The sequence below is a fragment of the Eumetopias jubatus genome, unplaced genomic scaffold, assembly GCF_037043125.1.
Source record: "Eumetopias jubatus isolate StellerSeaLion01/CBP00866 unplaced genomic scaffold, mEumJub1_p1.0 scaffold_10, whole genome shotgun sequence".
NCBI classification, from domain to species: Eukaryota; Metazoa; Chordata; class Mammalia; order Carnivora; family Otariidae; genus Eumetopias; species Eumetopias jubatus.
Window position 1 is genome coordinate 112,485,216 of NW_028274816.1, and position 144,179 is coordinate 112,629,394.

Below are 144,179 nucleotides of genomic sequence, written 5' to 3' on the forward strand. Positions count from 1 at the left end.
TGTGAAGTGGCTTAGGGAGGAGAGTAGTAGTGGGCTCGGTGGAGAATCTTCTCCAATTCCTCACATTTAGGAGAGATATTGCTATGTCCAGATATGATTCCATTTCAGTTATAATTTGTCATTCCAGTGTTTCCTTTGGGACTCAGGTAGCAGCAGGAGGCCCCCTGGTGGCCTGAAATCATTCATGGGTTTGCTTATCAAGCATTTTGAAGGGCAGGTGTGGCTGGAGAAGTATGAAGGTAATAAATACTCACCTACACCCGTTGCTTACAGCTGAGGCAGGGCAGAGTAGGATGATGCATTTGGGGAGAGTTGAGAACTAAAATATTTTCTTTTAAGAGAGTAAAATAAATGGACTGTGATTCTAGATAAACCACTCGCTTTCTGATTTTTCATTCTTTAGTTTATTTAGCAAACATTTATTGAGTACCTACTCTGTGCAAGATATTGTATTTGGCATCACATGAGAGTTAAAAAAAAAGACATCATCCCATTTAAGGAGCTTTGGAAGAGGATAAAACATTTATGCCTCCAACATGGTAGAAAATGAAAGGTGCCATCAGAGAATAAATAAGTAAAGACTCTTAAAGGAGTAATTACTTTGAGATAAAAGGAATAAATAAGTAAAGACTCTCAAAGGAGTAATTACTTTGAGTTAAAAGGGAAGGCTTTTTAGGAAGGGGTTGCATTTAGGCTGGGGCTCTAATGAGAAGCAGGATTTGGAGACATTGAGACAGAGAGGGACGGGATGGCATTATGGAGGAGGGAAAACAGAAGTTGAACATACATGGAAGCAGGAAACCACAGTCTGATTCAGAATGGTGAATAGTCTGAGCTGGCTAACTCATGAGTTTTTGGGCTGGAGTGAAGTGAAAGCTGGATACATCTGTTTGGATCGGATAGTGGAGAACCTTGAACACTTGCCCGAGAAATTTCTTCATCAGCAATGGGGAGCCTTTGAATATTCTGAGCAGAAAAGAGGCGTGTCAAAGCACAGACTCCCTCCCATTGAAACCAACCTGATACTACATACTTGCATTTGGCCCGAGGAGTGTGGATGTGCATGCATTTAAGATAATTGTGGTGTACTCTACTATAATGAACAACTCCAGTCTTGCACCATCTGACCTTCAAAGCCAGGAGAAACGAGGCCATCAAGGCTTCTCCCCTTAACAAAACTACAGGCTACAGTCAGTGCCACAGGGCTCCTGCCATATTTAATTAAATTCCTTGAGAGAATGCCTCTCTTGAAAGTGCTACGTGAGGTTTGTTTTGTTTTGCTTCGCATTTCCAAGGTTTAAGAAAGGCTTCATGCCTGACTATCTTCCCATACTAGTTTCATGTGGTTTAAACAACATGAACTAGGGATATTCCTGACGAGCGTTCTGGGGTAGAGTCCTAGCTGGGTGTAGAGTAGCTCAATATCCACAGAAATCAAGCAGTGATCTTATTTGCATGGTATTAGAACTAACTCAGTTAAGCAGCCTAAGAATCTACACAATGCCTGACATATAGTTGACGCTCAAAAATAGGTGAAGCAAATATTTAACAACTGATTGAATAGTTAATGCACATTTAATAACACATTATAAAATGCCTGACTCCAGGCACTGTTTTCCTAATTGTTAATGGCATAGAAGTTGTTTAGAATGTAGTGAACATAATATTATTCTTCACAAGTCATGAAAGAATGATATAATAAGGGGCGCCTGGGTGGCTCAGTCGTTAAGTGTCTGCCTTCGGCTCAGGTCATGATCCCAGGGTCCTGGGATTGAGCCCCGCATCGAGCTCCCTGCTCCACAGGAAGCCTGCTTCTCCCTCTCCTACTCCCCTGCTTCTGTTCCCTCTCTTGCTGTGTCTCTCTCTGTCACATAAATAAATAAAATCTTTAAAAAAAAGAATGATATAATAAAAAATAAAAATCTTTTAGACAAGTTAGGGAGAAGCAACATGCCCATTCAAGAGAAATACATTTGAGACATTGCCAACGAGGCAAGTGAAGATGGGCAGTTTGGAACTGCAGTAAACATAACTACAACAGCAACAAGCATTTAAGAAATTTCAGCAGCAATAAGTATTTATTATTTTGAATGAAATGTACATTAAACTTTATATAAAAATCATCAAAAGTGCTAGGTTGGATTATTTTAATATTAATTTAACCCCCCATGTCATTTAGTAGCTACATCTTTTACCTTTTAACTTCTGACTCATTAAAATCATCTAAAACTGTCTAATGTTAAAACATAAAAAATATTAGTTTATTCTTTAAGAAAAAGTACCACCAGTGATGAGTTATTGAAAGCAAAAAAAAAAAAAAGAGGCCAGAGAATCAGCTTATTAAAAAAATTATCACAGAATTTCATAGAAGGATGCAAAGTCTGAGGTGATTTAGACCCTTAGCAGAATATATTTTTATGATACATCTTCTTTAAAGTGTGGGTTTTTCTTTTTCTTTCTTTCTTTCTTTCTTTCTTTTTTTTTTTTTTTTGAGGCAGGTCACTGGTGTGCCAGAACTATCTATTTTCTCATCTTTCCTTGGCTACTTTCCAAGGTGAACTGAACATTGTCTAATGCTGTGCACCTCTCATGACCCCTCAAATGTCTAATATAGAGAAAAAGCTGATTTTTCAGTCTCAGAAATAGCCCTTAGAGTTAAGTTTGTCATTAAAGAAGACACAAGTAGTTTCTTCATAAAACAAAACCCCCTCTACCCTCCCACACTCAATTCACCCCCATCCCTCTGGTCTGCCGCAATGCACCATTCATTCTCTCCCACTGCACCGTTCACTCTCTCCCACTGCACCGTTCACTCTCTCTCACTGCACCGTTCACTCTCTCCCACTGCACCGTTCACTCTCTCTCACTGCACCGTTCACTCTCTCCCACTGCACCGTTCATTCTCTCCCACTGCACCGTTCATTGTCTCCCACTCTAGTTCTGGGTGAACTGGATGACACATTGAGAGAAAGTTTTCAGGCCACATGTCCCATTGGGGATTCAGTCCTAAGCAAACAAGCTTCTCTGATTCGCCACAAGAGCTGTCTGACTCTCCCGTCTCTTGGCTTTCTTGCTCCTCTGCCTCACCTTCCAGCACAGGGCACTGGAAGCTAACAAAAAAAGTCCAGATGACAGGAGGACCAGACCCAAGATGGAGATGATGGAGCCGTGGGAATTGAAGCTGTAAGCCACAGCAGTGACCACTATTCCAGCGATGAGGACCACCACGGCGAAGGGGATGATGCAGCGGTAACAGGAGAGCTCAGCACCCCCTGTAGCAGCCGTCAACTGAATCTCACTGACCAAGGGGACCGTGGTGACCACCACTTCGCTGTTGGGGCTCTTCTCCATTGTCACAGGCTTGGAAGACGTTGGGGTTCCCAGGATCTCCTTTATGGGCTCTTCAGTCATTTTTACTAGTGATGTTTCCTAGCTGGGTTCACAGACTAGACCTGGGGGTTCTCTCCAGGGTGGAAGCTGTGGAGGAGACAGAACATATCAGGTAAATGCATCAGAGTGAGCTCTGTAAGTAGAAGTGAAGAGCTGGGGAAACATCTCTGGGGTCTTTTCTAGGAGACACAGATGCATGTGAAAATCAGCTTTCATATTTTTTCCCCTGATTGTTTGCGTTCTCTTTGCAAAAACCAAGATAAAGTGATAGCCATAAAAAAGGGAAGATATAAAAAGCAGGAAGCACTTTACAGCGTTTAATATACCCTGACGATCTACAAATGTTTTACAAGGCTTTCCGTTCTGTCTATTGCTTCTCATTCCTCTAAATGCACCGAAAAGTCTCATTCCTAATCCAAAAGACAGCCTCCTTCATGGGGAGAATACACTATAAACAATCCTTCACACGGTTCATTCCAAAACTCATAGCAACTTAGACTCTGCCAATGTTTTCAGGCATAACATGCATTCCAAACTATCACTCATTCACTGCCCACCAAATCAGTGTCAAGACCAGCAGACAGTGTGCGAATGAGGTTCTCCTATAGCAGATGACTGTCAGCAGGTCTTTATTGTTGTAACTATTTAACAGTGCAACATATGTCCTGGGACCACGGTGGGGTTGCAGGTCAGCAAAAATTCAGCAGCAATAAGACTAGGATTTGTGATCTGAAATGGGGCAATACCTTCCAATCTATTTGAAAAAGGAAAAGTTGGGGGGGGATTCAGTTTTGTAGGATATAATTTTGTACTTTCTTACATTAAAGTAAGATTAACTCTTAGAGTAACGAGCTGTCAGTTCAAAATTTTCCATAGAACTCAACAAGGAATTTCAACACTATGTGGACCATGACATGTATTAAAAAATAAGCATGCTAGATTTTCAGCAAAGTTTTAGACTTTCTTTATTTTCCCATGCCCTTGCTGCGATATACCTTTCTGGATATTTTGAACTGGAACACTTCAGGACAAAATCTGAAACTCTTGGTCAAAAGCGTCTGGTTGAAATGCTGCCTAGGAGAAATCAGTGAATGCTCTTGTCTGCTGTTCAGACATGTTAAGTCATTCTCTTTTGTCTCTGAGAAGCGACAGAGCAGCTAAAGAATTGAGCAATTGCAGTCACTGAAGAAATTTAGAGGCAGATTCTTGAGGCTACTTCAATGAGATTAATACTTTGAACGTATTAAGCATCCACTGAAAACAAATTCAAGCCCAAATCAGCATATCACTCCCTGTGCAATGAAGCTAAATATTAGAACTGCCTCTCTGCCTATAATTTTTAGTCAACAAAATTAATCACTGCTGTCCAATGATACCCTAGTATCATTACTAGGCCAGTAAAAAGATATTTGAGATTATGTCGGAAAGCAAAAAAAAGTCTTTCCCCCAAAGCTGAGGCATAAGCTAACTTGCAAATGAAGATCTGTCCCCAAACGACATACACATACCTCTGAGAAAAGCAATCCATTACCAGGGGAGCCCCTGGACTTGGGAGGGAAGAATCAGCAGCGCTTGAGCTTCTTCAGTCAACTTCTGCGAAAAGAGCCTGTAATAGCACGTCTGTCAATAAAATGACAGGACAAGAATCTCCTCTGGGGAAAAGAAAAGATAGAAAAATACTGTGCTGTATGGTTGGTTTCAGATCCTGGAGTTCCTTCTTTCGCTCTACCTCTGTTCCTAAATGACGCTTGTCTTTCCCTCTCTCTCTTTTTATTTCCTCCCCCTCCGGATTGCCCCTCCCTGTCATTTTTTTTTCTTCGTTCTCTTCCTTGCCAGCAGATTTCGAGTTTTGGCTTCCCCCAACTCTGCTCAGTGACATGATAAGTCAGAATCATCTAGAGTCCCCAGAGACAGGAGCCAGCTTTTACTTTTATTTCTCTTGCAGCATTTACTAAGTAGACGGCTTTGCATTACTCATTTTTTCCCCAGCTAACCTCCACATCTTCCTCCCACCCATCAGGCATTTTCATAAGAAAATCCCGAGTCAGCGCTGCAGACCCAGCTGAGGGGACAGAGCCGAAGGGACAGACTCTTTAGGGCAGCAAGAACAGCTGTGAAGTCATGGGGCAGCTGAATTCAGCCTGTAAGCCTGCAAAAATCCACGTTCCTAGGCTTCCCCAGTATTCTTTATTTATATGTGTGTGGGGCCATGCAAAGCTTAAAACCTCCCTTGTTTGATATTAATTCACTTAGGAATGAGGGTGGGGGATGCAAACGCTATGGTTGAGGGAGAAACCAATCATCTTGATTTAAACATGGTCACTTACTGCTCGTGCTACGAGGTAAGTACTTTTGGCAATGCTGAAATTATCATCACCATCAACGCTGTCATGTACAGAGAGGATCTACTATGGATGTGACACATATAGTCTCCATGCATTAACACTAATTCTCACTAGTTTACAAATGAGTTTATAAATAGTTTATAAATGAGGCTTGGAGGGGTTAAATAATCTCACAAAGGTCACACAGAAAGAAAGAAACCCTTAGTTTGAACCCCAGTCTTTAAGGGGCACATAAATCATGTGGAGAGCTCGTTAAATGTAGAATCTGATTTAGTAGGTCTGTAACAAGCTCCTGGCTGATGCCAATCTGCTGCTCCTTGGCTCACTTTTAGGAGCAAGATATTTTAAACATTCAAGTAGACATGGCTTGATGCATCACACTCTCAAACAATAAAGTTAAAGGTTTATATCTGCCCATTCCCCAAGTGGCCTTACAGGTTTATACTTTTTTACAGATAAGCTATTGGAAATTTTAAAGCCCTAGATTGCCTTTTTGAGAGAAAAATGAGATAATACTGGCACACTATTAAAAGCTCATCCCTGTACTTCTGCAGCTAAACGTTATCCATCCTCTATATTTTAATCTCTACAAATTTTAATAACTTCTTTTTAATTAATATGGCGAATCTACAAATGTGAATTAGATCTTGGAAGAGATTTGTTCCCTTCTTCCTCTTGGGTTGTTAGATTGCTTTAACTATTGGTGCAGGGCTTGGATGTTCCTAGGCATCTCCCTTCTGTTCTAAGATAGCCTCCTGCATCTAGTAAAAATACTTTGATGATTTTGTCATAATGGGGGAGGGAACAGAAGTCCTTTTTCCTAGAATGGAAGTCAGAGAGAGGGCTACTTCATCGCAAAAAAACACTGAAGTTGAAAAGTCCTTGAGGTCTGACTTCACCACGTAAGGGGAGCCCAGTGTGCTGAGAACCCTGACTACCTGGAGGTCCTCCTAGCTGCCATCCTTGTACTTTTAAAATGTGGGGCCACAAGAGACAGAGCCATCATCCAGGAGAAATGCTGGTGTCAAAGATAAAGGATGCTTAGAAAAAGGGCATTTCAGCACTTGCCAACATTGCCCTGGGAAGATGGTGATATGGAGGCTGCTGGCTACATACATTGGAGGCTTTGGGGACGCTCCTTATAAGAGCATCAATCCCTCCCATCTGCAATGTGTGGATTTTGATCACAGTTCCTCTCCATCTCCTAGCATAGGTCTCTTTCCCCCCTAAAATAATCCAATAAACCCACTGCAGCTCTCAATATCACCTTACTCTCTTGAAGATCATAGTCCCCTATTACCAAATCAAAGGTAATGAATCAAACTTTCACCAGAGAGAAACCAGAGGCACCGTTTTTCCGCAGTGAGCCCTTGGCTGAATCTGTAATAAGGGACAGTGAGTGTATCTGTGTGCTGGGAACGAGGGCAAGTCTGTCATTACTTGTAACACCAAAGCATTCTTCAGCCTTTCCAGGCTCCAAGCATCTCATTCACCCTAATTCTTCACAGAGAGTGTGCATATGCCTAGATACACAGATGCACATCTCCAGACTCTAAGTAGACAACCAATGATTTGTATTGATAAATACAAAGATGAAGAAAGCTTTGGGATAAAACAGAAGTTGTATACGAAGAATAGGCACCAATCATTACACTCACGGACACACGCAGTTTCAACTGACTTTTATCCCTTCGAGTTGAAATTCAGGGAGAATTCCTAGTGATCAGTGCTGATGTCTTTGAATATTTTTACCTGCTTCCACTCTGTGCCTATAAGATACTAAACCCCCTTGGGAATTCCTTAAGGGACACCTGCCCCCAAATGCAGAATCTTATTCACAATGCAACCAGTCTTCTTTCTAAAAGCCTTTCAGAAGGGAAAAGAAATCTTTCGGGTTCTTTTTAAAACACACGGCTCCAGGAGACTCTTTTAAGTTTGGGGAATTTTCAGAAAGCTTCCAGTGCATGAATTAAGTCAATGCCTCCCACCAGCCCCTACTACACCTCGGTAGGCATTCAACATTTTTCTCCCAGATCTTTCAAAAAACAAGGCAAAGATTCTTACCTTTCCCAGCCAGAATCCGACTGAGACAGCTGCCTGCCTCAGCCAACAGCAACCCAGAGAGGGGGATGCAAATCACCACACTAGGGACTGTAAACAAAGTACTCAACAAGGCTTAAACACAATTAAGGGACCGGAGAAAACTTGGAGAGAGGAAATCCTTTAAGTGCCGCTGCATTTTGTTCGGTTTCCCTCTATGAGAATGTCATCCATATTTTTAAAAAGGGAACCAAGTTTGAAAAGAATGTCCTGCTTTGTTTTACTCTCTTTATAGCCTCATTCAGGCTTTCATTTTCAAGATGTTCCCTACCCAAAGCCCCCATCCTGATACTCCTCTGTCCTACTTGGAACCTGCAGAAAAGAATTTGTCATCTTTGTTCTATACTTCCAGGCAGGTGTGGGGTTCAGGAGGTATGTGGGCATGAGGAGTGGGATGTAAACTAATCTCTTGCATCCTAATATGCATGTAAGAAGAGGAGTAATTGAAGAGGAGGATTCGTGGTGAAAATGGCATGTAGTTTCTTGTGTGGACCCTTTCCCTAGAGCCCCAGTCAGTAGTGGTCTTATCTGCGCTCTTCATCAGAGGATGGCAAGGCACCATGGAAATGATGGTTTACTGGAAAATCACATCTCTGAGGAACTGAACTCCTAATCAGCACCTCATTTCCAGGCTTCAACATCAGTCTGGTGCTGGGAAATTGAAACCACCCTGCAACATGTAACATTCCCACCAAGGCATCATAAACAGCAGAGCTTGCTAGTCTGGAGAGAATTTCCCCAAATTTGAAAAAAATCTTATTTCACTCAGAAATGAGATTAGAAACAAAGCTATTTAGGTGCAGGGGATACAGAAGTGGAGGAGGGCAGGGAAGATGGTGATGACAAAGAAGAGATTTCGCCCCTTTCCCCTCGATAGAAGCCAAGATTCAGTCTCTGGGCTGGAAAGGGGGGCGTTTTGATTTTGCCATTGACTTTATCCTGTTGAAGACCTGGAAATTGCTCCTTTGGGAACACACACACTTTGCATTTTGTGAAGAGCACCCCCGTGTGTATTCAATTACTCGCCCATATTTGCTTTAAGTTTGCCTTTGCTTGGTGTGGTTCGGTTGGCTAATTTCCAGCAGCTCTGAAGATGCCAGTTCCTTCCGGCACTCCATCCAATCACTGCATGCCTTTGATCTGGGTCATCACCCAGTCCAGTTGGATTCAGTGAGGTTTGGGAAGCTGGCCAGTTTTTCTCCTTTCCAATGCTTCTTTTAAGGGTGTGTCTGCGTTTATGTTCTGAAATCACTAACATTTTGGAAAGTGATCTGTGCTTGTGTGTTCATTTTGGATAACAGGTCATGTTATTACTGCTTTCCCCCACACCACTCCCCACCCCCAGGCACTTTTCTTTGAGCTCTAGGACATTAAATAGAGAGATCTGATAGCACCAAGAGGAACAGTGGGTATGCCTTAGATATAAGTACATATTTTACTATTTGCTGGTCAATTTCCAGCTACCAGAAACTCATGAAGTCCACGTGAGTATAAAAAGGAAAACATACACCTTTTAGATACACATCCTGGTCACCATTCTCTTACCCATTTTGTTCTGAGTAACTATGAACGATCATATAAACATAAAAAAACGGAGTTGCTAAATCAAATGACACAGTGGAACCTTAGGGAGGGCTGAGTAAATCACCTCTCACTTCAACAAGAGCTAATGGGCACTCCAGCCTCAGATGAGAAATGATTTTCTTGTTTCAAAATCCGAATGTATGTTGAAACTGCTGTGTTCCTGATACATCCCCATGTATCTTGTATAATCCTTTGTATTTATGTATTATTATTCTTTTGAGCCCTAAGATGAGGCACCTCGAAGGTAAAGAGTTATAGCAAATTGGGCTACTACTAGGGAGAGAGGTAAACCAGGATTCAAGCCCAAGCGCTGCTTTTTCCTGTGTTGTGCTGGGAAGACTGTTGTGTAGTATTATTTACGAGGTTGCGTGTCTCTTCCTAACTTCAGAGGAAGTCCCATTTTCCTGGGTTCAGGATGACATAGTCTCACTAGGTTTAGTTTTGGAAAAGTGTTTTGAGAAGGCATACCTATTGCTTCTAGGATGATGAAACCATGCGTGTTGCCTCATATGCATCTGGGTTTTGAAATCGAGCTGTCTTCTTACTAAGCAGATCTGGGGAGGTTTGAGACACAGGCCTAGTACCAGTGGAGTCTGTGCCAGATGCTATGGCAGTAGGGACATTTCAGATGTCACCCAGGCAATTCCTGTGCTTTCACGAACATTTAAGTTCCACTGGTATTTACTATACTCTTCTCAGGTGCCAGGGATTTGTTTAATGTTCTAGTTGAGAAGGTACGATCTAGTAAACAAAGCATGGTCTCTGCTCTCAGGGAGCTCATAGCCTAGGACAGGAAAGCCACAAAACAACCTATGTGAGTAACCTTTTTACTAGAGGGAATAACAAACTGCTATGGGAAGCCCAGGGAAAATTAAGTCAGCCTGGCATGAGTGGGAGGGGAACGCTTGATGGCAGGCAGACGTTGAGAGTATTATAAGTAGGGAAGGAGAGAAGGTGAGTCTAGGTGGAAGGATGCATATAAACATAGCTCAGAAAAGTGCGAGTCCTGGCCGAGAGCTTGGAGTCGCCTGTGTGGCTGACTTGTAGAGCACCGGGGACAGACAGCAGTCTGAATAAGACTGGAAAGCATTTATGGTGAGATTATGGCCTCAGTGTCATGTTGGGACTGTATTCTGAGAACAATGTGTTTTTTGAGCAGAATGGCATGGTCAGCTCTCTGCATTATCACAAGAAGCCTGGCTACTTGTGGGAAGTCAGAGTATGTATGACTGGGACACCAGTTAGGAAATCTCTGTGACTGTCCAGGTGAAAGGTGCTAGGGGCCTGATATTAGGAAATGTGGGCAGGTCTAAAGACACCATAGTAGACAGAATCAGCAGAAATTGGCAGTGAATTTTCTGTGGGAGAGGTGATCAAGGGAGAGGGAATTGTAAGGGTTTTTTTATTGTTATGTTAATCACCATATGGGAATTGTAAGGTTTTAAGGCCTAAGTAATTAAGAGCTTGGTGATACTGTCACCAGAAATAGAAGGCCAGCACAAAGAGCAGTTAGGGTGGAGGACGCACGCTTAATTTTGTTAGCATGCCTGGCCACTTCTCCAGTGGAGAGGCATTATTGCCTGCCTACTAATTCATGAACCATTGTCTGAATTGCCAAATAATGTCCTTAGTAGCTCACAGGTAAATTTGCCTCTAAAATTATGAATGAATTTATAATTACCTCATTCTATACATATACACACAATTGCTGACACGTGTACAATATACACACATGATTTGACATTGCTAACTTTTTTTCATACAACAAGAAAGTCAATATTTTAAGAATTCCAGTTTGAGCCTTTGGTTGTCCTGACTATATGCAAAGAATATATTGATCCCATTTTAAAGTGCAATTTTAAACTTTGTGAATACAAGAACATAAATAGCAATTCCTTTTGTACAACCGTGCACCATGAGAAAATCACCCCACAGATGTTTTCCGGGAATGAAAGTGTTTTCTCCTGCATTGATCACTACTCCAAGCAAGGGACTACTCATGTAGAAGACTACATAAGGAAGTTCCAATCTCCCCATATCACAGGTCGAGAACAGCCTTTGTCTTACCAAGAACTAATTTTATGTTCCCCCTGAGCTAATGGAAAAAAAAAAAAGCAGTCCAAGTCCCCTGTGGATTTCTTTAGAAATGTCATGTTTGGTCCTTATGCAATGTAAGCAAGCCTTCATATTGGGGTTTACCAAGATCGTGTTGACTGGAAAGTCTCCCACATCCTCAAGGATAGTATCAGCAATTGTGTATGCTCAGAAAGTCTTTGCCAAATAAATGAACAAATAAATAAAAGAATGACTGTACATTGAAGTCAAATATAAACTTGGGAACTCAGAACATTATTCAAATGGAAAATTTCAAAGTGACCTGCTATTTAGTGCTAAGTACATTAATTATTCAATTACTACTGGCATTTTTTCAGTATTCTTTGGATGGTAGGTACCATGTAGATCCAGCCACAGGCTTCACCTAATAATAAACAAACATTTACTGAGCACTTACCTTATGCTATACACCTTTTATAGATTTATTATTTCATTTAATACTCACAGATAATCCAGGCGGTCGATGCCACAAATAGTCCCACTATACAAAAGAAGAGATGAAGGGACTTGCCTGGGGGAGTCACCGTTTGGAAAATGGTAGAGTCCAGGGTTAGAATCAAAGCCCGTTTGACTCCAAAGTTTCCCTCTTAATCCCTGTGCAATATTGTTTCTGTGTTCAGTTGATGTGCACACTTTCTATTGCTCACAAGGAGTTTATACTTCATCCAAAATAAACTCTTGAGTTTTGAAATGATTGTTTTGCCAGAAGAAACACACAATCAGCTTCCCATAGAAACTCTGTGGGGGCCACTGATGGAGAGAAGGGCCAGTTCAAGAAACTGTTTGAAAATATTTTAATCCACTCACAATCTGATATCCACAACGTGGGTGGGTAGTGGGAAAGGGAGCCATTTGCCCAGCTGAACTTAGTTCAAAATAGAACTATTTATCTTATGAGCTTATCTTATGGAACAATGCAGAGAACAGATTTCTTGCTTTCTTTCTTTAGATAAAAATTTTAAAGTTTTGCTTCAGAGAGGAGATGGTACCTTGCTGTCTCCTTTTTGTTTACTTAAATAAACTATACAGGAAACAGGCATCATTGTCTTTGTAAAAGCAGTTGTAAAGCTTGGTCAAACTAATGATCCCAAGACAGTGGTGTGACCGCAGAACGAGAACACAATGTTTCTTCTGTTGTGTCTTGAAGGGCACCCAAGCTCACTTTCAACTCCAACTGGCCACTTGCGCTTGGTGGGTAAATCTGCCATCAATAACTTTGGATGACTTCCAATTTGATGGGCTCAGGAGTCTCAGGAGAACCTCTCTACCCTTATTTCTTGGTATTTATTTTCCAAGTTAAACTTAGTTTGGAAAACTTTCTTTATAGCTCCAGTTTAACTTGATCTTTTTTCCTAGGGTCACAGGGTAAGGTTTTGGATCCCTTCCACAACAAAATGAACATCTCTGACTCTCCACTCTGGTTGTGCAATGAAAACAGCAATGAACAGAAAATCAGGAAACTTGGATCTGAATCTTCTTTCCTCTCTTTCAGAGTTCTGTCTGTCGGACTTCAGGGTCCCATCTGTAGATCTTTTACTATTCTTTCTTTTTATTCTATTTTTAAAAATCCAATTTGGGCTCATAATATCTGAGAACTTAGACAAGACAGCTTGGGGGAAACTGCTAACCCTATCACCCAAGCTACCAGAACAGCTGTAGGAAGCCTTTAAAAAAAAAAAAAAGAAAAGAAAAGAAAAGAAAAAAAAGTCCCTGGTTCAGCATCTGTCAGCAAAGCCATTGACCTCTTACTGTGGATATTCATCTATTTCCCAGTGAAGAGAGTCACAGACATCTGGCTTAGAGGCTGACCGCAGTGCAAAGGTTTTCTTCAGTTCCAGTCAGAAATTCTAGGTTTGCAGCGATCACACACTAATTTCCACGCTTGCTGATCCAAAGCCAGTGCCCTAGGGAGTGTGGGGTGTCCAAGGAGATCAATAACAAGATAAATAGTCAATTGAATTTGGAAGTCAAGCAGCAGGGGTCCAAATTCCCACTTGGGGAGCCTTCCTCTGCTGTAACTGACATGACATGACGTAAGTCGGAGACCTCAGTTCACGGTTTTATGTGACAGGACACAGGAGCACCTGGTGTTAGGGAGGACTGATAGGAAAGCCTAAGGGTGAGTCTCTCTGGGAACAGGAAGCAGGGACCGCTATACCAATGAGGCTCTGGGACAGAGAATTTTGACAGGTTTTGTAGAAGCAACTGGGCTTTCCAGAAGCTACCAAAAGGGTGTCACATGGAGTGTGCAATTCGTTCGCGCTTCTCCCCTCCCAGGCCACAGGATCCAGAAAGAGCAGCTGTGCCATTTGCTGTGTGACCCAGTGGATTCCTAGTGTTCCCAGTTCACATTCTCAGGTTTATGGATTAGAACTGAGAAAAGGATAGCCTATATATTCCTCTCTTTCTAAAATTCCTTTTTATTTTCTTTGTGGTGGGATCATGGTCTTAGCATCATCAAGTATATTCTGTACCCTAGCAAGGATTTGGACTCCCCGCATCAGAACCGCACAGGGTACTTGTCAAAAATACAGGTTTCTGGGTTCCAGCCCAGACCTACTGCATGACAGCCTTGGGATATTTGGTGTGCATGTGTGTGTATGTGAAGGTGTATGTCTTTGAAAGGTCAGGAATCTGCATTGTTTTATACATGTCCCAAATGAAGCTTGAGATCCTCTGCTTGACGCTAATATAGCAAGCCATCGAGTATTTGAGCCTAACCACACTACTCCTCTGGATAAAACCCATAGGTGGTTTCTCTTTGTTTGTTAAAGTTTGGAACCTCCGCATGACACACAAAGCACAAAGCCCTTTCCTCTCCAGCCTCTGCTTCAGGTTGGATCAAGTCACAGATTACAGCCACAACACACTTTTTCATGTTCCTCACGACTGGCTGGTTCCTTCTCGTAGAGACTCAGGATGATGTGTACTCCTCTTTCCTGACTACCTCAAGTATCCCTTCCAGTCTTCCTCCATTTTCAGATCAGGTAGGCTTCAGTTCCCTTCTACTGTGTCCACATCCTGCTCGAAGCCAGGGTTTCTTAAGCTGGGCATGTTTAATATTTGCGGCTGGATGATTCTTTTTTGTAGAGGGCCTGACCTGCTCATCGCAAGCTGTTTAGCAGCATCCCTGGCCTCTGCCCTCTACATGCTGGTAGCAACCCCTGAGCTGAGAACCAAAAATGTCTTTGGACATTGCCAAGTGTCCCCTGAGGGCAAAATTGTACCAGATTGAGAACACGGCTCTACTTACATATAGTCCTCACCAAATTATGTAGAAAGTAGCTGTTTGCTTGTTTATCTCTTCTGAGAGTCTAAGAGTTCAGGGGCAGGGGCTATACAAAATTTATCCTCATGACCCCTGTGCCAAAGCATAACACCCAATGCATACAGTAGGCATATAATACATATCTCCTCCGCAGCAAAACTTTGAGGTGCCAGGTGTCAGAAGACCTAGATTTTAGCTTATCTTGGTCGGCTCTATTGCTTAAAATGTGGTGACTGCAGACAAATCAGGTAGCATCTCTGTGCTCTGGTTTCCCTCATTTGGTTCGGGTTCTTTTCTGCTTTGTGCTAAGATGGCTGCTTCCCGGTATGCTGACCTTTAATATCAGTGGTAGGAAATTAAACAGGTTTTACATCTGCAACTGCTCAGGATTCACAGTATTAGTAGGGAGATTCATCCACTCTGAAGGATGATTTTTTTTCCCTCTAATACACACTATGAAATGCCTCTTCGATTATTTCATTATCTTCAAGAAAGCCTTCTCTTTCTCTCTCTCTCTCTGTTTCTTTCACTCTCTCTCTCTCCTTCTCTGTTTACCTCCTTTATGACTTCCTTTTACATTCTGGGCATTCCATCACTGTGGCTTCTGTGTTCTCCCAGCACTGTGGTGGGCTGGTTTGTATATCTTGCTCCCTCCTTTAAGCAGAAGGGATTAGTTTCCAGATTGAATTCAGCTAAGAAGGACCCCTGTTGCAGGGAAATGTGGACTCTGCCACCACCAGCTCCCCTCCACCAGCAGCTGGCTGGGGCTTTCCATTAACCATTTCATGGCCTGAACTTGGAGGCAACGGAAAGCACTGACAAATTGTAAAATTCTATGCAAATGAATCACAAAGTGCCAGACATATATCCTTTGGGCTGCAAGGGGGGCTTGAAAATCATCTAGTCTAGCTCTTTCATTTTCAACTTGGGAACAGTGAAGCCTGAACAGATCAGGGGACTCACTCATTACTATTCTCTTTGCAGCTTCTTACGATCTCAAAAAGTCAATCTCAATCATTCTGTTGCTTTCTTAATGCATCACAGCTAATCTTTATTTTCCATCTTTTCCTATACTTTGTGATCCTCTCTTTAAGCTTAAAATAATTTCCTTTCAATACAGGGTTTGGGGATGTCTCATCTGAAAGAGGTGACAGATGTTTTTAAAATAGTGAGCTCTGTTTTTCTAGGTCTACAGTAGCACATGGTTTAGAAGGATGAACAAGGTTTTGTTTTGTTTTTTTCACCCCCAAGGGACAATTCTTTTCACGCAAATTGAAAATAGCTCTATTCTATTCCTTGATTTTTTTTTCCTTACAACTTCCTTTTAAAAACTTCTTAGGCAGATTACCAGGATTTGTTTGTAAGAAGACAGCTGTTGAGAAAATGTGCAGTGCTCATTAGCCACTAAAATGTTTTCTATTCGAGAATTTTGGAAAACTTGCAATATAAATGCACCTGTCTATTAGTTTACCTGAAGAGCTCATGGATGGTTTTATTAAGAAACTTGGCAGCCTGTTGCAACCTGAGAGTCTAGGATTGCTCATTGCTGATCAAAACAATGGTGCTTCCTTGGGGACTCAGATGAGTAAAAAACTACAGTGGGTGGAGAGAGACTGACATAGGATTTCAAACTTTGGTTTTGCTAAACAAGTACAGGAAAAGAAAAAAAAGAAAGAACACCACCATCATCCATAGTCATGATGGTTTCTTAAAAGAAAGAGTACTGTTGCTCAAAAACAAAAACAAAAACAAAAAAACAAAAAAGGATATAATCTCACGACACTGTTTTTATTTTTTCATATTTTGAAAGCATGTCTCCAAATCAGCATGTTGAAAACACCAAACCTAGATTAATTAGTCTAAGAACCAGAGTTGGGAATTATAATGTCAAATCCTGTTAAAAAAAAAAAAAAAGGAAGAATATACTTCTTTGATTTGTATTGGTATTAACCATTGCTCATATCATTTGTTTGCCCAGTTGGGGCCAAGATGTTAATTATGTCTGAAGATTTCTAGATTACTAGGGAAACAGCATAGTGGAATCTGTATGCCCAGACTCACAGACCTGGTGGGGAGAATCTCTAACTTTGCCACCACATTCCATAAACCACTTAACCTGTTTGTTTCTTCATCTTTAAAAACACGACCTATTTCACAGAATGTTGCATAAAATGAAATTATAAATCTGCAAGCACTTAATAAACTATAAAGTGGTCTATGGCTGTGAGATTTTGTATCTCTAAACTTTGTGGACTTTTTTTTTTAAATTAAAAACTTATCAAGGTTGTGTTAATCTGTCTACAATGTCGGATGAAATTTATCAACCTACATTTTTCATAGGAGACGACAGTATATAAAGTATGTGTCAGTGCCTGGCATAAAATAGACCATTATTTTTATTCCCTTTACCCACTTGGAGTACATTTTTGACTCTACAGATAACATAAATGCCAAACATTTCGCAATATAAGTGATCGCGAAAATTTGAAAATTTTTTGGATACATGAGTGAAAGGGATATCAAAATAACCTTCAGGTTACGAAACCATAAAACCAGCTACAAACCGGCTCTTTCACCTCACTTCCTTCTCTTACTCCTCTGCGCCCTCTGCCGACTGCATGTGTGTATTGCATTAGCAAATTTAACTCGAACAAAAGTATCACAATTTTCCCCAGCCCACGACTGAAAGTCCTAACACACAAATTACCACTTCAAGGAATCACGGTGCCTTCTTTTTTCAATTTTAATAATACCAGGAAAACTTAGTCATAATGTAAAAACTAAATAGGGATAAATATAAATAGAAAATAAAAAATCAAATTGTTAACTTTGCCTTCAATAGAACTATCAACATTTTGCTGTATCTTTATTCTATTTTCTCTACATAAGATGTATGTTATTTTTCTTACAAAGATAGAATTATGCTGTATATAATTTTGACAAACTTGTTTTTAGCACTGTTTATGGTAAACATCTTTCCATGTCAATAAAATGGATCATGAAATGGCTACCTCGTGTTCCATTGCAAGGATATCCCATAATACCTTTATATGTTTATAAAGTACAGTTTGATTTCAGCTTTTCTGATTCCGGGTTGGTTTGTTTTTTTAAAATTTTACTCTTATGCCCCATATTGCCCATGAAGATAGGTCAGAAGCCAAAGCAAAAATTGATAATCCTTCATAATTAATATTAGGGGCAAAAAATGATACACCAGTCCCCAAGATCTCAATATGCTATATTGTTAAATATTTCTATTGCCTGTTTCCATTTCCTGCACTGCTTCTGCTTTTCTACTAAATTGTATTAAAATATATTTGTCATAAGCAAAGAGTGAACATTTTAGAAAGGTTTAAAGTCTTTTTCCCAATAAGACTCAAGACTCAAGATATTTCATCTCCAGAATGAGAGTTGACAGCATGAACAAGAAAAAATCAGAGGTCTGGAAAGCCCAGGTGAAAATTAGAAATATATTTGCCATGTTCAACTCCCAATGAAGGGATGAATATCCTCTATTATACTGAGAAAAGTCCAATTAGTGGGAAGCTGAAGATAAACTTGAGAGTTTTCTCAAGACTCACAGGAACTAATAAATAATTGAAAATAATGGGAGAAAAAAGATAGGAAATAAGAAGGAGTCTGAAAGATGTAGTTTGTGCAAAGTAGGAATTCCATAGCAGGAACTGGAACCACGAGAACACAAGCAAAAATAAAAGCAACAGAAGAAGAAATTTTTGAGCTAAATAAATACTTGAGTTTAAAGTTTAAAAATGGTTCACTGAAAGTAAATGGGACACATGCCTATAGGTATAACCAGGCAAAGCTCTTGAACATGAAAGACAAAACAAACTTTCCATAAGAACAAAGGCTCTTACAAGAGTCTAAAATATGTATTTTAGAGAGAAATACAAGCCAAGCAATTCTCCCTAATACTAAATGCCAATCTTCAATATTTATAGGACTTTGAGGATTAATCAAAATTAAGAATTCAAGAATAGGGGCGCCTGGGTGGCTTAGTCAGTTGGGCATCTGCCTTAGGCTCGGGTCATGGTCCCAGGGTCCTGGGATTGGCCCGCATCAGGCTCCCTGCTCGTTGGGGAGCCTGCTTCTCCCTCTCCCTCTGCCTGCCCCTCCCCCTGCTCGTGCTTGTGCTCTCTCGCTGTCAAATAAATATAAAAGCCTTAAAAAAAAAAAAAAGAACTCAAGAATAGTGAAGGCATAGTTTAAAGTTTCCTTTTGTAAACTTTTTTTTTTTTTTTTTTTTTTTTGCAGAGCTCCAATAAGGAAAACCAGCAAAAGCTTAGCTCTTACTTGTGAAGCAGGGATGGAGGACTGGAAGTTGACCTGCTAGTTTGCCCCCTTCCCATGAAAGGATGGAGGTATCTCCTCAGGCATTTTGAAAACCACGGTTCTAGTCCATTTAATAACATGAAATAGGAAAATAATTGGTATAGCTTTTGGAAAAGCTATGGTGAATTTATCCTTTTATCCTCCCCCGGCAATATGATTGTCTATACAGAAAACTGAGAACAACTTAAAAACGAATGGAACTAACAAAAGACTTTAGTGTGGTGATCAGTTTATACATATACACTTATATATATTTATACATATATACACACATATATATGAAGATCAACAGAATATATGCACATACAATTCATATATATGTGTGTATATATTCCAATACTGAATAGACGAATATCATATAATAATGAATATCAGAATGCAGAGCAACAGAATTCCTTGATTAATTCACTCAGCAGATGTCTACATACCAGGTGTGTTCTAATAACTGGGGACACACTGGTGAGAGGGATGGACACGTCTAGATGTTGAGTTTATGTTCTGATGGAGGAGACAGATGCTCAGCTAATTACAGATCAAGACCAGTGCTAGAAAGAAATTAGCATTTATTTGTTTACCTTTTATTGTTTTCCTTTTGCCCCCACTGGGATACGGGTCCAATCACAAGTGGAAATCATTTTTTTTTTTTTAGGGGGGAGGGCTAGAGGAAGAGGAAGAGAAAGAATCTTAAGCAGGCTCCAGGCCTATTGGGGAGCCCAACACGGGGCTCGATCTCACGACCCTGGGATCATGTCCTGAGCCGAAATCAAGAGTCAGACACTTAACGGACTGAGCCACCCAGGCACCCCTGGAAATCAATTTTGTACAGGAAAAAGAAAAAAAAGAAAAAAGAGAAAAGCCAAAGGCTGAGTGAGCACATAAAAGAGGCTGGGGAAGAAGATTCTCTGGAGAAAAGATTCAGGCTGACACGTGAAAGATGGGAATGAGTGAGGAGTGTGGGGAGGGCGGACATGTGGCTGGACCCCAGACACTGGGGACCGGCAGGCTGGAGGGCAGTGAGGGGAAACCTGGAAGGCGTGGCCCGGGCGCCCAGGAAGGGCTAGTCAGACGGCACAGGACGCTGTAAGCTGGGGTGAGAACTCGGAATGTTGTTTTACACAATGTGAAGCCCGTGGATGCTTGTCAGGAGAGGAGCGCCCGGAGCAGCGGACGCAGAATTGTGTTACCGTGCGGGCGCCTGGGTGGCTCAGTTGGTTAAGCGACTGCCTTCGGCTCAGGTCATGATCCTGGAGTCCCGGGATCGAGTCCCGCATCGGGCTCCCTGCTGAGCAGGGGGTCTGCTTCTCCCTTTGACCCTCTTCCCTCTGGTGCTCTCTGTCTCTCATTCTCTCTCTCTCAAATAAATAAATAAAATCTTTAAAAAAAAAAAAAAGAATTGTGTTACCGTGCTCTGGGCCTCTCCGTGGGGGCGGGGGGGGGGGGTTGGAAGGAGCACTGGGCAGTCAGGGGAACAGCCGTGGTGGCCTTGGCGAGAGTGGGCAGTGCCGATAGAAAGAAGTAAACAAACCTGAGCTATCTGGAAAGTATAAACAGCAAAAACTGTTGACTAACTGCGCGGGGTTTGAAGGAAAGAAAGCAGTATCAGTAGGAGGTTTTCAAACTTCCAAAAAGATCTGATGGGCACGCCACCGTAGGGAGATGGCGGCAAGGAGAGGCGACCTGAATGAGTCCTTTGCCCGGGTGCAACTGGCCTCAGCTAGGTCGTCTGAATTCACGAAGGACTCAGTCTATTTTCCCGGAGAAGACAGCGAGGCTTCTGACCCAGACTTGAGACCTGCCCTCTGAGAGAGGACTCCAGGTGTGCAGAAAAAAAGGGCCGCGGTGTTTATGCTGATGAGTATCAGAGCGCAGCCTGGGGACCACAGCCCAAGTGAAACCCTAAACTTTTGTCTGAAACGCCCTAGTGCTGAACTCAGATCCCCTACAGTGATTAGTCAGGGCAGCGGAAGGGATTGAGAAATACAATACTTCCAACTCATCTCTGGAATCCCTTTACTGGAAGGAAGGTGGTTGAAGACTTTATTCTCTGATCCCTTCCAGAATTCAAACACCCGGTTTTCTGAACTGTCAGTTTTAATAAAGCTCACATACAGTATCTGTCCCAATAGGCAAAACTATAAACTCATCTTTTTTTTTTTAAAGGAAGGTTTTTTTTTTTTTAAAGATTTTATTTATTTATTTGACAGAGAGAGACACAGTGAGAGAGGGAACACAAGCAGGGAGAGTGGGAGAGGGAGAAGCAAGCAGGCTCCCTGCTGAGCAGGGAGACGGATGTGGGGCTCGATCCCAGGACGCTGGGATCGTGACCTGAGCCAAAGGCAGACGGTTAACAGACTGAGCCACCCAGGTGCCCCTAAACTCATTTTTCTTAAAACCTCATTTGTATGTCTTATTTTCCTTATGTTAGCAGGCTAAGTTGACTAGGAGCCTTCAGTCTGTATGGATCTGTGACAATGGTTTGACTAACCAAATAACCAGGTGGTTATCCAGGATATTATCTCTTTATGCCTTCATTCTCTTATTCTAATTATCTCTTATAAAATAAAAGGGGTGCCACAGAAGACCCCTAAATAGCCAAAGCAATCTTGAAAAAGAAACACAAAGCTGGAGGCATCACAGTTCCAGACTTCAAGCTATATTACAAAGCTCTAGTCACCAAGACAGTATGGCAACTGGTTCCATAAAGTAAAAGTGGTGGGCTAGATAATATATAACACATACGTAAAATAATTTCTCAAATTAACTGTTCATGTGTTCATGAGGATGGCAAGCTAAGGATGAGAATTTGCGTCTTACTTCTTTGTACCCTACAATTGCTGTTATGGCCATAAAAGCAAAAAATTTCATACTTAGGGATGCCTGGGTAGCTCAGTCAGTTAAGTGTCTGCCTTCAGCTCAGGTCATGATCCCAGGGTCCTGGGATCTACTGAGTCCTGCACTGGGCTCCTTGCTCAGCAGGGAGCCCACTTCTCCCTCTGCCTGTCATTCTCCCTGCTTGTGCTCTCTCTCTGATAAATAAATAAATAAAATCATCTCTAAAAAAACTCATACTTAAGGAGGATTCAGATATTGTCTTTAATTTATTCTTTTATCTATTAATGTACTCACTTCTTTGATAAATATTTACTAATGATCAGTATTTATCAAAGAAGTGAGTACATGAATTCATAAACGAGAACAAATTAAAGGCAATATCTAAATCCTTTCCTGGCATTAAATGTTATAGTTTTATGGCTAGAATGGTTCATAAAAAGTCTCTTAAGAGTGGAAACCCTTACAGATATAATTGAGTTAGCAGCTATTTTCACTGCTTCATGTCTATAGATCCTATGTTGGTAGTAGGTGACGCAGGTATGAGAAAGTAGGCTCTCATACCCAATAGAACTGGCTCCCAGCCTCAACTCTGCCTTTGACCTATCCATGTGACCTTGGACAAGTTACTTCATTTCTCTAAACTTCAGTTTCTTCATGTAAAACCTGGAGATCATAATGGAACTGATTTCAGAGGGGGTATTGCAAGGATTAAATGAAAACACTTAGCATAGTTTCTGGCTCATAATGAGTACTCAGCAGGCTTACGCTATTATTAAGCTACTTACAGTTGTTAGTTTATAAGCTTTGGAGCCCAGTAACAGAGTCATCATCCTATTCTGCTTCTCCACTGCCCTAGCAAGGCAAAACTCTTGAGCATTTTCGTAGGAGCAGACATTCAACAGTACAAGTCAAATAGAAAAGAAGTAAACTGATTTGGACCACCATAGAGACAGATTAAATTCAACTCAGCTATAGAATGTAGCAGTAACTATTGAGAGAATACATTCCATAAGGGTCCGCTTTCACGTTACAGAGTGCTTTCATTTGTATTATTTTTGTAATCCTCTCAGCAAATCCAGGGATAGGTATTATTTTTATATCACTGTTGAGAAAATAGGTTTAAAAAATTAAAGTGATCTGCCTGGTTCTTAAAGTGACTGGAACGCCAATCTTTTGATTGCAAAAAAGTCATGTGACCATGACTCTGTCTTGGAAATCCACAAACCAAATTCGTTCTATACTGTAAAAAACATCCCTACGGAAAGTGAGAAGTTCTAATCTTTACCCATTTGTTTTATCCATGATACCCTGTAGTTCGTTCTCTTCTCAGTTGCGTGGTGCCTAGCAGCTTTTACTAGTAAGTAAGGACAGATATACTTTTAGTCTCCCAATTAAACAATTAAACACACACACACACACACACACACAACACTGATCAATCACAACAGGTAATCTATATTTGTTCTCTGTGCAAAGTTAGGCATTTGTGAACATTTATTACTCACTCATTCATTTTACATGGTGTTCCAGAATAGTGTGTTTCTTTTTCTTCTGTTTTTAATGAGAATGATAGTATTATATCTTTATTAGAATTATTTCTTTAATTTGTTTACATTACACAAATCTCAAATATGGAAAAGTGCAGAGAATAATATAACGTTCATGAACCTACTACCCAGCACATATATTAATATCATGCCTTATTTGCATCATAATTTTTTAAAGAAATAAAATGGTACAGCTACTTTTGAAGTTAACATGAACCCTTCCCATTCACATTTTTTTTTTAAGATTTTATTTATTTATTTGACAGAAAGAGTGAAAGAGCACAAGCAGGGGGAGCAGCAGAGGGAGAGGAAGAAGCAGGCCCCCTTCCAAGCAGGGAGCCTGATGCGGGACTCGATCCCAGGACCCTGGGATCATGACCTGAGCTGAAGGCAGACGCTTAACCATCTGAGCCACCCAGACACCCTCCCATTCACATTGTTAAGTTTTCAGACTAAACGCTATAAAGTTTCTTACTCTGTACATCCTTCTGCAACTTGCTTTCTTCATTCAAATATGTTTTCAAGATTTATCCATAATATACAAATAGATTCTTTTTTTTATTTCAAAAGTTATAAAATGAATATACCACAATTTATTTATTCTGTGTTTGGTGAATATTTTATGTTGTTTCCAATGTTTTTGCCACTAGAACAATGTGTATCTTAACACAATATTAGCAGTTCTCTCAGGGGTACACTCACCAAAGTGGAGCTGCTGGGCCAGGTAGTATGTGGATACTCAATTTTAGTAGGTCTTCCCAAGTTGTTTTTCAAACTACAATTTATATTTTATTATTTTTTAAAGATTTTATTTATTTATGAGAGAGAGAGAGAGCATAAGGAGAGTAAGAGAAAGAAGCAGACTCCCTGCAGAGCAGGGAGCCCAACGTGGGGCTCAGATCCCAGGACCCTGGGATCATGACCTGAGCCGAAGGCAGATGCTTAATCGAGTGAGCCACCCAGTCGGTTTTTACATTTACATTTTAACTAGAACATTTTATGTCAGAGCTTTCATTTCCTTGTATATTTACCAACTTCTACTATTTAAGTTTTTGACAATTTAATAGAAATGAAATGTGATTTATTTTGCATCTCCCCAGTTATTATGGAAGTTAAACAATTTTCCATGTGTTTATATGCTGTTTGGATTTTTTCCCTGTTCATATTTTTCAATTGCATTATATGGGTTTTTCTTATTGATTTATAGGAATTCCATGTATATAATCAATACTGATCCTTTGTTGTCTATGTAACAAATGTTTTCTACCAATCTGTGTGTTGGGTTTTGATTTATTTATAGTGAGTTGAACAGGAGTTTTTGCTTTCTAATGTAGATCAGTTAATGTTTTCTTTCATGGTTTGTGCTATTTTATGTTTTTAAGAAATCTTTTTTTTTTTTTTTTAAGAGAGAGAGGAGAAAGGGCAGAGGGAGGGAGGGAGAGATTCTTAATTAGGCTCCATGCCCAGTGTGGAGCCCAATGCTGGGCTTGATCTCACGACCCTGAGATCATGATCTGAGCCAAAATCAAGAGTCAGACAACCGACTGAGCCACCCAGCCACCCACCCACCCACCCACTCATTTCTTAAGAGTTAAGAAATCTTTTCTTAACTCTTAAGTCATAAAGGTTTACCTTTATATTGTCTTCTGAAAATTTCAACATTTTGCCTTATGCAATTAGTTCTTTAAACATCTGTAATTCACATTTGTATATGATATGATAATGGAATTTCATTTTTGTTTAAGGATAGTCCATTGTTCAAATATCATTTTTTTCTTTACCATTTTTTGTGACTGAAGTATAGTTGACACACAATGTTACATAAATGTCAAGGGTACAATGTAGTGATTTGACAAGTCTCTGCATTATGCTCTGCTCACCACAGGTGTAGCTACCACCTATCACCATACAGTGCCTCCGATACTATTTTTTTAAATTGTCCATTCTCTCTCACATGCTAAGTTTCAGTGTGTGTATGTATTTTTTAGATGAAAAGCTGTTTCATTATTTATTTATTTTTCCTAGTCAGTATTACCATATTTTCTTTATATTATCCTCATATCTGATAGGGCAGCTTTCTCCCCCACACACCTTAAAAAGTTGCTTTCCTACTTTTTCAAATTGCTTGATTCCTATACCTTTACTGTGAAGTTTAGAATTGGTGTGTTAAGTTCCTTGGATGCTCTTAATGGAGTTTGGTTTAAATTTCATTGGATTTATAGTTTAAATTGATAGAAATGGTCTTCTTTAAAATATTAAATATCCTAATCTATGAATAAGATATCACACAGGAGTAAGGACAGAAAACAAGAACTCTTCCAAGGTGTTTTAAGCAGAAAGGAATTTGATGCAGGGGCTTAATTGCTGGCTAGGTTCCTAGAATAAGTACATATTTGTTTTGTTTGTTTAGTTTTCAAATATATGGGGGCAGGGATTAGCTATTTTTTTCTTTTTTCTTTCTTTTGCTTTTGCATTGTCATCAAAGAATGATATATATTCTTTAGTGTTTGTTGAAAATATCCTCTGTGGCTTACAGGATCATCAATTTTAATGAATGTTTAATAGGAGTTTGTGAGGTTTGATGCAGGGCTCAATCTCACCACCCTGAGATCATAACCTGAGCTGAAATCAAGAGTCAGATGCTTAACTGACTGAGCCACACAGGCGCCCTGTAACTTTTAAAGAAACCGTCAATTTTCCAAAGTGCTTTTATCATTTCCATTCTGCCAGCAGTGTATGAAAGTTCTATTTCTTCCATATTCTTGCCAATATTTGCTTTGATCAGTCTTCTTAGTTTTAGCCATTCCAGTAGGTGCATAGTGGTATCTCATTGTGATTTTATTTATTTAAAGATTTTATTTAAGTCATCTCTACACCCAGTGTGGGGATCGAACTCACAACCTGGAGATCAAGAATCGCATGCACCTCTGACTGAGCCAGCCAGGTGCCTCCATGTCTTCCATTTCTTTCTATCTCCCTGTTGCTTTCTAGAGAATTGCCTCATAGTCACTTTCTTATCCCTTTATTTCTCTGGAACAATTTTACCTCTCTTTTAAAGTTTTAATTTTAGTGACTATTGTATTTTCATTTGCAGAAGGTTCTTTGTTCAATTCATTTCTTTTTCTTAGTGTTCCGTTTCTAGACCTTCATCGCTTTAGTTGTCAGAAATGCATATTGAAAATTACTCATATTGGCCTGTTGTTATCTGTAGTTCTTTGGTTCTGATAGTCCTGTTTGCACATCGGCTAACTCTCTCACATGGAGAGTTGTTTCCTCAGATCTTCATAACTCACTTAGTGTATATGCATCTTCCGTGGGTGTTGTTTTCTCCTGGGTAATTCCATGTATCTCAATTGTGAAAGTGTCCCTGGCTCTAATTCCCACAGGATCCATTTCAATGGCCCTGAATCAGATTTGGTGTTAATTTATCTCTTTGTGGCTCCTATACAGTATAGGTAACATGAATTTAGGTCCCACCTCTGGCATACATTTGGGGTTCAGTTTCTCCCACTTGTCTTTTTATTTCTTTCCGCTTAAGGCTTCAGGAAAAGCATGAGCTTCTTTGAGGGCTCCATGGTGTATGGGCTGGGGACTTTCTGGTTTCCTGGGAATGGAAGGGGCAGATCTTGAGGGATCCAAGCTTTATTTTTTATTTTCTTTAGAGGGAGCAAGGGAGGAGAGGAGAGGCAGAGGGAGAGAGAAAATCTCAAGCAGACTCCACACCCGGAGCATGTAGAGCCCAACTCAGGGCCTGATCTCAGGACTCCGAGATCATGAACTGAGCAGAAACCAGAAGTCGGATGCTTAACCTACTGAGCCACCCAGGTACCCCAAGGGATCCAGGCTTTATGAAGGAGTCCCCCATCCAACCTCCCACCACTTACCGCCCACTGGCATGTCTTCAGTCCCTATGTGAGTATTAGAACCCCAGCCCCAGCCCCTAGAGCTTCTGTCTGTTTGGAACTTAGGAAACTCCAAATTCCTCTCTTCCCCACCTGTGTTCTGAATCCATTTAGATAGATGGGGAAGTCTGACAATGGAAATGAGCATTTCACCTTTACTACAATGAAGCAGTTTATAGAATAGAGGCAACAAAGGAATTACAACACTGCCTATAACCAAACTTGGCCTCCAGGCACAGACACCATGGGAAAGTCTCAATTCTAGTAGTATAGCCTGCACTCTTGAGTTTACTGTATAACCTAGGGCAGATGAGAATGCACATTTTCTATAAGTGGAGAGGTACCAGAAAGGAGCAGCCAGAAGGGCTTGATCCAGACATGCCTAGCAGTTCCTTTTTTTAAACTCATAAATCACCCCTCTTCTCACGAGAAGGAAGGAGCCAATGAGTGACGCCAAGAGTATTATTCTAAAGGAAGGAGGTTCCTCCACTGAGAAACAAGGTGGGGGTGTGTAGGGTGGGGGGGGTAGTCAATCCCTTCTAAAGATATCCAATGTGCATGTGTCCCTGGCTTTCATTCTCTCTTGCCTTTCTGAAATCTGGTGTATACGCTTTATTTTCAGCTAAACTGTATATTTAAGACTATTTTTGGTATATTTTGCCCAGAATTTCCATGTTTGGGGCCAGGAGCTTCAGCTGTCATGTTGTTGGAAGTTCCTCAAGAGAGTGTTTTCACAAAGGAAACAGGATGGCCTATTAAAACAGGCAAGTGCTAAAGGAGAACAGGCTGATCTAGACCTCTCTCCAAGTGTTTTCTAGACCTCAGAGGTTGCACCAAATAAAAGCTATTTGCTAATATGATTCTTTCCTTTATTAACTATAATAAAGCAAACATGGTATAGATCTCAACATACCCATATATATGTGTATTGACTTGCCAAGTCTAGTAGGTAAACACACTTTTAAACATGTATGATGCATGCAATTTGAATTTCTGCCCTATATGTCATATCTTGTGCAGTGTCATTTACACTCTCATGTTGTTTTCATTAATCTATTGTTATACAGTGATAAAGGTGCAGCTTCATCAAAGCATACCTTTATAATGGGATTCCTTGAAGATATTTGAAAATAGTTCATAGCCCATGGGTTTTGATGAAATTGCTTTATTCAAGCAATTGCACTTTAGTTTTACTACAGTTTGTATAAAGAAGAGAGAACTTAAAAGGCATTATAAAAACAGTAGGAAAGTATGTCTCTAATCTCTTGTGCATTTAGTCTAGGAAAATACCACATCCCTCCTTTCATCCTCATAAAACAAGACAGAACCAGCACTGAATTGAATAAAAGAGTAATTTATCTATGCTGCCACATCTGATCTTATTTCACTTCTTGGAAATTGGCATGAACATAGTTTGTCCTCAGGTTCAAGTCTTTAAGTTTAGAAGGAGAAACATTTCAATACAGTAATGTAAAATAAGTGGAAAATTTTATTGAACATTTAGTTACTTTGATAGGCATTGCCCAAACATGTGCAAACATGTTGTGTTTATTTTACGTAGTCACTTCCTCAATTCACATTGGTTGCACAGTTCTTACCCCATTTACAGATTAGGAAACATGAGTTTTCAGAATTTATTGGCGCCCATGTTATATTGTTTAAACTACCTCCTTTATCCAAAGCCAAATACAGTGTGCTGGTAGGACATACAGTAATACCCAAAGGACCTGGGGGAACAAAAAGACCTTTGAACATTCAGTTTTAGCATCTGACCCTTGAATAGCATTCATGCTAGCATCTAGCATGCTTGAGATTTTCAAGCATATCTGCTTTGTCCATCTCACCTCCAGAGTGTACCCATCGCCTCAGGGACTTTCTTTCCCTGCCTTCTTCAGAGAAGGTAAAGGAGGGACAGACACCCAAGCAAGTTTGGAGGGTATGCGGGTGGGGAGGAGTATGAGATGGGCCCTGGAGAGGTTTCTGAGGTGACATTAGTTTCTTCCATTTCCCTTCCGTCCCGTCTAGAAGCCTCTTCACTTAAAGCCCAGCCCCTCCATCTTACCGCAGATCAAGTCCAGTTTTTTTCTGATTTTACTTCCGTTCCCACCCTGGCTGCTCCCGATCAGCCCCGCCCACCTCCCTGCGTCCGCCCCTCCGTGACCACGCCTCCCTCTAGGCTCCTTCTTCGCCAAAAGTCCCAACAGCTCCCCGTCACGCCTTTGTTCCCTGCCAATCACGCTGGACCACCCTCTCGGCCCGCCCCCGAACACACACGCAGCTGGTCTGAGGCCTCCCCCGCAGGCAGAGGAGCTGGGCTGTGGAAAGATGGAGCATGCGTGTGGCGGCTTCTCCGGGGAGGAGTTCCAGAAGGCCTGTGAGGAGCTCCAGCAGTTCGGGCGGGTAGGGAACGACTGGCAACTGCTGTTGGAGCACGAAGGCTTCAAAATCTACAGGCGGCTGGACGAGGTAGCTTCCGGCCCTCTGGAGGACGCTGAGCTGTCGCTCGCCGGGGCCAAGCTTCCCGGGGGGGAGTGCGGGGCTGTAGCCTTGGAAGTCAGGGCCTGAGCTAGTCACGCAGAGCTGGGAGGAGCGAGCACGAGGGCAGTGCCTGCAGCTGACTTTGCCCCCTGGTTGGGAGGTCATCCATTTCAACCTCGGTTCTGAGGGCCAAGGTGGGAGTGGACTGTTGGAAGTTAAGGATAGAGTTAAAATGTGGTCGGCTAAGTCTTGGCCCCCTCTACTTGCGTGCAAGGGACGTGGATCCCCCTCCCGGGTGGGTGCCGCTGGTGTGTGTGTGTGTGTGTGTGTGTGTGTGTGCGCGTGTGTGTGCGGGTGGGTGCCGCTGGTGTGTGTGTGTGTGTGTGTGTGTAGGACGAACCTTAGGGTTTGCATACAGGAGGAGAGGAGACTGGGCTTTTCGGAGACTAGGTGGGTGTGCAGGGTGATAGTGTGAGTGGGGAGCAGCGTGCCTGAGAAGGGAGCTACTGTCATCTCATTTTAGTGGCTTGTTTCTTTTCGCAGCCGCCCCTTCTTTGCAAGGTGCACTTAATAATTTAGTCTGAAGCTTTAGGGAGAAAGATGAACTTAAAGGGTTGAAGGAATGGAGTTGGTTATTAAGCAAGGCGCTCCCGGACGCCTTTGAAACCAGGTAGCTAGCTATCCAGGTGGAAAGATTGCCTTGCCCCTGAGATCTGTCATCAGTTACACTGTGTGGTAGCAACTGCGTGGCACACGGGTTAAAAAGTCACCCTTAGGCAGGGTAAGTGAAATCAGGGTTTCCTGGCAGAGGAGTAGGGGGGCATTCTGAACGTGTGTGCTGCAGAGCCACTGGGTGTGACAAGATGAAAGCTCACAGCCTAGAGCAGGCAGAATTCATTTCTGAGTGTAATTTCAGTTGTTGCCTTGGTGCAAAAGTGGACATCTTTTCAGACAAAATCCTTTATTCTTCTGACTATTCCATTTTCCTTACCAGCCACATCCAGGCCTTTGCCAGGTTTTGTCAATGCGACTGCTCAGACATGGCTGATGTCTGGCCCCCTTCCCTTCCCTTTTCTTTCCTTTGTGGCTGCCACTTTGGATGGTACCTCTCACCTAGAATTGCAGTGACCTCTTTAACTAGTTTCCTGGCCTTCTCAGGATCTGATCCTTCCCTCCTGATCCCTTCCCTCCTACACGTCACAGTCTGCTCAAGCCCCTGAAGGAGAGGCTGTGGTCTTACCACTCCCCTTCCAGTGGCACTGTTGGTTGCGGAATTAATGCTAAGAGTAACTAGTGTCATAGCTCACCCGTGGCATGCTTTCTTATGTTCCAGGCACTGCTTAAGTGCTTTACAGGTATTGACTTACTCAATCGTCGTGTCAGTCTTTTTATTTTTAATTCTTATTTTATTTAAATTCAGAGTAGTTAACATATTAACTATGTTAATAGTTAATATGTATGTGTATTATTGGTTTCATGAGTGGAATTTAAGGATTCATCACTCACATTCAACACGCAGTGCTCATCCCAACAAGTGCCCTCCTTAATACCATCACCCATGTAGCCCATCCCCTACCCACCTCCCCTCCAGCAACCCTCAGTTTGTTCTCTTAACTACAGACTTATGGTTTGCCACCCTCTCTGTTTTTATCTTATTTTTCCTTGCCTTTCCCTTTGTTCATCTGTTTCGTTTCTTAAATTCTTATGAGTGAAATCATGATATTTGTCTTTCTCTAGCTTATTTCGCTTAGCATAATACACTCTGGTTCAATCCATGTTGTTGCAAATGGCAAGATTTCATTCTTTTTGATGGCTGAGTAATAGTCCATTGTGTATATTTACCACATCTTCTTTATCCATTCATCAGTCGATGGACATTTGGGCTCTTTCCATATTTTGGCTATGTAGATAATGCTGCCATAAACATTGGGGTGCATGTGCCCCTTCCCATCACCACTTTGTATCCTCTGGATAAATACCTAGTAGCCTCATGTCAGTCTTAATGTAAGATACGGTAATTATCACCTTTTTACCTCTACGAAAATGAGTATGTGGACAGGTTGATTGCTGAGGGTTTGAATTAGGATCAGAGCTCAGCTGTCCACTTCCAGACCTGTGCCGTAAATAGGCTCCTTCCTGTGTTCCCTCTCTGAGAGAAGGCAAATGCTTCCAGGTAGGCTATACAGATCTTTCTCACCTTATGATGGGTTTACATCCTGATAAACCCATCATAAGTTGAAAATATCATAGGTCAAAAATGCATTTAATACACCTCACCTACTGAACATCATAGCTTAGCCTAGGTGATCTTCACCGTGCTCAGAATGCTTTCATTAGCCTACAGTTGGGCAAAATCATCTAACACAAAGCCTATTTCATACTAAAGTGTTGAATATCATGTAGTTTATTGAATAGTGTACTGAAAGTGAGAAACAGAATGATCGTATGGGTGCAGAACAGTTGTATCAGTTGTTGACCCTGTGGCTCACTGTCCCTGCCCAGCAATAGGAGAAGGTACCATATCACACTTCACTAGCCCTGGGAAAGATCGAGATTCCAAATTCAAAGTACAGTTTCTACTGAATGCATATTGCTTTTGTGCTTTTGTAAAGTGGAAAAATTATAAGTTGTACTGTCAGAAATTGTTGACTTTCTGTACTAAACTAGTTTGGTCCCAACTTACATTTCCAGCTTTATGTCCCTGACTCATCTGCACGACCCCCTGTCCTCTAGCCAACCCAGACCACTCTACCTTTTACCCCTCCAATGGACCTGTGCTCTTTTGCTTTTGTGTCTGTGAGCTGAGACAGTGACTGGCTTTGTACTGTGTATTGTTTTCATTGTGTATTGTTATGTAGCAGGCCCACTTCTCTCTGGTGGGGAGGACATGAGTGGTCTTCAGAATAGTTCCCACCCCTATTAACCATACTATATGTCTTATTTCAACCTGTTCTAGGGATGAAGGCATTCATGGTACACTGATGTAAATTACAGGTACTCCCAGATAACTTCTCTAAGTTTAAAGGGCCGTGGGATTCCAGTAGGTGTGCCCTTGAGCCTCAGCAGCTAGGTTGAAGGGCCATCTAGGGCCACTTTGATTTCCATCTGTATTAAATGTCAAGAGGCCCTATTGGGTCAGGGTATGAGCCCTTCCCTAGAATCCTTACTGGGTTCTAGCTTTTTCCAGCATTATTTGCTGCCTGGCCCACTTTGCTAAAGCCTCATTTTCTTTCCAGGTTGACTCGAGTCCCATGTTTTACCTTCCTCCCAGAAGGGAATTCCCTCTAATTTCTAGTTAGGAAAACTTTTCATCTGAATACCACACCTTATCAAATGTGAAATCAACTTGTCCCACACTCTCTGTAGACCTGCACCTATCTGCCACAAAGCCCTTTATCTGTCTTATGGTCCAGTGGTGTTTAATCCACTCTGCCTGTTACCATTAATGTGTCTTTTCTTCCACCCACCCAAACCATTTTACCCACCTGAGTGCATATGGCCTTGGGTCCTCAGGTCCCCAACTGGGGGGTCACACCAGAAGACTGGGGCCCCTCTGTCATCAATCTTCATCTCGATTAATCTACCTGACCATTTGTGCAGGTGAGTCCAGGTGAGGTTTCTTACTGACATCTTTGCTTTCTGGCTTTTTAAATTCCAACAACTGGGGTAAACAGAGTGGACTTATCTGGGACCCTTTAATGTTGAAGGGCCACCAGGGGGTCCCTAATTTTCGGAGGTGCTGCATTAAGGCTTTTGCCTCACCCCCATCAATATCTTTCTGCTTCATTCATCCTATTTCTTAATAGCCATCTAAAGATTTCAACTCTATTGAGATGAGTGCCTTGATCCCCCCTTCTGTTTTTCCCCATTTTCTTGTTAATTACTCTAATTTTTCTTGGCATCTGTAAGACCCATAAAGGGAAAGTGAGACTGGTAATCTGGTAAATCTTCTTGGATTACGTGAGTTTTGCAGCAGTAAGTTTACATGTAGTGCCCATGCGAAAGGGACCCTCTCTATCAAAGTATTTATCATGACTTGTGGAAGGAGCATATTCTTTTTTTTTTTTTAAGATTTTTATTTATTTATTTGACAGAGAGCACAACCAGGGGGAGCAGCAGAGGGAGAGGGAGAAGCAGGCTCCCCGCTGAGTAGTCAGATGTTGGGCTCCATCTCAGGACCCTGGGATCATGATCTGAGCCGAAGGCAGACATTTAATGGACTGAGACACCCAGGTGCCCCGAGGACCATATTCTGTAGATGAATATCCCCATTGTAATAAAGCCAGTCCTACATCTGGATCATGTATAGCCATTTATGTTGGTCCTTGGTGAGCTCTGATGTCATCTATTATTACATGTTTTGAAAAGATTGAAATAAGTATAGAGGCATTTGAGTTTTCCACTGTAACAAATAAATTATATTTTAAAATTTAAAAAGGTTGTAGCTTTTTTTTTTTTTTGGTAGACAGATAATTCTGAATCATGTTCTTGGACAGATGGCTACTTTTGATATATAGTATTTTGATACTTTTTCATTTTCTCCTTTTCTATTAAATCACAGAATTTTTGGAGTTTGAAAGTTTCTTTGAAACCATTCTGTCCAACACCCTCATCTTTTCCGTTCATTTCTTTACTCTGTTTGCCTGCTCTGTTTCCATCCTCTCTTTTTTCCTCCTCATGTTGTAATGTTAATAACTTACCTTGATATGGTGATTTAATTTACAAAATGCTGTCACATAAAAGTTTCCTTTATCCCTATAAACCAGTCTGGAAGATAAAACAGGCTTATTTTCCTATTTTACGGATGGAAATAAGACCACGAGTTGTGAAGTGAGCCACACAAGACCTCAGAACTAGTAACTGGACATGAACCAGCCTGCTTTGATAAGCTCAGCACCAAATTTACAGCTTGCTTCAAGGCAAGAACTACTTTCTCTTTCTGGAGACTAAGGAAAGCTAGCCCAGAGCTGCCACGTGGTATTATGGGAAGAACATGGGTTTTGGAAGCAGATCGTCCTGGGTTAAAATCTCCACTATTTCCACTATCATTCAGTTTTTCATTCAGAGAATATTCATCTCATGCCTCCCGTGTGCTGTTGCCCTCACAACACTGGGGATAAGCAGTGAACAGGAAGATGCACCTACTGTTTCAATGAATGAGTTCTTAAACAATGAATGACATTCACTGATGAGAACAAACCCAGAGTATATAATGAAATGTTGGGTAAAAAATGCTATGAAGAAAGTAAAGTGGGATGAAGGGATAGAGAGATGGTATGGCAGTGGTGGCCAGGGGTGATGTGTTGTGTTTTAGATAAGGGAATCTGGAGAGCTGCCCCTGCAGAGGTAACATTTGAGTGGGGATAGAAATGAAGTGGGAGATAGCCATGCAAATATGGAGGAGAAATGGCCAGAGAGTGTTTGTCAAAGCTCAAGCACATTGGAATCACCTGAGGAGCTCCAAAGACATGACCAAGCCCTATCCTGGAATCCGAGGTTTAATTGATCTGGGTTGGGGCTTGGGTAGTCCTTTTGAAAAACTCCCCTTTCATTATAGGGGTTGATCTACTTCTGTTTTCCCTACTTTTATGTGTGTTTGAAATGTTTCATAATAAAATGATTTGTTGTTGTTGTTTTTAATGTTATAGCTTCCCATGAGATTCAGGTGGACATGCTGGGTTTTAAATTATTGTAGTAGAGGGAACAGTGAGTGGGAGTCCCTGAGCCAGGCCGAGCTTGCCTTGTTTTCCAGGAAGAGCCAGAAGGGTACAGGACTGTGGTAAAGCTAGGGTTGGAGAGTAGCCAGGAGCCAGTCCCCACTTATTAGCAGGGTGATAAAGTTACTTTTTCTTGATGAAATCTCAGCTTCCTCATTTTCAAAACAAGGACAATAGTTAACTTTCAGGATGATATTGACCTCTCAACAATCGTGAAATGAAATGATACATGGCAGTGTGGTACTCAGACTTCGGCATGCAGCAGAATCACCCACAGGGCCTGTTAAAATTCAGAATCAAGACCCCACTCCCAGTTTCTGGTTCAGTGGATTGGTGTGGGGCATGAAAGTTTGCATTATATTTTTTTCTTCTTTTGTTTACGTTTTATTTCTAATCAGTTACCAAGTGATGCTGAAGCTACCAGTCCAGGGACTATACTTTGAGTATCACCGATGTATGGGAAGCATCCAGCATGGTGCTGGGAGACGGAGGGCGGGGGTTCTGATGTCGAGATGAGGGGAGTGCCCTAGAGAAGCTGTAGAAACGGAAAGGTAAGAGTGGAAAAAAGGAATATTGTAAGACAAAAGCAATGTCCGTTTGAAGGTTCACTCTTCCCGATTTTTAAGTTAGGGCCACTTGGGAGTGAATGTTGACCTCTGAGCTGTGCTGAGAAGTCCCCCTGGTAAAGAAGGGCCACAGGTCACTTACAGAAGCATTCCCAGTGATCTACAGTCAGATCTTGTTGGAGCTTTGTGCTGTGTTAACGATCCCAAAAGACCCTGTGACATGCCAACAGACAGTCTGAAACCAGCCTGCCGAGCTTCACATCCTCAATTTAGACCAAGTAAATAGTGGTCTGAGCTGATCTGGTTAATGGTTTAACTTAATATTTTTAAATCTGAATGTCTGGCACTGTGAGAAGGGATTGCCTGCATTATGCTTTTGTCCTTAATAGGGTCTTCTAATCAAAGAGTGTGTTGAGGAGCAGACAGTTCTTTTCCAGGGACTGTTCTTTTCAATACTGTGCACTGACTGAAACAGAAAACCCTGGCACTCTTGGGAAAGTTGTGTTTAGCCAGGCTGGGTAACAGAAAGTTAGGCCTTTAGGAGGGAAACACAGATTTAACTCCCATGAGAACAGATTTACCTCAATGAATGAAAAGTTTCCAGTACTACCCCCACAGGTGAGATAAATGGATTTGCGTCATGAGTGTCTTCTTTCCCAGATTATAGGATGGTTCGGCCCCCTTCTCTCAGCCTTCTGCCTCTCTGCTGAGAGGAGTTACCGACATGAGTGATAGAACAGTTACTGAACCTAAGACACTTATCAAGCCATATTTCACTAGTGGGCAGGGCTGCCGTGTCTGAATGCCAAGCACCCATGTGTGGCACTCTTCTACCTGCTACAGATGGAGACTAGCTCTTCTGCTCTCTTGCTCATACTGTCTCTCTCTCTCCCTCTCCTTTTCCATCTTCCTGAGCACACAGTGGGATGGATATGTCAGAGCCTCAGGTCTTCCTCTCCTCACTTCTCTCTCAGGATGAGCATGTGGTAGGAGGCTGTATGAGAATGTTGGTCCCAAGATTTAAATTGGGGGGCTGAGGGGAGAGGGGTGAGTAAGACCCCCCAACTCTGTCTCTGGCTATAAGCCAAGCTTCATGCCTCATCTTGTCTTTCACCAAGTTCCTACATGGGGTTCACGGGAGGTGACTATTAATAAAACAAAACTCTGATTGTCATGGGGCCTTGCGGACACTTTGAGAGGGGAAGTAAGGATTTGGACAATTCTGGATCCTTGGACATGATACCATACCAATATCAGGGTGAACCAGGGGCAGAACTGGAGCAGTGTGGAGTGGAATATGGTTCTTGCTTGGTCTTCCGACCTGCTCTTGACATTAGAGTCACTGTGTATGGGTGGAAGGGGAATTCTAGTGGGCCTCCCGTGGGAATAGTTTGTTACTTCAGAAGCTCACCGTCCCCTGACATTATTTTGTGAGGCTAGTTTATCCTTCAGGGAAATTGTGCAAATGAATATATTTTTATAAGAAAGGGAGCATCTGTGCAAATACAAACCTTTGAATTTTAGCCTGGGACTTTTACTGTGTTTTTAAGACCCAGAAAAGCTTAGAGATAGACCTAACAACCTTATCTTGCCATTTAGTTTAGGATAGACATGTTTCCATAGCTACTTTTGGGTTAATGAAAAGAAAACTCCAAATTATTTGTTCATGTACTCATTCAAGTGGTCTTTAGGACCTATTGTGTGCCTGGCATTATGCTAAGCCCTGGTGATACCTGATGGGTAAGACAAAGTTCATACCTTCAAGAAGCTTGAAATCAATAAAACAGGTCTTTTCTATGTTAATGTAGATCTGAGTTCCTGACCTATCTAATTTTTTCCCTCCCTTTGAACATCTTTTAACATTTCTTCCATAATAGGTCTGCTGATGATGAATTCCCTCAGTTTTTATTTGTCTGAAAAACTTATTTCTCCTTCACTTTTGAAGGACAGTTTCATTGGATATAGAATTCCAGGTTGGTGGCTTTTTTTTTCTTTCAGTATAGTATATATTTTACTCCACTCTCTTTTTACATGGCTGGTTTCTTTCTTTTTTTTTTTTGGTGAAAAAATTTATATTTAGATTTAGCCAGCTGGACTCACTTTAGATGATTCCAGTTTTGTTGGCAACATCCAAAGCATCATAGCCAGGAGCCAGTCGAACATATGCCTTCTTCTCTCCATCAGACCTGATCAAGGTATTGACCTTGGCCACATCAATGTCGTAGAGCTTCTTCACAGCCTGTTTGATCTGGTGCTTATTGGCCTTGACATCCACGATGAACACAAGTGTGTTGTTGTCTTCTATTTTCTTCATGGCTGACTCAGTAGTCAGGGGGAACTTGATGATGGCATAGTGGTCAAGCTTGTTTCTCCTGGGGGCGCTCTTTTGAGGATATTTGGGCTGTCTCCGCACATGCAGTGTCTTGGGTCATTGGAATGTAGGTGACATGCGGATCTTTTTTTTGTGACTGTGGACGCCTTTCAGCACCGCTTTCTTGGCCTTCAAAGCCTTTGTTTTGGCTTCAGCTTTGGGAGGGGCAGGGGGCTTCCTTCTTAGCCTTTGACACCATCTTCATAAAAGCTACATGGCTGGTTTCTGACGAGATGCTTGGTGTAATCCACATTTATGTTCCTCTACAGGTCAATTTTCTCTTTTTCTTTTCTGAGTTTGAATAGGATATCTTTAAGACTTTTTGGTATTTATCTGGTATGGTGTGCTCTAGATTGACAGATTTACTCTGAAGGGTGGTCTGAGCATACATGGTAAATACCCACGTGACGCACAATATAAATATGAATCTTATGACACAAAGCTTCCTCTCTTATATGTGTCATTGCAATACCACAGGAAACTGTACTAACAGTGACTTAAAGGGGTTTATTTTTCTCACTTAACAAGTAGGGCAGAGGTCAGTAGTTGCTGGCACTGGTGTAGCTGATCAGTGATGCCAGTAATACGCTTGGGTCTTTTTACTTTTCCTCCTCCTGTTTGTTACCTCTGCATTACAAAATAGCTGCTACAGCTCCAAACATCCATATTCAGTCCTGCGAAGTTAGCTGTGTTCATTGCCATAGAGGTTCTCTTAGCAAGAAAGAAGCTACTGTATGCTATGCCACATCTTCTGTTTCTTCTGGTCATTGTACTCTACACTGATTACTGATTCTCTACCGCTGAATAATTTTTATTTTATTAATAAATGGAGCATTAGAAAAGTATACACTGTGTTTTACAACATGATAAAGAAATGGAGACATTCTTAGAAATGGTTTTCTGGAGGAGCTTCAGGAAAGCCAGTAACCTCTTAAGTAAACTTATTTGGAATCATTTACTGAAGTACTAGTAATTTTAGAGACATATGTGCAGAAAGTTTATATTTCTAATTTTAAGGAGATCATACAGATCAGTAATAAAAACTTTGTCCAAATCAAGCTGAGTTTCATGCTTTTTCCTATCAAATTATTTGTATTAACAACAGTACCCAGTCCTTTTGAGATGTTCCTGTGCTACTGGCAAGAGTATAAATTGGTACAAACTTCTTAAAGGCTTATAAAAAGCATAAAGAACCTTAAAATGGTAATACCTTCTACCGCAAAATTTATCTCTAGGATACTAGCCCTTTATCTGATATGTCATTTGCAAATATTTTCTCCCATTCTGTTGGTTGTCTTTTGGTTTTGTGGACTGTTTCTTTTGCTGTGCAAAAGCTTTTTATCTTGATGAAATCCCAATAGTTCATTTTTGCCCTGGCTTCCTGTGCCTTTGGTGATGTTTCTAGGAAGAAGTTGCTGCGGCTGAGGTCGAAGAGGTTGCTACCTGTGTTCTCCTTTAGGATTTGGATGGACTCCTGTCTCACGTTTAGGTCTTTCAACCATTTGGAGTCTATTTTTGTGTGTGGTGTAAGGAAATGGTCCAGTTTCATTCTTCTGCATGTGGCTGTCCAATTTTCCCAACACCATTTGTTGAAGAGACTGTCATTTTTCCTCTGGACATTCTTTCCTGCTTTGTCAAAAATAAGTTGACCATAGAGTTGAGGGTCCATTTCTGGGCTCTCGATTCTGTTCCATTGATCTATGTGTCTGTTTTTGTGCCAGTACCATACTGTCTTGATGATGACAGCTTTGTATAGAGCTGGAAGTCCGGAATTGTGATGCCGCCAGCTTTGCTTTTCTTTTTCAAGATTCCTCTGGCTATTCGGGGTCTCTTCTGGTTCCATACAAATTTTAGGATTATTTGTTCCATTTCTTTGAAAAAAGTGGATGGTATTTTGATGGGGATTGCATTGAATGTGTAGATTGCTCTAGGTAGCATTGACATCTTCACAATGTTGGTTCTTCCAATCCATGAGCATGGAACGTTTTTCCATTTCTTTGTGTCTTCCTCAATTTCTTTCCTGAGTATTTTATAGTTTTCTGAGTACAGATCCTTTGCCTCTTTGGTTAAATTTATTCCTAGGTATCTTATGGTTTTGGGTGCAATTGTGAATGGGATCGACTCCTTGATTTGTCTCTCTTCTGTCTTGTTGTTGGTGTATAGGAATGCCACTGATTTCTGTGCATTGATTTTATAGCCTGCTACTTGACTGAATTCCTGTATGAGTTCTAGCAGTTTTGGGGTGAAGTCTTTTGGGTTTTCCACTTACAGTATCATATCATCTGCAAAGACTGAGAGTTTGACTTCCTCTTTGCCGATTTGGATGCCTTTGATTTCTTTTTGTTGTCTGATTGCTGTGGCTAGGACTTCTAATACTATGTTGAATAGCAGTGGTGATAGTGGACATCCCTGCCGCGTTCCTGACCTTAGGGGAAAATCTCTCAGCTTTTCCCCATTGAGAATGATATTCGCTGTAGGTTTTTTGTAGATGGCTTTTATGATATTGAGGTATGTACCCTCTATCCTTCTACTCTGAAGAGTTTTGATCAAGAAAGGATGCTGTACTTTGTCAAATGCTTTTTCTGCATCTATTGAGAGGATCATATGATTCTTGTTCTTTCTTTTGTTAATGTATTGTATCACGTTGATTGATTTGCGGATGTTGAACCAGCCTTGCAGCCCAGGGATAAATCCCACTTGGTTGTGGTGAATAATCCTTTTAATGTACTGTTGGATCCTATTGGCTAGTATTTTGGTGAGAATTTTTGCATCCATGTTCATCAAGGATATTGGTCTGTAATTCTCCTTTTTGATGGGATCTTTGTCTGGTTTTGGGATCAAGGTAATGGTGGCCTCGTAAAATGAGTTTGGAAGTTTTCCTTCCATTTCTATTTTTTGGAACAGTTTCAGGAGAATAGGTATTAATTCTTCTTTAAATGTCTGATAGAATTCCCCTGGGAAGCCATCTGGCCCTGGGCTTTTGTTTGTTGGGAGATTTTTGATGACTGCTTCAATTTCCTTAGTGGTTATAGGTCTGTTCAGGTTTTCTATTTCTTCCTGGTTCAGTTTTGGTAGTTGATACATCTCTAGGAATGCACCCATTTCTTCCAGGTTATCTAATTTGCTGGCATAGAGTTGCTCATAATATGTTCTTATAATTGTTTGTATTTCTTTGGTGTTGGTTGTGATCTCTCCTCTTTCATTCATGATTTTGTTGATTTGGGTCATTTCTCTTTTCTTTTTGATAAGTCTGGCCAGGGGTTTATCAATCTTGTGAATTCTTTCAAAGAACCAGCTCCTAGTTTCGTTGATCTGTTCTACTGTTCTTTTGGTTTCTATTTCATTGATTTCTGCTCTGATCTTTATGATTTCTCTTCTCCTGCTGGGTTTAGGCTTTATTTGCTGTTCTTTCTCCAGCTCCTTTAGGTGTAGGGTTAGGTTGTGTATTTGAGACCTCTCTTGTTTCTTGAGAAAGGCTTGTATTGCTATATACTTTCCTCTCAGGACTGCCTTTGCTGTATCCCAAAGATTTTGAACAGTTATGTTTTCATTTTCATTGGTTCCCAGGAATTTTTTTAATTCTTCTTTGATTTCTTGGTTGACCCATTCATTCCTTAGTAGGATGCTCTTTAGCCTCCATGTATTTGAGTTCTTTCCGACTTTCCTCTTGTGGTTGAGTTCTAGTTTCAAAGCATTGTGGTCTGAAAACATGCAGGGAATGATCCCAATCTTTTGGTACCGATTGAGACCTGATTTGTGACCTAGGATGTGATCAATTCTGGAGAATGTTCCATGGGCACTAGAGAAGAATGTGTATTCCTTTGCTTTGGGATGGAATGTTCTGAATATGTCTGTGAAGTCCATTTGGTCCAGTGTGTCATTTAAAGTCTTTATTTCCTTGTTGATCTTTTGCTTAGATGATCTGTCCATTTCAGGCAGGGGGGTGTTAAAGTCCCCCACTATTATTGTATTGTTGTCAATGTGTTTCTTTGCTTTTGTTATTAATTGCCTTATATAATTGGCTGCTCCCATGTTTGGGGCATAGATATTTACAATTGTTAGATCTTCTTGTTGGATAGACCCTTTAAGTAGGATATGGTGTCCTTCCTCATCTCTTATTACAGTCTTTGTTTTAAAATCTAGTTTGTCTGATATAAGGATTGCCACCCCAGCTTTCTTTTGGTGTCCATTAGCATGGTAAATCGTTTTCCACCCCCTCACTTTCAATCTGGAGGTGTCTTTGGGTCTAAAATGAGTCTCTTGCAGACAGCATATTGATGGGTCTTGTTTTTTAATCCAATCTGATAGCCTGTGTCTTTTGATTGGGGCATTTAGCCCATTTACATTCAGGGTAACTATTGAAAGGTATGAATTTAGTGTCATTGTATTACCTGTAAGGTGACTGTTAACTGTCTGTTGTCTGTGTTCGTTTCTGCTCTTTACTGCTTTTAGGTTCTCTCTTTGCTTAGAGGACCCCTCTCAATATTTCTTGGAGGGCTGGTTTCGTGTTTGCAAATTCCTTTAGTTTTTGTTTGTTCTGCAAGCTTTTTATCTCTCCTTCTATTTTCAATGATAGCCTAGCGGATAGAGTATTCTTGGCTGCATATTTTTCTCGTTTAGTGCTCTGAAGATATCTTGCCAGTCCTTTCTGGCCTGCCAGGTCTCTGTGGATAGGTCTGTTGCCAATCTAATGCTTCTACCATTGTAGGTTACTTATCTCTTCTCCCGAGCTGCTTTCAGGATTTTCTCTTTGTCTCTGAGACTCGTAAGTTTTACTATTAGATGTCAGGGTGTTGACCTATTATTATTGATTTTGAGAGGGGTTCTCTGTGCCTCCTGGATTTTAATGCCTGTTTCCTTCTTCACATTAGGGAAGTTCTCTGCTATAATTTGCTCCAATATACCTTCTGCCCCTCTCTCTCTCTCTTCTTCTTCTGGGATCCCAATTATTCTAATGTTGTTTCGTCTTATCATATCACTTATCTCTCGAATTCTGCCCTCGTGATCCTGTAGTTGTTTCTCTCTCTTTTTCTCAGCCTCTTTATTTTCCATCATTTGGTCTTCTATATCGCTGATTCTCTCTTCTGCCTCATTTATTCTAGCATTTAGTGCCCCCATTTTTGATTGCACCTCATCAATAGCCTTTTTGATTTCGATTTGGTTAGATTTTAGTTCTTTTATTTCTCCAGAAAGGGTTTCTCTAATAACTTCCACGCTTTTTTCAAGCCCAGCTAGTATCTTTAAAGTCATGATTCTGAACTCTAGGTCCGACATCGTACTAATATCCGTATTGAGTAGGTCCCTGGCTGACGGTACTACCTCTTGTTCTTTTTGCTGAGGTGATTTCTTTCGTCTTGTCATTGTGTCCAGAGGAGAATAGATGAATGAGAGAACAAAATGCTAACAGGTTTACAACGTCCCCAGCAAATATACTGTATACAAATCAGAAAAGACCTGAAACCAGGGGAAAAGAAAGGGAAAGAAAGAAAAAAGAAAGAGGAAAAGAAAAAAAAAAAGAAAAAAAAGATAAAAACAAAAACAAAACAATACAAAAAAGGCAGAATATGATCAAATATGATCAGGCTAGTGCATAGATCAGTGCCACACACTAGATTTTGGGCGTATTTTGGTCTGTTAGAAAAAAGTGCCTCCTAAAATTTTAAAGGAAGAAAGACATATATGTACAAAATAAGGGTTGATACAATGAAGGGATGGAAGATGACTGTAAAGATGAAAATTATAAAAGATTTTATAAAAGGACTTGGTAAGATAAGTTGTTTGAAAAAAGAAAGAAGATTTAAGAAAAAAAAAAAGGAAAAAGGGAGAGAATGTGATCAGGCAGGAGACTAGAACAAAGCCATACACTAGTGATTTAGGGTATATTTTGATCTGTTAGAAGAAACTGTACCTCAAAATTTTAAAGAGAGAACAACTTATATATATATGCCAAAAATAAGGGTAACTACTCTGAAGGGATAAAATATGACTCTAAAAATGAAAAATAAAAAATGTTTTGTTTTTTTTTTTAAAAAAAGGATTTATAAGATGTTGGTTGAAAAAGGGAAAAAGAAAAATAAAAAAAAACAGTCAACAAAAATTAACTTTGATGAAATAATGAATCATGGTAAAAAAAAAAAAAAAAAAAAGCCATGAATCTATGTGCAGTATTCCCCTAGCGCTGGAGTTCTCCTATTCTCCTTGATCGATCAACTTGGTCTTGGCTTGCTGGCTGTTTGTGCTGATCTTCTGGGGGAGGGGCCTGTTGCTGTGGTTTCCAATTGTCTTTGCCGGAGGCGGAATTGCCCCGCCCTTGTCGGTCCGGGCTAAGGAAGCTGCTCCGGTTTGCTCTCAGGAGCTTTTGTTCCCTGCAAGCTCTCGGTACAGCTTTGGAGGACCAGGGCAGAAATGGTGGCCTCCCAATCTCCACTTGGAGGAACTGAGAACTCGGGGCCCTGCTCCTCAGTGTGCCCCCAGAGAAAAGCAGTCACTTCCGTGTCCCCGGTCTCCGGCTGCACTCCGTGCTCACCCGGCCTGTGATCGAGCGTTGCTATCTCTGGCACCCAACCCCGCGCGGAGTCTCCAAACCCAGCAGATCCCTGCAGTGCGTTCCCGCACCGCTCCTCCCCGGGAAGGAAGGGGAGTCTCCCCGGATCTGCTGCTTGTTGGGTCCCTGCTGGGGGAGCCATGCCCCGACTGGGCTGCAGATCACAGTTTATGGCAACCCCGAGCTGAGAGCCCGCGACTCTGCTCCGTATCTGCAGCCGGCTTCCCTGCTCTGATACCTGGGAGCTCTGCTGCACTCAGGCACCCCGGTCTCTCTGTGACCCCAAGGGTCCTGAGACCACACTGTCCCGGGAGGATTCCACCTCCTGCTTAGCCACTGCAGCGACTTCCCTCTGCCGAGCCAACTTCTAAAAGGTCCGATTTTGTGCTCCGCGGTTCTATCACTTGCCAGAAGCGGCCGGCGGAGGCCCCTCCCCCGCCGTCTATCCTCCCGAATATCGCCTCGGATTCACTTCTCCGCAAGCCCTACCTTCCAGTAAGTGGTCGCTTCTCTATTCAGAGAGTTGTTGCTACTCTCCTGTTCGGTCTCCTGTTGAGTTCGTAGGTGTTCAGAATGGTTTGATCCCTATTCAGCTGAATTCCTGAGACCAGACGAAATCTAGGTCTCCTACTCCTCCGCCATCTTGCTCCGCCCCCGACCCATTCATTCTTTAGTAGGATGCTATTTAGCCTCCATATATTTGAGTTCTTTCTGACTCTCCTCTTGTGATTGAGTTCTAGTTTCAATGCATTGTGGTCTGAAAACTGGCAGGGAATGATCCCAATCTTTTGGTACCAGTTGAGACCTGATTTGTGACCAAGGATGTGATCCATTCTGGAGAATGTTCCATGGGCACTAGAGAAGAATGTGTATTCCGTTGCTTTGGGATGGAATGTTCTGAATATGTCTGTGAAGTCCATTTGGTCCAGTGTTTCATATAAAGTCTTTATTTCCTTGTTGATCTTTTGCTTAGATGATCTGTCCATTTCAGTGAGGGGGGTGTTAAAGTCCCCCACTATTATTGTATTGTTGTCAATGTGTTTCTTTGCTTTTGTTATTAATTGCCTTATATAATTGGCTGCTCCTGTGTTAGGGGCATAGATATTTAGAATTGTTAGATCTTCTTGGTGAATAGACCCTTTAAGTAGGATATAGTGTCCTTCCTCATCTCTTATTACAGTCTTTGTTTAAAATCTAATTTGTCTGATATAAGGATTGCCACCCCAGCTTTCTTTTGGTGTCCATTAGCATGGTAAATGGTTTTCCACCCCCTCACTTTCAATGTGGGGGTGTCTTTGGGTCTAAAATGAGTCTCTTGCAGACAGCGTATGGATGGGTCTTGTTTTTTAATCCAATCTGATAGCCTGTGTCTTTTGATTGGGGCATTGAGCCCATTTACATTCAGGGTAACTATTGAAAGGTATGAATTTAGTGCCATTGTATTGCCTGTAAGGTGACTGTTACTGTATATTGTCTCTGTTCCTTTCTGATCTATGCTGCTTTTAGGCTCTCTCTTTGCTTAGAGGTCCCCTTTGAATATTTCTTGGAGGGCTGGTTTCGTGTTTGCAAAGTCCTTTAGTTTTTGTTTGTCCTGGAAGCTTCTGATCTCTCCTTCTATTTTCAATGACAGCCTAGCTGGATATAGTATTCTTGTCTGCATATTTTTCTCGTTTAGTGCTCTGAAGATATCTTGCCAGTCCTTTCTGCCCTGCCAGGTCTATGTGGATAGGTCTGTTGCCAATCTAATATTTCTACCATTGTAGGTTACATATCTCTTCTCCCGAGCTGCTTTCAGGATTTTCTCTTTGTCCCTGAGACTCGTAAGTTTTACTCTTAGATGTCGGGGTGTTGACCTATTTTTATTGATTTTGAGAGGGGTTTTCTGTGCCTCCTGGATTTTAATGCCTGTTTCCTTCCTCACATTAGGGAAGTTCTCTGCTATTATTTGCTCCAATATACCTTCTGCCCCTCTCTTTCTTCTTCTTCTGGGATCCCAATTATTCTAATGTTGTTTCATCTTATCGAATCACTTATCTCTCGAATTCTGCCCTCGTGATCCTGTAGTTGTTTCCCTCTCTTTTTCTCAGCCTCTTTATTTTCCATCATTTGGTCTTCTGTATCGCTGATTCTCTCTTCTGCCTCATTTATCCTAGCAGTTAGTGTCCCCATTTTTGATTGCACCTCCTCAATAGCCTTTTTGATTTCAAGTTGGTTAGATTTTAGTTTTTTTATTTCTCCAGAAAGGGTTTCTCTAATAAGTTCCGTGCTTTTTTCAAACCCAGCTAGTATCTTTAAAGTCATGATTCTGAACTCTAGGTCCGACATCGTACTAATGTCTGTATTGAGTAGTTCCCTGGCTGATGGTACTACCTCTTGTTCTTTTTGCTGAGGTGATTTTTTTCGTCTTGTCATTTTGTCCAGAGGAGACTAGATGAATGAGAGAACGAAATGCTAACAGGTTTACAACGTCCCCAGCAAATATACTGTATACAAATCAGAAAAGACCTGAAACCAGGGGAAAAGAAAGGGAAAGAAAGAAAAAAGAAAGAGAAAAAAAGAGAAAAAAGATAAGAACAAAAACAGAACAATACAAAAAAAGCAGAATATGATCAAATATGATCAGGCTAGTGCGTAGATCAGTGCCACACACTAGATTTTGGGCGTATTTTGGTCTGTTAGAAAAAAGTGCCTCCTAAAATTTTAAAGGAAGAAAGACATATATGTACAAAATAAGGGTCGATACAATGAATGGATGGCGATGACTGTAAAGATGAAAAGTATAAAAGATTTTATAAAAGGAATTGATAAGTTGTTTGAAAAAAGAAAGAAGAAGATTTAAAAAAAGAAAAAGAAAAAGGGAGAGAATGTGGTCAGGCAGGAGACTAGAACAAAGCCATACACTAGTGATTTAGGGTATATTTTGATCTGTTAGAAGAAACTGTATCTCAAAATTTTAAAGAGAAAACAACTTATAAATATATGCCAAAAATAAGGGTAACTACTATGAAGGGATAAAATATGACTCTAAAAATGAAAAATAAAAAAATTTTTTTAAAAAGGGGATTCATAAGATGTTGATTGAAAAATGGAAAAAGAAAAGTTAAAAAAAACAGTTAAAAAATTAACTTTGATGAACTAAGGAATCATGGTAAAAAAAAGCCATGAATTCTATGTGCGGTATTCCCCTAGCGCTGGAGTTCTCCCGTTCTCCTTGATCGGTAAACTTCGTGCTGATCTTCTAGGGGAGGGGCCTGTTGCCATGGTTCCCAAATGTCTTTGCAGGAGGCTGAATTGCCCCGCCCTTGTCGGTCTGGTCTAAGCAAGGTGCTCGGGTTTGCTCTCAGGAGCTTTTGTTCCCTGCAAGCTCTCGGTACAGCTTTGGAGGACCGGGGCGAAAATGGTGGCCTCCCAATCTCCACCTGGAGGAGTTGAGAACTCGGGGCCCCGTTCCTCAGTGCGCCCCCAGAGAAAAGCAGTCACTCCCATCTCCCTGGTCTCCGGCCGCACTCCGTGCTCACCCGGCCTCTGACCGAGCGTTTGTATCTCTGGCACCCGACCCCGTGTGGAGTCTCCAAACCCAGCAGATCCCTGCGGTGCGTTCCTGCGCCGCTCCTCCTGGGGGAGGAAGGGGAGTCTCCCCGGCTCTGCCGCTTGTTGGGTCCCTGCTGGAGGAGCAGTGGCCCGACTGGCCCGCGGATCACGGTTTATTGCAACCCCGAGCTGAGAGCCCGTGCCTGGGCTCCATCTCTGCAGCCGGCTTCCCCACTCCAATACCCGGGAGCTCCTCCGCACTCAGGCACCCCCGGTCTTTCTGTGACCCCGAGGGTCCTGAGACCACACTGTCCCGGGAGGATTCCATCCCCCCGCGTAGCCACTGCAGCTACGTCCTTCAGCGGAGCCAACTTCTCAGAGTTCCAATTTTGTGCTCCGCGGCTCTATCACTTGCCAGAAGCGGCCGACAGAGGCCCCCTCCCCCGCCGTCTATCCTCCTGAATATCGCCTCGGATTCACTTCTCCGCAAGTCCTACCTTCCAGTAAGTGGTCGCTTCTCTGTTCAGAGAGTTGTTGCTACTCTCCTCTTCGATCTCCTGTTGAGTTCGTAGGTGTTCAGAATGGTTTGATCCCTATTCAGCTGAATTCCTGAGACCAGAGGAAATCCAGGTCTCCTACTCCTCCGCCATCTTGCTCCGCCCCCCCTCTGGTGTTTTTTCTGAATTAAGGGGACTAATGTGATTTGACACTGCTGTTTCTTCTTTTATTTACTGGTTCTTAAGTTAAAGGAAGAAGTTGTTGAAAAATTCTGTCTTGGAATTGATAAAAACTATTTGCTGGGTTTCATTACGCCCTGTGGATGTCTAAAATAGTAACCTGTCCCCTGATTGCTAGCTGCTATATGACACTCCCACTGGGATGTGTAATAAGCATCTGAAACTCAAAAGTAGAACTCTTGATTTCCCCAGAGGATGGAGCTCCCATTTACCTGGTTGTTCAAGCAGAGGTTCTAAGACACAGTTCTTCGCTTTCTCTTTACCCACAGGCAGTCTGCCAGCACTTCTTGTCTACAGTACTTCTAAATATATCCCTAAATCACTGGGCTTCTCTCTCCATCACTGTCGCACCTCCTTGTTCAGATCCCCTTCATCTCTTATTTGTACCCATTGCACTGGTTTTCAAATCCATCTCTTTGCTCCCTTATGATCTACTGTCTACCAAGCAGAAAGAATCATCTTTTTATTTATTATTATCTCCATTTAAAGTAACTCATTGGTTTTCCTTAGTAGTTAGAAAAAAATCCTTATCCCTTACCCTGGTTTACAAAGCCGTTTGGAGTCTGGCCCCCACTACCTCTGAGACCTCAGCTCCTTCCACTCTCCCCCATCCATAGTTCTCTGGATGCTGTGCCTTTCTCTTCTTTCATCATGCCAGTCCATCAACCAGAGGGCCTTCTCCCTACCAGGAATGAGTTTTACTTATCTTCCCATGACTGGCTTCTTCTATATTTAAAATAAGATGTTCTCATAAAGGTTATCTCTCATAGAGGCCTTTCCTGACCACCTAATTATATAGGAAACCCCACCAAACCAGGCACCACTAAATTTATAACTTTTCTTATAACCTGTTCAGATTACCTACATAGCATTTATAGCCACTACCACCACCAATGTCTACAAGCAAATATAAGACTCATTAGAGCAGGGGCCTCATCTGCTTTGTCATCATTGTGTCACCAAGACCACAGAGGATGTAGTCAATAATGGTGTTGCATGAACAGTTTTTCATATGCTGTGTAATCCAGTTGTCTCTCAGTTTGGGAATCAAGAGGTTATTTCTGCCTGTTCTGTTTTTATAGCAGACTGGACTTTATGAGTATAAAGTCTTTGGTGTTCTGGACAATTGCCCACCGGCTGTTCTTGCAGATGTCTATATGGACTTAGACTACAGAAAACAGTGGGACCAGTTTGTTAAAGGTGAGTGACACCTATTATTTTTTTAAAAAATCATCTAGAAAGTAGAATCTATTGTTATTCTAGCCAGTAGAAAGCAACAGGTTTAATTTCTACTGTGTTTTATTTTTAATTTTGGCAAGACAGTCTTAAGTGCTGGGCTGAAACATGCCTTTGTGATTCCTTGCATACTCTCAGATGCCACTCTCCAGTTTGCTCCGAGGCCTACTTTTTTCTCACTATAAGTTTGTCATCATCCCATATATCTAGGTAGTCACAGAAGGCTTCTTGGAGGAGGTGGTATCCAAGCTTTGTTTTGGAAGTTGAATCAAAGTTTTATAAACAACAGGAATGCGACAAACAACAAAAAAACACAAAACAAGAATGCATATAGGTGAGAAGCTGAGAGGGTGAGGGGGTGAGTGGTTTGAGGCTATTTGAGGCCCAGGGAACAGCCTGAGTAAAGCAAGGAAGGCAAGAAACAGTTGGCATGTTCAAAAACTGAGCAATTTGGTTTTACTGGACTGTTGGGGTAGCAGAATCTAGAGCTAGGGTGGGAGGAAGGTCCAGATCCCCAGGGGCCCAGTCTGGCCACCAGGCTACAGTGCTTAGATTTGACACTGAAAACAATGGACAGCTATGAAAGGCTTGAAAGAGGTGATCCTCCTGTCACTCAGAGCTGGGAGTGGCCTCTGTCATTCAGTCACAGTGGACTAGAACTGCAGAGCGAGCCCAGGGGTGTGTCAACTCTGAAAGACTCTTGCTAGAGTCAGGACCCTTGGTTGCAAGCAATAAGAAATTAACAAATGCCAGTGTGAGAAAAGGAAAAAGAGTTTATTGGTTCATGCCATTGAAAAGTCCAGGGGTTTCTGACTTCCAGGACACTGCATCCAATGTTTAAATGCTTTCTCCATCTGGACTCCATTTTCTCCTGAGTTGACCTAATTCTCAGGCAGATTCTTATGTCATGGCAAAGATGGCCGCCAGATGATCCAGACTTATAGTCTCACCATATAAATAACCCACAGGAACAGGAATGAGCATTCCACTTTCCTACTCATGGCAGCCAGAGTCCCACAATTTGCTGTCATGGCATCATGTGGATGTTTGTCATGGTTTTGGTCTCTTAGTGTTTTCAAATGCCCTTCCTATCTAGGGTGAATTGTGATGCTCCTCCATTCAAAGGAGAAGCCAGATGTTCTCTGTCCCAATCTCCTTAGCAGCCATGGTTCAGTGATGTAATATGGATGTTGCCAATAAGACAACATGCAGCTTCAATTTGAGAGAGAACAACATGAGCAAGCAGGCAGCATCACAATCAATTTTTTGGTGATGGTAGGGCTAAGGTATCTGACTTTGGGAGAGACCACTCTAGTGCCTCTGATATTTGGTACTTGGCATCAGCCATTCATGCTATCATGTCTAATCTAGTCACAGCAGTAGTTTGCCTTCTCTGGAATAATCCTGAAGTTCTAAGCCTAACTCTGGTCCTTCTAGATATTTGTGAGTTACCTGAGAGTCTTTACTGAACCACTTTTTGGCCCAAACTTGTTAGAGTGACAAGGTAAGACCCTGGCCAGATGCACTATCCCTGAACAAATCACTGGGCCATGTCTTGCTCATTTTCCCAGCCAGAAATTAATGCTGAGTTTAATTTAAGGACTCTGCTTAAACCACATAGTCAGGAGGAGGGAAACAATGATGCCCTGAAGGAGAATTTAAATTGCTGGTCCAGGAAAGGGGAGATGATGCTGAGCGTGCAAAGGTAACATGTCCATTTCTTCCCTTCCTCTCAAAGGCTGTCTTTAGCCTCTCGTGGCACCAATGCCCTGGCAAGATCTTTGATCCATGACCTTGCTTCTAATAGATTTTCTTTCCAAAGCTGGATTAAATAATGCATTTCCTTCATCAGGAGCTCCTCAAGGGGTTCTCATGGTTATTTCAGCAGCCTTGGCTTGGCTCCTTCTCTAAATGGTTGGTTTGAAGCTTACAGCACAGCTCGGGGTCAGAGGGTGTGTATGTCATTGATTTCTTTGCTTTCTCCAGCTGAGAGTCAGCTGCTATTTGCACACAGTAGAATGATGGAATACTAAGAATTCTGGTCATTGTAGCTATGGTAAAATGTAAAGAAACAGGAGAGAAGGAAGACACTCAGGGTTAGCCACAGTTATGTCACTTCCTAGCTGTTGAGGAAGGACACTGCCCTCTCTGGAACCTTCTTTTCCCAGCTGAACACACTAGACTGGGTGACTCAGTCCCAGGCTAGCTGTAAAAGGTGAAGCAATCTAAGGAGAGGTCTCAAAAGCAAAACTATTGGGATTCTAGTGACATCTGGTGGTTGCCCTGATTTTAAAACCTGAACATCTATTTTTGGATGCCTGATTTTGTTTTATTGCATTCTGAGAATCTTGCTTATGCTATACAATGGACACATTTTGTTGAGTTATTTTCTTTTTTACCGTGTTTTTATGTCTACTAGACTCTGCCCTTGAGCAACAAACTTTCAGCATTAATGAATCTGTCTGATTTTTTTCTAGAATTCTGTGCCTTCTTAGTGGGTTATCATATCCTCAGAGGTCATCGTACCTAGGCTTCTTGTTAATTGGAGCCGAGAAGTTTCCAGATACATTAACTTCTTTTGTTCACCTTAGAACTCTATGAAAAGGAATGCAATGGAAAAACCGTGGTCTACTGGCAAGTGAAGTACCCCTTTCCTATGTCCAACAGAGATGTATCCTTCCTACTTGGCTTTCTAAGTGTTTCTTGTGCCCTTTGGCCATTGCCCAATGGTGGCATGCCCAGCAGGTGTGGACAGCATTGTTCTTGATTCTTAAAAGGCATCTGCTAAAACTGTTGCTTCTTGTGTGACTTTTGGAGACCTCGGTGTGTGATGTCTGGGCCTGACCATGTGGAGCCTCTGTGATTGTGGTCACTGGAGGGCAGCTCAGACTTTCCTGAGAAGTTTTCTAAGGCTTGAAATTGTTGGACCACAGAATTGGGGACCTGGAAAGAACTATTTATAAAGAGTGTTTAATACATTCCCTCAGGGTGCCTGGGTGGCTCAGTGTTAAGCATCTGCCTTCAGCTCAGGTCATGATCCTAGGGTCCTGGAATAGAGCCCTGCATCGGGCTCCCTGCTCAGCAGGAAACCTGCTTCTCCCTCTCGCATTCCCTCTGCTTGTGTTCCTGCTCTCGCTCTCTGTCAAATTAATAAATACAGTCTTTAGAAAACAAAAATACATTCCCTCAATCTAGAGGTGGAAGTGGGCACCCAGAGAGGTAAAGTGACAGAGGCATATGTACAGATGATTAGTGGCAGAGTGGGGACTGGACCCCAGGCCCCCAATTTCCAGCTCTCCTCATCTCGCCTCCTGTTTTATTGACCCCACAGTGATCCCTACTTGACTGTTGGCTCTGGATACTGGGTGTATGTTTCTTACCCTCATTTATCATTAAAACATTTGAATGGAATGTGGGGAGTTTTAGCTGACACTCCAAGGTTCTAAGAAGCCCTCTTAGTTCTAGCTTAGGAAGGGGGATGGAAATTTGAAGGACAGGCAGGGTGGGGGCAGGATGACTGATAGGTGAGATTTCCACTCCTTCACTGTCCTCTTCAATCACAGCAGCTGAGTATGTTACACACTGAATTTCCATAGAAGATCCTTTCAACAAAGGGTCTTGTGGATTAAAAAAAAAGAGTTTGGAAAACACCAAACTGGATGATCACGGGGATCTTTTCTAGCCTTAGCTTTGTATAAGTCTGTATTTCCTAAATAATTATTCTCTTGAAAGAGAAGGAGCATGTGGCTGTGTTTTATGTATATTGTTTGTATGTGTTTTTGTGTCTAAGTGTATGTGTTTTCCTTGGCCCCAATTAGATTGTAAACTCCATAAAGGGTTTATTTCTTGCTTACATACTACTAGGTACTTTGTACAACATATGGTATGTATTTCAACAAATTGTGGATTACTCTAACCCTTAGATTTTATGTGGTTTTCCCTGATCCTGCCAACAACTGTGCGAAGTATCATCATCCTCATTTCATGGTCAAGGAAACTGAGGCAAAGAGAAGTCCAGAACTTTGCTCTGGTTCACGCAACTAGTGGGTGGCAGAGGCAGGTTCGGGACCCATGTCCAGCTATTCCCAGAGATGGTGACCTTGACCAGGGCATGATCCCATCTCTCTGACCTCACTGTGACACTGCTGGTTAGGTCTTAGGGGTAGACACTTGGGCCTACTTCAAGTTCTACATAATTGTTTTTCCAATACCACACAATCTGATAATGGGTTTCTTAATCTTTCTATATGCATTTCTCTCCACTAGTGGTTAAATTTTTGAGAACAGAGAATAGTGTAGTGGAAAAGAACATTCGTTTGGAGCCAAAGATCCCAGATTGAATGTGAGCTCATTCTCTGATTTGTTGTGTGACTTTGGAAAAGTCCCTTCACTTCTCTGGGCCTCAGTGAACCAGTGGTTCTCTGGTCATATGCCGTATGGTAGGCTGGACCTTCCAACCTTTCGAAGACCTCTGCCAAGTTTTAATCAATATATCAGGTTGGTTTTTCCTCAATGGAGTGTCAGGTGGTATCTGCCACATGAGCAAGTTTTGGGAGAGAGTGGGATAACTTTTGCTGTGAGGAAGAAGTGAAAGATCTTGGTGGCAGAAAGCCAGAGCCAAAGCAACATCATTTCTCCCCGAAAACATTTAAGAACTTTACTTGCCAGTCCGTAGAATCGGGGTCAGTAGCTCATCCCACAGGGTGCCTGAGTGAGGCCTGGACCCCTTTGGGTGCTGCAGAGACTCTGTGGTGGCATGGGGCTATCATTGTTGCTGTTACAGTGAGGATATTATGTTATAGAGTGATTTTTTAAAAATTTATTTATTTTTATTTTTTATTGTTTAGGCTTTGAATCCCTTCTAGTGTGAAACCTAAAATTCTGCTGAGGCCTGTCCAGCTATGAAAGTCTAACTAGGTTTTGGAGCCAGATCTGGGTTTGCACTCCGGTTCCAGTTGAGCCATGGGATCTTTGGCAAGTTACTTTACTTCTCTGAGCCTCAATATTGTCATCTGTAGGATGAGGATACCTACACCAAACTCACAGGGACCTTTACAGGATCAAAACTGATGCTATATGTAAGGCACATGGTAAGGGCTCAGTAAATGGTAACTCTCATTGTTTCTTAGGAGTAAATTATCTTCCCTATTGCAGTACCATAGACATAGTGAGCGCTCTGTGTTTATAGAGATGAAATGGCTTTGTTATTCTGGGTGGTTAACCAGCGTTAACCCAGAGAGGACATCTGCTTACCAAATATTCAGGTACCAATGTTTCTTCCTCTGACCACTAGGTGTAAGTAACAGTGCTTGACCATCCTTTGTGCATAGAGGTCACTAACTAGAGCTTTGGGGGAGGACAGGACAAAGGGGAATGATCCCAGTGTTTATGGGGTACTTATTCTGCCCCAGTCGTTCTCCAGTGCCCCCCACCAGGCGTGCCTGCTGGGGAATCTAACCCCCTTAGCTTCGGAAAGGTTGAGTAACTAATGCAGAATCACACTGCTGCTGAGTGATCAGTCCTCTAATATCTCACAGTGCCTTCTTAGAGAAAGGAGGAGTGGTTTCCCCGTATAATTGAAAGCATCAAGGAATCATTCACAGGTAGGTAATGCATGCTGTCAAATGAGAATATCAAATTGTATGGGGTACAACCTTGCAGTGCAGGTAGGGAGACAGGGCAGGGAATAAAGGAACAGTATTAGGGAGCAAGTGCCAGGTGGGAGAAATAGAATCATCTCGCTTTGCTTCTGGCTCGTGGGGTTTCCTTCCACCCATCTGAAATGCTGGCATTGATATCATGCCTTGACTAGCAGTATAGTATGTCTACATCCGGCAGCGGCGAGACCTGGACATGGACGGGCAGAAGATCCACGTGGTCCTGGCCCAGAGCACCTCTGTGCCGCAGATTCCTGAGAGGTCTGACGTGGTCCGGGTGAATCAGTATAAGCAGAGCCTAGCGATCGAGAGTGATGGCAAGAAGGGGAGCAAAGGTAAAGCCGGGGAGCATGTTGGCAAAGCAGCTGGGGCCACTATACGTAGGCCATGCTGATTGTTAGGCATGTAAAATGCATGATGCTTTTTCCCTGAGGTCAGAGAATGGGCACGGTTGTAAAACAAACAAGGGATCAAAACCTGGGGAGATTCAGTTCACCCCCAGAAACCTGGCTTGAGTGCATGGTAGATGGTTAAATCTGACTCAACCCATTCTTTATTGACTCTTGCATTATCCCGAGGAAATCAAACCAGAAAGTTTAAAAATTCACTTCAGGCTAGTCCTGGGGATACATACATTGGGCCTGGGGGTGGGGTGGGGCAAGAGGGCTGGCACGACTGCCCCTGAGGATGCACCTCCTGCTCAGCCGACTCAGGACCTGCCTGCCTTGAGTTCCAGCCTGCACGGAGAAAAGCTGTGAGCAGAGTGGGGGCAGCCAGCCACTTGTTGTATGGGAATTAGTGTGGCCTTGTGTGTGAGGTAACCTCTGAATCGTAATTCTGAAGCTTTTCAGATATGTCACCTTGGACATGCCACCCTAATTGCTCTGTCTCCATGTTGTCCTTTATAAGTGGGGGTTTAATTTTACCAACTCCTTTGGACTGATAATTAATGATAGAAATAATTTTTTTTAAAGATTTATTTATTTGACAGAGAGAGACACAGTGAGAGAGGGAACACAAGCAGGGGCAATGGGAGAGGGAGAAGCAGGCTTCCCGCGGAGCAGGGAGCCTGATGCAGGGCTCGATCCCAGGACTCTGGGATCATGACCTGAGCCGAAGGAGGCAGACGCTTAAGGACTGAGCCACCCAGGCGCCCCGATAGAAATAAATGAGAGACTATATCCAAGTGTCTAGCACTTCCCAGGCATTTAATAAGCAGCAGCAAAATCTGCCTGTGGCTATGTTTTCAAAAATATGTGTGTGTGTGTGTGTGTGTGTGTGTGTGTGTGTGTGTGTGTGTGTATAACATAAATATATATATTATAATATAAATATATATGTATTTTGTGAGGCAAGGCAGAGGACAGAAGTCCTCCTGAATCTGTGTTGCCTCCCTCCTTACTTTCGGGGGCCTGAAGATAGAGGCAGAAGCTTTGCAGGGTTTGTTGTTGTATTTCTAACATTTTTTTTCTCCTCCTGAATTGTCCTTTCTTTCCCTTCTAGTTTTCATGTATTACTTCGATAACCCGGGTGGCCAGATTCCGTCCTGGCTCATAAACTGGGTCGCCAAGGTGAGATCCCAGGAGGCAGGAGGGGGAAGTGTGTTTGACAAATGTTGACTTAGCCCACGGGGCTGTCAGGCTGAAGAGACACCGTGTCTCAAGCCTAATGAAGCTCTTTTATTGAAGCAGCTTGGTTGAGTCACTACAGTTAGGACTGAGGTTGCCAACATCCAGGATGTAGAGGCTGGGACAGAGGAGAAGAATCCTTAGCTGGAATGTTAGACCCTCCCTGCCAGCAAGACCCTGCCAGGATCACTCTCTGCATCCTCCGGATACAAGCCTGCTCCTTGTAGGAAAAATGACAAATGGTGCCTTTGGACCCTGTGTCTGCTTATGACAGGCCAACCTGGCTCGAGAGACAACCAGACGTGTCCAAGCCTGGAAGCCTCCGGTTTTGTTATTGTTGTTTTGTTTCTCTGTAAGGAGAGGAGACTGCAGTGGTGGCCAGATCACTAGAGACCCCCAGAGAACCTGGCTTTATGGGAACCATTCAGTGCTTTGTAGGAGGGCTACTTACCGGTGGGAGGGCTCAGCACATTCCCTGGGAGAGTGCAAAGTGCACAGGCTTTGAGTCAAACACATGTGGTTTTGAGTCCTGCTCCAGCTTCTGTTTGTATAATCTAGGGAAGCTGTTGATTTCTTCCCTTTCGAAAATGGGGACAGGTATTACCACCCTGTAGAGTAGTGGTAAATTAAGGCGGTGTCTTGCACAATGCTCAGCACTAACTAATAACATAGTCTGCCCTTTGCCCCACATCCTCACCGTTTCCTAATTCTGTAAAAGAAGTCCTTTCTCTGATTCCTGGGTTAGAATCCCATAGCCCAACCCAATCCCATTTCCTGTGTTTTTTCTTTTCAAAAAATGGTGTCTCAGAATCATCTTAGCTTTTTACTAGGAAAAGCCAAGATACACAACAGTGTCCCCTGCTATCTAGTGTCACCTGTGCCTTGGGTCTTCTGTCATCTGTGGCCATGTTCTATAGAAATCGGACAGGGGCCCTATTGTCATATTTGTTATTCTCAGAGTCATATTTGTTTACCTTTGCCATATCCCAAAGAATCGGGAGAAATGACCATAAGGACACAGAAGTGATGGTGTCCTTTGTTTTGCAGAATGGCGTTCCTAACTTCTTGAAGGACATGGCGAAAGCCTGTCAGAACTACCTCAAGAAAACCTAAGAGGGGGGATCGTGTGTTCATGGAATGATGATCTGGAAGTGCCACAGCCTGCTGATGCTCGGCTTTCCTTTCACTTTTCCGTCTTCAGAGCCCTGCAAGCTATCCAGCATGTCGTCCCTGAGTGTGTTTGCCTGACGCCTGGCTTCCTTTCCCACTCCCCACCCTGGGACTAGCTGCCTTCTTCCACTGTTGAATATGGATCAGATTAGGGAAACTTGTGCTTGTTTATCTTTAAAGAGGGAAGTCCTCAATTGAGAACACAGTCATTCCATTGTGCCATTTTAGGCAGATGGGTGGGTGAGGAACCATCCAAGAGCAACTGATCCCAGAGAGCTGGCTCCTTCCCAGAATGTGGCTTCTCACAACCCAGGAGGGGCTGCTGGGAGCCCCATCCCCTTCAGAGTGGATTCTCCGTGCACCAGCACTGGAAGACATGGGCTAATGGCCATTTCCCTTATGCTTTGGTATACTGACTTGGCTGAGGTTTGAGGTGATAATCCAGTGAGTCTCTCTGCCATTCCTACTTGTGGAGGATCATGAGCTGTTTTGATTTCAAGCCATTCTGAAAAAACACTGGAGGCCTAAGCACTTAATGTGATAACCATTTCTTATCATCCATGTCTGGGTTTCTCTTTCCCACATGCCACTGAGGAGAGGTTGCTCATACCTCACTAACTCTGCACTTTATTGGAAACTGAGGCATCGTGATGGCTCTGGCAGCTAGCAAAAGTCAAGATGCTCTGCACACAGCCCTGTGATAAAGTGTCTTTCTAGATAATAAAATGTATTCCCCTTCTAGAATGTTTAGCAACACTGAATGGATAATAGTTCACAGTCAGGGAAATATTAGTTAGTGGATTAGTTGACTCTACACCTTTTTCTCAGGGATTCTACCTAAGTTGCCTGCCTCTTCTACTACCAAAAGACTTCCAGTTTTCTGTTTTCTCCTGAATTTTGGTAAGGCAAAATATTCTGTGGCTAAAAACACAGCCTTCATGATCTCAGGGAAAAATTTTAACCACTGTGTGTGATGGTACTGAACCTTGATGAGAGGTCGTAGAAATTCAGGATGTAAATCCAGAAGCAGAGGATTTATTAAAATGGGCTATGTCGGACTGTATGTCTTCTCTTTGGGAAAAACAGATTGAATACCAATAAATACAGAAGAACTTAATTGTCCTGCTTGCAGCTTTCTTTCTACTTTGATCCTTCTGTGAGATAGAATCAGTAAGGTCTCATTTGTTTGCAAGGCACATCCAACCTTAACTAATGAACTTGAACATAAAAAAGAATTTTAGCATGCAAGACCAGCTGTAGAGTGGCCTCATGTTTGGGTTGATACAGGTACTCAAACTGACGTTAGAATTTGGCTACGTTCGTCTTCAGGTTATCTTTGATGTTGGGCTGTGTCTGTTGGCAGGACCGCTGCTGACAGCAAAAGGTAGGCGTACATCTTCCCAGGCTCATGCTGAGCCAAAAAAAGACATAATTTCTTTCCAGTAGATCCCACACCATCCTATGACTTTCTCTCAACCATGTGCCTGTCCCTTCCCCAGTCATTGTGGTCATATGGATAGATTTATGCAAATAACTGACTACCTCATACATTTACCATTTTTAAAAATATCACTATCAGTAATGTAGTTGGCATTTAATTTTAGATAAATGAAATCTAAATCTATGTAAAGAGGGTCAGGTTGAAATTTTATGTATAGAGTCACTGAAACACAAGTACTACAATTACAGTTTTTGAGCACAGAATCAACATGAATTGGCGTCATGCAACCATGACAGTGTTATGGTTGCATAACACAGTTAAACAGTGTTTGAGAATTTGCTAAGAACTCCGAGAACACTACGAATATGGCATGTCTAAGTAAAGTAGTTATAAAAAAAGAAAGTTTGCAATAATTAGAGTTTTGAATCTTTGGCATTTATGTGTGCTAATTTGGAAAAGACAGTTTACACAGCACTAAAATATGAGGTTATGGGGGAAACTGAGAACCCATGAGTCGGTAAGTAAATGCCAGAGGTGCAGAAAATGTAGAACAGATACTTCAGAGGTTGTACCTGATTCCTCAGGGTGTGCCTCTCCACAAGGGCTGGGTGTATCCTTTGGAATTTGAAAGTAAATGTTGTTCACTTATTTTTTCCATGCCTGTCTCTCCAAATAGACAATAAGCTCTGTGTGAGTAGAAAGAGTTATTTCACTTTGATTACTGCCCCCTAGGGGACTGTATAGTAGGCAAATGAGTGACTAAATGATTTCGAGAAGATGGACCAAATGACACACCCAGAAGGCCAAACCCATCCAGATATGGAGGTTTAATTTGATTACATTAAACCACCATTACTATTATTTAATAATTTAATTCAGGTCCAATTATTTCACCAAGTTATCATTTTTTGGGAGAGGGGGGTTCTAGATTCCTAAGGTTCTCACTGGTCCTTTATTTGTTAAGGGGAGGCTTTGCTGGTGTAGTTACAGATTATTTTTTATTTTTTTTAGTTAGATTATTTTTTAATGTTAATAGAAATGGCACAGTCTGGACGGAGTCCAGTGGAGATTAGTCAGGATTTCAGGATTTTCAAAAATCTTTATTATTTTGAGAGAAAGAGAGCACCTGAGAGAGGGGAGGGGCACATGAAGGAGAGAAAGAGTCTTAAGCAGGCTCTACACCCAGTAATGAGCCTGATGCAGGGCTCTATCTTATGACCCTGAGTTGATGACCTGAGGCTAAATCAACAGTCAGTGGAAATCAACAGTAAGCAACTGAGCCACATAGGCGCCCCAGGATTTCAGGATTTTAATGCAAAAAGCAGCACTACTGTTGGAGCTAATTTTTTTCCACAGGTGAATTATTCACACTGCAAAACAATTAAGTTATTAACCACACTGGAATTGAGGAGCTCTGGCAAAAGGTCTGTTCCCTTGAAAATGTTCCTATTTCACAGTGAGAGTCCTCACCCAGAGTCCCCATCTACAATGCTGTCCTTCAAACCTCCTACTTCCCAGCTGGATTTGGGAGAGACAAAGCAGAAAGAACCCATTCAGTTCTCATGTTTCTGGTAGCACCACCCAGTCAGCTCAGAGAATTATCCTTAGAAGCGTTGAGACATGCTTTCACCTAACAGATAATATCATGAGTCTGGTGTCCACCTGGCAAGGGGACAGACATGGCAGTTCCTGTGATGAATGAGGCAGATTTGGTGTCCACCCTCAAGGAGCTAATGGTCTAGTGAAGAAACTGGGCAGTCTGTTAAAAGACTGGTGAGCTTTGACAAAGGGCAAGTGAAGGGTGCCAGATGTTGTAAAACTGGGGGAACTGAGTTTGAGGGGTCAGGGAAGAATATGTTGTAGTTGGCTGCATGAAGGTTGGAGAGAAAACTATTCTGCATGGAAGGAACCATTGGCATAAAGCTCCTCCAGCAGGAGAGCCAGTCACATGTGAAGAACTACCAAAGCCAGTATGGCTGAAGCAATGGGTGTGAAGGAGAGGCATTTCAGCCAGGTCTGAAGTAGACGGGCAATGGGTGATTGAGAGAGCCATGATTTTCGACTTTATATCTAGAACACCAATAAGCTTTGAAGGACTGACCTAACATCAGCAGTGACCTGATGAGTTTATTCATTCATAATGGCTGCTCATTTCGCCCCATGGTTCTTTCTTCACCATCTCTTAACAGTCCCTCCAACACCATCATGGGGGTATTCTCTGCGGTGCTTTAAGACTTGTCACGTGGAACCCTCTTCACCAGCAGGCAGCAGGCAGAGTAGCCCACACCCAAATCTAGGTTCCAAAGTGGAGCATCAGCCCCTGAAGCCTAACCAGAAAAAAGAGAGGCAGGGAACATCCACGCACATCCCGTCTGTCTCTCCTGGCCCATTCTGGAGTATATGACATACCCTCCAATTGGCCGCATCATGCAGCCCACATGAGCAGAACCATTTCAAGATCCAGTAGAAGGAGAGAAAAAGGAAAGGCATCAAAAGTATAAGCAGACCTGCTTTCTCCAAAGTTTCTTTTTCTGCACTCCGCCCCAGCCACAAAACAAGAACTTTTCTTTCTTGAGAAGACAGAAATACTGTTTAGGTTGTCAGAGTTTAGAACTAACCAAAAGGGAGGGCTTCAGAAAAATTATTTATATTGCTAATCCAAGTGTATTTTTGTATGTGTCTGCATGGGTAAACATTGTATGTATTCTATTTCATAAGATATAATAATGGAACAACTAAGTGGAATTAACATGATAAGCCAGGTTCAGTGTTAGACAGTGAGGCCATAAAGGTAAAACGGATTCTTCCACTAGGGACTTAGCAGTCTAGACAGGAGGTGACATACATGCACAATTCATGATAATGAGAGAAAGTGATCACCAGCATATGAAAGGAAAACGTAGTATTTTAGGAGTTTGTGGCAAACTGCTGTTAAAAGAAGACAACAGACACCTTGCTGAAGGGAAAAGATGGCGGAAGAGCAGGGGACCCTATTCCAACCGGTCCCTGGAATTGAACTGGATATCTACCAGACCACTCTGAACACCCACGAAATCAGCCTGAGATGTAAGAAGATAGATCTAGATTTCTACAAACAGAATATCGGAGGGGTTGGTTTCAAGGTACGAATTGGGGAGCCGTGATTCCGCAGGCAGATATTGAAGGATAAATGGAAGGGGGAGGGAACCTGGTCGTTGGGATCCTATACCACCAGTGAGTGATAGCCTCCCACGCTGGGGATAGGGCACAGACTCGCAGACCAGTAGCGATGGGGAGAGGACTTTAGAGCAGCCCTCTGGACAGAAACCTGGAGCGACGGGGCCGCACCTGCAAACTGGGGGCGGCTGGTGGTTTTAGAGGCACAAAGGGCAGAGACATGCCCCGACCTGAAGGTGAGGACTGTGAGCACTGCTGAGGGGCACACAACCGAGGACGCTGCAGTTTATAGCAGCACAGACAGAAACGGAGATAGTGTGGCCTGGAGAGCTCATTGAAGAACAGACTGCGATCTCACTGCTCTGAGGCAGGGGGTTGGAAATGATTTCTTCTGCTGACTCACGGAAGAGACGCTGAAACCTGCCAGGGAAAGCTGCCAGAGAAAAAAAGCCCCCCAAAACCAGTTTCCACTGAGCCCATCCCCCGCGACAGGGGGCAAGGCAAATCTGCCCAAACAGGGTTGCCTGAGAAACAGTGTGGCAGGCCCCTCCCCCAGAAGATAGGCTGGGAAAACAAGAGGCCAGCAACCCTAAGGTCCCTAGAAAACAGGTGCATCTTGCTTGGGTTGTGGTCAGTAATTTGGACTCTATACGTTTCCTCAACCACCCCTCAACAGAATGACTAGGAGGAGGAACCCCCAAAATAGGAAAGACTCAGAGACTATGACTTATCCCACAGATTTACAAATGGATGCAGCTATAACCAAGTTGTCAGAGATGGAATTCAGGGTAGCAACTGTGAAGACGGAAGCCAGACTGGAGAAATTGATTAATGGCAACACAGAGTCTCTAAGGGCAGAAATGAAAGCTGTATTGGCGGAACTTAAAAAGGCTATCGATGAGATCCAATCCAATCCGGATAATCTAACAGCGAGGGTAAGCGAGGCAGAAGAATGAATTAGTGATTTAGAAGACCAATTAATAGACAAAAAGGGAAAAGAGGAGGTCAGGCAAAAACAACTCGGAATCCATGAAAATAGAATCAGAGAAATAAGTGACACCATGAAACGTTCCAATGTCAGAATTATTGGGATCCCTGAGGGGGTGGAGAGAGAGAGGGGACTAGAAGATATATTTGAGCAAATCGTAGCTGAGAACTTCCCTAATCTGGGGAATGAAACAAACATTCATGCCCTAGAGGCAGAGAGGACCCCTCCCAAGATCAAGGAAAACAGGCCAACACCCTGGCATGTAATAGTAAAACTTGCAAATCTTAGAATCAAGGAAACCGGTTAGGGGGAAGAGATTCCTTATGTACAGAGGGAGGAACATCAGAATAACATCAGACCTATCCACAGAGACCTGGCAAGCCAGAAAGGCCTGGCAAGACAAATTCAGGGTACTAAAGGAGAAGAACATGCAGCCAAGAATACTTTATCCAGCAAGTCTGTCATTTAGAATGGATGGAGATGCAGAGCTTCCGAGACCGGCAACTGAAAGAGTATGTGAGCACTAAGCTGGCCCTGCAAGAAATATTAAGGGAGGGTTCTATACAAGGAGAAGAACCCCAAGAGTGATATAGAACAGAAATTTACAGGGACAATCTATAGAAACAAGGTCTTCACAGGCAACATGACAATAAATTTGTATCTTTCAATAATCACGCTCAATGTGAACAGCCTAAATGCTCCCATAAAAAGGCATAGGGTTGCAAATTGGATAAAAAGACAGGACCCATCCATATGCTGCCTACAAGAGACTCATTTGGAACCTAAAGATACATCCAAGCTGAAAGTGAAGGGATGGAGATCCATCTTCCATGCCAATGGATCTCAAAAGAAAGCTGGGGTAGCAATTCTTATATCAGACAAATTAGATTTTAAACTAAAGACTGTAGAGACACAGAAGGACACGATGTCATTCTTAAAGGGTCTATCCAACAAGAAGATCTAACAATTGCAAGTATCTACGCCCCCAACATGGGAGCAGCCATCTACAAAAGCCAACTGTTAACCAAAAAAAGAGTCATATTGATAACAATACATTAACTGTAGGAGACCTCAATACTCCACTCTCACCAATAGACAGATCATCTAAGCAGAAAATCAACAAAGAAACAAGAGCTTTGAATGACACACTGGACCAGAAGGACCTCATAGATATATACAGAACATTCCACCCTAAAACAACAGAATACTCATTCTTCTCGAGTGCACATGGAACTTTCTCCAGAATAGACCACATACTGGGTCACAAATCAGGTCTCAAGAGATACCAAAAGATTGAGATTATTCCCTGCATATTCTCAGACCATCATCCTTTAAAACTGGAACTCAGTCACAAGAAAAAATTTGGAAGAAATTCAAACACTTGGAAGCTGAAGACCACTCTGCTCAAGAATGTTTGGGTCAACCAGGAAATCAGAGAAGAACTTAAAACAATTCATGGAAACCAATGAGAACAAAAACACATCAGTCCAAAACCTATGGGATACTGCAAAGGTGGTCCTAAGGGGGAAATACATAGCCATCCAAGCCTCACTAAAAAAAAAAATAGAAAAATCCCAAATTCACCAACTAACTTTACACCTAACGAACTAGAGAAAAAGCAACAAACGATGCTTAAGTCATGCATTAGAAGAGAAACAATTAAGATTAGAGCAGAGATCAATGAATCAGAAACCAGAAACACAGTAGATCAACGAAACTAAAAGCTGGTTCTTTGTAAGAATTAAGATCGATAAACCACTGGCCAGACTTAACGAAAAGAAAAGAGAAAGGACCCAAATTAATAAAATTATGAATGAAAGGGGAGAGATCATGACTAACACCAAGGAAATAGAAACAATTATTAGAAATTATTATCAACAACTATATGCCAATAAATTGAGCAACCTGGATGAAATGGATGCCTTCCTGGAAACCTATAATCTACCTAGACTGAAACAGGAAGAAATTGACAACCTGAATAGGCCAATAACCCATAATGAAATTGAAGCAGTGATCAAAAACCTCCCAAAAGAGTCCAGGGCCTGATGGATTCCCTGGGGAATTCTATCAAACATTCAAAGAAGAAATAATACTTAGTCTCCTGAAGCTATTTCAAAAAATAGAAACAGAAGGAAAGCTTCCAGATTCATTCTATGAGGCCAGCATTACCTTAATCCCCAAACCAGGCAAAGACCCCATCAAAAAGGAGAATTTCAGACCAATATCCCTGTTGAATATGGATTCCAAAATCCTCAACAAAATCCTAGCTAATAGGATCCAACAATACATTAAAAGGATCATCCACCACGACCAAGTGGGATTTATCCCTGGGATGCAAGGGTGGTTCAACATTCCAAATCAATTAATGTGATAGAACACATTAATAAGAGAGAGAAGAACCATATGGTCCTCTCAATTGATGCAGAAAAAGCATTTGACAAAATACAGCATCCTTTCCTTATTAAAACTCTTCAGAGTACAGGGATAGAGGGAACATTCCTCAAGTTCATAAAATCCATCTATGAAAACCCACAGTGAATATCATCCTCAATGGGGAAAAGCTGAGAGCCTTTCCCTTAAGATCAGGAACATGACAAGGATGCCCACTCTCGCCACTATTGTTCAACATAGTACTAGAAGTCCTAGCAACAGCAATCAGACAACAAAAAGAAATAAAAGGTATTCAAATTTGCAAAGAATATGTCAAACTCTCTCTCTTTGCAGATGACATGATACTTTATGTGGAAAACCCAAAAGACTCCACCCCCAAAATACTAGAACTCATACAGCAATTCAGGAATGTGGCAGGATACAAAATCAGTGCACAGAAATCAGTTGCTTTCTTATACACTAACAACACAACTGTAGAAAGAGAAATTAGAGGAATGATTCCATTTACAATAGCACCAAAACCCATAAGATACCTCGGAATAAACCTAACCAAAGTGGTAAAGGATCTATATTCTAGGAACTACAGAACACTCATGAAAGAAATTGAAGAAGACACAAAAAGATGGAAAAACATTCCATGCCCATGGATCAGAGGAATATACACTGTTAAAATATCTATGCTACGCAGAGCAAACTATACCCTCAATGCCATCCCAATCAAAATTCCAATGACATTTTTCAAAGTGCTGGAACAATCCTAAAATGTGTATGGAATCAGAAAAGACCCCGAATCGCCAAGGAAATGTTGAAAAAGAAAAACAAAGCTGGGGGCATCACGTTCCCCGATTTGAAGCTATTATTACAAAGCACTGATCACCAAGACAGCATGGTGCTGGCACAAAAACAGACGTATAGACCAATGGAACAGAATAGAGAGCCCAGATATGGACCCTCCACTCTATGGTCAAATAATCTTTGACAAAGCAGGAAAAAATATGCAATGGAAAAAAGACAGTCTGTTCAATAAATGGTGCTGGGAAAATCGGACAGCCACATGCAGAAGAATGAAACTCGACCATTCTCTAACACCATACACAAAGATAAACTCAAAATGGATGAAACACCTCAATGTGAGACAGGAATCCATCAAAATCCTGGAGGAGAACATAAGCAGTAACCTCTTTGACATCGGCCACAGCAACTCCTTTCAAGATTCATTTCCAAAGGCTAGTGAAACAAAAGCAAAAATGAACTTCTGGGACTTCATCAAGATAAAGAGCTTCTGCCCAGCAAAGGAAACAGTCAACAAAACAAAGAGGCAACCCACAGAATGGGAGAAGATATTTGCAAATGACACTACAGATAAAGGGCTGGTATCCAAGATCTATAAACTTCTCAAACTCAACGCCCAAAAAACAAAAAATCAAGTCAAAAAATGGGCAGAAGACATGAACAGACACTTCTCCGAAGAAGACATACAAATGGCTAACAGACACATGAAAAAATGTTCATCATCATTAGCCATCAGGGAAATTCAAATCAAAACCACATTGAGATACCACCTTACACCAGTTAGAATGGCAAAAATTGACAAGGCAAGAAACAACAAATGTTGGAGAGGTTGTGGAGAAAGGGGAACCCTCTCACACTGTTGGTGGGAATGCAAGTTGGTACAGCCACTTTGGAAAACAGTGTGGAGGTTCCTCAAAAAATAAAAAATAGAGCTACCCTATGACCCAGCAATTGCACTCCTGGGTATTTACCCCAAAGACACAGATGTAGTGAAAAGAAGGGCCACATGCACCCCAATGTTCATAGCAGCAATGTCTGCAATGGTCAAACTGTGGAAAGAGCCAAGATGCCCTTCAACAGATGAATGGATAAAGGAGATGTGGTCCAAATACAGAATGGAATATTACTCAGCCATCAGAAAGGATGAATACCCAACCTTTACATCACCATGGAGGAGACTATGCTAAGTGAAATAAGTCAAGCAGAGAAAGTCAATTATCATATAGTTTTACTTATTTGTGGAACATCAGGAATAGCATGGAAGACGTTAGGAGAAGGAAGGGAAAAATGAAGGGGGGGAATTGGAGGGAGAGATGAACCATGAGAGACGATGGACTCTGAGAAACAAACTGAGGGTGTTAGAGGGGAGGAGAGTGGGGGGATGAGTTAGCCAGGTGATGGGTATTAGGGAGGGCACGTACTGCGTGGAGCACTGGGTGTTATATGAAAACAATGAAGCGTGGATCGCCACATCAAAAACTATATTATATGGTGACTAACATAACATAATAAAATACAATAAAAAAAAAAGACAACAGATCCAAAATGGAATTGCTTATGCTAAGCCCCACTCACCAAACGACGATTTAACTTGATTACAGTTACGGTTGCCCAGAAATGAACTCTTAAACGAGTCCAGTCAGGAATCACCTGATCAGCACTAGTTAGGTAATCTGCCTGATAATCCCCTGCCATCCCTTAAAGGAAAGTGACCTTACAAATAACCAACCTGCTTTGTTGTCTAGCATAACTTCCTTGTTCTCCCCCCCTTCTGCCTTTATCTTTTATTTTGTACAGCTCCTCAGAGCTCCTTTCTCTCTGTTAGGTTGGATGATGCCCAATTTGAATTGATTTTTATTCAAAGAGGCTCTTAAACGTTTTAATATGCCTCAGTTTATCTTTCAACAGCTCTGGTTAGAAGAGGAAACAAAAGGAGACCCTCCACAGCCCACCGGGGCAAGGAGCAACCAGGCGCACCTACTTGTTGCGCCCCCTGAGCTTGTGGCTTTCCCGCTGCCTCTGGAGGTTTAAGTTCCTCTTGGATCCTGGCTCTGCAGCTTTTGCATGAGGGGCTTTCAGACTTGACTTGAGCATTTCTTCCTCTGGACTGAGTCCAGTCACCGGCTGGAGTCAGACTGGCTCTGATTTAGAAACTGGACCAGGTACCTGGGTTTGACTTAGGAACTAGAAAAGACTGCAGTCAGGTCCAACTTAGACCCTTCACTGCGTCTGAGAAGACTGGGCCGGACGTATAACGGAGCGGCTCTGAGCCGGCCTGTATTGGTCCTAGAAACCAGAAAGGCACTGGGACCCACTTAGAAACCGGACCGGGCTGGGGAGGACTGGCTCCAGCTTAGATGCCGGACCCGGTGGGCAGATTGGTTCCGTTTAGAAACCAAACCCGGCGGGGGCCAACTGGATCCCGCTTAGAAACCGGACGGGATGGGGGCAGGCTGGGTCCAGCTTAGAACCTTGAGTTAGTCTGAGAAGACTGGGCCGGACTCAGAAAACGGAGCAGGCCTGAGGTGGTCTAGGTCTGTCCTCGAAACTGGGAATGTACTGGGTCCCACTCAGAAGCCGGACCTGGCTGGCACGGACCGGGTCGGCTTAGAAGTAGGACAGGATGGGGGCCGGCCAGGTACCCTTTAGAAGCCGGACCGGATGGGAGCGGACTGGGTCCAGCCTAGAAAGCAGATTGGTCAGGGCACGAACCGGCGCCTTCGTGCGGCCTCAGGTGAATAAAATGTTCTGAGGCTGAACAAGCGGGCGAGTCTTACCCAAAGTAATCTTGAGTTACTGTGGCCACAGTGGAGAACTTTTAACCTACATAAGCCTCTCCACTTAAGAGGTGCCCTAGAGGCAGGCACTCACCATTAAAGGGCAGAGGGAAAGCTATTTTTACTCCTACTCACCGGTTCTGGTGGCCAGGATGAGACACGCTGAGACACCCCACTCACTCCAGAGCCTGCAGGTGGGATCCGGAGAAAACTGGCAGAAACCCGTGGAAGGTAAGAATTCTGACCAAAGTTAGCCCTCCCATTTCCATCTATGTCTGTGGTGTCTGGGTGAGAGAAAAAGGCAGCATTTCACGTTGTCCCTTCCTTTCTAAATTCAGATTGGCAAGCAAAAAGTTTGTAAGAGTAAGGTCTTTAAATTGGGACTGTTTAACGTGTACTTCGGGTACTCATTGGTGGTCGAAACCTTCCCTCCCAGGGACGGCTATTGCCTTCTTGTTTGTCTCATTTTGTGTCCTGAGAACTTGGCTGGTGACAGTCAGGTTGGGGACCCGGATAATATGGCTGTACAGAAATGCAGGTTGTTCTTCCTTTGTGGCTGGGATCCTGCCGACTGTTTCCAACTCTCAGGGCAATTGTTTTGGGAGTGGCTGTGGATTTTTTTTTTAATTTTTTATTGTTATGTTAATCACCATACATTACATCATTAGTTTTTGATGTAGTGTTCCATGATTCATTGTTTGTGATTAACACCCAGTTCTCCACGCAGAATGTGCCCTCTTTAATACCCATCACCAGGCTAACCCATCCCCCCACCCCCCCTCCCCTCTAGAACCCTCAGTTTGTTTTTCAGAGTCCATCATCTCTCATGGTTCGTCTCCCCCTCCGACTTATTCCCCTTCATTCTTCCCCTCCTGCTATCTTCTTTTTTTTTTCTTAACATATATTGCATTATTTGTTTCAGAAGTACAGATCCATGATTCATCAGTCTTGTACAATTCACAGCGCTCACCATAGCACATACCCTCTCCAATGTCTATCACCCAGCCACCCCCTCCCTCCCAACCCCCACCACTCCAGCAACCCACAGTTTGTTTCCTCAGATTAAGAATTCCTCATATCAGTGAGGTCATATGATACATGTCTGTCTCTGATTGACTTATTTCACTCAGCATAACACCCTCCAGTTCCATCCACGTGGTTGCAAATGGCAAGATCTCACTCCTTTTGATGGCTGCATAATAGTCCATTGTGTATATATACACCACATCTTCTTTAGCCATTCATCTGTCGATGGACATCTTGGCTCTTTCCACAGTTTGGCTATTGTGGACATTGCTGCTATAAACATTGGGGTGCACGGACCCCTTCGGATCCCTACATTTGTATCTTTGGGGTAAATACCCAGTACTGCAATTGCTGGATCGTATGGTAGCTCTATTTTCAACTGTTTGAGGAACCTCCATACTGTTTTCCAGCGGGGTTGCACCAGCTTGCATTCCCACCAACAGTGTAGGAGGGTTCCCCTTTCTCCACATCCTCGCCAACATCTGTCGTTTCCTGACTTGTTAATTTTAGCCATTCTGACGGGTGTGAGGTGGTATCTCATTGAGGTTTTGATTTGGATTTCCCTGATGCCGAGCGATGTTGAGCACTTTTTCATGTGTCTCTTGGCCATTTGGATGTCTTCTTTGGAAAAATGTCTGTTCATGTCTTCTGCCCATTTCTTGATTGGATTATTTGTTCTTTGGGTGTTGAGTTTGATAAGTTCTTTATAGATTTTGGATACTAGCCCTTTATCTGATGTGTCATTTGCAACTATTTTCTCCCATTCTGTCGGTTGTCTTTTGGTTTTGTGGACTGTTTCTTTTGCTGTGCAAAAGCTTTTTATCTTGATGAAATCCCAATAGTTCATTTCTGCCCTGGCTTCCCTTGCTTTTGGTGATGTTTCTAGGAAGAAGTTGCTGTGGTTGAGGTGGAAGAGGTTGCTGCCTGTGTTCTCCGTTAGGATTTGGATGGACTCCTGTCTCACGTTTAGGTCTTTCAACCATTTGGAGTCTATTTTTGTGTGTGGTGTAAGGAAATGGTCCAGTTTCATTCTTCTGCATGTGGCTGTCCAATTTTCCCAACACCATTTGTTGAAGAGACTGTCTTTTTTCCATTGGATATTCTTTCCTGCCTTGTCAAAGATGAGTTGACCATAGAGTTGAGGGTTCATTTCTGGGCTCTCAATTCTGTTCCATTGATCTATGTGTCTGTTTTTGTGCCAGTACCATACTGTCTTGATGATGACAGCTTTGTATAGAGCTGGAAGTCCGGAATTGTGATGCCGCCAGCTTTGCTTTTCTTTTTCAAGATTCCTCTGGCTATTCGGGGTCTCTTCTGGTTCCATACAGATTTTAGGATTATTTGTTCCATTTCTATGAAAAAGGTGGATGGTATTTTGATGGGGATTGCATTGAATGTGTAGATTGCTCTAGGTAGCACTGACATCTTCACAATGTTTGTTCTTCCAATCCATGAGCATGGAACGTTTTTCCATTTCTTTGTGGCTTCTTCAATTTCTTTCATGAGTATTTTATAGTTTTCTGAGTACAGATCCTTTGCCTCTTTGGTTAAATTTATTCCTAGGTGTCTTATGGTTTTGGGTGCCATTGTAAATGGGATCGACTCCTTGATTTGTCTCTCTTCTCTCTTGTTGTTGGTGTATAGGAATGCTACTGATTTCTGTGCATTGATTTTATAGCCTGCTACTTGACTGAATTCCTGTATGAGTTCTAGCAGTTTTGGGGTGGAGTCTTTTGGGTTTTCCACATACAGTATCATATCATCTGCAAAGAGTGAGAGTTGGACGTCCTCTTTGCTGATTTGGATGCCTTTGATTTCTTTTTGTTGTCTGATTGCTGTGGCTAGGACTTCTAATACTATGTTGAATAGCAGTGGTGAGAGTGGATATCCCTGCCGCGTTCCTGACCTTAGGGAAAAAGCTCTCAGCTTTTCCCTATTGAGAATGATATTTGCTGTAGGTTTTTCATAGATGGCTTTTATGATATTGAGGTATGTACCCTCTATCCCTCTACTCTGAAGAGTTTTGATCAAGAAAGGACGCTGTACTTTGTCAAATGCTTTTTCTGCATGTATTGAGAGGATCATATGATTCTTGTTCTTTCTTTTGTTAATGTATTGTATCACGTTGATTGATTTGCGGATGTTGAACCAGCCTTGCAGCCCAGGGATAAATCCCACTTGGTCATGGTGAATAAGCCTTTTAATGTACTGTTGGATCCTATTGGCTAGTATTTTGGTGAGAATTTTTGCATCCATGTTCATCAAGGATATTGGTCTGTAATTCTCCTTTTGGATGGGGTCTTTATCTGGTTTTGGGATCAAGGTAATGCTGGCCTCATAAAATGAGTTTGGAAGTTTTCCTTCCATTTCTATTTTTTGGAACAGTTTCAGGAGAATAGGTATTAATTCTTCTTTAAGTGTCTGATAGAATTCCCCTGGGAAGCCATCTGGCCCTGGGCTTTTGTTTGTTGGGAGATTTTTGATGACTGCTTCAATTTCCTTAGTGGTTATAGGTCTGTTCAGGTTTTCTGTTTATTCCTGGTTCAACTTTGGTAGTTGATACATCTCTAGGAATGCACCCATTTCTTCCAGGTTATCTAATTTGCTGGCATAGAGTTGCTCATAATATGTTCTTATAATTGTTTGTATTTCTTTGGTGTTGGTTGTGATCTCTCCTCTTTCTTTCATGGTTTTGTTGATTTGGGTCATTTCTCTTTTCTTTTTGATAAGTCTGGCCAGGGGTTTATCAATCTTGTTAATTGTTTCAAAGAACGAGCTCCTAGTTTTGTTGATCTGTTCTACTGTTCTTTTGGTTTCTAGTTCATTGATTTCTGCTCTGATCTCGATTATATCTCTTCTCCTGCTGGGTTTTAGGCTTTATTTGCTGTTCTTTCTCCGGCTCCTTTAGGTGTAGGGTTAGGTTGTGTATTTGAGACCTTTCTTGTTTCTTGGGAAAGGCTTGTATTGCTATATACTTTCCTCTCAGGACTGCCTTTGCTGTATCCCAAAGATTTTGAACAGTTGTATTTTCATTTTCATTGGTTTCCATGAATTTTTTAAATTCTCCTTTAATTTCCTGGTTGACCCATTCACTCTTTAGTAGGATGCTCTTTAGCTTCCATGTATTTGAGTTCTTTCCGACTTTCCTCTTGTGATTGAGGTCTAGTTTCAAAGCATTGTGGTCTGAAAGTATGCAGGGAATAATCCGAATCTTTTGGTACCGGTTGAGACCTGATTTGTGACCAAGGATGTGATCCATTCTGGAGAATGTTCCATGGGCACTAGAGAAGAATGTGTATTCTGTTGCTTTGGGATGGACTATTCTGAATATGTCTGTGAAGTCCATTTGGTCCAGTGTTTCATTTAAAGTCTTTATTTCCTTGTTGATCTTTTGCTTAGATGATCTGTCCATTTCAGTGAGGGGGGTGTTAAAGTCCCCCACTATTATTGTATTGTTGTCAATGTGTTTCTTTGCTTTTGTTATTAATTGCCTTATATAATTGGCTGCTCCCACGTTAGGGGCATAGATATTTACAATTGTTAGATCTTCTTGGTGGATAGACCCTTTAAGTAGGATATAGTGTCCTTCCTCATCTCTTATTACAGTCTTTGTTTTAAAATCTAATTTGTCTGATCTAAGGATTGCCACCCCAGCTTTCTTTTGGTGTCCATTAGCATGGTAAATGGTTTTCCACCCCCTCACTTTCAATGTGGGGGTGTCTTTGGGTCTAAAATGAGTCTCTTACAGACAGCATATTGATGGGTCTTGTTTTTTAATCCAATCTGATAGCCTTTGTCTTTTGATTGGGGCATTTAGCCCATTTACATTCAGGGTAACTATTGAAAGGTATGAATTTAGTGCCATTGTATTGCCTGTAAGTTGACTGTTACTGTATAGTGTCTGTGCTCCTTTCTGATCTATGCTGCTTTTAGGCTCTCTTTTTGCTTTGAGGACCTCTTTCAATATTTCTTTTAGGGCTGGTTTTGTGTTTGCAAATTCCTTTAGTTTTTGTTTGTCCTGGAAGCTTTTTATCTCTGTGTCTATTTTCAATGACAGCCTAGCTGGATATAGTATTCTTGGCTGCATATTTTTCTCACTTAGTGCTCTGAAGATATCATGCCAGTCCTTTCTGGCCTGCCAGGTGTCTGTGGATAGGTCTGTTGCCAATCTAATGTTTCTACCATTGTAGGTTACTGATCTCTTCTCCTGAGCTGCTTTCAGGATTTTCTCTTTGTCTCTGAGACTCGTAAGTTTTACTATTAGATGTCAGGGTGTTGACCTATTTTTATGGATTTTGAGAGGGTTTCTCTGTGTCTCCTGGATTTTGATGCCTGTGTCCTTCCTCACATTAGGGAAGTTCTCTGCTATTATTTGCTCCAATATACCTTCTGCCCCTCTCTCTCTTTCTTCTTCTTCTGAGATCCCAATTATTCTAATGTTGTTTCATCTTATCATATCACTTATCTCTCGAATTCTGCCCTCGTGATCCTGTAGCCTTTATCTCTCTTTTTCTCAGCCTCTTTATTTTCCATCATTTGGTCTTCTATATCGCTGATTCTCTCTTCTTCCTCATTTATCCTAGTCGTTAGTGCCCCCATTTTTGATTGCCCCTCATCAATAGCCTTTTTGATTTTGACTTGGTTAGATTTTTAGTTCTTTTATTTCTCCAGAAGGGGTTTCTCTAATAACTTCCACGCTTTTTTCACACCCAGCTAGTATCTTTAAAGTCATGATTCTGAACTCTAGGTCTCACATCATACTAATGTCAGTATTGAGTAGGTCCCTGGCAGACGGTACTACCTCTTGTTCTTTTTGCTGAGGTGATTTTTTTCATCTTGTCATTTTGTCCAGAGAACAGATGAATGAGAGAACAGAATGCTAACAGGTTAACAACGTCTCCAGCAATTATACTCTATACAAATCAGAAAAGACCTGAAACCAGGGGCAAGAGAGGGAAAGAAAGAAGAGAAAAAAAAAAGGAAAAAGAAAAAGATAAAAACAAACAAAAACAGAACAAAACAAAAAAAGAAAACAGAATATGATCAAATATGATAAGGCTAGTGCATAGAGCAGTGCCACACACTAGCTATTGGGCATATTTTGGTCTGTTAGAAGAAAGTGCCTGCTAAAATTTTAAAGGAAGAAAGACTTATATATGTAGAAAATAAGGGTTGATACAATGAAGGGATGGCAGATGAGTATAAAGATGAAAATTATAAAAGAGTTTATAGAAGGAATTGATAAGAAGTTGTTTTTAAAAGGAAAGAAGATTTAAAAAGAAAAAGAAAAAAGAAAAAAAAAGGGAGAGAATGTGATCAGGCAGGAGACTAGAACAAAGCCATACACTAGTGATTTAGGGTATATTTTGATCTGTTAGAAGAAATTGTATCTCAAAATTTTAAAGAGAGAACAACTTATATATATATATATGCCAATAATAAGGGTAACTACTATGAAGGGATAAAAATATGACTCTAAAATTGAAAAATAAAAAAAATTTTTTTAAAAAAGTGATTGATAAGATGTTGTTTGGAAAAGGGGAAAAAGAAAAATTAAAAAAAAACATTTAAAAAAATTAACTTTGAAAAACCAATGAATTATGGTAAAAAAGCCATGAATTCTATGTGCAGTATTCCGCTAGTGCTGGAGTTGTCCCATTCTCCTTGGTCGGTAAACTTGGTCTTGGCTTGCTGGCTGTTCATGCTGATCTTCTGGGGGAGGGGCCTGTTGCCGTGGTTCCCAAATATCTTTGCCGGAGGCGGAATTGCCCCGCCCTTCTGTGTGCGGGCTAAGCAATCTGCTCGGGTTTGCTCTCAGGAGTTTTTGTTCCCTGCAAGCTCTCAGTTCAGCTTTGGAGGATGAGGGTGAAAATGGTGGCCTCCCAATCTCCGCCCGGAGGAGCTGAGAACTCGGGGCCCCGTTCCTCAGTGTGCCCCCAGAGAAAAGCAGTCCCTCCCGTCTCCCCGGTCTCCAGCTGCACTCCGTGCTCACCCGACCTGTGATCGAGCGTTTGTATCTCTGGCACCCGACCCCGTGTGGAGTCTCCAAACCCAGCAGATCCCTGCGGTGTGCTCCTGCGCCACTCCTCCTGGGCGAGGAAGGGGAGTCTCCCTGGCTCTGCTGCTTGTTGGGTCCCTGCTGGAGGAACAGTAGCCCGACTCGGCCGCAGATCACAGTTTATGGCGACCCCCAGCTGAGAGCCCGCACCTCAGCTCCGTCTCTGCACCCGGCTTCCCCGCTCCAATACCTGGGAGGTCTGCTGCACTCAGGCACCCCCGGTCTTTCTGTGACCCCAAGGGTCCTGAGACCACACTGTCCCGCGAGGGTTCCACCCCCCCGCTTAGCCACTGGAGCGATGTTCCTCAGTGGAGCCAGCTTCTAAAATTTCCGATTTTGTGCTCCGCAGCTCTATCACTTGCCAGAAGCAGCCGACGGAGGCCCCCTCCCCCGCCGTCTATCCTCCTGAATATCGCCTCGGATTCACTTGTCCGCACGTCCTACCTTCCAGTAAGTGGTCGCTTTTCTGTTCAGAGTGTTGTTACTCTTCTTATCTTCGATCTCCTGTTGAGTTCGTAGGTGTTCAGAATGGTTTGATCCCTATTCAGCTGAATTCCTGAGACCAGATGAAACCCAGGTCTCTACTCCTCCGCCATCTTGCTCCGCCAGGAGTGGCTGTGGATCTTGGAAGGTAGTACCTTGCCTCTTGTCCCTATGGGGTTGTTCATTAGTGCTGGGAAAATTTATTGCCTATCCAATGCTAAAACTTGACAAGATCTTCAAAGGGATTCCTTTTTCATTTTTCTTCTATTTTAAGTAGTCCTGTGGTCAGACATTGGCCAAACTGGAAGCTGGTATTCAAAGCCTGACAGGAAATGTGTTTTAGGCCTTCTCCCTATGGTAAATGAAACTATGGACCCAGAAAGAATGAAGAACATTCTGGAACCTTGTGTGAGGACTCACTAGAACATTTCAAAGACACACAGCTCTGAATCTAGAACATAGGGATCTTTTGATTTTCACCTTCGTTGAAAGTCTTCTCCCTGAAATAAAGATGCAAATTGAGGATAATGTAGTTGGATGGGTGGAGCAGTCTCCATATCATTCAGGATGCAACTCAGTTCTTTGAGGAATTAAAAGGAGTTTTGCTTATCTTACAAATGAGTCTTTATCAGAACAAAAATGTGGTTCCGAAAACAATTCAAAATCCACTTATCTTTTTTACCAGTCCCTAAACCTCCTGTATTCATCTCAAAAGGCTTGCAGATATTGTAAAAGATCTGGACTTAGGGAACAAGAATCCGTCTGGATGGAACTTGCATTTTTCCTCTGTGCCTATTGTGATGTAAGTATTTTAGGCAGTTTTTTCCAGGAACCAAGACAATTTTTATCAGGAGAGGATAAAAGAAAAGGCTATTTTGAAAGCTAGATCTATGAAAAATCTTAAAAGTCTCTTTCATATTAAATAAAAAGCTAGCTGAGCAGGTAAGCTTATTCCATCTGCCAGAAACACCATTTGGATCCAGCTGTCCTTTTATAAACCGTGTCCTTTCATAAACTTTTGCGTTTGATACCTGTCTCATGGCTAAAATTTTAAAATGAAACCTGTAGGATCTGTTCAAACTATTTGTGTATTTATGTCTAGTTATATATGTATGCTCTAGATACATGGGCAGGTTTTTTTTTTTTTTTTTTGTACCTCTGATGGGTATCACCAAAATTAGTTTTTTAAAAAAGTTTTTATTTAAATTCCAGTTAACATGCAGTGTGATGTTAGTTTCAGGCATCCATTATAGTGATTCAACACTTGCACACATAACCCAATGCTCATCATAAGTGCACTCCTTAATCCCCATCTCCTATCTTCCCCATCCCCCCACCTCCCTCCCCTCTGGTAACCATCAGTGTGTTATCTCGAGTTGAGTCTTGTTTCTTGGTTTGCCTCTCTCTCTCTTTTTTACCCCCTTGCTCATTTGTTTCTTAAATTCCACGTATGAGTGAAATCTTATGGTATTAGTCTTTCTCTGACTGACTTATTTCGCTTAGCCTGATACTCTGTAGCCCTATCCATGTCATTGCAAATGGGAAAATTTCATTCTTTTTTATAGCCGAGTAATAGTCCGTGTGTATATATACTACATCTTCTTTATGCATTCATCAGTCAGTGGACACTTGGGCTATTTCCATAATTTGGCTATTGTAGATAGTGTTGCTATAAACCTCGGGGTGCATGTATCCTTTTGGGTAAATACCTAGTGGTGTAATTGCTGGATTGTAGGGTAGTTCTGTTTTTGACCTGCCAAATTTAATTTGTAAAGAGTTCAACTTAATTGGTTTAAAGACAATAGGCGTTATATAAATATACTCTCAGAAATATAGAAACTAACTCAAATATTTTGCAAGTTCACATGATCTAGGACAGCCCTCAGGAAATAAAAGCTAGTTTAAGTTTATTGGCTTAATTAAAACAGGAATGTCTTCAGAGTTATCAGTATTAAGTATAATACTTTTATTCCACCTCAGTTTACTAAGAGTCAAATAGGCTCATGTTAAATTCACATCAAATTCTGTCACAGCATTTGTCAGCAAGAAAGGTAACTTTAGATGGTTAGCTGTTTCATGTCTCCTGAAATTTTCATGAGTAATCTAAACATAATTGTGATGAACAAGTAGATTAAGTATATTTAAGTAAGACAAAAGTTTATAAGTGAGCTTTTCTACAATAACTATATTTTATGATATGTCTACTTAAAATTAGTTTCCAGAATTTTCTTGGGACAGCTCAGCCTACCTTATCATGTGAGCCAATTTCTTACAATAAATCTTGCATTTGGACAGAAATTTGACAAAACTTAGTGAGGATTTTCTTCACAGACAAAAGCAGAGGCCGGGGAGTGAGAAACAGATAGATATGGGCAATTGGGGGTATTAGCTAATAAGGGCTACCATTTATTGACCGCTTATGAAATGTTAGGCACAGGCGTAGCACTTTGCATACATTAGATCATTTCACCTTTGTTCATGTATAAAGACTGGAGAGCAGGGAACCTTGTCTTGCTCCCAACTATATTCTCAATATACAGAATGCAAAAATTACTCAGCCTCTGCTGAAGGAATGAATGAATCCGTGGTGGAGCAACAACCCTAAAGCCCCATGATCTCAGTCTGACCACTATGCCAGAAAGAAGGGCACCAAAAAATTTATGCTTAATCCTGTGTTCCATCTAATTCTCACCGAAGTGTGGGCTTTGAGAAAAAATGAACTTTCAGAAATTTTTTAAAGCTAGAATTGTTTTGTCTTTCAGGGTTATTTTTGTTTTTTGCTTTATTACTTAAAATTAAAAAAAAAATCCCTTTTGCTACCCATTTGGATTCAACACCCTTGAAGGACTTATACTCTCTGAAAGTCCACGCACTGGAAAGGTCTTAATGATTGAACTGGGGGGTGGGGGGAGAGGCAGGAGGTAAAGCAGAAGGAGAAGAGAGGAGCTTTTCATTTGCAGGCCAGAATCTTGAATGTTCAGAAAAACTGTATTCCCCCAGGGACAGGTATGGAGGTTGGTTGGGGGGAAGGGGCAGCACACCAAGTCCATTTTCTCCTATCTATTTTACCTGATTTCTCTAGTGGTTCATAAACTGAGAAAAAGCCATTGGATACCAAGCAGGACAAAAACGGTATAGAGCTCAGTGAAGGACATACAGCAACTTTTGTTTTCTGTCAGACAGCTTACAAGGGGCTGGATCTGTTTTTAAGTGGTCATGGATTCTGCTTACCAATGAATGTGGTGTTTCATTTTCCAAGGGAAAGAGAATAATGTCCTCATCAGGAGCCTGTATTTCAGGCCTGGTACTGAATAATTACTGGACTGCTGAAAGCTTTCAAGTAGAAGTTCACCCTCCATATACCCCTTGGCTCACATTCCCATTTCAGCTACTTTAAGCTCTTGTAAACAGCATTTGTTTTCCATTACAAGCTAGGAAATGTGACTGTGCAGCAATGGTGCCGGGTCCCTGGAGAGGGCCTGCCAGGGAGGCCGTTTCCTCACATCTCCTTTCAGCTTGTAACTCGCTGTCGGGGTTGGGTAATCACTGAAGCTCCATGTCTTCCCATCCTATTCTGTTCCCCTAACTTATAAAACAGCCAGGGACCCGCTTGAGGACTAGCGGATCAACCAGATGTTTCCGGAGCACAAACAGTGTGCATTTCCCCTTGCACATCATCTTGTAAGAGGGGAGGCCTGGCAGGGCGCTCACCCTGGCTGACATCACTGGGCGAGGTAGCCTGGGGGAGAATTTCAAAGCGGAGCAGCTTGGCCAGGGAAGAGCTCAGCTGGCAGCCCTGTGCTGGGATTAACTGACCCAGATGACTCGGGAGAAGGAATCAGCAATTTACGTGTGTTCGTTCTCTGGGAGGAAGTAGACCCTCCATTCCTTGAACGCTCAGGGGCCGTGGGTGGACTGCCCCCGTGGCTCCACATACACAGTCCGGATCACCTCCACTGTACCGCTCCTCCTCCGACTCCCTGTGTTCCCTGACTTCTGCTTGAAGTTGCAGTGGGACAGGCTCAGTTCATTGCAGTGAATAATCACAGAATCATAGTAAATAATGATAATAATAAATTAATGCATCCTCCTTCCCCAGATGCAGCAAAGAGGAGCTCACGTGCCAGAAAAGTTATGATTTTGAATCATCTTATAGATCACCAGTTTGTCAGATTCGGGGTGGTTAGGAACCAATAAAATAATTTTTTAATATAGAAACCAACTGACATGGTATTGCCAGCTTCCCCTCAGAAAGGTCGTTAAAAGTAAATCAAACCAAACAAATAAGTGAATAGAATGTGCCATTTACTACCACCACGATTTCATAAAAGAAAGGTTAGTTTAACCTCTTCTCAAATCTCTCCAAGGAATTTTCTTTACCGCTCATAGCTGAATCCAGACTGCCAAGACCTGAACAGTTCCATGTGACCTAGGAACTGGCCCCTGCCTGCCTTTCAAGCTCTACCTCCTTTTCTTATTTCTCTCCAGCCTTCTCTCTCCACCTCAAATTTGCCTTGGTCTTTGCATTGCTATTCCCAACATCTGGAATGCTGTTCCCCCAGATCTGTATACAGTGCTCTGCCCATGGTTGGCAGCTTTTTGACATGGCTCCCAATGATCACTACCTCCTGGTAGTCACACCTTTGTGTAATCCTCCCCCCCTGCCCTGTATGTGAACTAAACCTAATGACTTGCTTCTAAAGAGTGGGATAGAATAGAATAGGTTTTCTCTGAAGAGTAGCAACAGTGATGGGATGTCATATAAACCTTTGGTTATAAAAGACTGTCACTTCATTCTTGCTTATTCTCTCCAGCTCTTCTCGCACACTTTTGCCAATGAAGCAAGTTGCCATTTGTGAGCTACCCTATGGAGAGCCTGGTATGACAAAGAACTGAAAGTGGGCTCTCGGCCAATAGCTGGTCAGAACTGAGACACTTTCCAACAGCCTGGGAGGAATTGAATCCTGCAACAACCTTCAGAGTGAGATTGGAAGCAGATCCTTCCCTGTCGGGCTTTGCAATTACTGCAGTCCCAGAGGACATCTTGATGGCAGCCTTGCAGGAGCTGCCGAGCCAGGGACACCATAACCAGCTAACCCATGCCCCGGTGCAGGCACTCTGAAATATGGAGATATAGTAAAGGTTTTGTTTTAAACCAGTAAGTTCTGGGGTAATTTGTTACACGCAGCAGATAACTAATAACACTGCCTCACTTTGTGTAGGCCTCTGCTCAGATGTCTCCTTCTCTAAAGTAGTCTCTCTCAGCTGCAAAACAAAACAAATGACTCAAAACTAACTGCACATTATTCTCTATCGCTTTACCCATCTGAATTTTTATTTGTGCCAGTTATGACCACTTGCATTTATATTATATGTTTATTTATTAGCGGCTTTGCTACTAGAATGAAAACTCAGTCAACACTCGCTGTGTCTGAATATTGAACACTTATTCATGTTTGAAGAAGATGGACATGTATTTGCCCTGATAGTGCTTAAGTTTATTCAACAAATACTTATTGTAGGCTACTGTATGCCAGGCCCAGTGATTATAGGTTATTTATTCCTGTTCCCTGGGATCTGGGCCAGTTAATTTTAGTCTGTTGGCTAACCATTTTTTTTTCTTTAAGCTAAGTTGCTCTGTTTTGGTAACTTATCTTTTTGTGCCTTTACTTAAGCATTTGATAAAAATGCCATATAGGATGGAATCAAGGCTAGAGCTGTATGTGCTTTATTGAAGTTCATTGTTGAATGAACATTGTTTTTGAGAAGTTCTTATTTCACACTGTGCTTAAGTCTAACTTCCTGCTACTTTCATCTACTGGCCTTACTTAGCTTTACTCCCAGAAATAATAAAGAACCTATATAGTCTTTTTCCACAAGCCCTGCTCTGATTGCCCCATGAACTCTTTTCCTTCAGGTATAAGTTTTGTTTGTTGAATTGTCTCCTTTCATGCTCAGAAATTGTCTTGGCTATTTGGTGTTTCTTCATTTTGTGCTCATCTTTGTAGTTGAGATTGCCAAGTTCATCTTTCTGCTTGCTGGAGAGGCAGTGTGTAAGCTGTAGCTATAATCCTTTCTCCACCCAGTTTCCAGTGGGTGTGGCAGGACCTCTGGTGCCATCACATGGTCTCCTGCAGCAGCAGCACCTAGGAGCCACCCTGTCTGTCTGTCTCAAGATCCCACATTCACCATTGGAATCTGGAGGCAGATTCCTCCATTTCTGGGGTGTGTGAGTATAGCGGGTGGGGGGTAGATGGTGGTTAACCTGCCTGGCTGCTCTCCTCCTCTTGTGGGAAATATCAGAGGTAGCCTACCTCTGAACTTGGGTTACCTTGTTGTGTCCCTATCCTTGACAAATGCTTTCTTCCCATGAGTCCTGACCTGCGGCTTTCTCTGCAATTTTATCTCATCTATGTTCTCTTCATTTCTGGTCCATGAAGTGTTAATAGTCCTTATGTTTCAGCCCTTATGTTTGAATCCCGATGAATGTATTTATGTGTGTATATTTTATTGCATATTTTAAAAAGATAAAATGTGACTATGTGTATATTTTATATCCATAAATGTGAGTATATGTAGTCAGCTTAGGTGCCATCTGAGACCATTATCTCTACTTCCTTTTTTGTTGGCCCTTCAGATACTTGAAGATCATTATCATATTCTCCCTTGTTCTGTCCTCCTTAGTCTAAACATCCCAAGTTCCTTTTCCCCCCCAGCTTTTTGGGGAAACAATGGATATACATCACCATACACATTTAAGGTGTGCAGCGTGGTGGCTCGGTTTACGTAGATTGCAAATTGACCACCATGACAGGCTCAGCCAATATCCATCATCCTACATAGACACAATAAAAAGAAAAGAAAAAACCATTTCTCCTTGGAATGAGAACCCTCAGGATCCATTCCTTCAACAACCCGCTATGTAACACACAGCAGTATTAACCATGGATACCATGCTGTACGTTACATCCCCAGTTCCTTTAGTGATTCTAACTACAATAATTTTCTGACCCCTTCTCACCAAAACCACCTCCTCTATTCCTGTAGACATATTAGTTTATTGAATAGCACTGTTATGGCTCCCTGTGTTGAGAGGAATACTGAGAGTACAGTGGTACTATTACTTCTTATAATCTATGCTCCCTCCCCACCCCCACTCCCTCATACTGTCCAAGTCTGGCAGATAGTTTTTTTTTTGCCATATATTTATACTATTGGCTCATAATAATCAATTCCCTTTCCACCTTCCTTCCGAATTTTAATATATAAATTCTGTCTAGCAACAGTTGCCCCATCCTGTACTTGTGTAATGATCCTTCACTGAAATGAATGACTTCACACTAATCTCTCATGAGTTTTACCATGTTAGTTTTAACCTCCACATCCTGGTGCAGTGTGTGTTGGGAGATGCAGAAAAGCTAGCTTCAGTTTATTCTTGCTTTTCCCAAACTGATACTCCTCTGATACATTGATTCCCAATGAATTGTGGCTCCTTCCAACTATAGAACATTTTCTCCTCTAGTATTCATTTATCAGAGGACATGCTGTAGGAGCTTCTTAGGTGAAGCCTGTTTTTACTCACTGGGATTATGTTATCCATTCATTCAGTAAAGGTTTGTCAAGGGCCGACTCTGTGTCAAGGGCCAACTCTGTGCCAAGAGCCAAGCTGAGCATTGGTTATACAGAGATAAACGAACAAACATGGTTCTTGACCTCATGGAACTTATGGTTTAGTATTTACATTTTTTATAACCATTTGTAGACTTATTATTATACTTATAATTGTTAGTGATTACATAGTCAGAATTTTACTTTTTTAAAAGAAGACCAATCTTGATGAAGCAAAAACGGCACAGTGTTAATTGTACAGTCTAGGTGGTGGGTTGATGGGTGTTCACTATATAATTCTTTCAACTTTTCTGTATGTTTGAAAATTTTCATAATAAAATGTTAGGGGAAAACTTACCTATCCTTCACAAGCTATATTTCTTTTATAGTCTTCAGTCATGGAATTGTACATATCCCTTTTTAAAATTGTTTATATTGCTTTACTTTTAATGTAATTCAGGATACTGCAGCCTCTTTCCCCTGGGTTCTTGGGAGAAATTATCATGTAACAGAAGGAACACTTGTATTGGAGATGGACTAGGTAGGACTCAAACTGAGTCCAGCACCGATTGGCTTTGTGCCCCTGGCAAGTCACTAAATGTCTCTGAGCCTCGATTTTTCTCATCCCTGAAATAGGGGTAATCATATTCACACCCCAAGTTATTGTGAAAACTAAATAAAATTAAGTACATAAGCAGGCATATTTAAAATGCATCCTGCCCCACTTCTACTACCACTCCTTCCACTTATCTACCTTGCAGATACCATTATTTCCTTCCTTAAAAATCTGAATTAAGTGGGTAACACACATTCATGCCTTTTTCTTCCTTTAACCTTTGGAAAATAAAATTCCTAGAAACTCAAATTCATAATGTATTAGTGATGCTTAGGGTTAGCAAATACGGGATCAGAAGATGTGAATTTATCCATCACCTTCAAGTTTCCTTTCTGTTCAGGTATGGGATTGATGTTAAGGAAGTGCCATTCATATCCTGACCAGGTGGTCTAAAATTGCTGCTGTGGTTGTAAATGCTTTGTTGTCATTTCCTGTCTTCATTTAGTCTGCTTATGCTACTGCCTGTGTGTCTTGATTGCTCTGTCTGCAGTATCTTCCCCCTTTGAGCCTGTGAAAGCCCCATACTTCCTTTGAGAACAAGTTTAGTACTGTCTTTTTGACTTTTGCTGTTTCCACTGTATTGTGTCATATCTGAAGATACCTTAAAGAGCTTACTACTAGCCATCATGTAGCCAGAGAAAAGCAACTCTTCCATCTTTGAGTTCCCTGCATATAGGACTGGGAGCACCTAGTAGAGATGATTCATGGTGCTTGCATGGATGAATGAGTAGAATTCATCATCCCTGGGTCTCAGTTTATTTCCATAAAACAAGAGAGATAGCCAGGTGACTTCAGAAGTCTGTTTGAGCCCTGAAATTCTTCGGTTCTTTGTTTTTGTATAACGTTACTCACATACAGTATACTTTTTTTTTTTCAAGTATTTGTCTTAATGCCAGAGCTTTCTCTATAGTCAGAAACTTCTTGATTTTTAAGCACCTGGGATTTGGAGGCTTATACATCCCCTCTCTCTGAGTCTTTACCCTTAATTACACCAAAGGTATGTTGAGTTGATGTATCTAACCAGTTCCTGACATATCTCCCACTCCAAATAAACAAACATGCATCTCCCCATCACCTTCACCCTCCCATCCGCTCTGTCTCCCAGAATACCCAATTTAGAAAATTTCTTTGGCCCTGTGACCTAGCTCTGAAGAAGGTTGAGTAGGTTCATGTCTCCTGGAGGAGCCTTCTGGGTTTCTGGATAAGTACTAAGATGATGCTGGTTCTTTTGAGTCTCAGACCCTTTATCCTCCAGCGTCTGTGGAATTAGTTGCTTAGAAGATGTTTAAATTCTAAATTCTAGGATATTGTGAGTCCCCACTGATTATTCTGGAGAGTGAGCCTCTCCAGAATAAAGGAGGCATGTCAGGGAGGTGTGAGACCACATATTCTGTGTCCTCTCTCCTCACTGTTTAAGTGCCAGCATGCTGGACTTATTTCATGTTTTCACTTGTCTATTATCTCGCCTGGACATACTCTTCGATTCCTTTTCACTTTCTCTGGCTGCTAAAGCTTATTCATCCTCCAGATCTCAGTTGAAAATACTACTTTCTACAGAGTTTCTTGAATAGCCTATTATAACACTTACTGCACTGTTGGTGATTGTCTGATTATTTTTGTGATTTCTTTACTTAACTAAATTTCATGTGGGAGGAGATACTGTCTTTCTTGTTTACTGTTGTATCCCTAGAGCTTAGCACAGTGCTTGACACACAACAGTTTCTCATTCTGTGTGCATAAGTAAATTAATGAATATAGTGGTCCCTTTTCTCATGGGAATTGACATAAGCTGCACAAAATAAGTGCACAATGTTTATCATTGTGTATTAATATACAACGCATAGTATATTAATGCCTCTTATTTTGCAACTCCTAAGGATCCTGTGGACATAATATTGTTTCTCTCATTTTGTAGAAAGAAATATTTATGCTTAGAAGTTATTTGATTTCCCAAGATTACACTACCACTAGAAAGTAGCACAATTGGATTTGAACTCTGGTATCAAATTAGGTACTCTCCCCATAATTCTGCAACAGTGTGCAGCAAATATTACAAAATTGGTACAAAATTCTGCATTGCAGAAATGGGAGAATTCACCCCTAGATAAGATGGTATTTGAGTTTGGATTTGAAAGACAAGTAAGATTTTTTAAAAAATTCTGTTCAGTTACCAAAACCAAACCAAGCAATTACCCTTATACATTTTAATGAATTCAACTAATACAAATGTATTTAATGTAAGAAGGGAAAATTCTGCCCTTCTTATTCTAATTATGTTCCCAAGATACAACCATCATAAACCCTATCTGTGTATGTATATATACACTATGGTGGTTTTATTTGCTTAAAAGAAATCATACTGTAAATACTCTTAAGCATCCCCCCCCTTTTTTTTATCTTCAATACAACTTGGACAACCTGGTATTTGGTACATTCATATTCACCTGCTGCATTTGTAACTACTGCATTTCATTCTTTTGTAGGAATGTCTCATAGTTTGTTTAACCAATCTTCTACTGTGGGCATTTACTTAGATGGTTTTCCGTATTCTCCTTTGTAGATAATTCTGCAATAATCTTCCCTGAATATATGTCTCTGAGTCCTCATTAAAGATTTTTTGGCATCAATTGCTTTAAAATAGGATCTCTTGTGTCATGGGTTATATGCAGTTTAAGTTGTGAATGAAGCTGACAACAGTGCATAGAATGTGCAGAAGCTAGAATTGGAGGGCAAAAATCATTCAAGGTGGGGAAAGTCCCATAAATAAAGGTACCAAAAACCATAAATCACATTCCTTTACTGTTCCCAAGATGTTTCAGCATTTTGCCCCTTTGTGTGAGCTCTGATGACAAATTCCAGCTCCTGCCAAGACACCAGAACCTATTTGTCAGTTTGTCTCTTTATCCTCCCTCTTGTGCCTTCAATGATGAAGTCTCTAGAGGGTAAACACTCTCATTGTTAATCTTACCACAAGAATCCCTGAAAACCAGTGTTTGCGGCCCTTTGGTTCTTTACTTTAATGACACCTCACCACACACAGACCCCTTATTGTGCTATTCACAACTTTCCAGATGAAACCAAGGGCTTGATTCAACTGTAGTAAAGAAAATGAATTCTCCACAATTCCATACACATACATGAGCTAACCCTCCTCTTTCCACCAGCGACTAAAACTTAAAATTGAATGAACATGACATGAGATTTTTCTAAAGAGTTATCCCCTCACAATCAGCTTTATTAAAGGCACAAATGTGCAATCGCATTTAATGGTGTTTATTTTAAAACATACGATGTTCACCCTTGAAAGCCTATTATGCATCTCTCACCTTACAGTGAACAAAAGGGCATTGTAACTTCATGTAGTCTGACTGCTTGCTTAAATTAGGTCTGCACTCAAATGAGAAAAATACTTGAGTATCAGTCATCTTGGAATCCAAGGGTCTTATTCATAGAGCATGTAGGGCTCTATTCATAAATGATTTATGTCTTTGCATAAAGGGGAGTGGGGGTTGTGTGTGTTGCTCAGAGAACCATCGACTGCCTCTCCTGAGTAATTTATACAAGATCAATATTTATCAAAGTGAGCCAAGAATTGTGCTGTAACTCTCTGAGAGCCAAATACTTCATTTACAGTTCCTTCACCCATGGAGCGGAGCATGACAGATTAAAATGTTTGCATAAAAGCTACTTAAAGTGGTCTCACTTGGTTCCTGTTACTTTAGATTCAGTGTGATGCTTTGGCAGAAATTGCAGATTTCTGTCATGGATGTTGCTCAATGACTAACACATAGTAGATACTGTTTTTAAAAACCTATTTGTTGAATTAATGACTAAAGGGAAATAAGTATATATTCCAAAAAGAAAGGAAGATTCCCCACTGTATCTTTTTTTTTTAATTTTTTATTGTTATGTTAATCACCATACATTACATCATTAGTTCTTGATGTAGTGTTCCATGATTCATTGTTTGTGCATAACACCCAGTGCTCCACGCAGAACGTGCCCTCCTTAATACCCATCACCAGGCTAACCCATTCCCCCAACCCCTTCCCCTTTAGAACCCTCAGTTTGTTTTTCAGAGTCCATCGTCTCTCATGGTTCGTCTCCCCCTCCGACTTATTCCCCTTCATTCTTCCCCTCCTGCTATCTTCTTCTTTTTCTTTTTTCTTAACATATATTGCATTATTTGTTTCAGAACTACAGATCTGTGATTCAACAGTGTTGCACAATTCACAGCACTCACCATAGCACATACCCTACCCAATGTCTATCACCCAGCCACCCCATCCCTTCCACCCCCCACCACTCAGCAACCCTCAGTTTCTTTCCTCAGATTAAGAATTCCTCATATCAATGAGGTCATATGATACATGTCTTTCTCTGATTGACTTATTTCACTCAGCATAACACCCTCCAGTTCCATCCACGTCGTTGCAAATGGCAAGATCTCATTCCTTTTGATGCCTGCATAATAGTCCATTGTGTATATATACCACTTCTTCTTTATCCATTCATCTGTTGATGGACATCTTGGCTCTTTTCACAATTTGGCTATTGTGGACATTGCTGCTATAAACATCGGGGTGCACGTACCCCTTGGGATCCCTACACATGTATCTTTGGGGTAAAAACCCAGTAGTGCAATTGCTGGATCGTATGGTAGCTCTATTTTCAACTGTTTGAGGAACCTCCATACTGTTTTCCAGAGGGGTTGCACCAGCTTGCATTCCCACCAACAGTGTAGGAGGGTTCCCCTTTCTCCACATCCTCGCCAACATATGTCGTTTCCTGACTTGTTAATTTTACCCATTCTGACAGGTGTGAGGTGGTATCTCATTGAGGTTTTGATTTGGATTTCCCTGATGCCGAGCGATGGTGAGCAATTTTTCATGTGCCTGTTGGCCATTTGGATGTCTTCTTTGGAAAAATGTCTGTTCATGTCTTCTGCCCATTTCTTGATTGGATTATTTGTTCTTTGGGTGTTGAGTTTGATAAGTTCTTTATAGATTTTGGATACTAGCCCTTTATCTGATATGTCATTTGCAACTATCTTCTCCCATTCTGTCAGTTGTCTTTTGGTTTTGTGGACTGTTTCTTTTGCTGTGCAAAAAATTTTAATCTTGATGAAATCCCAATTGTTCATTTTTGCCCTGGCTTCCCTTGCTTTTGGCGATGTTTCTAGGAAGAAGTTGCTGCGGCTGAGGTCAAAGAGATTGCTACCTGTGTTCTCCTTTAGGATTTGGATGGACCCCCCTCTCACGTTTAGGTCTTTCAACCATTTGGAGTCTATTTTTGTGTGTGGTGTAAGGAAATGGTCCAGTTTCATTCTTCTGCATGTGGCTGTCCAATTTTCCCAACACCATTTGTTGAAGAGACTGTCTTTTTGCCATTGGACATTCTTTCCTGCCTTGTCAAAGATGAGTTGACCATAGAGTTGCGGGTCCATTTCTGGGCTCTCGATTCTGTTCCATTGATCTATGTGTCTGTTTTTGTGCCAGTACCATACTGTCTTGATGATGACAGTTTTGTATAGAGCTGGAAGTCCGGAATTGTGATGCGGCCAGGTTTGCTTTTCTTTTTCAATATTCCTCTGGTTATTCGGGGTCTCTTCTGGTTCCATACAAATTTTAGGATTATTTGTTCCATTTCTTTGAAAAAAGTGGATGGTATTTTGATGGGGATTGCATTGAATGTGTAGATTGCTCTAGGTAGCATTGACATCTTCACAATGTTGGTTCTCCCAATCCATGAGCATGGAACGTTTTTCCATTTCTTTCTGTCTTCTTCAATTTCTTTCCTGAGTATTTTATAGTGTGCTGAGTACAGATCCTTTGCCTCTTTGATTAAATTTATTCCTAGGTATCTTATGGTTTTGGGTGCAATTGTAAATGGGATCGACTCCTTAATTTGTCTCTCTTCTGTCTTCTTGTTGGTGTATAGGAATGCCACTGATTTCTGTGCATTGATTTTATATCCTGCTACTTGACTGAATTCCTGTATGAGTTCTAGCAGTTTTGGGTTTTCCACATAAAGTATCATATCATCTGCAAAGAGTGAGAGTTTGACTTCCTCTTTGCCAATTTGGATGCCTTTGATTTCTTTTGTTGTCTGATTGCTGTGGCTAGGACTTCTAATACTATGTTGAATAACAGTGGTGACAGTGGACATCCCTGCCGCGTTCCTGACCTTAGGGGAAAAGCTCTCAGCTTTTCCCCATTGAGAATGATATTCGCTGTAGGTTTTTCATAGATGGCTTTTATGATATTGAGGTATGTACCCTCTATCCCTCTACTCTGAACAGTTTTGATCAAGAAAGGATGCTGTACTTTGTCAAATGCTTTTTCTGCATCTATTGAGAGGATCATATGATTCTTGTTCTTTCTTCTGTTAATGTATTGTATCACGTTGATTGATTTGCGGATGTTGAACCAGCCTTGCAGCCCAGGGATAAATCCCACTTGGTCATGGTGAATAATCCTTTTAATGTACTGTTGGATCCTATTGGCTAGTATTTTGGTGAGAATTTTTGCATCCATGTTCATCAAGGATATTGGTCTGTAATTCTCCTTTTGGATGGGGTCTTTAGTTTTGGGATCAAGGTAATGGTGGCCTCATAAAATCAGTTTGGAAGTTTTCCTTCCATTTCTATTTTTTGGAACAGTTTCAGGAGAATAGGTATTAATTCTTCTTTAAGTGTCTGATAGAATTCCCCTGGGAAGCCATCTGGCCCTGGGCTTTTGTTTGTTGGGAGATTTTTGATGACTGCTTCAATTTCCTTAATGGTTATAGGTCTGTTCAGGTTTTCTCTTTCTTCCTGGTTCAATTTTGGTAGTTGATACATCTAGGAATGCACCCATTTCTTCCAGGTTATCTAATTTCCTGGCATAGAGTTGCTCATAATATGTTCTTATAATTGTATTTCTTTGTTGTTGGTTGTGATCTCTCCTCTTTCATTCATGATTTTGTTTATTTGGGTCATTTCTCTTTTCTTTTTGATAAGTCTGGCCAGGGGTTTAACAATCTTATTAATTCTTTCAAAGAACCGCTCCTAGTTTTGTTGATCTGTTCTACTGTTCTTTTGGTTTCTAGTTCATTGATTTCTTCTCTGATCTCGATTATATCTCTTCTCCTGCTGGGTTTAGGCTTTATTTGCTGTTCTTTCTCTGGCTCCTTTAGGTGTAGGGTTAGGTTGTGTATTTGAGCCCTTTCAAGTTTTTTGAGAAAGGCTTGAATTGCTATATACTTTCCTCTCAGGACTGCCTTTGCTGTATCCCAAAGATTTTGAACAGTTGTGTTTTCATTTTCATTGGTTTCCATGAATGTTTTTAATTCTTCTTTAATTTCCTGGTTGACCCATTCATCCCTTAGTAGGATGCTCTTTAGCCTCCATGTATTTGAGTTCTTTCTGACTTTCCTCTTGTGACTGAGTTCTAGTTTCAAAGCATTGTGGTCTGAAAATATGCAGGGAATGGTCCCAATCTTTTGGTACCGGTTGAGACCTGATTTGTGACCTAGGATGTGATCCATTCTGGAGAATGTTCCATGGGCACTAGAGAAGAATGTGTATTCCGTTGCTTTGGGATGGAATGTTCTGAATATGTCGTGAAGTCCATTTGGTCCAGTGTGTCATGTAAAGTCTTTATTTCCTTGTTGATCTTTTGCTTAGATGATCTGTCCATTTCAGTCAGGGGGGTGTGAAAGTCCCCCACTATTATTGTATTGCTGTCAATGTGTTTCTTCGCTTTTGTTATTAATTGCCTTATATGATTGGCTGCTCCCATGTTCAGGGCATTGATATTTACAATTGTTAGATCTTCTTGTTGGATAGACCCTTTAAGTAGGATATAGTGTCCTTCCTCATCTCTTATTACAGTCTTTGTTTTAAAATCTAATTTGTCTGATATAAGGATTGCCACCCCAGCTTTCTTTTGGTGTCCATTAGCATGGTAAATGGTTTTCCACCCCCTCTCTTTCAATGTGGGGGTGTCTTTGGGTCTAAAATGAGTCTCTTGCAGACAGCATATGGATGGGTCTTGTTTTTTAATCCAATCTGATAGCCTGTGTCTTTTGATTGGGGCATTGAGCCCATTTACATTCAGGGTAACTATTAAAAGGTATGAATTTAGTGCCATTGTATTGCCTGTAAGGTGACTGTTACTGTATATTGTCTGTGCTCCTTTCTGATCTGTGCTGCTTTAATCTCTCTCTTTGCTTAGAGGAGCCCTTTCAATATTTCTTGGAGGGCTGGTTTTCCTGTTTGCAAATTCCTTTAGTTTTTGTTTGTCTTGGAAGCTTTTTATCTCTTTTTCAATTTTCAATGAGAGCCTAGCTGGATATAGTATTCTTGGCTGCATATTTTTCTCGTTTAGTGCTCTGAATATCTCATGCCAGTCCTTTCTGGCCTGCCAGGTGTCTGTGGATAGGTCTGTTGCCAATCTAATGTTTCTACCATTGTAGGTTACATATCTCTTCTCCCGAGCTGCTTTCAGTGTTTTCTCTTTGTCTCTGAGACTCGTAAATTTTACTCTTAGATGTCGGGGTGTTGACCTATTTTTATGGATTTTGAGAGGGGTTCTCTGTGCCTCCTGGATTTTGATGCCTGTTTCCTTCCCCACCTTAGGGAAGTTCTCTGCTATTATTTGCTCCAATATACCTTCTGCCCCTCTCTCTCTCTCTTCTTCTTCTGGGATCCCAATTTTCTAATGTGGTTTCGTCTTATCGTATCGCTTATCTCTCGAATTCTGCCCTCGTGATCCTGTAGTTTTTTTCTCTCTCTTTTTCTCAGCCTCTTTATTTTCCATCATTTGGTCTTCTATATCGCTGATTCTCTCTTCTGCCTCATTTATCCTAGCAGTTAGTGCCCCCATTTTTGATTGCACCTCATTAATAGCCTTTTTGATTTCGACTTGGTTAGATTTTAGTTCTTTTATTTCTCCAGAAAGGGTTTGTCTAATAACTTCCACGCCTTTTTCAAGCTCAGCTAGTATCTTTAAAGTCATGATTCTGAACTCTAGGTCCGACATCGTACTAATGTCCGTATTGAGTAGGTCCCTGGTTGACGGTATTACCTCTTGTTCTTTTTGCTGAGATGATTTTTTTCATCTTGTCATTTTGTCCAAAGGAGAATAGATGAATGAGAGAACAAAATGCTAACAGGTTAACAACGTCCCCAGCAAATATACTGTATACAAATCAGAAAAGACCTGAAACCAGGGCAAAAGAAAGGGAAAGAAAGAAGAAAGAGGAAAGAAAGAAAGAAAAAAATAAAAAAAAGATTAAAAACAAAAACAGAACAATACAAAAAAACTGAATATGATCAAATATGATCAGGCTAGTGCATAGATCAGTGCCACACACTAGATTTTGGGCGTATTTTGGTCTGTTAGAAAAATGTGCCTCCTAAAATTTTAAAGGAAGAAAGACTTATATATGTACAAAATAAGGGTTGATACAATGAAGGGATGGCAGATGACTGTAAAGATGAAAATTATAAAAGATTTTATAAAAGGAATTGATAAGATAAGAAGTTGTTTGAAAAAAGAAAGAAGAAGATTTAAAAAAAAAAGGGAGAGAATGTGATCAGGCAGGACACTAGAAGAAAGCCATACACTAGTGATTTAGGGTATATTTTGATCTGTTAGAAGAAACTGTATCTCAAAATTTTAAAGAGAGAACAACATATATATATATATATGCCAAAAATAAGGGTAACTACTATGAAGGGATAAAATATGACTCTAAAAATGAAAAATAAAAAATGTTTTTTCAAAAAAAGAGATTGATAAGATGTTGGGTGAAAAATGGAGAAAGAAATTAAAAAAACACTTAAACAATTAACTTTGAAAAACTAATGAATCATGGTAAAAAAAGCCATGAATTCTATATGCAGTATTGCCCTAGCACTGGAGTTCTCCCATTCTCCTTGATCGGTAAACTTGGTCTTGGCTTTCTGGCTGTTCGTGCTGATCTTCTGGGGGATGGGCCCGTTGCTGTGGTTCCCAAATGTCTTTGCCGGACGCGGAATTTTCCCGCCCTTGTTGGTGTGGGCTAAGCAAGCTGCTGGGGTTTGCTCTCAGAAGCTTTTGTTCCCTGCAAGCTTGCTATATGGCTTTGGAGGATGACAGTGAAAATGGCGGCCTCCCAATCTCCGCCCCAGAGGAGGCAAGAACTCGGGGCTCGCTCCTCAGTGCTGCCCCAGAGAAAAGCAGCCAGTCACTCCTGTCTCCTCGGTCTCCGGCCACGCTCCGTGCTCACCCGGCCTGTGACCGAGTGTTTCTATCCCTAGCACCCGACCCTGTGTGGAGTCTCCAAACCCAGCAGATCCCTGCGGTGTGCTCCCGCGCCGCTCCTCCCGGGGGAGGAAGGGGAATCTCCCCGGATCTGCCGCTTGTTGGGTCCCTGCTGGAGGAGCAGTTGCCTGACTGTGCTGCAGATCACAGTCTATGGCAACCCCGAGCTCAGAGCCCACGCCTCGGCTCCCTCTCTGCAGCCGGCTTCCCCGCTCCGATACTTGGGAGCTCTGCTGCACTCAGGCACCCCCGGTCTTTCTGTGACCCCGAGGGTCCTGAGACCACACTGTCCCACGAGGGTTCCACCCCCCGCTTAGCCACTGGAGCAACGTCCCTCAGCGGAGCCAACTTCTAAAAGTTCCGATTTTGTGCTCCGCGGCTCTATCACTTGCCAAAAGCGGCCGAGGGAGGCCCCCTCCTTGCCGTCTATCCTCCCGAATATCGCCGCGGATTCACTTCTCCGCACGCCCTACCTTCCAGTAAGTGGTTGCTTCTCTGTTCGGAGTGTTGTTACTATTTTTATCTTCGATCTCCTGTTGAGTTCGTAGGTGTTCAGAATGGTTTGATCCCTATTCAGCTGAATTCCTGAGACCAGACGAAATCCAGGTCTCCTACTCCTCCGCCATCTTGCTCCGCCCAGGTCTCCCCACTGTATCTTTTAACGTGTATTAATTAAGCACCTGCTAAGCTTTATGCATTGCGTGAGGACACAGTTATTGCCTGGAATGATCTCTCAGACATATGTGTAACAATTAAAAGCATATTAATGAAAACTGCTGTTTGTTCTGTTAAAATATTTTAAAAGCGTTTTGGAGATCCAGAGGAAGGAGCAACTGATCTGCCCAGAGAAGTTTAGGAGAGGATAAGAGTAAGTAGGAGTTGAACAAGCAGATAGTAAATGGGGAAGGGAATTTTGGGAAGAAGTAATGGCATGAACAAACAAAACAGGAGAGACCTTCAGAATGCAGGAATGTGGTAGATGTGTTGCCATGAGAGATTAGAGTATTTGTGTCAATAATGGGAAATAAGTGTGTTCCATTAGAGTTGGATTTTTAAAAGGCCTTATACACTCAACTAGTGAGCTATTATTTTATTTTGTAAGCAAGGGGAGACTTCCACAGGTTTTTAAATATAGAAGTGACATAATCATATTTCTCTTATCAGTATATCTTTGGTGGCACAATTTATACTATCTGTATACCTTCTGGTAGAGAAGGATAGAGAGGGGCTGACAAATGGATTACAATTTGTTTATCAACTCTATGAAATTTATATACATCTGTGGGAAAACAAAGTATATCAGAACATGTGAAAAATAGCTATGAGGGGGAGAGTGATTTTGATGGTGGTGGTCTCTTCTTGATTTCCGGAATTTTCCTTTGATATAGGAGTTAGGCTATAATGGAGTCTACAAAAATGAGCTTTGAACAGTAGTGTAATCCTAAATTGATAAAATACATGCTGATGGGTTATGGTGATTTTTTTATTGTCAGCATCACCACTGTGACTGCAACTTAGAAACCACCAAGTTTAATAGCAGCTGTTAATTGTTCATTAATGCTTGAACTCTCAGAAGTGTTTATAGAACTAATACAACTCACAGATTTCTACTGGCAGGAACTAGTCATCAACATTCTAGGTGTCTTAGCATCTATTCCTTTCTCACTTGGGGCTTGGCAAGGCTAACATATGTGTCAGAGCCATATATACAGTTTTGGTGGAAGATGGACTGTCTTCTTCCCCTTCTATCTCCTCTGGCCATAGAAAGAATCCTTGGATCTTTATTGTTTTTCTCCCTAATCATATATTTAAGAAAACCCTGTTTTTTTGTTTTTTTTTTTTTTTTTAATCTCTGACTAATATCCCCTCCTTTTTGATGGAATGCCCTTTAGGAAATTTGACTAAACTTGTTAAAGCTTCCACATGAAGCCAATGATTAACTGAACAATAAATATATAGCTGACCTTTATAAATGCAAATATCATGGCCTGGAGAGGTTGGTGAAATGTGTTTCCTTTTTTTTTCTTTCTTTTTTTTATCAATATGTTCAGTTAAATCTTTCAGCGTTAAAGAGTTAAACCTCTGGCTAAGACTTGAATCAAGACAGTTCTGAAGTACACAGCAGTTACCCTGCGTTTAATTTATTATATTTGAAAATTATATTTTTCATTTCCCTCGGATTTAAAATAAATTGCAACACTCTTAAATTGCTTCTAGTTTGTTTTTGGTACAAGACATTTTTATAGCCACTAGCTTATATCCTCCTAAAATGCTAAGAGTAAATAAAGTATTAGTGACAATGATAATTCTAGTATTGGTAAGAGTAATGGTTTTGATGATGACGATGATGATGGTAACTACAATTTATTAGAATTTCCTATGTTCTAGTATGTGGTAGAGAACTAAAAACCTAGATCGCGAAGTGATTTGTCCAGGGTTACACAGAAAGTATTAGAACACATTTTGGGATTTAAATCTTTTGTCTTCTGGTCCAAGCTCTTTCACCCATGTACTGCCAAATCTCATACATAAAATGCCCTTCCTACTCCTTAGGTGATGCATCTCACCTCTACCAGAACTTGGTTAACCTCATCTCCTCTCAGAAGCATTCCCTGCCACTTATCAGCCATGTGGTTTTGAGCAAATTATTTAACATGAGTTTACTCATCCTAAAAAAAGAGGTAACAGTATGTGGCTCAGGCACTATTGCAAAAATCAAGTGGCTTAACCTAGAAGGCCTAGAAAAGTCTGGCAGGAAGCAGGCATTCACAAGATTGTGGTTCATTTTTCTGCACTGGCCACTAGACTCTGTATGCCCTATCCTAATTATGAGGAGTACAAGGGATAATTAGAGAGTCATATTAACGCAAGGCTCACAAACTTTGGATATTGGCACAAATCACTCATGTTAGCCAGTGAATTGCAATCTTTTCTCTGTTCAAAGCTTTCGTCAACATTGCACTAGACCTTAATCCTGCTACCACTAATGGGGAATAAAATGTCCTAAAGGAAGATGTCTGAAGAGGAGGGAAACACAAAGAACCCTGGTAGGTCAGTCTTAGAAGGAGCCAAAGCTTATACTTCATCAGAACAAAGGATTGTACATTTTCCCTTGGCACAGTTAATGTATAGTTTCTAAGAGGTCAGCTAAAAATAATAGAGTGCAGCCAATCCAATATCAGGCAACCGCTCCAACATATTTCCCTTCAGTACCTGATGAGCAGCAGTGTCTAAGAAACATCTAGGCAATACAAAATGAGCAGAAACCCAGCCAAACCTGAATCCTGCATCATCAGTTTCCTCCAACCTTGGGTTAAAAAAAGACAAAATAATATTCTACCTTTTTCCCTTCTCTGTCTCTAAATAAGAAAATAGAATTCTGAAATGAAAAACATAACATTAGAATTCTTCTCTTTTAGTCCTCAAAACAGTGGCTATCTTTTCCATGTTTTCCTCCTCCTCCCATAAAAGTCTTTTTTCTTTTACCTTAAACATACAAATAAAACAAAACTTTTTATAAATTGAGATTGAGTTCAGTTTTAGTTTTCCTTTATTTGAAAAGGTTCTCTAGATATGATTTTATATCTATTATCTCTTGGCACTGTGATTCTCCTTAGGGTAAACAAGACTAGTCTCATAATCTCTATTTTGTAGCTGTGGAAGGAAGTTTAGAAAATTGGGTAATACACCTAGATGTCTTAGCTAGCAGGCTGTACGGTCAGAGCTAGAATCTAAAACTTCTGACTTCATGTTGTTTTTCAAAATCAGAGAACCTCAAAGTGTTTTTGGTTTTGCTTTTATTGTTGTTCTTATAGAGTATGTGTGTGTGTTTTCCCTGTATATACCAAGTGCAGAATTTAGGTTTCTAGAAACATAAAAACAAAAAACAGCGAAGCTATTACTACCTTGAAATTTACCTTCCAGCTGGCAAATATACACTACCCAAAGCAGAAAGCAAAGTCATTGTAATTGAGTGCTGGAACAACTGTACAAACCAGTGGTAGAACTTACATAAGAGTCATCAGGGAAGATCTCTGGGAATACGTGAGAATCTATCCATCTGTGGAATCCAGAGCCCTGGTTTCACATCCACTGTCAGAATTTGGGGGAGGGGGGTTCTGTGCTGAATGGTCTGGGCTTCTAGGAAGTTCCTTCATTGAGTATGACTTTAACAAGCTTTTATTACCTTCTACTGCCTTGATTGCAGGAGTGAGTTTGATCTGTTTATTCGTTGTCCTTAAAACATGACAGGGCCTGTGACAGCTTACCCACAATCTGCTCATTAGAGGGGCTCCCTGTGGATATCGTATTTGGAAACAGGATTCCAGAGACATGGATTCATCTGCAGGAATGATTCCCTGAGAGTCTCCTAGAGGAAACCATAGTCAGGAGGGAAATTGGAGTAAAAAACTTAATGACCAAACCATGTTTTGCCCTAACGGTCAACAACAGGTTAAAACAGTAGCTAGGCCATGACAGTTAGTGGCAGAGAGGTCAGAAGAGTGAAAGCAAGGGTTGATGCATGAAGCAGGTGAAATCAAGAAGTTTAAGCAAATTCTGAAAATGGTGGATCTTTCTTTTTTGTGGGTCAAGTTACAACCAAGCTGCCAGAGTTCTTTGAAGACATCCGGGAAGGCTGGACAATTTTTACGAAGCTATTTACCCTTCCTTCATATAATGCCCTTTCCCTCCTGTCCATGACTTTGATTCCTAAATTTCCTGCAAGGCTCAGCTCTAAGATTTTCTCCAACATAGAATTATTCCCAGTCACCCAGACAATAGGGATCTTGTTCAGTTTGTCATGTATTCAGACAGCTCCATTTATCATTTCATTTGTCATATACAAAGTTTTTTCTCCAAAAAGAATATAAGCTTATGACAGCAGAGGTGAAAATGTGATGCCTTTGGAAAGTCCCAAATGCCTTAGTCCAGTAATCATTATCATTGTAGCAAATACACGTCCGGCACTTAAACTATGTATGATGCTCTCTTTTTAGCATTTTTCACACATTTAGTCCTGACAACAACCTACACAGCATTTCCTGTTGTTATCTTATTTTATACATGAGGAAACAGAGTCCTAGAGAATTTAGAGGATATTTCCAAAGTTACCTTGGTTGAACCACTAAGATGTTGACCTCTGAAATCTTCCCAGAACAATTCTCATAGGTACTTTCCCCTTTCTCAGCTGCCAAAGAAGTAGATATTGTGTGGAATCTGAATACAGCACCTGGCTGGAGAGGGTTGATTTTCTGATGATTCACACTTTTAAATAAAAATAATAAAACCCTTGGCTGGACAGCTTCACTTCCCCAGTCCAGCTGGGATGTGGTCACTGTGGTTCCAAAACACACTTGGGTGATATTCCAGCTTGAATAGCATAATTTGCACATTCGGTTGTCAAAGTTCTGCACGGTGGTCTTGTGATCACATTCCTTGTCCAGTGCCTGCCAAAAGTTTGCTAATGCTTTGGCTCCCTGTCCTGCTCTTTGCTGGAAGTGGCATCGAGGAGAGTGGGATGTCTTCTTTAGTTGCAGACCTAAGCTAAAAAGGGATAAGCGGGGTGAGTGACCTAAACCTAAGTCCTGATTCAGCCATTATTTACTGGGCACTTAGTATGCATCGAGCATTTTCCTGTATCTTATTACATTGGATCTTCCCAGTAGCCCTCTGGGGGTGAGTGTCACTATCTGAATTTTATAGATGTGGCCACAGATTCAGATGTGCAAAATAACTTGTCAAAGGTCATTACTCAGCTAGTAGAATGGAAGAGATCCATTTTCTGTGGATCTCCAGTTTCTGTGTGCTTGCTGCTACATCCAGTTACTTGTAGCTCACTTTGAGGTGGATAAAGTAAAGAATGGAGGGACAGTATAATAAAGATGATGATAGTAATGACTAACACTACTAACATTTATTGGGTTCCTCACTATAGAGTAGGCACCATGAAAACACTTCATAAGCATCATTTCATTTCATCCTCACACCAACCATATGAAGTAGACACCAGTATTTCCCCCATATTACAAAGAAGGAAGATGATGCATTAGTCCAGACTAAAAAATGATAGCACTAAGATTTGAGCCTAGGCATTTGTCAGTATAGCTTGTTATAATAGCTACACATAAACATACCACGTAGGAATAGTGGATTGCATTCTTCCCCTGCCCTGGATCTTCATGAAAAAGTATGAGATGAGCACTTAAAAAAAAAAAAAAAGGTCAGACTGACAACATTGCCAATGGAATCCATTCAACCAAAGTTAGAATTCCCAACTCTTACCTCCATGTTTTAGGGGTGACTTAGGAAAATTGCAGACAGACTGCAAAGCAAATGATGGGAATTATTGAGATGCAACCTTACCTGGCCTGGAGTTTTAGATGCCCAAGCCAGTTACCTGTGTCAGTAAGTTCTTCCCGCTTCATCTTATTAGGAGTAAACTGAGAATGAGATGTGGATGCCTAGCCAAGCCTTTGGTAATCCACACCTCTGTCGTTGAGATATGAAAAGGACCTTTTGTTAGTAAGAGTTCTCAGGCACCTCTTCTGGAAGAGAGTCAGTCATGAGTCCCCTGCGGCCATGAGGGTTGTCACTCCTTTGCATGAGGGGAATAGGCAGCCACAGGGAATCTGGGAGTGGCAGCTACTCCCAGAGTGATTGAGAACAGAGTTATGCCTGGCAAGGGAGAAAGGGAAAAAGAAGAGGAATGGCAGATTGAGGATTAGTTTTATATCCAGTTATTAACACACCAAACTAAAGGAGCAGGGTTACTTCATGTGTGTGTATTACTTGTTACACTGTTTTCTTTCCTCCTCATTAAAAATAAAAGACATGGGGCACCTGGGTGGCACAGTTGGTTAAGTGTCCAACTCTTGATCTCAGCTCAGGTCTTGATTTCAGGGTCATGAGTTCAAGCTCTGCTTTGGGCTCCATGCTGGGCATGGTGCCTACTTAAAAATAAAATAAAATAAAATCAATAAATAGACATTATTTAAACACTATTATAACAACAGAGGGTATTGACATTCTACTTTAGGTTTTATAACCCTTACTAGTTTTCCACCCATATATCATCCATTTTTATGTGACTGTAATTGTAAAAGAGAGTGTTTCTCCATGTTGGCCCATATTTCTTAAAAACATCTCTTCAGAAGCTAACTCGATGTGTAGAGGACACAAACCTATTTTTCCTGTCCTCTCTTCATTGATATCCTGATATTTTTATCTCCATTCTAGAGTGTGAGCTTATTCATAACTATACTAGAGGGTGAAGGCCTAAAAATCAAGGAAATGTAAATTTGTTTACAAATGGCTCCCATTAAAAATAAAACAGCTGTGGGGCGCCTGGGTGGCTCAGTTGTTAAGCATCTGCCTTCAGCTTAGGTCTTGATCCTAGGGTCCTGGGATCAAGCCCCGTGTCCAGCTCCCTGCTCGGTGGGAGGCCTGCTTCTTCCTCTCGCCCTGCTTGTGTTCCCTCTCTCGCTGTCTCTCTGTCAAATAAATAAATAAAATCTTAAAAAAAAAATAAAACAGCTATCATATGGGAGAAGAGGGAGGAAGGAAAAAAGGGTCAAATTGTTCATTAAAGTGAGTTTTTCTTCTAGTTATTGTCTGGTTAGGAAAACCGAAGGTGAAGAAATGCACTAATGAGCTGACAAACAGCTCTGCGCTGTGGAAGCTTGGCAATGGCCCAGTAACTGCTCCCAAGAGTGGACACCTCTGGTGATGCCAGCAGCCATGCCAAGGCTGGGTGAGGCTGGAGGGGAGAGAAATTCCTTGCATACCTTTGGATCTGTTCACTCATTGACTCAGGAAATAGGCCTGTATCACTCAGCTGGTAGCAGCATTACTTTTGCATGGGAGGCCAAGGGTTCAAGTCCCACACCAGAAACTTGGCAGCTTCCCAAAGCCAATGCTTCCATTGTCATGTAAGGCAGATGGTGGCAAGCACTGGACAAGAGAGCTCTTTCTCCTTGGTTCTTCCAGGGAAATGGGAATCAGAGGAGTGAGGGTGGCAATACATCACTCAGCTGAGTTTGACCCACAAACTTTGAAGAACTCCAGTATGGAACTAGCAGAACTATCACCCAGTTACAGGCCCTTTCCAGGAGGAGAGGAAAGATTGAGCTCTCTGCCCGTGGTGCAACATCTCTTTAACTCAACCCTGAGCTTAGTAAATGTAGAAACCAAGAACAGAAAAAATGGTGGCAAGTCTTGATTGTCAGAGTGAGGAAGCAGCGGTCCCAGTTAGTGAGGAAACCAAACCTGGAATACATATCCATACTACTGTAGAAAAATCTCTTGATGAAATTTTCTTTAAAATAGTTGCATGTGGGGCGTCTGGGTGGCTCAGCTGGTTGGGCGTCTGCCTTCAGTTCAGGTCATGATCCCAGGGTCCTAGGATTGAACCCTGAGTCTGGCTTTCTGCTCGGTGGGTGTTCGGCTTTCTCTCTCTCTCCCCCCCTCCCTCCCTCCCTTTGCCCCTCCCCACCACTCGTTCTCTCTCTATATACAAATAAATAAAATCTTAAAAAAATGTGTGACATTACTTGACACTTTATTGTGACCTATGAAAGCAATTTGTCATTTAAATGTTGTTTAAATATTAAATTGTTTAAATGTTAGTTTAAAAGTTTAAAAAGTATCACATTTAAAAATATTTGGAATTTTGCATGTTAAATATACCTGATCAATTTGATTTTTAGTAAATATTGGAAATCGGGGGAATAAAAAATGGTGGCAGAGAGGGGCCTGCCACTTCGGGGAAGGTGAAGGTGGTGATGGACCTTTTTAAATAAAATAAGCTTACTCCAGTAAAAGATAAATCATGTAGGCATGAAATAGAAATTCTTCAGACAGAAGAAGAAATTATATGACAGCTTGTGTGGCCTGAAAATAGGTTTGTGTCATCTGTTCATGGAGTAGTATTTTAGCTTACAAGTTGCTACAGGGCTGGTTCTGGTTGATCTACTTTGTGCACAGCCCTGATGCCAGGGCTCTTTGCCTGGGAACATGGGAGGCTGAATGGGTTTGGGGATAGTGTTCTTCTGGTAAAGTTCTCTTTAGAATAGAGAGGCCTCAGTAACAGGAGCTGCCTCTCAGCCTGATGTAGAATCACCCTTCCCTCCTTTCCCCTTGAAATAAAATACCTTGCTTGTGATCAGCTGTAAGGGAGGTACCGACTTGCACAGGGACTTCACTGAGGGGCCCCAGTCTGGTATTCTGTTGCCAGAACATCTTTTGCTGTGTTCCCATGGGTTTCAGTTCTGTTCAGTTATCAGAAGCTCTCTTCTCCTGTAAGGCCTTCTCTCCTATCCCCTGAACCTAAACATGCACCAAAGAGATTGCGATGGTCCCAGGAAAAAGAAAATCCTCCAAAGCTGGGAGAGAGTTTTTGGATCTTCCTTAGCATTCTGTGGTACCTGTCTTTAGTTTTCTGTGTTTTCATTATTAACATCTTTCCTTTTATTATTATTATTATTAACATTCCCTCCTTTTTGTGAGGGAAAGTTTGTTTTTTTTTAAACAGCTTTATTGAGGTGTCATTCACATACCATACAATTTGTCCATTTAAAGTTCCAGTTCAAGGGTTTTTAGTATATTCACAGATTTGGGCAACCCTTACCACAATCAATTTTAGAACATTTTTAGTACCCCAAAAAAGATACCCCACATCCTTTAAGCCAGCATTCCCAATGCCCCATCCTCCCAGCTCAAGGAAACTGGGAAAGTACTTTTTGTCTCTTGGATTTGCCTATTCAGGATGTTTCACAGAAATGGAATCAGAGATCTATTTAAGCATCCTACTGTCCTTCAAAAGAGCCTGGCAAAAGACCTTGTACCTAATAGGACTTTGAGTAAGGTTAAACTGTTACTTGTATTAGGTATATTAGATTACCTGGTCTTAGGATCAGTATAACCCACAAAGTAGGAAACTGGATAGTCCTAGATGAAAAGCCTCAAATGTCATTACCCGGAGTGTGCTAATGGTGTGGATATTATCAGAATGGAAGGACAACCTATGATTCATAGCTTCCCCTAGGTCAGATTCCACAGACACAGTCTCCTGTACTCCCAGTCTGTTCAACGATATAACACGGACGCCATAAACTCAACAATTCAGAAATCGATTTCTTAGAAGAGTGGAGTTCTCTCATGAGTTGGCACACCACACTGCGTGTTAACAGGCAATAACACTAAAATGCACTAAAGACCATGTAATTTATTCCCAACATGCTGTTATTCTTTCCAAAACATTAGCTTTGGAGCAGAACGTTTGCTAAATGTTGTCTTTATTTCCAAAGCTTGGGGTAAAGATCGAATGTACCCAATGGCTGAGAGATAATTGGCCACTTTACAGTTTCAACCTCAAATGAACTCTCCTGTCTGAGTAAATTTCCTGGTAAGAGATCCCATTTTAATAGAATGTGAAAGCTGCAAGAAGGATGGAGCTTACAGATCGCAGTATGGTCTGTTAGATAAATGACCAGGGGTAATATATCTTAAAACCACATTTTGTAGACAGTTAACAGAAAGCCCAGGGGGGGAAAAATACCCAGTGGTTCAGCATTCATGCCTAAATGAAAATAACATGTGTGCCTTCAGCCCAAGATGTGCCAGGGCTTGGAGGGAAATTGGCAAGGATTAAGACCAAGAACCTTTTGGGAGCTGTTAGACATTGTCATCCTGGGCCTGACCTCACAGCTTTCTCTTGGAGGAGAAAGCAGAAGGGGCTGCATTAAAATTTTGCTCTCTCAGTTGCCACAAAGAGCCTCAAAAAACACCTTGTAGGTGGTGTCTTTTCACTGAGTTGGCTTTGAGTTAGAAGTAAAATTATCATTTTGTTTAGTAGCTGAAGAAAGAGATGGTTGTACTATTTAATCTAAAAGTGGTCTCTGGCACTGACAGTGGATCCCTAGGTGTTGAGAAGTACCTAAGAACATGAGGGTGCTCTTGCTCTGTATTTAAAGTGAGACCATTTGTTTCCTCCTTTGGATTATCCTCTTTCCTGAGGTCTTCCTCATGGTGACCTGATGACTGTGAGTTGTGCTTGTGGAAAGGTGGTTTTACTGTTTTAAGTTCAAATTTCATAGGCCTGAGCCCCTTGGTTTAAGATTCAGATTCTCCAGAATGGAAGGGAACAAAAGCCCCAACTGTTAATTTATTTCAGTAGAGAGATGGTTTAAACCTTCTACCAGAGACAGCATCTATTTATAGGGGATCATCCTAAAGATTCAATAAGTTAAAAAAGAAATTGGGCCAGGAACTATCCTGGGAGGCAGGTTAGAGTGAACCATGGCCCCACCTTGAAGGCACTCATGGTTTATTGGTTTTTGATGGGGAGAGGGAGGAGAACAGAAACGTGGTAAGTGCTGTGGCTAGGTATATATGGGATATAACAGGGCACAGCCTAGCGTGCATCCGAAGGACTTCCCAGGGAAAGTGATTCTTGTATTGGGTCTTAAAGTAGGAATAGGAATTGGTCAGGCATCTAGAAGTTGGCAGCTGGGTAGAAGAGAGTGTTTTTGAGGCAGAGATAACAGCATATCCAAAGGTACAGCAATAGAGAGATAGCATGATGTGGTTCAGCATGTGTTGGATGGGTGGGCCTGTGTTTTTGCGAGATAGGTCTGGACAAGTTGGCAAAAGCCAGAGCAACAGAAGCCTTGTATTTGTAAAGAGATGTACCACTTTCCTAGTTCTCCCTAGCTATTTCAATATGGCAACTAATGCCCTGAGTTCAGTCTTCGTAATTACAACTATATGCATGTTCCTCTCTTTTGCTCCAGACAGACTGTAATCAAATTCCGGCTCTGCCACTTACTATGTATGTAACCTCAGACAAATTGGCCACATGGAGCCTCTGTTTTCTGTTCTGTAAAATGGGACCAAACTAAGAACAATACAATGGGGTTATTGTGAATATTATCAGGATCAAGCAAGCACAATTGTGTGGCATTAAAACGTTCTCATGAAATATTTGTGGAATCAAACTGGTGCAGGAATAAAAAGGAAATTCTACTGCCTGGAAAACAGCCATTAGCTTTCCAAACACCAGTGGCTGCCAAAGTAGTCTAGGGCTCCTGGAAAGAGGTAGAAAAGGGATCTGAACCCTGAAGAAGAGTGACAGGAAGCCAGGGACCCAGAACCAGTAAACAGTAGGCCAGCAAAGCAGATTGAAGTGGAAGGGATGTGACTCGTGCCAGAGCAACAAGGGCACCACTAGCTCAGGAGTACAGATGGGAGGAAGGAGGTGGCAGGTGCTTGCTCCTAGAGCACTTCGGGGAATGGGTGCACGGCAGCCCGTGGTTTCCTCTTTCCTGATGTCATCCTGGTGTCCTACCAGGCTCTGGAAAGAAATCAAAAAAGGGAAAGAAGAGAGGAAAAAGGAAAAAAGAGAACAGCGGCAGTTTTATATATTAACAGTAACACCCTTTCATGATAAAAACACTCAACAAACTAGGAATAGAAGGAGATTTCCTCAGCCTGATAGAGAACATCCAGGAACATCCCACAGCGAACATCATTCTTAATGATGAAAGGCTAAAAGCTTTTCCTCTAAGATCAAGAGCAAGACAAGGTTGTCTGCTCTTGCCACTTCTGTTCAGAAATTGTACTGGAGGTTCTTACCAGGGCAATTAGGTAAGAAAAAGAAATAAAGGACATCTAGATTGGAAAGGAAGATGTAAAACTGTCTTTATTTGCAGGTGATATGATCTTGTTTATAGAAAAACAACCTTGAAAAGAAGAAAAAAGTTGGAAGATTCATAGTTTCTGATTTCAGAACTTATTACAAATTGACATTAATCAAGGCAGTGTGGTACTGGCATGAGGATAAACATGTACATCAATGGATTAGAATTGAGAGTTAGAAATAAGACTTCTCATTTATGATCAACTGATGTTCCACAGGGGTACCAAAAAATTCGAAGGGAGAAGTATAATCTTTTCAAAAAATGGTGCTGGGACAACTGGCTATCCACATGCAAAAGAATGAAGTTGAACTCAAACCTCACACCATATACAAAAATTATCTCAAAATGGATCCAAGACTTAAATGTAAGAGCTAAAGCTATAAAATGCTTAGAAGAAAACATAGGGGAAAATCTTCGTGACATTGGGTTTGACACTGAAAGCATAAGCAGCAAAAGGAAAAGTAGATAAATTGGACTTCATCAAAATAATAAATTTTCTACTTCAAAGGATATCATCCAGAAAGTGAAAAGACAACCCACAGGATGGGAGAAAGTGTTTGCAAATTATAGATATCTGGTAAGGGGCTTGTATCTAAAATATGTAAAGAACATCTACAACTCAATAACAAAGGGACAAAAAACCAGTTAAAAAATAGGAAAGGATCTGAAGAGGCCTTTAGCCCAAGAAGATCTACAAATGGCCAATAAGCATGTAAAAGAAGCTCAACATCATTAGCCATCAGGAAAATGCCAATCGAAGCCACAGTGAAGTACCACTTCATGCCCACTTAGAATGGCTGTAATGAAAAAGACAATACAGGTGTTGGTAAGGATGGGGAGAAGTTGGGAGTTTTCCTATACTGCCAAGGGAGTTTAAAATGGTGTAGGCACTTTGGAAAACATCTGCAGCTCCTCAAAAGGATAAACATAGGGGCGCCTAGGTGGCTCAGTTGGTTAAGGGTCTGCCTTTGATTCAGTTCATGATCTCAGGGTCCTGGGAGGGAGCCCAGCAACGGGCTCCCTCTCAGTGGGGAGCCTGCTTCTCTCTCTCTCCTTCTGTCTCTTCCCCCCTGCTAGTGTTCATTCTCTCTCTCTTTCTTAAATAAATAATAAAATCTTTTTTTTTTTTTAAAGGATAAAGTTTACATCACCGGAAGATCTACCAGAGAGATACGAAAACAGTTCCACACATAAACTTGTACATGAATGTTGATTGCAGAATTATTCATAATAGCCAAATAATGGAAACAATCCAAATTTTTGATCACTGATGAATGAATGAGTAAAATATGGTATATCCACACAATGGAATAATATTCATTAATAAAAAGAAATGAACTGATACTTGCTACAACACAGATGAACCCTGAAAACATTGTTAAGTGACAGAAGTCAGTCACAAGGAATCATGTATTGCATCATTCCATGTGTATGAAATACTCAGAACAGGAAAATCCGTAGAAAAAAAGAGAAGATACATGGTTGCCTATGATTGGGGGGAAATGGGGAATGACTTCTCATGGGTGTGGAGTTTATTTTTGTTATGCTAAAATATTCCAAAATTGATGATTATGATGGTTGGGTAAGTCTGTGAATAGATCAAAAGCCATTGAAGCGTATGCTTTTAATGCATAAATTGTATGGTATGTGAATTATATCTCCATAAAGCTACTATAAAAAATCAACATTAATAAAACAAATAGCTGTCATTGAGTATTTTTCAAATGCCAGGTACTAAGCTTTATAGTCTTACCTAAGTGTTATAATAAATATGCCAGGAAGGTTTTATTATCTTTCTTTACAACAGAAAAACATAAGTTGAGACATATTAGGGAACTTGCCCAAGGTCACAAAATTAGTAGGTGCTGTATTAGTTAGGAGTTAGGACTTTGACCCATTTTTATTTTACTTTTAGATTCAGAGCCATAGAATGGCTAAAATTAACGAGTCAGGAAAGGACAGATGTTGGTGAGAATGCGGAGAAAGGGGAACCCCCCTACACTGTTGGTGGGAATGCAAGCTGGTGCAGCCACTCTGGAAAACAGTATGGAAGTTCCTCAAAAAGTTGAAAATAGAGCTACCCTACGACCCAGCAATTTCACTACTAGGTATTTACCCCAAAGATACAAATGTAGGGATCCGAAGGGGTACGTGTGCCCCAATGTTTATAGCAGCAATGTCCACAATAGCCAAACTATGGAAAGAGCCAAGATGTCCGTCAACAGATGAATGCATAAAGAAGATGTGGTGTATATATGATGGAATATTATGCAGTCATCAAAAAACCCCCGAAATCTTGCCATTTGCAACGATGTGGATGGAACTAGAAGGTATTATGCTAAGCGAAATAAGGCAATCAGAGAAAGACAAGTATCATATAATCTCATTGATGCGAGGAATATTTAATCTCAGGAAACAAACTGAGGGTTGCTGGAATGGTGGGGGTGGGAGGGAGGGGGTGGCTGGGTGATGGACATAGGGGAGGGTATGTGCTATGGTGAGCGCTGTGAATGGGGTAAGACTGATGAATCACAGACCTGTACCTCTGAAACAAATAATACATTATATGTTAATTAAAAAAAAGAAGATAGTAGGAAGGAACAAATGAAGGGGGGAAATCAGAGGGGGAGACAAACCATGAGAGACTATGGACTCTGAGGAACAAACTGAGGGTTTTAGAGGGGAGGGGGTTGGGGGAAGGGTTGGCCCGGTGATGGATATTAAGGAGGGCATGTATTTAATGGAGCGCTGGGTGTTATATGCAAACAATAAATCATGGGACGCTACATAAAAAACTAATGATGTAATGTGTGGTGACTAATGTAATAAAATTAAATTTAAAAAAAAGGTCTTAGGTGGATCTTGTAGGCCTTCTTGTGTTCCAAGTCCAGTGTTCAGAATATGACCACCACCAAACAACAGGAGTTAGTGGAATCTCTGCTTCCAGCTTTCTCACCATGAGCTGTGGTAAGGTGTTGGCCCCCAGTTGCTGCTGGATATGGATTGGAGAGGATCTATCCTTAGTTGTGTTCTCTGGCCTTCCAAGGGTACATTTGTTCTAGAGACTCTCTTAATTCCCCCTCAGATGTGTCACAGCTGTAATTCTGGGAGTGAGACTGTTAACCCTCCACCCCCAGCACCTGATTTTGCAGATTGTGTCTTGTGTTTGAAACGGAGTCCTGTTACTCTTGGCTCTGTCTGCTTCCTAGTTCCAAGAAATAAAACGTGAGAAGGAAGGTGTTAGGCCCACGAAGACAAAGACATCTAATAGGCTTACCAGGGAGAATTTGGATGAGTTTTGGGAAAATGACTGTGAAGTAGATGGATTACATTTTCTGTTTGGGCTCAGCAGTTAAGGGGAAAAGGGGAACCAAAGCCAAATGTCCTTGGGAATCTTGTCAAATTCCAAATGTTGGCAAACATTTCAGGATGTTTGAGTTTGGCAGAATCAACACCTTGACTATGCCCTTTCTTCTTGGACAAAAGTGACTGAAAAACCTGCAAGAATCCAAGTCCAAAAGAAGTCACGGGCATGATTACCCTTGTATGGAAAGTAGCACAGTGGCCCTCCTTGTCAACAGAAATAGTTCAGGGATGGTATTAACCATGAGCATGGTTATGATAACACGGTTTTTAGAAAGAGGGTAAAAATCAATTGAAGTAACAACTGAGGTCCTAAAGGGAAGCAGCATATCCTTTCATTCTGCTGTTTGTGATCAAGGGCAGAAGCTGGAAGGGGAATTGTGCCCTGTGACTATCCACAGCTCCTGATTTTGTGCATTCTGAAGTATTCCCAGGAATATTGTGGCCTCACTCTCATCTGTAGAATGGGCACAGAGAGCCCTTCTCTGGTTTTCAGTAAACCCAGAGCCCCCATGATAGAGTGGAAGGAAGAAGAAGGTGATGATGAAGTCCTGGTAACAAGCTGAGCCCTTGTTGAAACACCTAAATGGGTATTAATTTCTCTAATACTTCCTGAATTAACTCATTGATTCACCATATTTACTGAGTACTTACTATGCTCTATGCACTAGAAAGACAACAGTAAATAAAACAGACCAAATTCCCGGCCCTCCTGGATTTCATATTCTAATGGATAAAATACCATTGTATTTGGGAAATATGATGTTAAATTACTAAAGCTCGTAAAGGTCAGTTGTGGAGTTGGTCAAGAAGGGATAGAATTTAATTTTCCTTCCTACAAGTAGCTACAATACCCTGTTGGAATTTTTACCCTAGTACTACAGATATTTATTCTGTTTTCCTGATAAATTTTAACATTGACTTTCATTCTTACTCAGATAGACTCTGTTGTCTTTACAATTAACGTGATGAAAGTTAAATTTTCTAAGAAGGAGAAGCAACAGAGGGGTGGAGCAAGATGGCGGAGGAGTAGGAGACCTGGGTTTCTTCTGGTTTCAGGAATTCAGCTGACATAGGGATCAAACCATTCTGAACACTACGAACATAACAGGAGATCGAAGAGAAGAATAGCAACAGCTCTCTGAACAGAAAAGCGACCACTTACTGGAAGGTAGGACGTGCAGAGAAGTGAATCCGAGGCGATATTCGGGAGGATAGACGGAGGGGGAGGGGCCCTCCGTCGGCCGCTTCTGGCAAGTGATAGAGCCGCGGAGCACAAAATCGGAACTTTTAGAATTCGGTTCTGCTGAGGGACGTCGCTCCAGTGGCTAAGCGGGGGGTGGAACCCTCACGGGACAGTGTGGTCTCAGGACCCTCGGGGTCACAGAAAGACCAGGGGTGCCTGAGTGCGGCAGAGCTCCCAGGTATTGGAGCGGGGAAGCCGGCTGCAGAGACAGAGCCGAGGCGTGGGCTCTCAGCTTGGGGTTGCCATAGACTGTGATCTGCGGCCCAGTCGGGCCACTGCTCCTCCAGCAGGAACCCAACAAGCGGCAGAGCCAGGGAGATTCCCCTTCCTCCCCCGGGAGGAGCGGCGCGGGAGCGCACCGCAGGGATCTGCTGGGTTTGGAGACTCCACACGGGGTCGGGTGCCAGAGATAGAAACACACGGTCACAGGCCGGGTGAGCACGGAGTGCGGAGGGAGACTGAGGAGACGGGACTGATTGACTGCTTTTCTCTGGGGGCGCACTGAGGAGCGGGGCCCCGAGTTCTCAGCTCCTCCAGGGTGGAGATTGGGAGGCCACCATTTTCACTCTGGTCCTCCAAAGCTGTACCGAGAGCTTGGAGGGAACAAAAGCTCCTGAGAGCAAACCCGAGCAGCTTGCTTAGCCTGGACTGACAAGGGCGGGGCAATTCCACCTCCAGCAACGAAGTTTGGGAACCATGGCAACAGGCCCCTCCCCCAGAAGATCACCACGATCAGCCAGCAACCCAAGACCAAGTTTAACGATCAAGGAGAACGGGAGAGCTCCAGCGCTAGGGGAATACTGCACATAGAATTCATGGCTTTTTTTACCATGATTCATTAGTTTTTCAAAGTTGATTTTTTTAATTGTATTTTTCTTTTTTTGAATTTTTCTTTTTCCCTTTTTCACCCAACATCTTTTCAATCCCTTTTTAAAAAAAAAAATATTTTTCATTTTTTAGAGTCATATTTTATCCCTTCATTGTAGTTACCCTTATTTTTGGCATGTATATATAAGTTGTTCTCTCTTTAAAATTTTGAGATACAGTTTCTTCTAACAGATCAAAATATACCCTAAATCACTAGTGTATGGCTTTGTTCTATGCTCCTGCCTGATCATATTCTCTCCCTTTTTTTTTCTTTTCTTCTTTGTTTTTTAATCTTCTTTCTTTTTAAGCACAACTTCTTATCTTATCAATTCCTTTTATAAAATCTTTTATAATTTTCATCTTTACAGTCATCTTCCATCCCTTCATTGTATCAGCCCTTATTTTGTACATATATAAGTCTTTCTTCGTTTAAAATATTAAGAGGCACTTTCTGCTAACAGACCAAAATACGCCCAAAATCTAGTGTGTGGCACTGATCTATACACTAGCTTGATCATATTTGAGCATATTCTGCTTTTTTGTTTTGTGCTGTTTTTGTTTGTTTTTATCTTTTTCTTTTTTTTTTTCTCTTTCTTTTTTCTTTCTTTCCCTTTCTTTTCCCCTGGTTTCAGGTCTTTTCTGATTTGTTTACAGTATATTTGCTGGAGACGTTGTTAACCTGTTAGCATTTTGTTCTCTCATTCATCTATTCTCCTCTGGACAAAATGACAAGACAAAAAAAATCACCTCAGCAAAAAGAACAAGAGGTAGTACCGTCAGCCAGGGACCTACTCAATACGGACATTAGTACGATGTCGGACCTAGAGTTCAGAATCATGACTTTAAAGATAACTAGCTGGGCTTGAAAAAAGTGTGGAAGTTATTAGAGACACCCTTTTGGGAGAAGTAAAACAACTAAAATCTAACCAAGTCGAAATCAAAAAGGCTATTGATGAGGTGCAATAAAAAATGGGGACACTAATTGCTAGGATAAAGGAGGCAGAAGAGAGAATCAGCGATATAGAAGACCAAATGATGGAAAATAAAGAGGCTGAGAAAAAGAGAAACAACTACAGGATCACGAGGGCAGAATTCGAGAGATAAGGGATACGATAAGACGAAACAACATTAGAATAATTGGGATCCCAGAAGAAGAAGAAAGAGAGAGAGGGGCAGAAGGTATATTAGAGCAAATAATAGCAGAGAACTTCCCTAATATGGGGAAGGAAACAGGCATCAAAATCCAGGAGGCACAGAGAACCCCTCTCAAAATCCATAAAAATAGGTCAACACCCTGACATCTAATAGTAAAACTTACGAGTCTCAGAGACGAGAAAATCCTGAAAGCAGCTCGGGAGAAGAGATATGTAACCTACAATGGTAGAAACATTAGATTGGCAACAGACCTATCCACAGAGACCTGGCAGGCCAGAAAGGACAGGCAGGAAATCTTCAGAGCATTAAACGAGAAAAATATGCAGCCAAGAATACTATATCCAGCTAGGCTCTCATTGAAAATTGAAGGAGAGATTAAAAAGCTTCCAGGACAAACAAAAACTAAAGGAATTTGCAAACACAAAACCAGCCCTCCAAGAAATATTGAAAGGGCTCCTCTAAGCAAAGAGAGCCTAAAAACAGCATAGATCAGAAAGGAACACAGACGGGGCGCCTGGGTGGCTCAGTTGGTTGAGCGACTGCCTTCGGCTCAGGTCATGATGCTGGAGTCCTGGGATCGAGTCCCGCATCGGGCTTCCTACTCAGCGGGGAGTCTGCTTCTCCCTCTGACCCTCCCTCCTCTCGTGTTCTCTCTCTCATTTTCACTCTCTCAAAATAAATAATAAATAAATCTTAAAAAAAAAAAGGAACACAGACAATATACAGTAACAGTCACCTTACAGGCAATACAATGGCACTAAATTCCTATCTTTCAATAGTTACCCTGAATGTAAATGGGCTAAATGCCCCAATCAAATGACACAGGCTATCAGATTGGATTAAAAAACGAGACCCATCAGTATGCTGTCTGCAAGAGACTCATTTTAGACCCAAAGACACCCCCACATTGAAAGTGAGGGGGTGGAAAACCATTTACCATGCTAATGGACACCAAAAGAAAGCTGGGGTGGCAATCCTTAGATCAGACAAATTAGATTTTAAAACAAAGACTGTAATAAGAGATGAAGAAGGACACTATATCCTACTTAAAGGGTCTATCCACCAAGAAGATCTAACAATTATAAATATCTATGCCCCTAACATGGGAGCAGCCAATTATATAAGGCAATAACAAAAGCAAAGAAACACATTGACAACAATACAATAATAGTGGGGAACTTTAACACCCCCATGACTGAAATGGACAGATCATCTAAGGAAAAGATCAACAAGGAAATAAAGACTTTAATTGACACACTGGACCAAATGGACTTCACAGACATATTCAGAACATTCCATCCCAAAGCAACGGAATACACATTCCTCTCAAGTGCCCATGGAACATTCTCCAGAATAGATCACATCCTAGGTCACAAATCAGGTCTCAACCACTACCAAAAGATGGGGATTATTCCCTGCATATTTTCAGACCACAGTGCTTTGAAACTAGACCTCAATCACAAGAGGAAAGTTGGAAAGAACTCAAATACATGGAGGCTAAAGAGCATCCTACTAAAGACTGAATGGGTCAACAGGGAATTAAAGAAGAATTAAAAAATTCATGGAAACCAATGAAAATGAAAACACAACTGTTCAAAATCTTTGGAATGCAGCAAAGGCAGTCCTAAGAGGAAAGTATATAGCAATAAAAGCCTTTCTCAAGAAACAAGAAAGTCTCAAATACAAAACCTAACCCTACACCTAAAGGAGCCGGAGAAAGAACAGCAAATAAAGCCTAAAACCCAGCAGGAGAAGAGAAATAATGAAGATCAGAGCAGAAATCAATGAACTAGAAACCAAAAGAACAGTAGAACAGATCAACAAAACTAGGAGCTGGTTCTTTGAAAGAATTCACAAGATTGATAAACCCCTGGCCAGACTTATCAAAAAGAAAAGAGAAATGACCCACATCAACAAAATCATGAAAGAAAGAGGAGAGATCACAACCAACACCAAAGAAATACAAACAATCATAAGAACATATTATGAGCAACTCTATGCCAGCAAATTAGATAAAACAGAACAAATAGGTGCATTCCTAGAGAAGTATCAACTACCAAAATTGAACCAGGAAGAAATAGGGAACCTGAACAGACCTATAACCATTAAGGAAATTGAAGCAGTCATCAAAAATCTCCCAGGGTCAGATGGCTTCCCAGGGAAATTCTACCAAGCATTTAAAGAGGAATTAATACCTACTCTTCTGAAACTGTTCCAAAAAATTGAAATGGAGGGAAAACTTCCAAACTCATTTTATGAGGCCACCATAACCTTGATCCCAAAACCAGACAAAGACCCCATCCAAAAGGAGAATTACAGACCAATATCCTTGATGAACATGGATGCAAAAATTCTCACCAAAATACTAGCCAAGAAGATACAACAGTACATTAAAAGGATTATTCACCATGACCAAGTGGGATTTATCCCTGGGCTGCAAGGTTGGTTCAACATCCGGAAATCAATCAGCATGATACAATACATTAACAGAAGAAAGAACAAGAATCATATGATCCTCTCAATAGATGCAGAAAAAGCATTTGACAAAGTACAGCATCCTTTCTTGATCAAAACTCTTCAGAGTAGAGGGATAGAGGGTACATACCTCAACATCATAAAAGCCATCTATGAAAAACCTACAGCGAATATCATTCTCAATGGGGAAAAGCTGAGAGCCTTTCCCCTAAGGTCAGGAACGCGGCAGGGATGTCCACTCTCACCACTGCTGTTCAACATAGTATTAGAAGTCCTAGCCACAGCAATCAGACAACAAAAGAAATCAAAGGCATCCAAATCGGCAAAGAGGAAGTCCAGCTCTCACTCTTTGCAAATGATATGATACTTTATGTGGAAAACCCAAAAGACTCCACCCCAAAACTGCTAGAACTCAAACAGGAATTCAGTAAAGTAGCAAGATATAAAATCAAGGCACAGAAATCAGTGGCATTCCTATACACCAACAACAAGACAGAAGAGAGACAAATCAAGGAGTCGATCCCATTTACAATGGCACCCAAAACCATAAGAGACCTAGGAATAAATTTAACCAAAGAGGCAAAGGATCTGTCTCAGAAAACTATAAAATACTCAGGAAAGAAATTGAAGAAGCCACAAAGAAATGGAAAAACGTTCCATGCTCATGAATTGGAAGAACAAGCATTGTGAAGATGTCAATGCTACCTAGAGCAACCTACACATTCAATGCAATCCCCATCAAAATACCATCCACCTTTGTCAAAGAAGTGGAACAAATAATCCTAAAGTTTGTATGGAACCAGAAGAGACCCCGAATAGCCAGAGGAATGTTGAAAAAGAAAAGCAAAGCTGGCGGCATCACAATTCTGGACTTCCAGCTGTATACAAAGCTGTCATCATCAAGACAGTATGGTACTGGCACAAAAACAGACACATAGATCAATGGAACAGAATTGAGAGCCCAGAAATGGACCCTCAACTCTATGGTCAACGCATCTTTGACAAGCAGGAAAGAATATCCAATGGCAAAAAGACAGTCTCTTCAACAAATGGTGTTGGGAAAATTGGACAGCCACATGCAGAAGAATGAAACTGGACCATTTCCTTACACCACACACAAAAATAGACTCCAAATGGTTGAAAGACCTAAACGTGAGACAGGAGTCCATCCAAATCCTAACGGAGAACACAGGGAGCAACCTCTTTGACCTCAGCAGCAACAACTTCTTCCTAGACACATCACCAAAGGCAGGGGAAGCAAGGGCAAAAATGAACTATTGGGATTTCATCAAGATAAAAAGCTTTTGCACATCAAGATAAAAATTCTTGTTCTTTCTTTTGTTAATGGAGTCTTTTGGGTTTTCCACATACAGTATCATTTCATCTGCACAGAGTGAGAGTTTGACTTCCTCTTTGCCGATTTGGATGCCTTTGGATAAAACAGTCCACAAAACCAAAAGACAGCCGACAGAATGGGAGAAAATAGTTGCAAATGACCTATCAGATAAAGGGCTAGTGTCCAAAATCTATAAAGAACTTATCAAACTCAACATCCAGAGAACAAATAATCCAATCAAGAAATGGACAGACGACATGAACAGACATTTTTCCAAAGAAGACATCCAAATGGCCAACAGACACATGAAAAAGTGCTCACCATCGCTCGGCATCAGGGAAATCCAAATCAAATCCTCAATGAGATACCACCTCACACCCGTCAGAATGGCTAAAATTAACAAGTCAGGGAACGACAGATGTTGGCGGGGATGTGGAGAAAGGGGAACCCTCCTACACTGTTGGTGGGAATGCAAGCTGGTGCAACCCCTCTGGAGAACAGTATGGAGGTTCCTCAAACAGTTGAAAATAGAGCTACTGTATGATCCAGCAATTGCACTACTGGGTATTTACCACAAAGATACAAATGTAGGGATCCGAAGGGGTCCGTGCACCCCGATGTTTATAGCAGTAATGTCCACAATAGCCAAACTGTGGAAAGAGCCAAGATGTCCATTGACAGATGAATGGCTAAAGAAGAGGTGGTATATATACACAATGGAATATTATGTAGCCACCAAAAGGAATGAGATCTTGCCATTTGCAACGACGTGGATGGAACTGGAGGGTGTTATGCTGAGTGAAATAAGTCAATCAGAGAAAGACATGGATCATATGACCTCACTGATATGAGGAATTCTTAATCCGAGGAATCAAACTGAGGGTTACTGGAGTGGTGGTGGTGTGGTAGCGATGGGGTGGCTGGGTGATAGGCACTGAGGAGGGTATGTGCTATGGTGAGCGCTAAGAATTGTACAAACTGTTGAATCACAGATCTGTACCTCTGAAACAAATAATGCAACATATGTTAAGAAAAAAGAAAAAGAAGAAGAAGATAGCAAGAGGGGAAGAATGAAGGGGAGTGAGTCGGAGGGGGAGACGAACCATGGGAGATGATGGACTCTGAGAAACAAACTGAGGGTCCTAGAGGGGAAGGGGGGTGGGGAGATGGGTTAGCCTGGTGATGGGTATTAAAGAGGGCACATTCTGCGTGGAGCACTGGATGTTATGCACAAACAATGAATCATGGAACACTACATCAAAAACTAATGATGTAATGTATGGTGATTAACATAATTAAAATTTAAAAAAAGGAGAAGCAATAAAACTCATCCTGTAATATCCACTGCCCCCCATAACTAAAACTTTGAGATTGGGAAATACTTACAACAATATGGAGCTAAAGGTTTCTCCATAAATACGTCTTTTTTTCTCCTTGCTGTCTCATGATCGCATATTTTTTACTCACCGAGGAAGCAAAATTTGAAAGTAAAGATATAAATTAGAAGCTTAGGAAGGAAATAACCAGTAGCTTTGGATTTTTGCTTCAAGGTGAAAGGATGGTTTCCAGTCTCCCCTTGCTTCATTTCTGCACATTGGTGTCATATATTAATTCCCTGTGGTAGGAATTGTTATTTTTTTAAGGATTTTATTTATTTATTTGACAGAGAGAGACACAGCAAGACAGGGAACACAAGCAGGGGGAGTGGGAGAGGGAGAAACAGGCTTCCCGCGGAGCAGGGAGCCCGACGCGGGACTCGATCCCAGGACCCTGGGATCATGACCTGAGCCGAAGGCAGATGCTTAATAACTGAGCTTCCCAGGTGCCCCAGGAACTGTTATTTTTAGTGGATTCCAATTCTGGCAGTTATCGAGGGAGCTCCTGTATGGTAACTATTGTGGGCATCTGAAAAGATACAGCTTGTTCAGTGCTGCATTAGCCTTAGACTTGCTTTCACTTCTTCTGGGTTCCCAGCTGGTCACAGCTGGTTCTGCTGATGCTCCCCAGCTGCAGGCTCAGCTCCCTGAGCTATTCTTGATGGAAATGGATAATGCAGCATGACTCCCATCCCAGGCTGGTATTATGTTATGCTCAGACCCAAGATTCAATGACTCCTGATGACTGAGGGGCTCCCACACTGCTTGCTACTAATTACATCTGAGAACTACTGGCAGAATTAATGACCACAAGGAATCAGGTTAAGTTTGGAGCATAGCCCCCTTCACTAACGCCTTTCCCTGTATTCACTCAAGGCACAGACTAGAACTACAGCTTTGATGCCCTTTCCTTAGTCCAGCCAGTTCACTTGTCTAGTTCACTAGTCCAGATTCTGAAGACCCTAGCTCTAGTGACCCATTTATTGACCTGGTTTTCTTGCTTTGAATAAGACCCTCGAGAGTGTGCCCACCTGAGCTGTTAGAGTGGTCGTATCCATCAGGCTATTTCTGGCCTTCACTGACTGGATGCGACTTGCTGGTACAGCCCTTTCCAAAATGAAGATGGAGACAAGTACAGCCCCATGGACACTGGACATCATGGGACCTCCAGCAACTCTGGTCCCTTGTTTCATCTCCTGCTCCATTCCCAGCTCACCTGACAATACTGCAGTACAAAGTTTCTAAGGTCCAAGTCTCAAGTGGCAATAATCTGTAATCAGAGCTACTTCATGGTAAAGAGGGAAGCTTTTGGTGTCAACATTTATTAGCTGTTAGACATTCTCTGTGTCACTTGGTTGCTGATTGTAGAGATAGGCAGATCTGGGTTTTGTATTTAACCCAGTTCCCTGAAGATAGTCAAGCCTGTGGAGCCAGGAATGACCTGGAAGTTCTCTGGGACCTACCTACAGCTCCATTAAGTTCCCTCTGGGAACATCGTGAGATCCACAGCTGTAGATTCCTTATTGTACCCGGAGCATGACATAGATTTCCTATTATTGCCAGCCCCTTCCAGTATTTCTGCATCTTCCTTTCATTCCTTTTCTAATGGTTCCTTGAAAAAAAATCCCACATTGGGTGTACAGTTGAATATGGAAGTGGGAGGGAGGCATCTGGGAGAGAAAGTGAAAGCGGAATGAAGAAAAAGCTTGTTTAGAGAACCAGATGGTGCTTACCTAGGGAAAGTTGGCTATATCCTCACAAGTGCATACATTTTTTTACTGTCCTTTTTTTCCTTGTTTAAGAAAAACATAAATTGGTCCAAGTACATGACTCTTAGTTAAGTACAAAGGGTATTAGATGCTTACGTTTTCATCCATGCCAGGGCCAGGTTGAACTTGAGCTCTCAGAGCCCATTGAGAAGCCTCTTGGTTAGAGCTTGAGAAATGGCCATTCCCTTCTTTTACAAATTCTGTGATTCTCCAAGTCAGTGCAAAATAAGGATGAGACAGACTTAAGGCTGCTTCTGTTTTGTACTGAGGAAATGCATGCTTGATGTAGAGAAGCAGTAGGAAAAAGCAAAGGTGAAATGGTTTGATGAGGTCATAGCGAATTCAGTGTTAGATGTTACTGCCCCCCAGTGATGACTTAACACCTGGCTGCCAGGGGAAGGTAAAGACTCATCTTTGTGCTACAACATAACCTGGCAATCTCTGGAATGGAGGTAACAGGGCAAGCTTCTGAATTACCCGAGGGAGGTAGTATGGTCTAAAAAAAAAGTCCAATGGCGCCTGGGTGGCTCAGTCGTTAAGCGTCTGCCTTCAGCTCGGGTCATGATTCCAGGGTCCTGGGATTGAGCCCCACATCGGGCTCCCTGCTCGGCGGGAAGCCTGCTTCTCCCTCTCCCACTCCCCCTACTCGTGCTCCCTCTCTCGCTGTGTCTCTCTCTGTCACATAAATAAATAAAATCTTTAAAAAAAAAGTCCACTCTTTACAGCTGTGAAAACAATGCATCTCCTCATGTTAGATTCTAAACCTCTGTGTCTATAATATTTCTGCTTTTGTGTATAACACTTCATTGGAACAATGAAAATGGGCTTTTAAAAATATATGACACCACCTTCTGTAACACATGTTTACATGTGGTCTCAGAGACCACGTGTTACAGCACTTCTCCCTGTGTCTGCCCACAAGCCTTGTCTCTTCACAGAGCATCACTTAATAAAGCTCTGTCTAATTCCAGGCATGGTCCTCCTCCCTCTGCTGTACTCACAGGGTACCAGGATGGAGGTGAGGAAGAAAGAAGAGAAAGACCATAAGTGATTTCTTACCTTGGACTAGGTGCTTTACAATCATGGTAGCCCTCACTAGAACCCCATAAGGTGGGATCATGCCAGTGTGAAAGAGGAGGAAATTGAGCTTCAGAAAGGTTAGAGGCAACTGGCCAGAAGTCACACAGTTGGCTGCACACAGCAGAGGTGGAGTTTGAACCCAGTGTTTCTCTACTCATCGTCTAAGGAGCTTTTTGTGGCTTGGTAAGCACAGAGATAACTGTGTGGGGAGGGATCCCTGGGTGTGGAGTAGGTGGAAGGTGCTCTCTTCTCAAGAAGGGAATGAGTCCAAGTATAGCTTCACTGGGCTTCCTCTGGCACGTGGACAGATGCCAGGAAGGCACAGATGCACGTGTGTGTAAAGGGCTGGCAGTTGTAGATGCACAAACAAGCCCACAGCTAGAGCAGATCTTCCAGAAACAGTGACTCTGGGTAACTTATTTCATTTCCTTCCACCCCCCCTCCCCAGTGAATTGAATGTCTCATGAAGATGAAGGTAACCAACCATCTGCAAAGGATTAAAATGGCAAGAAAAAAAAAAGATCTAAGCATAGCATTATCCATCCCTTTGGTGTATAGAGGAAGAACACTGAATTTGGTGGGCAGGATATAAGATAAGACTTAGGAAATGAAGCTTAGCATCCCACTCTCTGGCTAGATGTTTGTTAACTGCAGATCTCATAGGACCACTCCCTTGCTACCAAGAGAGCTAAGCACAATGGGGTCATTTTTGATAGAGGCTGATTTTTATGTCAGGAAATTTGAGGATGGAAGTGAATATGCATCTTTGTGTTTATTTCTCACTTGGAAAATTCTGAAGGCAGGAGATTTTTTAGAGCAGTCTGTGATTGTAGGCAGTCGCAGAAACCTAGTATATTAGTTTTCTACACAACTAATTAGGGAGTCAAAGAGGTATTGGTTTTCTATGGAGAAGGGAATAGGTAGCTGGACTTGAACCATTTTGCCAGTACACTGTCTTAGTTTCCTAGAACTTCTTTAACAACTTACCCAAACTAGATGGCCTGAAACAAATAGACTTTCATTGTCTCATACTTCTGGAGACTAGCCGTCCAAAATCAAGATGTCAGAAAAGCTATGCCCCCTCTGAAGCTTCTAGGGAAGCATCCTTCCTAGCCTGTCCCATCTTCTGGTAGCCCCAGATAGTCTTTGGCTTGTGGCAGCATGTCTCCCAGTTCTGACTCTCATCTTCACATGGCCGTCTTCCTTCTGTGTCTTCTTACGGTGTTCTCTCTTTGTGTCTGTTTCCAAATTCCCTTTCTAAGGACGCCAGTGATTGGATTAGGACCCACCCTAATGACTTCATTGTAACTTGATTACATTTGTAAATACCTTATTTCTAAAGGTTATGTTTCTGAGTAGGAGGTTTAGGACTTTGGGGTTGGGGGCACACAATTCGACCCAAAACAGTGTTTAAGTGGGTCCGCAGCTGAGGAAGGGAACCCAATGGTAAGAGCTGTGGAGATTTATGACAAGTGTAGGAGCTGAAGTGAGCAGTGGGCAGAGGTCCTGCTGCAGGTCAGAGCCTCTTGAAGCATGCACAGATGCACCCTAAGGAAACCAGTGTGTGGACTCTTGGTTCACAATGAGCAAGGGGTAGGGAAAGGGGCTTTAAGGACAGTAAATGGGGGAAAATATGTTTTACCTAGTAAGTCAGTTCACTGTAGGAGTTGTAAGAGTTCAAGTCTAAACCTTGACCTTGGGCAAATCTTACACCACCTCTGAGTTTTAGTTGCCCCATCTATACAGTTTGGCTGATAATTTAACCCACACATACCCTCTGCAAGACTGCAAAAGAACTTTCTAAGTTTTGGGGTACTATTATAGAAGACACAATCCACATCTGGCATCCTGTTTTCCACGTCTTGCTTGTATTATATCACACAAGGCACTCAGCTTTTCTGAGCCTCAGCTTTCTCTGTAAAACAGGGCCATGAGTAATGGGGCTAATGAGCTGGTGAAATGAGATGTGAAATTGCTTTTTGTTTTGTAAAGTGTTTTATACCTGTAAAGTATTTCAGACATATCTCCTACTCTTTGTGTTTTTATAATACCTAATAGATGTTATGTGTTGGATTAAGTGTAAGAATTAACATCATTTGAACTGTTACTGATAAAAAATTGTGATCAACAACCCGCCCTGGATGTGGGATACTTCTGGAAAGCTTTAAAAATACTGATGTCTAGGTCCCACCCCCAGCCATCCCATTTAATGGCTGTGGGCTTCAGCCCAGGCATCAGGGTTTTTCAAAGCTCCCAGGAATTCATTGGTGCAGTGGATGTTGGGTTGAGAGCAGTAGGGTAGAAAGCCCAACTGCAGAGCCTGAATGGTTGACTGCTTCCCTGTTACCTCTTTCCTTGTTTGTTTGCCTCTGATAGTTGTTACCTGCAGAGCAAGTTTTGTTGGTGGACTAGAAACATGTTGATTAGGGTTTGATTTTCTGGCTAATGATTTTTTTTTAGTTTTCTTTTTGTCAGTTTTGATCAACTAATTAATCATTTTCAACTTGCACATGAAATTGCACCTGTCATCTTTAAAAAATGAAGCTTGGTTGATGAGACTCCAAACTGTCTCAGGAAAAATAACGTCATGATTGTGAATCTGAATAATGGTTTCCACTCTTCCAGTGAAACAATTGCTTTTATTTTTTTAATAATCTGAGGTATCTCAGGAAGGCCACAATTGCACTGTAAGATAACACATGATATTATTAAATCAGAATAAATGAAGCCATGCAAAACATTTGCAAGTGCTGAGCAGAGAAAGGCCAGGAACATCAATAATTCGGGGTGGGGGAATGTAGTGGGTAGATTAGATGCATGCTGCCAGTGATGAAAGGTTTCTGGGAGAGGGTTTAAGCATGCTTAGGAATGGATGTGCCTGCTCAGGGTTGGCAGCCATGAGGCAGCTGTGGAAATGCCCTGTAGAAGAAAAGTCAGACTTTGGGAAGGAGGGGCTAGAAACTTGAAGTCAAAACTGAAGGTACACATTGGGGAGGGTATGTGCTACGGTGAGCGCTGTGAATTGTGCAAGACTGTTGAATCACAGATCTGTACTTCTGAAACAAATAACGCAACATATTTTAAGAAAAAAGAAAAAGAAGAAGATAGCAGGAGAGGAAGAATGAAGGGGAATAAGTCAGAGGGAATAAGTCAGAGATGAACCAGGAGAGATGATGGACTCTGAAAAACAAACTGAGGGTTCTAGAGGGGAGGAGGGTAGGGGGATGGGTTAGCCTGGTGATGGGTATTAAAGAGGGCACATTCTGCATGGAGCACTGGGTGTTATGAACAAACAATGAATCATGGAACACTACACCAAAACAAATGATGTAATACATGGTGATTAACATAATAAAAAAAAAACTCTAATTAGAAAAAAAAAAAAACAAAAAACCCCCAAAAAACTGAAGGTACAAAGGCAGATGTGTTCTTAACAGAAAACCTTCTTGTGATCTGTGAGCGCCTTCTCTAAGAATCCAGTTTGTAGGCAGGGGCAGCAGTCTTCTGCCCTTCAGCCAAAACAGGAGAAGAGTGCATTTAATCTACTAAAGGCTGTCCAAAGAGTGCTGAGACCAAATGGCTTTCTTCTTCTCTGCCTTCTCCCCAGAAGAAGCCAGGATGAAACACCAGATTTAAAAAGCAACTCTGTTACTGATAGTTCCTGTAATATTCTGGTCTTAGATGCTGTCCTAATTCCAGGGTGTAATTATCCTTGTACTTAATTGGAGGTTCAGGAGAGCTTATTAGTTTGCTCTATTGTTGCATAATTCAGGCATTCAGTTCAAGCTTCCTTAAGAGCCCTTTCTTTGCTTTTCATCCCAAAGGACCATTTTCCAAGGGGTCCATTTTGACAGGAACTTTTGGGATGGCAAGAAGGGCTGCAGAGAGTGGTGCAAGCAGCAAGGCTAGGCAACTGGGTAACTGGGAGACCTGGCCCCATCCCTGCTTCGCTGTTAATTCATTAGTGATGTCAGCCTAGCAGCCAGCTTCTCTGGGCATCAGTTTCCTTCCTCATCAATGACAAGGCAGAACTGGGTCAGCATTTCCAAAAGCATGTTTCCTGGAACACTTTCTCTCAAGATGCTTCTTAAGAAATTGGCTCTGTGGCATCAAGTAATTTCAAAGATGCTGTGCACCAGACCTGCCTCACTTAGCACCTGTTCCCACAGAATCTGGTTTACTACCCAAACACCGTATTTTCCAAAATCCTTTGCACTAGAGTTCCAGATGTTACTTAGGCAAGATGTGAATCTGGAACTGAGGGAAACGGACAGGGAGGCATGCATTTAACTGGCGTGGTATGGTTTCTGTGACAACTTCCTGAATGCCTGGCTTCCTCTTTGTGGCTGGGCTCCCTTAGCAAGCTGGTTCTCTGCTGTGGTTCTGAAAGTTACTCCCGCAAGCCCAGCATGGAGCTAGCTTTGCTAGCCTTCCAGCAATTCTGTAAGCTCCCAACTACTTGTTTCAAATCCCTTGCTAATTAAAATGACAAGAGTGATTTTGTTATCTGCAGCTAAATTTGACTGATACACAGTCTCTTGGGTATTCACAATACACATAAACCTGTTAAATGTTCTGAGATTTCTGGCAATAAAAAAACTTATTTTACCCAGCATGCTTCAGGTATAATGACTTTAGTGCATACCAGGGTTTATATCTTATGTTGGCTATTTCTGTACAGTTCATACACAAACATTCATGATATTAAAATTCAGAATGGGAAGCAGTATATTTTTCTTTGTAGTCTAGCAGTATGTATTTTTTCTTTATTATCTTTGAGAGGGTAAAGAAGAGGAAAATTTTTATCTTTTAAAAAATTACAAATTCTGATCCCCTCTTTGCATGCAGCCTTCTTGATATAGATTGTGCAGTTAAGAGATTGATGGAGATAAGTTTAGGGGTTGATGGTTCATGATCCTTCTGCTCCCCCTTCCTCCTTTCACATCTTTGTAAGGATTCATTCTCCTAGACATTTTGATTCTTTGGATGGAAGGAGAGGTCCAAGACTGTAAGTTATTGGCAGATACCCCAGGTGATTCTGCTGCAGCTGATACATGGTCATCTCTCAGAGTGACTGCACAGCCTTGAAATGAAACATCCAGTGCATGCACAGGGCAGTCTTCCTAGAAACCCTCCCCCAGGGACACGAAACTTCATCTTGAGACCAACTACCTCAGCAGTCCCTCTGTCTGCAGCAGCCAGCAGGATGCCCTTGGTTCCAAAAGGAATATTTTAACTCTTTTTAATCAGACATTTGCTATCGAATCAGTAACACCCCAATGGGGTTGGGTTGCTCTCTCCTCTCTCAGACTCTGCAGTAGTTCTGTCCTTATACTACTGGAGTTATAGTTTTAAATGTCTCTCTCAGATAACAGTATGAGATCCTTGAGGGCAAGGATTGTGTCTTAATCATCTGTGATTCCCTAGTGTTTAGGATACTGCCTAGTACACTATTACTATTCATTAAAAAAAAATTTTTTTAACATCCATTACTCTTCTAAAATAGTTACTGCCTCAGGACATTTGAAGAGGGAAAGAGGAACAGAAACTTCTAATCTAGAAGACTTGGAATGAAGAACACCAATAGCAAGTTGTTCTCTCTGCCCCAAACCCAGTTCTTAAGTCTCTTGCATGCAAGTACATATGATTTGTCTCTTTGCCTGCAGTTCCTCCAAAGGCAAGACCACCTGGCTGAATGATTGTGGACTCAATCTGAGTGTGTGTCTAAATTTATAAATGCATTATGCTCCTAGGCCTGTGAGGATTGCTGTGTATAATTGCTGAGGCTATGGCTTATTCATGCTGCTGTCAAATGTGTCTTGTCTGAGCTGCCTGGGCACAGGGGGATATTCATTCCATCAATTGATATGTTTGGTGGGCTAACAAAGTTTTGCTATATATCAGTTATTGCTGTGTTCTGCTAGGCTTGGGCCATTGGAGTATGATTTATAATAGCCCACATGTTTTGACCAGGGCCAACTGCTAAGTTGAGCACTCTGGGGGCTTTAAATGGCTATAACAGCTTTATCCCATGGCAGTATAAGTGGTTTAGGAGTTGGAAGAGACCAATTGTTCCCCTCCAGGAGTATTTCCTCTTGTTCTACTCTTCTGTCATGTGCTCCCCAGGGACCACCACACAGTACTGCATGCTTCATGCTGATTGCCATTCTGCCCCTCAGCAGGGTGGGAGCTGAGGCAGTTCAAGATAGTTGTGAATATGTTCTCTTAGGAAAAATCACTCACAGAGAAAGACATGTATCATATGACCTCACTGATATGAGGAATTCTTAATCTCAGGAACAAACTGAGGGTTGCTGGAGTGGTCGGGGGTGGGAGGGATGGGGTGGCTGGGTGATGGACATTGGGGAAGATATGTGCTACAGTGAGCACTGTGAATTGTGTAAGACTGTTAAATCACAGATCTGTACTTCTGAAACAAATAACGCAACATATTTTAAGAAAAAAGAAAAAGAAGAAGATAGCAGGAGAGGAAGAATGAAGGGGAGTAAGTCAGAGGGGGAGACGAACCAGGAGAGATGATGGACTCTGAAAAACAAACTGAGGGTTCTAGAGGGGAGGAGGGTGGGGGGATGGGTTAGCCTGGTGATGGGTATTGAGGAGGGCACATTCTGCATGGAGCACTGGGTGTTATGAACAAACAATGAATCATGGAACAGTACACCAAAACAAATTATGTAATATATGGTGATTAACATAACAATAAAATAAAAAGAAAAAAATTCCAAAAAAAAAAAAAAAAAGGAAAAATCACTCATGAGAGTTTCAGGAGCAAAAACTAAGCAAAATCATGGTCTGAGAATGTTAGAGCCAAGAGGGACCTAGGAGATAAAATAATTCAACACCTTTATTTGATAGCTAAGAAACTTGAGACCCAAAGATACACATTTAAACTTGGAAACGAGTACTCTTTTTTGAATACCACAAGGAGACTCTGGAAGTTTTCTTTCTATAAGAACAATAAGAGAAGGAACTTAAATTGTGCCTTCTACATACCTCCTCTAAATTTTTCCAAATGCTCTTAAAAAATAAACAATTGATCTCCAGTGCTGATCCACATAGGGGAAGTATCTTTCTGTACTGAGAAAAACTCTTTGGGTTGCCCGAGGACCCCCCACTCTGATACACCACCTGGCACTTTGCCTTAAGTAATGCCAGACTTCAAAATTAGTAGTTCTCAAAGTGTGGTTCCTTGACCAGCAGCATCAACATCACCTGGGATAGTGTTAAAAAAGCAAACTCTTGCACACCACCCCGACCTACCAAGTCATAAACTTAGAGGTGGTCCCAGCTCTCTGTATTTTTACAAGCCTTCCAGGTGACTCTAATGTACACTTAAGTTTGAGAACCACTGAACAATTTTGGACTCTCCTTATGCAAGGTGATTTTAGAAGCCTTGAAAATATTCTCCATCCTTTAAAAGACCCTGCCTCTTGCCTGCTGTTGCCTGGAACTTCCACTCTTTAGATTTATATCATTGGATTAAGACTTCTAGATATAGGTTATCCTGGAGTATAAAATTTTTGAACCTTCAAATCCTTCACATATCAGTATGAACAACTGTATCAAAAATTATTTAAGATTAGATTTTGATGGAGTGTATCTATAATGTACTTATAGCTTATTTATGACAGAAACCTGTTGAAGTTAGTGGTTAAAAAAAGGAGGAGAATCCAGTATAACGGAATAGGGGTGTCCCATGGAACACAAAGACAGAAAGGCAGTAGGTCTCAGGAGCTGACTTGAAGCAGGCACTGGAATGTCCACAGCAGCCTGCTTGCCCCTTGTCTCTGCTCTGCTCCAGGAGCCTGTTTTATTCTCTCTTCTTGCTGAACGCTGGCTTTCTTTGCTTCTCAGTCTGAATGGGAGAAAACAGCTAGTACAGCTCTCAAATAGAATGGGTCCAGCCACCAGGAAAGAGCCTGGTCTCAATATCTCTCCTGGTCTCAATTCCAAGTTTCATAATGGGGATTTCAGCCCAGATAGGATTAGCTCTTGACCTGACATCAATCATCTGTGTGTTAGAGGTGTAGGAACATGGAATTTGGAAGCCCCTGTTATGGTGTGGACAGTGGATGGAGAGTTTTCTAAGAAGAGGGGAGGGCTAGGAAGTCAACCTGATAAGAGTTTGAGGACCCTGGACTGGAAGGAAATCAGAAGGAGTTCTCTTGAAGGGTAGAGGGGAAATGGAAAAGAGAAAGGGGACAGGAGGATGCAAAGTGTCAGTTTCCCAAATCATAATTCTAAGGGTCAGTATTTGCTATGAGTTGAATTGTGTCCCTCCCAAAAGATATGTGGAAATCCCAATTTTTGGGACTCTTTATTTGGGAATGAGATCATTTCAGATGTCATAAGTTAAGGTAAGATGAGATCATACGGGGGTAGGGTCAGTCCTTAAGCCAGGATGATTGGCGTCTTTATAAGAGGGAAATTTGGACATAAACAACAGACACTGAGGGAAGACAACCACATGAAGTTGGAGGCAGAGATTCTAGTTATGCTGCCACAAGCTAAGGAATGTTGGGAGCTACCAGAAGCTGGAAGAGACAAGGAAGCTTCTTCCCTAGAGACTTCAAAGGAAGCATGGCCCTGCTGACACCTTAATCTCGGACTTCTAGCCTCCAGAAATCTGAGACATTATATTTCTATTGTTTTAAGCCACCTGTGTGCAGTACTTTGTTATGGCAGCCCTAAGAAATTAACACTGCATTCTGTAGCCCTTTCATGCTTATTGAACTGACACCTGCCCCATGCTCCAAGTGCCACTAAGAGCTAACCTTTATGACTTTAGACATGATACTACAAGCAGTGGGTGGCAATAGCAAGATTTTGAACAAATAACAAGCCAAATAGATTTTCATTAGTAAAGGCTATTCTGGCTTCAGTGTGCATAATGGATTGTGGAGAGGCAAGAATGGTGCAGAATACCCAGAGTGTATTCATGTGGCGCTGTCTCATCAGGGGGCACCTACCCTTGTTGGATCTCTTTAATGGTATTTATCTTTGGTAAAATGTGCTCCTTGGATGTCTTAGAGCCTTAAAACTCAATATGTCTAGGGGCGCCTGGGTGGCTTAGTTGTTAAGTGTCTGCCTTCAGCTCAGGTCATGATCGCAGGGTGCTGGGATCGAGCCCCGCATCTGTCTCCCTGCTCGGCGGGAGGCCTGCTTCTCCCTCTCCCACTCCCCCTGCTTGTGTTCCCTCTCTTCCTATCTCTCTCTCTGTGTCAAATAAATAAATAGAATCTTAAAAAAACTCCATATTTTTTTCTGACTATGAAGAACTCATGAGGCTCTTCAGTGCTACTCCCCCCTTCCCCGTCCCCAACACAACCGCAAACCTGAGTTGCATGTCTTGGCAAATAGCACCAAAATCCATTTGATTTTGCAATCCAGATTGTATGGATTTCTTCCTCTCTCTTTCTTTCCCTCACCTCCTATTCCAAATTTTTCACCAAAGATGCCTATTTTACCCCTGAACTATCCCTCCAATCCATCATATCTCTCCATCTCTGTCACCATCATCTGCCCAAGCCATCATCACTTCTTTCCAGGAGTACTACTGCCTCTCCACTCATCTATTTGCCCTTACTCTGCCCATTCCCCTCCAATCTGATCTTCACACCAGAGTGATTTTTTTCAAAATGCAGATTTGGTCCATAGCACCTTCCTTCTTAACATCTAGTAATAGCTTTCTTTGCTTTAAAGATCCAGGCAGAATTTGTTAACATGGTCTCCAGCCCCTTCAGGGTCTGACCTTTAACCATTCCTCAGCCTCATTCCTCTCCATTCCAGTCACAGGGAATTATCTGAGTCTATTGACTGCATCAAATTCCCTCCTGCCATAAGGATTTGTCCTGCTGTCTCCTCTGCTTAGAACACTCTGCCCTATTCCCCTCACTTAATTTATATTCCTACTTTATCTCCCTCTTCAAGGGTCACTTCCTCAGGGAGCCTCTTCTGACTTCTCTGGTCAGGTGAATCCTCCTGTCACTTCTCATAGCTCCTTATTAGTGTTTGTCACAGTTGCAATTTTGCATTTGTCTCAGTTCATTCTTTTCTCTTTATCTCACTAGATTGCAAGCTCTAGGAGGGGAGGGCTTAGCACTGGTGTTTTGCTTACCATTGTAGCCCAGAGCCTCACAGACCCTCAGTGGTATTTGTTGAATTGAAAAGTGACTAACTAAGCACATATCAAATGAGTTGTTTTTGTGGAGTATCTAAATGTGGACCGGGCACTTTACACACATTATTCTAGACCTTATCACAACCTTAATACAACTAGTAATTTTTCTTTTATTTTAAAGATAGGTAAAACATCAGCCCAGAGAAAGAAATTTACTAGAGATGACAAAGCTTATAAATGGTATGTATCCAGGATTAAAATCCAGGTCTGTATGTTTGTGCAGGTTGTGCTATTTCAACTATAGGATACAGAATGTTGAGGCTGGAGGGGATCTGGAAAACATTTTGTTTATCCTGCTGGGAAGGAAGCTAAGGCTCAAGGTTAAGAAAAATAAAAACATGCAAATTCACATATAGCATCAACAACAGAGCACAGACAAACTAAACCTCTCTTGATTGTGCTTGTTCTGTCATCATATGTCATTTTAACCTTTTGAATAAAGAGTGGGAGCAGTGACTTAACAGACATTTTATTTTGCACCACCAAGAGTTGCCAGATGTGGCCATCCAGATCAGGGTCATAGCTAAATAATATTTGTAGCAAGGAATTCTGTCAAACTTCTGTGTATAGGGACTGCAAAGGGAGGGAAGGGGCATGACTGAATGGTAAATAAAACCAGTTTTCTTGATGCTGATTTTCTTGTCTCTTAATATAAAGCCATAATCATTACCATAGCAACACACACATTGCACACAACATGAATATGTAGATTCCCTAGGGGGAAAATGGAATAAACTGCACCTTTGTGTACCTTTACTTGAAAAAGAAAAAAAAAAAGCTTGTGTAACTCCAGCCCACAGTTGCATAAATAGGGCTCTGCATCCATGTAAATAATTATTCCAAATGAATCCATAACCACCAGAAGTGAATGATGTGCTCACTGAGGCACCATAAAAAGATAACCAATAAATGGTGTGTGTGTGTGTGTGCGTGTGCGTGTGCGTGTGCAAGACAGAGAGAGAGAGAAATCATAGTATATGGAGATTTCTAGAGAGAGATCCACTTAAATAGTGGGCTCTTTTCAGTATTAAAGCTTCCAAAGTACACTGATTATTAAAACACTATATTGTATGTTGTGGATTATTAGTCAGGGAATGAAGAAGAGCATTATGGTTCTAGAATTTTCATAGAGGAGAGGCTTAGGGTAGCCATCTGCTAAGAAGGTTGTGATGAAGCTGAGTAACCATGGAGACATCCCAGAATATTTGAAGTCTCATTGTGGGTTTCACTTAGATTATATTTCTACTGGATTAGTCTTAGAGATGGGGGTGTGGCAAGACTCCCCAAAAACACCCCTTTGTACTGCCACTGAGAAGAGTTCTCCAGTTTTCTATTTTACATCTCCAAGTAAGACTGATGATGAGGTCTGTGGTTTTGGATGCTGCTCTAAGGGTAGGTGGTTTGCAAAGTTAGCCTGATATCTCAGATGAGGAGGGGATACCATACTTTTTTTGGTTTTTTGTTTTTTTAAGATTTTGTTTATTCATTTTGAGAGAGAGAGAGAGAGAGCACAAGCAGGGGGGAAGGAGCAGAGGGAGAGGGAGAAACAGGCTCCCCGCTCAGCTGGGAGCCCAGTGTGGGGCTCGATCCCAGGACCTGGAGATCATGACCTGAGCCAAAGGCAGATGCTTAACCATCTGAGCCACCCAGGTGCCCCAGGACACTATACTTTGGATGAAGTCTAAATAATGAGCACAAGCGACTAACCTGGATTTCTTGGAAGAGTCCCAATACCAAACTCTTCTGTGATTCCAAAAGTAATTGTTAGATTGGATATCCTTATTATTTGTACAGAAATCATTGTGTCTAGAAGCATATACATGGTAATTCTCACTCTGGCTGACTGTTCTAATGTTTTCTATCCTACACACCCATATAAACACACCCATATCTCTACGTACTACCTGCCCCCCTACCTATCTAGCTGTGTCTTCGTTTCTGTTTATCCATCTAGCTAGTTTTCTTTATTGAAATATAGATGTGAGTGTACATTTATACATCTTTTTAAAAAATATTTATTTGTTTGTTGGGGGAGCGGAGAGAGAGAGGGAGCACAAGCAGAGGGAGTGGCAGGCAGAGGGAGAAGCAAGCTCCCCACTGAGCAGGGAGCCCGATGTGGGACTTGATCCCAGGACCCTGGGATCATGACCCGAGCCAAAGGCAGATGCTTAACCTACTGAGCCACCCAGGTGCCCCAATTTATACATCTTTTAAACATCTCCTTTTATACACACATAACCATATATGGGGGGTACAGACAATAAGCAATAACTAAAGTAGATAAGTTACAATAAAACAGACCTAAGAATTAGGGTGGAACAAGTGGAATGGGGAGGTGGGACAGGTTGTAATTTTAAATAAGATGATCAGGAAAATCCTCAGTGATGTGACACTTGAATAAGTATAAGTGTATATTATCCAGGAGTGGCTCCTAAATCTCTGAGCAAATGGGAACTGTCTGGTTTAAGTTACATATTTTTTCCAATGCCTGATTTTCGTTGAGATGTTGGAAGTCCAAGGAAACCCTGTATTGTTAGATCAATTCTTGAATGGGTAGAAGTTTGAGGAAAGCCAGATCCGAAGTTAATCAGAAAGAGACTGTAAAGAACCAGGCTTCAGTTTAAAAAGTGAAGAACCAGACTGGAAAGATCAAGACCAGATCCTGATGGCAGGTTGGCGTCGGCTTGGAGGCGTGAAGAAATTGGACAATTTATGGTCAGCCAGTGAGGTTGCATCACAATTCCTGGTCTGCATTAAGAGCTGCAGGGAAAGAACAAATAAGTTTTTCAGTTCTATTTTCAGTTCAAACTCTTCAAAGATGCTCTTTAGTGGTTTTTCTTTATAAACAAAATCCAGAGAATAATAGTGGAATTTTGTTGATAGGGTGGGTGAAAGGAGGGCTCAACTGATCTACAAATCTGGGAAGAATTGTTCCAGTTATAGACCAGCTCCCTGCAAAGAGGGGAAACGACGTAAATAAGGGGGCCCTGGAATGCGCATGTGGGGTCACCGCATCCTTCCAGAGTGGGGGAGATACATACAAGGGAGGTGAAATTATTTACTCTTTGTAAGACTGTTACAAACCCAACAAGCTGATTCATAGATGCTATCATCACCCTGTAAACACATTAAAAATCAAGTACAGATTCCATTACATATACCATCCTACAATGATAAAACCTAGAGTTGTCTACAGCCTAAAAAAATTCTGATTACTCATTGTAGTAATTCTCATTGTCATTGTCCTCCTCCTCCTCCACCTCCTCCACCTCCTCCTCCTGCTCCTCCTCCTCCTCCTCCACCTCCTCTTCTTCCACCTCCACCTCCTCCTCCTCCACCTCCACCTCCTCCTCCTCCTCCACCTCCTCCTCCTCCACCTCCTCCTCCTCCACCTCCTCCTCCTCCTCCACCTCCTCCTCCACCACCTCCTCCTCCTCCACCTCCTCCTCCTCCACCTCTTCCTCCTCCACCTCCTCCTCCTCCACCTCCACCTCCTCCTCCTCTTCCACCTCCTCCACCTCCTTCTCCTCCACCTCCTCCTCCTCCTCCACCTCCTCCTCCTCCACCTCCGCCTCCTCCACCTCCTCCTCCTCCTCCTCCTCCTCCTCCTCCTCCTCTCTTCTTCTTCTTCTTCTATTATTTTAGTCTCAGTCATGTTTCTTTCAGGTCTTGGGCACTGAGGGCTTTTAAATGTTTTCTGATTTTATTTAAGGATGATTGCATTGTATGAAATCCTTCAAAGTCATCCCAAATTCCTTTAGGATAAAATTTTAAATAAGTGGCATATAAGATATGATGAAGTCCTTTGATCTGTTCGCTGCCTACCTCTCCAACTTATCTTCTGTTGCTCTCCCACAGGCATCCTCCTGGCCAGCTGTCAGAACAACTTTATGTAATTTCCTGAATAAATCACACCGTTATGTGTAGCAGTATCTTGGCTCACTACAGTTTTCTCTGCCTAGAATATCCTCCTCACTCTCACCAATTTGGCTTGATTTGTCATTTCCCCTTGATAGTTTCCCCAGCCTTTCTTTTTATTTCAGGCTGAGTTGGGTTGTGAGACTCCTAGCACCCCAGGCATACCTCTCTCATGGCCCTTATAAGCTTGGAATATAATAGTTGCTCGTTTTGTTTTCTTATACCACAGACTAAGAATTGGAGGGCACATTGAGATGAATTCTTACCTCAGCTTCTAGAATAGGACCATAGTGCCCAGCATACATAGGGTGTGTGTGTATGTGTGTGAAATTGAAGTATTGAAGGTCTCAAATACTGCAGTATCCATAAGGCAAGAAATGAAAACCTGGCAATTTCCTGGCAATCATTAAACTGATGTTAGTGACAAAGGTGGGGCTCAGTAAGTTGTTGTTGTTGTTATTATTTTTAGAAATTTCCAAGTTCAGCAGTTCAGTATGAGAAGTTAATGGGTACTACTGAAGTTAATGGGTATTACTTCCCCATAACCCTGCAGAGGACAGTTAAATTTGAATGGGGAGGGATAAATGGCTTTCCAGTTTCATTTATTTGCATCATTTTTCTTTTCTTTTCTTTTCTTTTCTTTTCTTTTTTTTTAAAGATTTTATTTATTTATTTGACAGAGAGACACAGCGAGAGCAGGAACACAAGCAGGGGAGTGGGAGAGGGAGAAGCAGGCTTCCCGCTGAGCAGGGAGCCCAATGTGGGACTCGATCCCAGGACCCTGGGATCATGACCTGAGCTGAAGGCAGACGCTTAATGACTGAGCCACCCAGGTGCCCACTTGCATAGTTTTTAAACGTTCCATCCCTACTGTCTTCAAATGAATTCTAACTGGGATGGATATTGTTCCATAAATGGAATTGATCACATTGGAACATGGTAGAATATTTTACCATTGATCTAAGATGGACCAGCTAATGACTCTGTGCAAGCCACTTTGTATCCAAATTAAAAAGCAAATGGAATCTGTGATTATAGGATACACAACTGGACCTGGCTCTTCTCTCTAGGCTTCCATCCCACAGCTGATTTTCCCAGGCTCTGGGATTTCCCCTTATTATGCCCTGGGCAAAGCTGATCTTTGTCTCTGCACCACTATTGATCAGAACCTCCCTGCCTTGTGTCCCCTTTCAGTGCTTTTAACTGACTTGCTAACCTTTATTGAACTAATTCTTGTTGTCAATGCCATAGCTTCATATAAGTTTAGAGTTTTAATCCTTAGAAGTGATCTAACACAGTCCCTTAATTGTGCAGAAGAGAAATTGAAAGTATAGGGACAGGAGGTAGCCAGCCCCAAATTGTAGAGCTGACCGAGGCAGAGACATCATCTGGATTCTACCTGGCATGACGGCATAGTTCCTCAGACCTTGTCTCAATCCCTGCTGAGCCATTTACTGATCACATGTTTATGGAAAAGTACTCCATCTTGTTTTATATAAAATCCGGAACATGGTAGCTTCCACCTGACAGTGCTGTTACAAGTACCAAATAAGAAAATATACATAATGGACTGAGCACAGTGCCTGACATGTAGTAAACACTTAACAAATGCTGGACAGTTTTACCACCACGATTCCAGGCTGGGACCTCAGGGAAGAATCCTAGGGCGGGTGTTTGGAACAGGATACCTTTTTCTTAGATCTGCCAGTGGGTATCCCTGATTTTGACCACTTTGAGTGCACTTTTCTCGTAGGTCTTTCAGGATAAATTGTACATTCCTAACAATGTTTTGGTTATTTGCACTCAGCCCACTTTTGAGAGAGGAGCCCCTTTAGCTTCTTCCCTCTCATTTGTGCTTCCAGATCATAATTCTCCATCTGTATCCCTGGCTCTGCGGACAGTTTCTTCTGACATTTGCTGTAGTTGGAGCCAGCTCTGTGGAGGGTTTCTGTAGAATGCTCAAGGGGGCAGTGTGGTAATGCCGAAGAAAGCAGCCTCGCCTCGAGGAAAGCCTTGGCCATTTTTTACATGTAAGTGTTTACTCGGGAAATTAAATTATATTTGGGATTTTTGGTTTCCCTTCCCCCACCCCCACCGTGGGAGGTTTCGGAAAGTTACTGTGGTGACCGTTGCAATCAGAGGGCTGTCAGCATTTTAGTTCTGTGCAGGCAGGCCTGGCAGGCTCCTTCAGCACCCTGGCCCCCAGGGACTCTATGCACGTGTGGGGGGCCTTGTGCCCAGGGTGTGGTGGATACTGTGTACGTGGGGGGCTGGGCCCCCTACACCACTGGCTCCACACTCCCCTCCTCACACATACCTCCTCCCATCTTCATGCACTTTGGATCAACAGCTGAGCATGAATTTCAAACTTGAGTTGGATAGTTTGAGGGGGTTATTTTTGTTCGTGTGTGTGTTTTCCAAAATATTTCTGAAAGTAGCTCTTAAAAATGCCCCTGTGTATCCATGGATTCATGCATATTTATAGCCTGTTCCTCTAGGTTTGGGTCAAGGTTTTTTCTCTGTCAAATTAAGCACTAGGTAAGTTCCCAGCTCTGGCACTCCAGAGTTCTAGGTATTCAAAATATAGAGAAATCTATGAAAAGATCCAGCCCTTGGGACATTCCTCCTTTCTTTGTGGCTTCTCCCAACTGAATCAGTCAGTCAGCACTCCTGATAACTTGAAGGTGAACAATTTCTGTTCTCCAGGTATCTTATGCCATTAACTCATGTTCACCACCAAATAAACTTTTCTTGCACCTTATCATGTATCAGGGACTGAATAAGTCCTTTGTATAAAATGGTGAAGAAAACATACACAGTCCCTACTCTCATGAAGCTTGCAGATTAGTGGAGATATGGGTACTAATCAAATAATCACATAGAGAGAGAGTGTAATTACAAATTGAGAGGAGTACCATGCAGGAAAAACAAAGGGTAAAGAAGATAAAGTATACATTTAGAATTTATACTAATATAGATTTAGGGCCCAGGGAATGAGGAGGTGATTTTTATTAGCTGAGACATAGGGGAGATGTAGAAGTGGCATGCCATGTGTAACTTTGTGAACTCGAGGTTCAAACCAAATTATTGACATAGAATGGCTGGTCATAAATGGGAACTATAATCCTATCTTTTGACATCCAAGGAAGAAATTAACCCATTCTAATTCTCAGTGAATGCTAGTAGCAAATTCCATGATACTGATTGGGCATAATTTAAATTGTTAAAAATTCATAACATTCTATAGTGAGAAGAAACTTCAGAGGTCATCTGATTCAGCTCTCTTCTTATTTAGGAATTGCCTCAGAAATATGCTAAACAATTATCAATATTCTGCCAGGGGATTCAGTCACTTAATTCAGTCACTTTTCCCACTTTTGAGAGTTCAACTTTCTTCTCTTATTGATTTCTTTGATTTCCCCTTACTTAGATTTCCTTTGCTAGACTGTACATTCTGTGAGGGCAGAAATTTTGTCTTGTTCATTGATAGATCTTTTTTTTTTATTTTTTTATTGTTATGTTAATCACCATATATTACATCATTAGTTTTTGGTGCAGTGTTCCATGATTCATTGTTTGTTCATAACACCCAGTGCTCCATGCAGAACGTGCCCTCCTCAATACCCATCACCAGGCTAACCCATCCCCCTACCCCCCTCCTCTCTAGAACCCTCAGTTGTTCATTGATAGATCTTAAGTGTCAATAACAGTGCCTGCCATATAGTAGCTTCTCTAAGCAAATTTGTTGAATGAATTAATTGAGGTTAAAATAGGCTTCCCTAAATTTTTGCTTACTGACCCAACTTCTGGTCTCCAGACAACAAAGAACAAATCAAGTATCTCATATAAGGACAATCTTATAATTGTTTGAAAATAGTTCTCATTCTCTGCTTCTTCTCTTTTAAACATCCTCATAGATGTGGCTTTGAAACTGTCAGTTTTGATCACTAATTAGAATGCAACTGGCCATGGTAATTAGACCAAAAATGAATCTACTTTCTTCTATTGTCAACTGCCTCGCATTTCTCTATGTTTTTAACTAGGTGTGTTTCCTCCTTTAACCCTTCATCTTTCATGCACTGATAATTTGCTTGAAATGATTCTCTCTAATAATCACCCCCCAGTTTTGCTGCAAAAGTGGCAGTGAGGGTGATGACAAAGCCAAAAACCAGAAAGAACTTGTATACTCTCAAGCATTCTTTGGAACTTTGAAGTCTGCTTGAAACAGTTCAATCCAAAGGTGATACTGCAGCCCAACCCCCTCCTGGCTTTAGGATCAAACACTGATAAGACACTAACCCTTAATAAGCAGTGTGTACAGCAGCAGAGCTGGAAGTTGGGAATTGAGCTAACAAGAAATATATTCAGTTTCTAACTGCTGGGGATCAAGCCCAGATCAGCTTATCACATGGTAGAAGGTAAACAATCACCTTCTCAACTTTAACTGTCACACATAGGAAAGAGTTCACATTCTCCAGGATAAACCAAACAAAATAGGACTATAATTCAGTCTCCACTTAATTCTATGTGCTATGCAATTTTATACAATAAAATAGTACGAGACATGTAAAAACATCCATCATCAAAAAATTCAAAGGAAACAGAGGTACAGATGAACCAGATATTGCAATAAGCAGACAAAAATTTTATGCATTATTGGAATCATATTTGAGAATGTATAGGAAAAGATGAAGAAAGAAAATGAATAAGCAAAGAATCTTAGGAAAGATTTGTGAACTATAAAAAGGAGCCAAAATAGAAACTCTAGAGCTGGAAAATACAGTAGCTAGAATTTTAGAAAACACACATTAGGTGGCTGGGTAAAAAGGAAGTCTCTAGATGATTTTACTGACAGATTCTACCAAATATTTAAAGAAGAAATAACATTATTTCTGCATAATCTCCAGACAATGGGAGGGAAAACCCAAAGCATTTATGAAGTCAGCATTACTCTAACACTAAAGCCAAACATAGACAGTACCAAAACAAAAAACAAAAATAAGACACAGACCAATATTCCTCATTATACTCAATACAAAATTATTTTTAAAAAATTAATAAATTAAATCTATCAATAAAAAATACACCATAACCAGGAAGAGTTTATTCCAGGAATGCAAGGCTAGTTCAGAATTTTTTAAAAAATCTATCAGAAATTTTTAAAAACCTATATAACCTAACATATTATAGTTAGATTTTAGTTTATACTAAATACAGTTTATTAGTTTATAAGTATTAAGGTTTAAGAATGACCACATGATTAGATCAGTTGATGCAAAAAACAACAACAACCCCCCCTCCCCAAAACAACCTTTCAACAAAATTTTAGCACCCATTCATGTTTAAGAACTCTCAGCAAGCTAGGAGTAAAAGGGAACTTCCTCAAACTGTTAAAGGACATCTACAAAAAAAGCTATAGTTAATGTCATCTTTAGTGGTAAAAGACTAAATTCCCCACAAAATTGGGAAAAAGGAAAGGTTGTCTGTACTCCCCATTTATATTCAGCATGCTACTGGAAGCCTTAGCCAGTACAATAAGGCAAGAAAAGGAAATAAAAGGCAAGCCAATTGGAAAAGAAAAAAAGAAAACTGTCCCTATTTAAAGGTGACATGATTGTCTACGTAAAAAAATCCCAAGGAATCTACAAAAAAGGTCTAGTCACAGAACTAGTAAGTAAGTTTAACAGGAAAGAACATCAATACAAATATCAAATGTCTTTTTTTTTCTTGTTTCAACTTGCCTTTCAATAAAATTCATCATAGAATTCCACTCTACAATGACAATACATAGATTATTTATTCTCAGTTTAGCTTTTGTTTGTTTTATTTTTATTTATTTTTTAAAATTTTATTATGTTATGTTAGTCACCATACAATACATCATTAGTTTTTGATGTGGTGATCCACGATCCATTGTTTTATAACACCCAGTGCTCCATGCGTACATGCCCTCCTTAATACCCATCACTGGGCTAACCAACTCCCCTCCCCCCTCCCCTCTAAAA

The 144,179-nt window shown here is 41.6% G+C and overlaps 2 protein-coding genes, 1 long non-coding RNA gene and 1 pseudogene across 4 annotated transcripts; 2 read left to right on the forward strand and 2 right to left on the reverse strand.

Annotated features, from left to right (window-relative positions):
• Window positions 1-3,006: 3,006 nt before the first annotated feature.
• Window positions 3,007-3,411, reverse strand: TMEM100 (transmembrane protein 100). The gene has a single exon (XM_028090586.2). It carries the CDS (start codon window positions 3,409-3,411, stop codon window positions 3,007-3,009), a length of 405 nt encoding a protein of 134 aa, XP_027946387.1.
• Window positions 3,412-29,626: 26,215 nt separating this feature from the next.
• PCTP (phosphatidylcholine transfer protein) lies at window positions 29,627-60,185 on the forward strand. 2 transcript variants are annotated; one of them, XM_028090587.2, is made up of 6 exons: window positions 29,627-29,899; window positions 50,460-50,577; window positions 53,205-53,284; window positions 56,434-56,605; window positions 57,774-57,841; window positions 58,946-60,185. In XM_028090587.2, exons 1-6 carry the CDS (start codon window positions 29,759-29,761, stop codon window positions 59,009-59,011), a joined length of 645 nt encoding a protein of 214 aa, XP_027946388.1. In that variant the 5' UTR covers window positions 29,627-29,758; the 3' UTR covers window positions 59,012-60,185. The 2 variants fall into 2 exon arrangements, with proteins under 2 accessions (XP_027946388.1, XP_027946389.1); XM_028090588.2 differs by having other exon boundaries at window positions 50,463-50,577.
• On the reverse strand, window positions 38,296-38,782 carry LOC114198891 (large ribosomal subunit protein uL23 pseudogene; annotated as a pseudogene).
• Window positions 60,186-68,777: 8,592 nt separating the features above from the next.
• Window positions 68,778-111,823, forward strand: LOC148163468 (uncharacterized). The gene is made up of 3 exons (XR_015769355.1): window positions 68,778-70,844; window positions 78,047-78,147; window positions 110,523-111,823. It is a non-coding gene; the product is annotated as an uncharacterized LOC148163468 (long non-coding RNA).
• Window positions 111,824-144,179: the final 32,356 nt, after the last annotated feature.

Excerpts from the sequence above, each read along its gene's own strand:
- TMEM100 (XM_028090586.2), bottom strand. The coding sequence starts at position 3,411 with ATGACTGAAGAGCCCATAAAGGAGATCCTGGGAACCCCAACGTCTTCC.
- PCTP (XM_028090587.2), top strand. The coding sequence starts at position 29,759 with ATGGAGCATGCGTGTGGCGGCTTCTCCGGGGAGGAGTTCCAGAAGGCC. Across the intron at positions 29,900-50,459 it reads TCTACAGGCGGCTGGACGAG|CAGACTGGACTTTATGAGTA; the intron begins GTAGCTTCCGGC and ends CTGTTTTTATAG. Across the intron at positions 50,578-53,204 it reads GTGGGACCAGTTTGTTAAAG|AACTCTATGAAAAGGAATGC; the intron begins GTGAGTGACACC and ends TGTTCACCTTAG.